Source organism: Euprymna scolopes, chromosome 4 (assembly GCF_053919585.1).
Source record: "Euprymna scolopes isolate OS-2025 chromosome 4, ASM5391958v1, whole genome shotgun sequence".
Classification (NCBI taxonomy): domain Eukaryota; kingdom Metazoa; phylum Mollusca; class Cephalopoda; order Sepiida; family Sepiolidae; genus Euprymna; species Euprymna scolopes.
Window position 1 is genome coordinate 69,581,891 of NC_136485.1, and position 125,130 is coordinate 69,707,020.

At 34.2% G+C, this 125,130-nt stretch overlaps 2 protein-coding genes and 1 pseudogene across 3 annotated transcripts; 1 reads left to right on the forward strand and 2 right to left on the reverse strand.

Annotated features, from left to right (window-relative positions):
• Positions 1-27,021: 27,021 nt before the first annotated feature.
• Positions 27,022-73,624, forward strand: LOC145268277 (coiled-coil domain-containing protein 124-like). 2 transcript variants are annotated; one of them, XM_080123665.1, is made up of 5 exons: positions 27,022-27,175; positions 41,785-41,965; positions 55,461-55,617; positions 64,731-64,845; positions 70,427-73,624. In XM_080123665.1, exons 2-5 carry the CDS (start codon positions 41,807-41,809, stop codon positions 70,623-70,625), a joined length of 630 nt encoding a protein of 209 aa, XP_079979791.1. In that variant the 5' UTR covers positions 27,022-27,175; positions 41,785-41,806; the 3' UTR covers positions 70,626-73,624. The 2 variants fall into 2 exon arrangements, with proteins under 2 accessions (XP_079979791.1, XP_079979801.1); XM_080123675.1 differs by lacking the exon at positions 27,022-27,175 and adding an exon at positions 37,306-37,377.
• On the reverse strand, positions 57,560-120,184 carry LOC145268274 (uncharacterized). The gene is made up of 5 exons (XM_080123649.1): positions 120,045-120,184; positions 101,605-101,864; positions 95,858-95,945; positions 89,776-93,051; positions 57,560-58,333 (listed from the first exon to the last, which is right to left on the reverse strand). The coding sequence occupies exons 1-4, from the start codon at positions 120,109-120,111 to the stop codon at positions 92,366-92,368; spliced, it is 1,101 nt and encodes a 366-aa protein (XP_079979775.1). The 5' UTR covers positions 120,112-120,184; the 3' UTR covers positions 57,560-58,333; positions 89,776-92,365.
• On the reverse strand, positions 119,747-119,862 carry LOC145274827 (U2 spliceosomal RNA; annotated as a pseudogene).
• Positions 120,185-125,130: the final 4,946 nt, after the last annotated feature.

Genomic DNA, 125,130 nt, shown 5'->3' on the forward strand with positions numbered 1-125,130 from the left:
TGCTATACTAATTAAGAAATGCGCAGCTGAGCTAGCCCCAGTATTTTTCAAACTCTACAACAAATACCTTGCTGAATCCTGCTTCTCTAATAGCTGGAAGATGGTCTCTGTGGTACCAGTGTACAAGAATTCTGGTGAAAGGACCGATCCTCTCAATTATTACCCTATCAGTCTCCTCCCCCTCTTTGCTAAAATCTTTGAACTGAGCTGTAGCCCTAGATATATCCAAAGCCTTTGACAAAGTCAGGCATGAAGGTCTGCTAATGAAAATCAAATCATATGGTAAAACTGGATGAATACTAAATATAATTAGATCCTTCTTAGACAATAGGATCATCCAGGTTATCATTAATGGATGTTCATCCAAGCAGCATAACATTAATGCAGGAGTGCCTCAGGGGTCGATCCTTGGATCATTATTATTCCTGATATTCATCAATGATCTCCCCAATAATATTAAGTCCGAGATGGATATATTTGCTGATGATACATGCATAAGGGAAGAACGGATGTACACAGATCGAAGATGATGGCTGAATCCTTAAAAAATGATCTCCAGACCATAGTGGAATGGGGATGTAAATGGAAGGTAACATTTAATGCTAGTGAGGCTAAGTTACTCTCCTTTAACAATTACAAGAAGCATCTCCAACCACCGATATCCATGACAAATTACTCCCTATCTGAGAATTCTTCCTTCAAACTCCTCTGCTTAACACCAGAAATATGAACTTGAACAAATACATAGAGGACATTACGAAGGCTGCTGAAAACTGCTCACATCTGAGAGTATCCTGTACCTCTACAAGGCCACCATTCACTCATGCATGGAGTATTGTTGCTACATCTGGGCTGGTGCATCTACCATTAGCCTCTCCCTCTTGGATAGGGTCCAGAAAAGGGTCTGCAATCTAATAGGTCCCACTTTGTCAACTAGGCTCCAACCCCTGTCCCATTGTTACAATGTTGTATCCCTGTGCCTGTTTTACAAGTTATTTTAATGGAATATGCTCTGGTGAACTCATTGCACTTGAAGTGATGTGACGTATGAACAAAAATGAATAAGCGAAAGAAAGTGTTTCATATTTTGTATATTCATTTACTTTCTAAAAACAATCACAAATACAAATCAGTAAATATGAGACTTACTGTTTGAGATAATCAGGATGGTAAAAGTCTCTAATATTTCTAGAATATCATCTCTTTTTCAAAAAGAAAGGGAACAAAGAATGTTGTTAAAAAGGAAAAAAAAAAAAAAAAAAAAGAAGAAGGAAATCTATACACCAAAATCAATGCAAATTCATCCAGTATTTTTGTTTTTATAAAATCAGATCAAATTTGATTGGTAAACGATTTCTAGCCAGTATTATTATGATGACTGTGTAGTGAATATAACACTGAAGATGAGAATAGTAGTCCAAATAATCAAAATAATACTGGTTGGCATTACGAAAATAAAGTAGGTAGGAACCAACAGATTAGTTATATATATTTGTGTGGACATCATAAATAACAGACTTCTGAAGGTTCCAATTTAGAAGTCACCAGTGTTGGAGAGTTTCTTTTAGGCAAAGTATTTTGGGGATGAGAGTTTCTTTTGGGCAAGGTATTTTTGGGATGAGCCGATTTTAGAAGAAACATTTTCAGTGAAAATGGTTTTTAGGTTTATAATTAAATGTAAGAAAGCAAGAGAAATGTTACATGATGAACACAAGCAAAATGATGAGTTCAAACGCATAAGTTTATATATTTTATGTATGTTAAAAATGGAAGTTTATGTAGATATGTAAACGTAAAAAGTTTCTTAATATTTTATAGTCTTTGCAAGGTAAAGTTCATATGCCGAGATATTGAAGAAGTCTGATGAGACAATTTAACAGCTGTGAAATATCAGGGTTGTAAAAAATGTCAAATAAAACTTTTTTAATCACATGCAAAAAAATTGAATTGTAGTGAAGATTTCCTTTAAAGTTATTAATAAAAGTAATGTTCATTTGATGTGCAAGTTTTTTTTTTTTTTTTGTAGAAATAATCAGTGGAAATGTTACAAGCGTTAAAATGCATAAGTTTATACATTTGTTTACAATCAGCGTAAATCAGCAGACGACAATGAAGGAATTCAAACAGTCATGTGTACGTTTTGTAAGCGGGCATACACATATGACAGTATATCATTAAATGAAGTGAGAATTGTAGAAATTAAATGAAAACGTACAAGGTGTCTTCAATAAGTTTCCAGACGCTTTTCGTTTGGGCACTTTTATTGATAGTACACACATAAAACTCTAGTCCCCTTTGAAGTAATCTCCTCCAGTTGCAATACACTTGTTAGACCATTCCAACAACCTCTGGAAGACCCCATGGAAGTCCTCTTGTGTGAGCGTGTCAATAATCCTCGTCATCTCCTTAACTGCTTCATAACCACAGCCTCTAACGTTTTCATTGAGCTTAGGGAATAACCAAAAGTTATAGAGAGTAAGGTCTGGACTAGGTGTATCAGAATTTTTGTAGGAATTTTTTACACCCCTAACACAAAACTGCGAATAAAATATTTAAAAAAAAACTCGTAATTTCTCTTTTAAAAGTGGGTTGTTTATTTTCTTTATAGATTATACTTCCAAAATAAACTATTAAAGTTGTATAAAAAGTAATAGAAATATTTTTTATTTAAAAAAAAACAGTAATGAAATTAATTGAATTTTATGAGTTCAGTATATTTCAATTTTTAAACTTTAAAAATCTATCAAAATTTTTCTATTGATTCTATTTTTACGATATTTTCAGGATCAATGTGAAATTTTATGCTCTTTCCAATAAACTGAATATAATATTTTAGACAAATGTTTTTTTAATTCACCCCCCCCCCATTTTCAAGTCTCTATTAAAAAGTAAATAATTAATTTACTCACCAAAGTTTTATATATTGTTGCGGGGCCAGTCGTCCAGGGACAATCGACCCAACAACTAACAAGGTAGACACAGGCAGACGGTAAACAGCAAAAAGGCAAAGAAGAATGACAGACACGGGTTGTTTGGTTAAAGGCGAGGATTCACCTTTTATTTTTTTAAAGGAAGCAAAAAAAATAATCGTTGGATCGGGTTGCTGGTCGCCTGGAAGGCCGCACGTCACTGGAGGCTAAGGTTGGGAACAGGTACTCTAGACGTAGCATGGTTCAGGGTTGTTTGCTGGGTCTGGAGTGATCAGCTGGACGTCAAAGCGGTCTGGAACGGATGGTGGACACTGAGACGGAAAGGTCAGTGTTAAGGAATGTGCAACACTGAGAATGGAGGGATCAGTGTTTAGGAACGGACAACACTGATCTCTCTGTTCTCAGTGTTAAGGAACGGACGACCCTGAGAACAGACAACACTGAGAACGTAGGGATCAGTGTTTAGGAACGGACAACACTGATCCCTCCTGTTTCATGTGTGAGGATGCCCACGGATAAAATATAACATAAAACCAGTCGTTGTGTTTACTCGGCAACCATCTTTATTTAATACTCTTCTTACACCGGTCACCTCCAAGGGGCGTTACTCCAAACGGTGTAACACCTGTTGCTGTTCATGCAACATCTTCCCTTTTCTCAAAGAAAGGAGAAAACAAACAACAAAAAACACGTCTGAACGGAATTAAAATAAAATATATATAAAAAAGTGACCTAGGCATTCATTGGGCAGACTACCCTCCTGCCTAACAGGGATTATTCTGCCCTTCCCTACTTTATTTTGCGTAGTCCCTGAATCTCACAGGATCTCTCACTACTCTTCCCGACCGTGTTGTCCGTAGGCTTCCTTTTGTTTGTTCGGGGCTTGATATCATTGGGGGTGGTGTCGGGTTAACTCCCTCTCCCAATTCACCTTCATACCCAGGTTGGCCTGTGTCATCTCTCTCTTCTATGCCGTTATCTTCATTCCTGACTATTTCGCTCTGCACTCCGCATGGCTGGTGAATCAACGATGTAAGTGGGGGTGCTTCTGCAGTTTTTTTCAAGTCGACCCTATTCCGTCGATATAGCTCCCCATTCACTTTTACATTGTATGACCGCTCATCCAGTCTCTCCCATACAATTGCCTTCTTCCACTCTCTCTGACCCTTTATGTGGGGTTTCATCCGTACTACATCTCCAGGGTGTAACGGTTGAAGTGGTTTCACTTTGTGGTTAAAAAACTGTTCTTGTCTTCTGCTGTCTCGTTTGACACACTTTTTTGAGGTTTTTGGCCAATTCTGGTCTGAGTAACTCCTCTCTAGTTGGGAGAAGCGTTTTTGTTCTCCTTGACATCAGCTTCTGAGTTGGTGATAAGAGACCCTTAGATGGTGTATTCCTATGATCCAACATTGCTAGGTATGGATCAGCCTTATCCTCCATCGTTTTCCGGAAAAGGTTCTTTGCCATTTTTACTGCAGATTTCACTTTCCCATTCGCCTTGCTATTGTATGGACTGACAGGAGTATGTATAAAACACCACTTTTTAGCAAAGGTGGAAAATTCCTGGCTGCTAAACTGAGACCCATTATCAGTTACCACCTGATCTGGTATTCCATGTCGAGCAAAATGATGTTTCAGTTTGGTTACTACTGTCTTAGCTTCTGTATTTTGAAGATGATCAATTTCCCAGAAGTTGCTCATGTAATCCACAGTACAAAGATAGTCTCTATCTGTAAACTTAAACAGGTCCACTCCCACTTTCGCCCAGGGTCTGTCAGGAACTTCATGAGCTATTAATGGTTCGGCTGGATTGGCTAGTTTGTATTTTCTGCATGTGGGGCATTTTGAAACATAGTCTCTGATCAGACTGTTCATGTTTGGCCAATACAAACATTCTCTTGCCCTTCTGCAACATTCTTCTATTCCTAGGTGTGTAGAATGCAGCTTCTCCTTCAGTATGGCCCGCTGGGTAATTGGAACCACTACACGATTACCCCTGACAATTAACCCATCTTGTACAGTCATTTCATTTCGTATACCAAAAAACGGTCTCACCTCTGGGTCAAGATGTATTTTTTCGTCTGGCTATTCCTCCACAATTACTTGCTGCAACTGCTGCATGCTTCGGTCTTCTTTTATGGCTGAGCGCAGTTCAAGCAGCCTCCTCTCTGTTACAGGAATGTATTCAGCTTCCTTGACATCATCTTCATTGTCCATATCTTCGCTGTTCACTCCGTGGATATATGCTCTTGATAGCGTGTCTGCAAGGAACATCTTCCTACCTGGATGGTACAGAATGGTAGCATCGTAAGCCTGTAATCGCATCAGCATGTTTTGCAGTCGTTTGGGGCATTTTCCCAACTCTTTTTTCATGATAGCTTCTAATGGCCTATTATCAGTCAGTACCGTTATCTGTCGACCAAACATATATTGATGAAACCGTTCAGTAGCATAGACTACTGCTAGCAGTTCTTTTTCAATTTGCGCATATCGGATTTCTGTGTCAGTCAGCGCACAGCTGATATAGGCTAGAGGTTGACGTTCCTACAGTAGTGCAGCCCCCATACCCTTCTCACTTGCATCACATTGAATGACCAAAGGTTTGTTGGGTTCATAGTATCTCAATACTGGTGCCTCACTCACTAACCTTTTAATTTTTTCCAAAGCTCTTTCATGAATTTGGGACCTCGTCCATGGCACATCTGCCACCACTAAATTCCGAATTGGGGCCATCACGTCGGAAATATGTGGCAGAAACTTTGCCAAGTAGTTCACAAATCCAGCCAATCTTTGCACGCCTTTAACATCTGTTGGGCATGGCATCTCTTTTATAGCTTTTACCTTCCCAGGGTCAGGAAGTAACCCATCACTGGTTATTGTGTGACCTAGGAAAGATATAGATGTTTGTCATAGGTTCAATTTTCCAGCATCCAATCGAATCCCACGATCACGGCATCTCTGCAACAGTTTTCTCAGTTTTTTGTCATGATCAGCTGTTGCTTCCTCCATTGTTTTACCTTTCCCAATCACCAGAAGATCATCTGCTTTGTTGATCACACCCTCTAAATCCCATACATTGTTAAAGAGGGCCTTTTGAAATATCTCTGGAGCTAGAGTAATCCCAAATGGTAAAACCTTCCACAGAAACCGACCAAATGACGTGGTAAATGTAGTCAAACGACTGCTGACTTCATCCAATTTCAAATGCCAAAATCCATCTCGTAAATCCAGGGTGGAAAATACTTTGCTGTCAGCCAGTTCTGGCAGCAAATCATCCAATGTAGGTAGTTGGAAATGTTCCCTTTTTAAAGCCTTATTTAGTGGTCTTGGGTCTATGCAAATCCTTAGATTTCCATTTTTCTTCATCACCAATGCCAATGCACTTACTCATGGAGTTGGCTCACTTACTGGTTCAATAACTTTCTTTTTAACCAGTTTCTCCAATTCAACTTTTAATTTGTCTTTCAGTGCGACTGGCACTCTTCGTGCTGCAGCTACATTTAGTGTTACTGCTGTATCCACCTCCAAATGTACCACTCCAGGTAACTGACCCAATTCCTCCTTAAATACATCTCTGAACTCGTTTATAATGCTGTCAGAGTTCTGGCTGATGGATTCATCCACTTGGGAATAATTATGCCATTTCAGCTTAAATAGCTTCCAATTCTCTGTCAAATTCTGCTCCATACAAAGGGGTGGTGGTGGTCTTATGCCAGCTACCGGTCTGTTTATTGCACTCATGTCTCCTTCCGACATTTTTTTTTTTTCCTCACCACCTCGTGGTGTCATAATTTTCACACCGAAAAATTAAACGTTACTTATCTGTTTTTTTTTCTTTTTCTGCTACCTTTCCACTGTTTTGTTTTTTCTTCTCTTTATTGTACATCTCACCGCCATCACCATGTTTCATGTGTGAGGATGCCCACGGATAAAATATAACATAAAACCAGACGTTGTGTTTACTCAGCAACCATCTTTATTTAATACTCTTCTTACACCGGTCACCTCCAAGGGGCGTTACTCCAAACAGTGAAACACTTGTTGCTGTTCATGCAACACCTTCGTTCTCAATGTTAAGGAACGGACGACCCTGAGAACAGAGGGATCAATGTTTAGGAACGGACAACACTGAGAACGGAGGGATCAGTGTTAAGGAACGGACGACCCTGAGAACGGACAACACTGATCCCTCCGTTCTCAGTGTTAAGGAACGGGCGACACTGAGAATGGAGGGATCGGTGTTAAGGAGTGGACGACACTGAGGACGGAGGGATCAGTGTTTAGGAATGGACACCACTGAGAACGGAGGGATCAGTATTTAGGAACAGACGACCCTGAGAACGGACAACACTGAGAACGTAGGGATCAGTGTTTAGGAACGGACGACCCCGAGAACGGACAACACTGAGAACGGAGGGATCAGTGTTTAGGAACGTACGACTGGAAGGGAGCCAAGTGCGAGCCAGGTGACAGGCGAGGCTGCAGGAGACACCAAGGGCTGGCAAGCTGCAGGAGTGAGCTGGAGGCGCTGGAGCACTGGAGACTGGAAGTGAAGTTCGCTGCCGATGGGTCTCAAGAAGCAAGCAGTGGTGAATCGCATTTGTGAAAAACTTATTAGCCCTGATAAGGACTGTTTGAACTGCTACTCAGAATGGCTGCTCCTGCTGCTGGTGGGTTCAGACAACATGACTGGTAGCGTCAGTCGTTGCTCCCTGGAGGAGTGCCCCGACTTGGCCAGAATGAGCTGTATTCATTTTGCCGACGTAATATTAGTGAGGTTGGTCCCCACGAAAACAAACAAACGACTCTATTTAATTCTTGAACGAAATTTATGCACTCAAGAGTAGATTGGGAGTTTGTTGATTGCATCTAAATTAATTTCGTCTAAAGGGTAAAAATTAAATCGCCTGTTTTGTTGGTGTTTTGTTGATATATGTTCGTGCGTTTCACTCGTGCTTAGCCGCATGTTTCACTCGTGTTTTTGTTGAACGTTTCACGCATGTTCACTCGTGTTTGGAGAATGTTTCACTCGTGTTTGGCAAACGTTTCACTCATGTTTGGTGAATGCACTTATGTTTGGCAAATGTTTCATTTGTGTTTGGCGAACGTTTCACTCGTGTTTGGCGATCGTTTCACTTGTGTTTAACCGGTAAGAGAAGGAGCGGGGGTGAAGAAAGAAAGAAGGAGAAAAAAATGGAGGCGGTGATTTGAAACCGCGACAATATCACAAATTGAAGATAAAAGATCAATAAATAATATATTCGAATTTAAAACAAAAAAAAGAACAGGTTTTTGGAAATTTACCTGTAAAGTCCGAAGTTTAAAACCTTTATTTTAAAAACCACATTGTTTGTATTTTTTGTTTTTTTTTTAAATAAAACCTTGGTCCTTGCTCCTTTAATTGAAAAAAAAAATTAGGGTTTGAATTACATTTTTCGAGTAGTTGTAAGCTTGGAAAGACAGGGGGTCGAATTATTCAATATTTTTCACAAAGTTTCTGACACACCTAGGTCTGGACTATAAGTAAGTTGAGAAACTGTCTTAATGCCATCTTGGTCAAATAGCTTGATCTTCTCTGAGCACATTTGGGACAAACTTTGTGCAAATCTTCCGCATCTTCAGTTCCTTGTGAATAATTGTGTTTACTGTTCCCATCAAACTGTGCACTTATTGTCTCTATAGACACACAACAGTTCTTATCTATGAAATTCTTTATTTGGCCAATCTCTGGTGTTCTGACTTCCTTATTCCTCCCACATCTCTCATCATCCCTCACAAACTCCCTGCCTTCCTTGAATCAAAAACTGATGCTCGATTCATGCAAGATGGTCCAAAAGCAGTCTAAAGAATTCCATACGTTTCTGTGACATTTTTTCCAAGTTTAAAACAGAATTTTATTGTATATTGTTCTTCTAAAGTGTACTCGTGTCCATATTGCATTTTTGAAATTCACATGCTGTGACAATCAGGCTTTAGTAGGGTGCATTCCAATTCCTGCTGTAAGTGTTCATTTGAACCTGAAATTATAAACATTGGACAGTCATCTCATAATAGCATATTATCAATAACAATAACAACATATTGAATTTTCAAGAGTCTACAACAATTTTAAATGCTTGTGCGAAAAAGGTCTGGAAACTTATTAAAGGCTCCTTGTATAATATTAATGTTAGCACTGTCTAATTTTTTTTGTCTCAACTGCTATTTTATAGGAAAAATCTGACTTTTATGCAGTTGAGGTGGCTCCAGAAAGAATATTTTCAAATAAATTAAGAAAATTCTTTGATTGGTCCAAAACAGAATTATTTGTTTTTACTACTCCAGATGGATGCCTGCACGAATCTGGCTGCACAGAAATGAGTTTAACAATTTTCATTTTGAACATGGAAGGGTAAACTTTGGTGCTACACATTTTAAATTAAAAAAGAAACATTATTAGTTATGTAGAATAACTTCTCGAGAATGAGGTCATAAGGTAGATGTAGTTTCTTCATGTATTCATCACCCCTAAAGATAATGAAAGCAGGCGTCATAAAGAAATAATATGTATAGCATAGTCCCTGGATTTGGTAGAAGCCATTTTGGATGACGATAGCAACTTTGGGTATTGCCAAGAACCACGCGGACAATTTATATAAAAGTTAGGTTTTAGGGAGGGAAGAAAACGAAAGATATATATGGAACACACATACATATAAAAATGAAAATAAATGAAGTATTGCGAAAATAGAAATTTTATAACAAAACATTTTTATGCAAGAGATCAGAATATAAAAGTTACTTTCAATCATGAAAATGCTCATTTATGCAAATTAGTGTTTGGTAAAGTTAGTAGTCATAAGTCAATATGTTCATAGCGTGAATTATATGCATACATAAAATATATGTACGTGAGTCTTAGGTAATGTGGCATTGTGTATGTGTGTTGGTTTACCTTGTTTTTTGTTGCATGTATAGTTGTGAGTAACAATTGGATTCTGTTCGTCAGATTCTTGTTAGTGTGTAAGAATATGTGTGTGAAATGAAAAAAGCATGTATATGGGTCATCAAGGTCTTTTCAAAGGCACAAGGCAGAGATGGTTGTTAAGTGTATTTTCTTGGGATCTTGTTTGAGGTGTAGTAGGCTTGAGAATTCTCTCTCTAGCTTTTGGCTGTTTGTTTAACAGTAGTTTCTAAATTTGCAGCGACTATTACTGTCACATAGACTTGCTACCTTTGGGGTATGAAACGATTTTTATTGGTGGAAAATACTTTGAGTCAACACGTTCCTGTGAAAACTAATTTGTTTTAGGAAGTGAAAAAGAGAGGGAATCCAAAGAAAGCAGAAATCCGGCAATATTTTTTTATATTTGGCTCCCAAAATCAACAGAGATTAGAGCTAATCGTCTGAAGCGCCTTTACTGGGGAATGCCGACGGGGCTACCCAGGTACTTTTTGTAAGTCAGAACGCCCCTCCTCTGGGGATGCTGATTTTTCAATTCTATTTTCCGACCCTGTTGTCACAGTTCTTGCAGTGGGAAAGAACTAAATACCCCCGAATGAGGCAGAAAAAGAAAGAGGGTGAGCAATTAGAGCCATTTGCTTTTTAGTGTATGTCGGAATCACTTTGCAATTCAGTTGCCACAAATAGAAATAAAACACAGATTGCATATTCATTCATATATACACATACATGGATATATTACAACAGATTACAATGATTGTCCCCAACATATATCAGTGGACATATTGATATCTATCCATCTCCCTTTTTCAATGGAGTTATTTTTTAAGTGGAGAAAAAGAAAGAAGTTGGTTCTGTTAGTATTAATTTTATATTGCTACCTAACTAATTACAATATTGAATATATGAATTATTGAGGAGACAAATGTAAATGTGTGAATCCAAGGAATGTAATATATTCCTTGGTTTTGGGATTGAGTTATGTTTGAAAAAATCCCCCCCCCCAAAAAAAAAATCTGACAGTACTCCTGTTCACTAATGCTGTAATTCACACCGACAAAACGCTGTAATCCTAAAAGGAAAACTGACAAAACTTCTCTGCACTTAAACCATAAATCACAACAACAAATCTCAGCTTTGATGTTTTCTGTCAGCTCTCAAACACTCAACTGTGTCTGTCCTCCCCAATTCATCCTTCTTAAAGCAGATATTCCCCTCATATGCAAATTAAAACCACATATAAAAAGAATCCATCTACAAACAAACTTTTTTAACTTTTTTTTCTTTCCTTGATTTCAGCACCTGACAGGCCAAACAGATGTACTGCCACTTGTGTGAGTAGTTTTATCCATTTTAATTATTCTAAGGAGCGTAAAAGAATTCTTTTATAAAGAATTTGTAGCTTTTCACTATGTTTTATAATGGGAAACACCTTGATTGATCAGAAGATGTATCTTTTTAAATGCAGATATGTTTGTAGTTCCTACTTTACTTTGTTGTAGCTTTGCCTTTGAGATCAGTTTAAAAAAAAAATTCTACTTATATAGGTTTTCGGGGGCGCTGAAAATGGAAATAACGTTTTAAATGACAGCAAACGAGTAGTTTCCAAGATATAAAGAAATGTTAGAGCCAAAAAGTGGGGGCTCACTTTTCTATAATAATTTAACGTAAAATGGGCACCCATTTTATGGCCACATGGGGGGGATAACGTACAATGAACACAATTTAACGTAAAATACTACTAATGTTTAACATTCCAGGAAACAAGTAGCTTCCATGAAGCATGGGCAGGGGCTGCTGGTTTATATTTTTCGAGAAGGATATTCAATTATAGAACTTGTATAGTTTTTTAACAGGTGCTTCTGCAGTTTAATTAACCGTTTTAATCGTCTGAAGCGCCTTTACTTTTAATTAACCGTTTTAACGGTAATTAAACGTTTTAGCAGCCGCCACAATACGCCCTGCATCTCCACCGCTGCCCACCAAATGTAAACAGTTAATGTCAGTGCGTTACTTCCGTTAAAACGGTTAATTAAACTGTAGAAGCACCTGTTAAAAAAATATACAAGTTCTATAATTGAATATCCTTCTTGAAAAACATAAACCGGCAGCCCACCCACAAAAAAAAAAGAAAAGGTTGCCATAAAGTGGGTGCATTTCTTCATGGAAGCTACTTGTTTCCTGGAATGTTAACTGTTAGTAGTATTTTATGTTAAATTGTGTTCATTGTACATTGCCTTCCCCCCTCAATGTGGCCATGAAGTAGGTGCCCATTTTAGGTTAAATTATTATAGAAAAGTGACCCTCCCCCTCCACTTTTTGACCACTAACATTTCTTCATATCTTGGAAACTATTTATTTGCTGTAATTTTAAACATTATTTCCGTTTTCAGCGCCCCCAAAAACCTACAAAAGTGAAAATTTTAAAGGAATTCTCGAGGGTAGAGTAATTCTTCATATTTACCGGGTTAATGAATATATGGTAGTCAATGGGACAATATTGTAGGAATCGTTAGGAGTTGAAATTTGGTAAATTGGATTACTTAAGGGGATGGCTCATCAAGAACTTGTTCACATTGGAGTTGAAGACGACTATATCGTAGTCAGTTTAAAAGCAGAAAAAATGGAACAGAGTTCCACAGGCATGCAGTTCTAAAAAGGAAACTTTGTTCATGGAATCTATGTTTAGGTTTAGGCACAGATAAAGAGTGGGGGGAAATTATTGATAGTAGTTTCAGCTAGACAAGTGTTTTTCATGAAAGTCAGGCAAGAGGGTCCATAGATTGAATCTCAGGCAAGCACTTGCCATGAAAATAATGATAAAGCAGAGAACGGCTAAACTGCTTGCTATTGCCTTTGAGCGATTATAACTTAATTTAAAGAAGACTATACTTTGCAGAATTCTGGAGCTCCTTAATAGCTTGCCAAAGGTTCTTTCAAGAGAATAGTCAGAGAGTACTATGTTAATTGTCTTCGAAAACTGTTTTCATTAATAATTAATTTTCTACCTCATCATTTTTTCATAATCTTTGGATAATTTCATTACTGCAACATGCCAATTAAGTAGATACCATTGGTTTCTTGAAATTTACTGGGTGAGCAAAAAAAGCATGTAATACAAGACAAAGATGAATGTTCAGAAACGAGGAAGATTGTTAGGTTTGCGAAAATGTGCTTCATGAAAACGTGCTCAAGTAACAGGTTGCACATGTACGTCCCATAATTCTGGCTCTTTTCGTGTGAACCTAAATTTATTCTGCTTCTTGGCCTTAGTAAGCAATGTAAGTGGAAATTAGAGGATGAATAATGACTCTCATCTTGCTGCCATCAGAGGCTGTGCTGAGAAGTAGTCACTGTTCAACGTGTTAACAGTGAAGAAGAAGGGTTTTATGACTGCTGTCAAGAGTCTTTTTATTTTTTACTTAAAGCTTCTTGATTCCTTGGGGAACATAGAGCCACAACGATGCTCCTCTAACGGATCTGGTTCTGGCTGGTCCTCCTCAGTTTAGCCAATGTCATTCCAGCAGCTCTGAATTATTTCTAGAGAGACACCAGATACTTACTAGAGGGACCACATGAAGGTTGCCAACATCCGAAGTGAAATTGTATTTTTGTGGAATGAACTGGATTCGAACTTGGGATACACAGGTTGTAAGTCTGTGTTGTTAAACATCATCACTTACCAACAAGGTAATAATAACATCTCGCCAATGTAGCGCTCAATATCTGGCTGCTTGTAAAAGGTGCGAAATGACCTTCATAGCAAATGTAAAAAAAAAAAAAATGCACACATGCACAAAGGGTTCTAATCACCCGACGTCTACGAGTGATAGCATGACTGTGTTATCTTACCGAACTACGTATGAATCACTCTGGTGATTCTCCTAATAGCGTTGATAATGTTCTTTTTTAGTTAGTCTAGAGTGTGAGGATTATTTGCATAAACTTTTTGTTTTAAAGTTCCCCAAAAATAAAAATCACATGATGAAAAGTCCGGAAACGTGGTGGGCATAATCCTTTGCTTATTGGTCTGTCTTCCATAAACATATCATGAACTCTGTGAAACATCTGGCATGTAGCACCATCTTGTTGGAAAAAGAATTGCATTTTGTCTTGTGGTGTCAGTTGGTCGTTAAGAGAAAGATTAGAGAGATCGGGCTACTTTTAAGTGGGCTAGCCTATATATATATATATATATATATATCATCTATAATATAAAGCTGAATGTCTGTATGTGTGTGTGTGTGTCTGGTCATGAATAGGCTCCTATATGGTTGACTATTTTAAAAATCTGATTACATATAATAATAGAAGATGTATTGAAACACAGGAATGGATATGTTTGATCTGCCAGAACAGTGGTTCATTAAAATTGTGGGGTCTGCGTTCGCGCCTGGTCCACAAAGTATGGAAATAAAAAATTTAAAAAGTAAAAAGAAAAAAACGTTTACAATTGTTTTTGATATAGATGTACATAAGAATACTTTGATAAGTATGTTTTAACTTAAATAGGGATGGTATAATAAAATTGTGGGGTTTGCGTTCGCACCTGGCATCCATAGAATGGAAATAGGCACAAACTTTAATAAAGACTTTTCATATCTATCTGCATAAGTATACTTTGATAATTATGTTTCAGTTTGAATAAATATGGTATAATAAAATTATGGGGTGTTCATTCGCGCATGACCTCCATAGAATGGAAATGTGTCAGAAAGTTTAACAAGGTTTTTTAATATAGATCCACAGAATATTGTGATAAGTATTTCAGTGTGAACAGGTATGGTATAATAAATTATGGGGTTTATCTATTTTATTTTTACTTTCATCATATTTTGCTTTGGTTTTGATACCCCCAAATTCGAAGCTATCTCTTTACAACCCTTCCTTTTCATAGCTTATCATACTTTCATAAATCAGAATCCATTTTCTGTAGGCTGTTTTTTTTTTAACCCAGTCAACGACGGGTACTTTTGCTAGTATATATATATATATATATATATATATATATATATATATATATATATATACATATATATATATATATAAGGACAAAGAATTAATAAAACATGTTAAAAACACTTTAAGAAGAGTTCAAAAATATTTAATTTTCAAAAATGAAACACAAATGAAATGGATTATCCTTAATCCGCGGAGTTTCAAAAGAAATACTTTCCTTCTCATCAGAGGGTAGGAATTAGCAAAGTATTTAATGAAACAAGTAAATCATAGAGCTTACTTGGTAAAAGTTTAAAAAATAGTGAAGCAGAGGGAAAAAAAGAAAAAACGATTTCACCTGAATGGATGGTCGGGTGAAGAGTAGAATATCTAATAACGGTAAAATCCAAGAAAAGTTAAAGTTCGGCATCCAGAAGTAAAAATTCAAAAGAATCACGTTATGGGAAGATATTTTGATGTCATCCAAAAGGCAGAATTCCGTGAAATAATTCACATATGGGTACAAGGAAAAAAGAGTGAGTTCAATATATATATATATATATATATATATATATATATATATACATATATATATACATTATATATATATATATATATATATATATACATATATATATACATTATATATATATATATATATATATATATATATATATGTTGTGGTGGCAACCACTTATTTGCATATGCGAATAACATAACACTATAAATGGCAAGCCTAGGTTGGCCTTGGTGTGTCTTACTCAAATGCCACCGGAAGTGACGCCGAAGAGCGTACATGTCCTCCCACCAAGACTCTCTGACTCGACACCGTCATTTGTACATATTGTAAATATACCTTTTCTTTAATACACTTATTATTGCGTTATCTTGTTGTTTGCGTCTTCATTGTATTTCCTTACTAATTATTGTTCAACCTTGCAACCACAACAGTTGGCGACGAAATATGAAGCGTCAAATATAACAGTTTGACGAAGAACTATTTAAAAAAAAAAAAAGTACAACGCAAAGGTTGACCATTTTTTTTTTAAGGAATGAAAAAAAAACATGTGGTTATCGAAAAAAGAAGGATTTACATTTTGGACTTTACCGGTAAATTTACAGATAAGTGATATTTTTTTGTTGTTTTAAATGTGAGTATTTTATTTATTCATGTTTTATCTTCAATTTGTGATATATAAAACGTGTCGACCAAAATTAATTATTAAAATTCTCATAGACATTTCAAATTGGGGGGGTGAATTTATAAAACAACGTTTGTCTAAAATATTATATTCAGTTTATCGGAAAGATCATAAAATTTTACATTCACCCTGAAAAAAACGTAACAATTGAACGAATAGGAAAATTTTGATAGATTTTTAAAGTTTAAAAATTGAAAAATATTCATCTCATAAAAATCAATTGATTTCACTACGTAACAGAATCGCTCCCAGAGCGCACGCACGCACTTTGTAAACAATGTTTTTTAAACAATGAAAAATAATATTTCTATTATTTTTTAAACAACTTAAGTGTTGACGAGCAAACGGATTTTACGCTAAAGAGAAGTTTCAACTCAAGTGAAAAAAAAAAAAAAACTCTAACGTGGCAAAAGCGACAATGTACGCCGTTTTCTGGGAATCCGACTTGCAAACGAATGTAAAAGTGAATTTTTGTTTTGTCGCTACACGACAAATCTTACTAAAGGACCAACTTGCAAACGAAAAGCGAACTTTGTTCTGTCGCAAAAACGACAGGTCAGACCCGTATTACGAAAAGCAAGGAAGTAACCTACGGAAAAAGTTCACCAGTGGATTCTAATCACTGTTCTCCGTAAACAAAACAACAACTAAAGGACTTTTTAATTAATGTTTTGCTTGACGTCGGTACTAAAAGGAAATACCACAGCTAAAACTAAAATTCAAGGAAAGGATTTTTTTTCTTGAAGTTGTCACTGAATAACGGATAATACAGTAAAACGTCATGGAAAAAAGAGGTAATCTCAATTTAAGAGGTATTTTAATTACTAAAATACTAGACAAAAAAAAAAAACTCAAAGGACTAAATGTACTGCATACATTTATTCAATTGTGACTCGATTAAAAAAACCCAAAAAAACCCAAACTTTTATTTTGTGGAAAGAGTTACTTATTAGTAAGTGCCTAAAAACGGAAAGTCAATTTCATTTTGTGATTCCAGATAAACCTGTTTTATTTTTTTTTTGCAGCGTGACTCGCAAAAAGAATATATTATTGCAAGCAGCGATATTATTATTGAAAAGAGGAGCTTACAGCAATTGCTTTTTTTGTTGTAACCCAAACCGGTGTATATTGTACATGGTACAATATTTTTTTTTAACTACACACTAAAAAAAAACAAAAAAAAACATGGAAGACTTATCAAAAATGTTCATGCAATTTTTACAAGCACAGGCTGAGTGGGATGAACGCAGACAAGCTACACAAAACGAGCTTTGGCAAACACAAATACAGGCACAGGCTGACCGCGAGGAAAAGAGAGAGGACAGATTATTGAAATGGCAGCAGGAACAAGAAGAAAAGCAGAAAATGGCACAATTAAAGCAGAAAAAACTGCAATTGGAACAGGAAGAAAGGCTTAAGAAACTACAATTGGAATATGAAGAAAGACAAGATGAACGTTTTACTAAAACACTGGAACTACTAAAGAGTAATCGAGAAAATGTCGATAGTGTTAATTTCTCCCATACAACTATTTTTAATAGCATGGACACATTTCATTATGTGCCTGAGGAAGAGAAGAATTTTGAAGCATACTACACAAGATACGAGGATGTTTTTCAACTGGACTGTAAAAATTGGCCAAATAGTCAGAAAGTGAGCCTCTTACTCAGAAAATTGGGTACATCAGAACACAGCACATTCGTAGATTACATATTACCTAAAAAAACTGCGGAATTAGAGTTCATGGAAGCTGTAAAATTACTAAAAGAATTATTTAATCCAAATATATCTCTTTTTCATAAAAGATGGCTGTGCATGAATCTAAGAAAGATGGACAACCAAGATTATTTGACATATGCATCAGTTGTCAATAAAAACTGCGATAATTTTAAGCTTGCAGAACTAACGGTAGAAGATTTTAAATGTCTAATCTTCGCTCAAGGGTTAGTTTCCACGAAAAATGCAGAAATACGCAGACGAGTGTTGTCTAAGCTGGAATCTGAGCAAGATTTAACCCTCCAGAAACTAGCAGAGGACTGTGAAAGGGCCATTACACTAAAAAAGGATTAAAAAAATATAGAAGAATCCGGAGTGGCATATGTAAGAAAAGTTAGAAAACCATACGCACCAACCAAGAACTTTACAAAGAAAAGCAATGGAACGGGATATTCCGAAGATAATAACCATAAATATAGTACAGAATATAACAAGCCTCTTCCTAGATATAACTGTAAGAGATGTGCAGAAAAGCATTGGGAATCAGATTGTCCTTATAAGAAGAAAAAATGCTACATTTGTAAGAAGGTGGGACACAAAAGCGATTGCTGCAGATATAAAGATTACACCAGAAAGAGAGTACAACAAACAAAATCAAATACAAAATTAGACAAAGATCGGCGAAAATACGTAAAAGTGGAAATATTTAAAACATCAATAAAGTTACAACTCGACTCTGGCTCCGATGTTTCTATAATAAACCTGAATACGTGGAAAAAGTTGGGAAAACCGGCCATGATGAAAACTAGTAAAGCAGCCCAGATGGTAACTGGTGGTGGTATAAAATTTGAAGGAGAAGTTGTCCTCCCGATAAAATTGAAAGGGATTTCGAAGAAATTAAAAATATTCGTACTAAAAAATAGTGAAAATCTGTTTGGAATAGATTTAATTGAGAAATTCGGACTATGGGATAAGCCAATCAATACATTCTGTAAAAAATTAGAATGTTCTTCTCCAACAACAGTAAATATAAAAGACGATTTAAAAGAATTATTTCCTGAGGCATTCACGACTAACTTAGGTCGCTGCAATAAATTCAAGGCCTCGTTTGAACTTAAAGAAAATGCCAGCCCAATTTTTAGAAAAAAGCGAAATGTTCTGTTCGCTGGGTTGGAAAAGATTGATAAAGAATTAAATAGATTGGAACAGACGGGAATTCTATCAAAAATAGAACACAGCGAGTGGGCAGCCCCCACCGTATATGTAAAGAAAAAGAATGACGAAGTTAGAGTGTGCGCAGACTTTTCGACCGGGGTCAACTCCCTATTAAAAGATCACCATTACCCCCTACCAAGCCCAGAGGAAATATTCATGAAGTTGAATGGGGGTAATATCTTCTCCAAGATAGACTTGAGCGACGCGTATTTGCAAATACTGGTCGAGGAGAATTGCTCAAAAATATTATGCATCAATACGCATAAGGGATTATACAAATACAACCGATTGCCTTTTGGCATCAAAGTAGCGCTTGCCATCTTTCAGCAAGCGATGGACACCATGCTAAGTGGTATTGAGTGCGCATGTGCATACCTGGACGACATTGTTGTCAGGAGCAAATCCCTAGAAGAACATAAGGAACATTTGAAACAAGTATTTACTCGAATACAAGAATTCGGCTTTAAGAAAGTAAATGTGACTTTTCTATGAGCGAGATTAAGTATCTTGGACACATAATAAACAAACATGGACGACGTCCAGACCCAGACAGATCTGGGGCAATAAAAAATATGCCAGCACCCGATAATGTAACAACCTTGCAGAGTTTCTTAGGACTCGCAAATTATTACCAATCTTTTATTAAAGGAATGCATAACTTGCGAGCCCCCTTAAATAATCTGCTTAAAAAGGATACACCGTGGAACTGGACGCAAGAATGTCAAACCGCTTTTGACAAAATAAAGAGCGCACTAACATCCGAATTATTCTTAACGCACTTTGACACAAACTTAAAAATAGTCGTCGCTAGTGATGCTAGCTCCTACGGCTTAGGAGCATGCATTCAACATATTATGCCGGATGGGTCTAGAAAACGAATAGCGCACGCTTCGAGAACGCTGATACCAGCCGAAAGGGCATATTCACAAATCGAAAAAGAAGCGTTGAGCATAATCTTTGCCGTGACTAAATTTCACCGATATTTATATGGTAGACAATTCATACTTGAAACCGGCCATAAACCGTTAGTCACGATCTATGTATCAAAAAAAGGATTGCCGGTATACACCACAAATAGATTGCTGCGCTGGGGTACAATACTACTTAATAAAGATTTCCAGCTACAACATCTAGCATCAAAAAAGATTTGCCATGCGGATGGACTGTCAAGACTGATACCACAGAAACACGATCTGGAAGAATCAGTCATTGCAGCAATTCGGACAAATGTTGAAGTAAAAAATATGGTAGCAAACATCATTAAGGAACTACCCGTAACTTTGTCGGACATTAAAAGGGAAGCCGAGAAAGACGAATATATAAAGGAGATAAAAGAGAAAATTATAACGGACACAAAGGTGCAGGAAGTTTTCTCCATATGTGACGATGTGTTACTGTTCAGTGAGAGAGTGGTAATACCCAAAACATTGCAGAATAGGATGTTAAGAGATTTCCACACAGGACATCCGGGGATAAATCGAATGAAGTCGTTAATGAGAAGCTACGTGTACTGGCGTAACATGGACACTGACATAGCGACAACAATTGATAAATGTAAAGGATGCCAGTTAGCGGCAAAATCTCCACCTATAGTACACAAACCTTGGCCGAAAACCGACCAACCATGGTCGAGAATCCACATGGACTTCGCTGGTCCAGTAGGTGAAAACTATTATTTAATTGTAGTGGATAGTTTCACAAAATGGCCGGAGGTAATGCGTTGCAGGAATCCAACAACGAACAACTCAATAGGGTTCTTACACGAGTTGTTTGCAAGATTCGGTGTACCAGACACACTGGTCACTGACAACGGAACGCAGTTCTCATCCGCAGAGTTTAAGGAATTTTGCGACACATTCCGAGTGAAGCACATCACGACTCCGCCATATCATTCAAGGTCGAACGGCCTCGCGGAAAGCTCCGTGGACATGCTAAAACGAGCGTTAAAGAAATCCATTGGAACACCAACAGAAAAAGCTTTGCAACAATTCTTGCAAGTATATAGGATTACACCACATCCTAGTACACCATCAAACATATCACCAGCTGATCTAATGTTTGCCAGAAAGGTAAAATCAGCGTTTGACAAACTATTGCCAAGGCAGGCAATTATCCGAAACACTACACACATGAGAAGAAAGAAATATAACTCGGGAGATCGAGTATATTTTAAGTGCTACAGAAATAACACATCTTACTGGGAATGTGGAGTAGTGGATAAACGCATGGGTGATTGTACATACATGATTAAAGGTCCACAGAATATACATAAAAGGCACCTAAATCAGATAAAAAAAACGTCATATCCAAGATGATGATGATATGACAACAGTCGAAGAGGAGGACACCATAGATATCATATACGAATCTTTTAATTTGGAACCGCCTCAAAATGCACCTGAACCCCGAAGATCAGGTAGGAAAAGAAAAGTGAATGAACCATTAATGGTAAACCCAAAAAGAAAAAGATATTGAAATCTGTGTGACTTCAAATCTTGGGAGGGGGGTGTTGTGGTGGCAACCACTTATTTGCATATGCGAATAACACAACACTATAAATGGCAAACCTAGGTTGGCCTTGGTGTGTCTTACTCAAATGCCACCGGAAGTGACGCCGAAGAGCGTACATGTCCTCCCACCAAGACTCTCTGACTCGACACCGTCATTTGTACATATTGTAAATATACCTTTTCTTTAATACACTTATTATTGCGTTATCTTGTTGTTTGCGTCTTCATTGTATTTCCTTACTAATTATTGTTCAACCTTGCAACCACAACAATATATATATATATATATATATATATATATATATATATATATATATATATATAATTTAAAGGAGATTAGAATAATAGTCTAAAGAGCTAAGTGTATTTTAATGTAATAGTGAAATTACTAGTTTAATTAAAATACAGGAAATGCTCATTGTAATTTAGATATATAATAAGCTCGATAGTTAAATGTCCTAGAGCTAATTCAATATTAAGTAATGTGATTTATAATTTAAAAGTTTTAAAATTTTTAAAATTTAAAAATCAAAATTTAATTAAATTAAAAATCAGTTTCATAAGAAGGAACAACAACAAAGTCAATTATCTGTACGATCGTTTCGGAAATCCGTGCTTTTTATTTGTGGCATACATGAAGTCACGTAGAATAATTATACATAGTTTTTTTGGTAAGCACGGTCTCCTCATCAGCAAATTTAGGAGGATTTCTATTGAATTGAAAAGACACCAAAAATAAACCTAGCATTAAAAGTAAGGCAGATGAATCTTTTGGTTTTTCTTTTTTTGAAATCAGGAACTGTATTTAAAGTAGTCATTTAGATGTTTGCTATAGCTTTTTATTTTATTGCTGTTGTGTTGCCCAGGTGTTTGGAGATGTGTGTTGAGCACAAAAAAAAAAAAATAGTGGTAATAGGCAGGCAGGCTCAAACACGTACCGTGAAGGAGGAAAAGAATGTGAAAATAAACCTGACATCTTTGCTGTTGCGGCCATTGCCAAACTGGAAAAAGTGAACTACACAGAGACAATTATGCGGGACATTCTCACATGAGGTGTTGTAGACCCTGACATTCTTGCTTGGTGATAAGAATCAAAACATGTCCCTAGAGGAAGTATTCCAGTTTGTCGAAGCTAAGGAAGCAGGAAAACGATCAGCATCAAGGCTACTTGATTCACATTCGGTTGAGGTGGCTAGTTCATATAGAAAATCAAAGCAAACGCCAAGCACAGACAATCAGGTAATGTGCTCTTACTGTGGTAAACATGGCCATGGCGAGAGAAGTGTTGCACAAATCTGTAAGACTCAGTGTCCTGCTTATGGTCATCAGTGTGAACTTTGCCATCGAGAACATCACCTTGAAAGTTTATTTAATTAGGGTCTATAGGTTGCACATTTTTATTAATTATATTTCTTAATACTTTTTCGTCTATTCTATAATTATAGTGCATTTGATTTTTATAATAAAGTTTTATATATGTAGTAAGTGTAGATGTGGATCCTCTATTATCAAGATTAATATTTTTAAATTTCCCAATTTGTTCATCAATAACATGGTTGGGATATCCATTATTTACTAACGTTTGTTTAATATTGTTGAATTCCTGTTCTAAAATAGTTAGGGAAGAGGATATTAAGTTAGCTCAGGTTAGTAAATTATTAATTAAATCAGTTTTCTACCAATAGGAGCATTCATTTAAATAGGTAGAGGGATTTTATTATCCATTTTTTTATTGGTCGAATTCGTTGTTGTTGCAATCTATTAACACATCTAGATAAGAGATTATATTGTCTTTGTGTAACTCATGAGTAAAATTAAGCACAGAGTTATTTCAGAAAGCTGACTGTAGGGTGCTAATATCGTTTTTATCTTTAGTAAGTATTAAAATATCGTTCACATAGAGTAAGTAGATTAATGTTTTTTTATGAGACTAAAGATTTCGTTTTCTAAATTAACCATATAGAAGTTACTGAATGTTGGACCTAAAACAGAGCCCATGGCAACACCATCTTTTTGTACAAAGATGTTGCCATGATGATCATGGGACTTCTATTGTAAAGGCCAACATTAGTTTGCGTAAGATGTTAGAGTTAATTTTAAGTAGGGATTGATTAGGATTATTATATATATTTTTGATAATGATACCTATTGTTTCTTTTACTGGAACATTAGTGAACAGATTTTCGACATCTAAGGAAACAATGGTACCATTCTCAGGTTTCTTGTTCCTAAGAGGCTGAATAAGTTCTTCTGTAGATTTTATACTATATTTGTTTGGAATATAGGGAGATATCATTTAATTTATAATTTTAGAGAGTTGATAAGTAGGGGTTGCTAATTGTGAAATGATATTTGAAGAGTTATTTATTTTAATAGGTTTGCAAACATTTCAGGATGGTATTAATTTTAACCAATAGAAAAAAAGGATAAAATAATTAATCATAAAGAGGAAAAAAAACCCAACAACTTTATAAATCGTTCAAAACCAGTTAGATTAAGTTATCCCTGACGATGAATCCTGAAGGATTGGAAAGTACTCGGACTTATGATAAATATGGTGATTACATCAGCCAGTTCCCGCCAGAAGTGAAAACTGTTATTCGAAAGTTGGAAAGGATCGAAAATAGAATTAATAGATAAAAAACGTCTATTTTATTTAATGAAATATGCCATATAGAAAAAAAAATGCTGGCTATATATATATGTATATATATATATATATATATATATATATATATATATATATATATATATATATAGTCATTCACATACAGCGCTGTTTCGCTGTTTCACAGCTCATCAGTGCGGCTAGAAAGCAACTGCCTCAAGCCAGGATACACATACATATATATATATATACATATACATATATATATATATATATATATATATATATATATATATACATACACACACACATATATATATATATACACACACATATATATAGATATATATATATACATATGTATATAGATATAGATATATACATATATATAGACATATATATATAGACATATATATATATATATATATATATATATATATATATATATGAGCAAACAGTTAATAAAATATGTTAAAAAACACTTTGAAATGAGTTAAAAACATATTTAATCTGAAAAGGAAGCACTAGATAAATGGATAGTCCTTAATCCGTGGAGTTTCGAAGAAATACTCTCCTTCTCATCAGAGGGTAGGAATTAGCAAAATGCGGGATCGGATATATACACACATATATATATATATATATATATATATATATATATATATATATATATATATATATATATATATACATATACGTATACATATATATACATACTATCATGGGTGCCTGTCGTTGCCCGGGTGTTTGGAGGTGTGTGTTGAGCAAAAAAAAAAAAAAAAAGAAAAAATGGTAGTAGGAAGGCAGGCTCGAACCCGTACCGCGAAGGAGGAAAAGAATGGGGAAAAAACATGACATCTTTGCTGTGACGATCACCACCAAACCGGAAGTGACTTAGGTTTAAATTAATGCTAGACAATCGAAAAGAGGGGATGACTTTCGAAAATATCGGTGAAAAAAGCGACCCCTCCCTGTAGAAAAGTGCCCAGCTAAGGGTGAAGAAATTAATGTTTTTAGCCAATTTTTCAGTATTTGTCGTCTGAAGGGTCGAACTTCAAAACGATACTGATCTTGTGAAAATCCGTCGCCTCTGTCAAAGGTTTTAGGCAGACATGCAAACATACATACATACATTTATATATTGGTAGCTAAAATTTTCGACCCAAACCAGTTAAAAAGCTTACCCTATCTCTGAATACCCTTTATGTAAAATTTCAAATGTTTAGACCAGAAATTTTCTGAGTAATTTGGTAGAGACCGCAGAGATCAAATGTTTTCAAACTTTGACCCCTACTATGACCCCTGTAGAGGACCAGGATATAATACACTAGCTCGCTACAAGAAAATAATGAAATGAATGGAATTGAAGGAAACAAAGACTCAATTGATGGATAAGATAAACGTTGTTTATTTACTGTTCAAAGAATGATTTAGATATAACATGTGTTCATGTCCGCGCGTGTGTAACCAATGTTCGTTGCGGGACTGGTGTTGTAGAAAGAAAAAGGAAATGTGTTTTCATCTCAAGTTCGGGTCACTATCGTTTGTTCGCACGTGGGAATTGAAGTGAGTAATGTAATAGAACGAGAAATGGCAGTCCATCATGTAGACAAAGAAGAGGATTGAGGGTTGACGTCAGTTAGCAGTCAGCTACGCGAAGGTGTTCTCAGGGACCAGTAGTAGATAGAGAGAGAAAGAGTGAGAATGTGTACATACGGTTTGTTGGTACACGTGTGCGCGCGCCTGCCGAAACAGCGGCGGCTAGCGCGCCGACCAACCACCTAGGAGGCTAATCTCGAAAAGGAAGAAGCCGGTTGTTGCTCTTTGTTTTATACTTGTTTCCGGTCGTCTTTGCGCACGTGTGGATTTCCCTTGAAAGCGGAAGTGACGTCGTCCTTGTGTGCGTTCGTGTGCGCATGTGTGAGTACATGTGTGTACGTTAGCGTGTGCGCGTGTGTGAGTACATGTGTGTACGTTAGCGTGTGTGTATATACACGTGAATGTGAGTGTATGTACGCGAACGTGAATATATGTACGTGTGTGGACGTGGGCGCGTATGTTTGTGTGTGCGTATGTATGTGACAAGTAATATAGCTTGAAATGTGAACGCGTGTTTTTGTGTGAGACTAGAAAAGGCTCGCGCACCCCTTAACATTTATTGTTATTGGGGCTCAAATCAGGTTAGCAAGTTAGATCCATGTCCAAGGAACCTTTATCTAAAATTTCAATTGTTCATCCCCAAAATTGGTGGAGCAGTTTGATAGAGTTCTCAAAGGTCAAATCGTTGAACTTTGACCCCTTAACAGCCAAATTTCTGGGTGAAAACGGATTACAAAGATATTCCCAAATCTTCATACCCTGTATATCAAATTTCGAGTCTACACTGAAAATTGACAGAGTTATTGTGTAGGGAAATGTACACTGACACACACACACACACAAAGATACTTTCACTTTTATAGATATATAGATACATATACATATATATACATATATAGAGACACATATATATACACACGTATATATATATATATATATATATATATATATATATATATATATATATATATATATATATATTTGTTTACTGTTTTTTGGGGAAAGAATTCCAACAAAGTGCTCGATTACAAAGAAAAACTTTTTCGATATAAGAGCTTAATATTTATTTATTTAATTGTACAGAAGTTCAGAAAAACATTGGTACCGTCGGTTTCAAGCCCAACATAAAGGGGACCAGTTAATGGTAAAACGTAAATAATGTTAGGCTAAGGCTCTCGTTATGGCTGACGAGAGCCTAACATTATTTACGTTTTATGTTGGGGTTGAAACCGACGGTACCAATGTTTTTCTGAACTTCTGTACAATTAAATCTATATATATATATATATATATAGAGAGAGAGAGAGAGAGAGAGAGAGAGAGAGAGAGAGAGGGTGCGTGGGTACCGTCATACACTTGGAAACTTTATTTTTTTAATTCAGAATATCAGGCTGTTCGGTGAAGGCCCTTTAGTTTTAAGTGGTCTTGAATCGAATCGCTGTTGACGACAAGTAGTTTTTTCAGTTAAGGTTGGCGATTCTTCTTTTCTCAGTCTGAAAAGATATGGACATCCGGTAAGAAATTTCGCACTTACTTTTTCACTTCTTTTAAATTTAATTTATTAAAAAAAAAAAAAAATAATTTTGTTTTTCTATCAGTTTTTATTCTTAATTTGATTTTATTTAAATATTAGTAACTTTTTTCCTAAAAAGCATGCAAAAAAACGATAAGCTGAAGAAAATTATGAGTCAAAATATTTATACCTACCTGACGTTGTCCGGGAGTCTTTTTACACTAATTATTTGTTTCTTTAAATCGCATAAACACTTTTGAGTTTGTATTTTTTTTTTTTTTTTTTTTAATATTTTCGTATAAAATTATACATTCAAAATAATTAAAGATTTAGAAAGTTAAATTTTGCCATTACATTTATTATTACTTGAACCAAATTGTTAACTCCTTTTAAAATGTTTTAATTTGATTTATGACATAATTGGAGGTTGTTTTATAATAGACAGAGGTACGAAAAAGAATAATATATTTTTTATATAATTTTTTTTTTAATGTACGAGCATTTATGAACGTTAAAGCCTTACTCTATTTAACATTTTAAATGCTCTCAAATTTCGGAGGTTCAGGAAGTAATTCATTTAAAAAAAAAAATCATTTAAAAAGATTAAAATGGATGAGTTGTTTACAACGAAACCGAAATAAATTCTGATGGCAATACAATGTATCGGCGATACATTGTATTGCCATCAGAATTTATTTCGCCGATACATTTGTTACCGTGCTGAAATATTATTTAGAAAGCCATTCTTAACATGGGGAGGGTGTTTTGTAATTATTCTGTACTTTTACCTAAAAATTTAATAATAATAATGAAAGATATCGTAAAACTTAAATTTAATTTGAAAATACCATTTAAAAAATAGCATGGTAATCTAAGTGCATAAGCACCCTGATGGCTTTTATTTCGTAATATATATATATATATATATATATATATATATCAGAATTTTTTTTTTTTTTTTTAAATCGGTATTTCTGTAGTTTACGAACCCCTTTCCCATGTTAATATGTTCATTATGTTCCAAATATTATTTCAGCACGCCCGTAAAATGCAAAAGTACCATTAAAAAAAAAAAAAAATTATTCAAAACTCATAAGGAGCAAACATAAAAATGAAAGTATGTGCAAATATTGAGGTAAATTTTTATTTGTTTTCCATTTTCCTTTAAAATGACCACCTTGTTAGGTTTTCAGATATGCTGAAAACGAATATCGCATTCAAATTTTCCGCGAATAAGTAGTTTTCCCATTATTAAGCAATGTAATTCCCTATTTTAAAAGTGGCGTTGACGCACAAGTGTCAGAAATGTGCATGCGTTTGCACGTACAACAATGGCCAGCCCAGCCAGCAGTCTAGGTCTAGGTGTGTCAGAAATTTCGTGAAAAATAGTGAATAATTCCACCCCATCTTTCCAAGCTTATAACTCCTCGAAAAATGTAATTCAAGCCCTAATTTTTTTTTTCAATTAAAGGACCAAGGTTTCATTAAAAAAACAACAAAAAAAAACAAACAACGTGTTTTTTTTTTTTTTTTTTTTTTAAAAGGTTTTAAACTTCGGACTTTATAGGTACATTTCTCAAAAATACTACTTTTTTTTTGTTTTAAATTTGAATATATTATTTATTGACCTTTTCTCTTCAATTTGTGATATATAATACTTTGGTGAGTAAATTATTTACTTTTTAATAGACATTTCAAAATGGGAGGCGTGAATTATTCGACCCCCTGTCTTTCCAAGCTTATAACTACTCGAAAAATGTAATTCAAGCCCTAATTTTTTTTTTTCAATTAAAGGAGCAAGGAACAAGGTTTCATTAAAAAAAAAAAAAAACAAAAAAACAAACAACGTGGTTTAAAAAAAAAAGGTTTTAAACTTCGAACTTTACGGGTAAATTTCTAAAAAAACACTACTTTTTTTTTTTTAAATTTGAATATATTATTTATTGACCTTTTTTCTTCAATTTGTGATATATAACACTTTGGTGAGTAAATTATTTACTTTTTAATAGACACTTGAAAATGGAGGGGGCGTGAATTTAAAAAAAAACGTTTATCTAAAATATTATATTCGGTTTATTGGAAAGAGCATAAAATTTCACATTGACCCTGAAAATATCGTAAAAATAGAATCAATAGAAAAATTTTGATAGATTTTTAAAGTTTAAAAATTGAAAAATATTGAGTTCGTAAAATTCATTACTGTTTTTTAAAAAGTAAAAAAAAATATTTCTATTACTTTTAAAACAACTTTAATAGTTTATTTTGGAAGTATAATCCATAAAGAAAATAAACAACCCACTTTTAAAAGAGAAATTACGAGTTTTTTATATTTTATTCGCAGTTTCGTGTTAGAGGTGTCAAAAATTCCTACAAAAATTCTGTCTGATACACCTAGGCCAGCACATTTTCATAAAGAATTACATTGCTTAATATCCAGAAAGCTACTCATTTGCGGAAATTTTAAATGCGATATTCGTTTTCAGCATACCCAAAAGAAAAATGTTAAGGTGGAAACCAAGTAAAATTTCCCAATATTTATTTCAGGAGATTAAAAATGTTGTTTTATGTATTGTCAGTTTAGCTGATGAAATGGGTGGAGGGGACAGCTCAGGCAATTCGAAGCACCAAAGCCTGAACTCTACGTAAAAGAAATCGCCACTTTGTGTGGTAACTCCTTCACGATTTTTGGGTAACTTATGAGAGTTGCAATGAATTACCTCGTTACTTACAATGACAACTCATCCTTTTAATTGTAACAAAAAAATAGAACCGTCAGTGAACAAACAAACGAACTAAGACTAGCAACGGATCGACTAAAGGGGTGTTTTATAATCTCTTAGTCTATCCTATGCAAATGTTTCATCCAATCCATATGGGTGGACAACAAACTATAAAGTTAGTCAATCAAGCAGTTACCGATTTCTTGCTTGAACGACCACCACACTCCATCTACATTGATTTCTGATAAGTAAAAAATTACTATACATTCCCGTAGGAAAAAAAAGAAAGTCTTTTATAGGATGTGAGGTAAGGGAAAAGAGAATGGAATTCATCATTTCTAGTCACAGTTTGAGACCTCCACCAGAATTTTCTGGTTCTTTTTATACCCCTAACAAATTGGCTCTATCCAAGCAATTTGGCCTGCAAATTGAGCAGTAATATTCTTTCTCCTCAGGGGATGTATCTACTAAACCCACCCAATCAAAGTGGAACCAATCGTTACATTGATCACAGGCCACCATTGGTCTTAAGTCTTCAGACATATTACATGCAGGACAAATCCAGATTTTGATGCTCTTATTGGGTTGGGAAGATCGAATTTGGTGTGGCACGTCTTCTGGTTCATTAGGAATTTCTTCATCCACATCTTCTGAATGTGAATTCATCTTTAGAGAAAATAAATGGTTGATGGAATGGATCAATATAGATCCATTTTTTTTTTCTTCTTACCTTCGCTGAATGCACCAATTGATCTTTTTCTTTAATTAATTCAAAGACTTTGCCTAGAAGACCAAAATGGTCTAGTTTTGAGGGTGTCCTTAATACTTTTGATGATGTCATAAAATGAAAGGTTTGATAACTCGAGTTCTTTCTCTTGTGTTTAGCAGGTAGTCTTTGTGCCACATCTTTCTAAATTTTTCTAAATTGCCGAGTGGCTTTGTTAGTCCCAGATCTTCATCTTCCAATCATTATTGTACCTTAGCTCACATTTGGATTCAATAGAGAATTGGGAATTAGACAATCCATATCATTCTAGCTTTTCTAAGTCAAGGGGCAACTATTAATGGCATACTGAATATCAGATAATATGGTTAGTAGACTAAAATATCCCACCTTTCCCCTTTTTGTAGTCTTACATAGACAGGTTTTAATTGTCTTAATTGTCCTTTTTTTTAAGTACCTCCGTACCAAGCTGAATAAAGGGAAATGGTACAATGTTCCAGATAAGGACCAAACTTCTGGTACTCATTAGTGATCACCCCCTTATCAATTATTTAAGCTGCAGAAATGAAGATCTTTGCGTTGTCAGAGGGGATTCAATTCACATTTGTGAAGCGAATAAAGGCCTGTATAAACAAAGTTACGCTCATATCAGAGGCTAGTTCTACGTGAACAGCTCTCTAATAGTCATGCAGGTGAAGATGAGAATATACATGTTATAGTCATTCACCTCCCCCTTAACACTGATGTGACTGATGTAATCCATGCCAGTATGGAGATACAGCCTTGCCAAATTCATCCGAGGGCCAGGAAGGTCTGTTGCATTCAGTGTTGAAAAGGCAGTGGCATTATATTTTTTACACCTCGTACAAGTGCTCACTATTTTTTAAAACAGCCTGCCTGGCCTGTGGTATCCAATAACCCTGTAACCTTATTTCATTTAAGGTTGTTACAAAGCCTAAATGTTTTTTTTTTTTTTTTTTTTTTTTTTTTGTTGTGGTAGTCCCTTAAGTTTGTTATATGGTGTTTTTTTTTTTTTTTCCTAAAAGAATAGGATAAACCTCATAAGGATGATATTCCGATCCAACTATTCTTCCCCTCGAACGAATGATATTGGAGGGATCTAAGAAGAGGTTTAGATTTTTCACCAGTTTTGGTTGACTCTTGCCTTCAGGATGCAACAAAAAATCTAATTCTAATGCAAAAGATTCCCGTTGTATTATTTTTTATCAAATAATTTTTTTGCCAACATCTTGTTGAAAAACTTAAAAATTAAAGTACTAACATTAACCTACTAAAGCTGGAGAATCGTTCTATAGGGACAACAGGAAGATATCTATCTTCATTCCTCATAAACAAATTTACTGAGGGACGAACGCATTCTTTCTGTTCTGAGAGGCAACCTAATTCAACCTTGTTCAACTGAATCTTCTCTTGCTTTATCTATGCAGGGCCTTCGTACCAATGAGGAAGGTTTTCTTGTAATTTTTTTAAGGTTAGTCCTCTTCTGATATAGTCGCTGGGTTCTCCTTAGTTGGTGCATATTGGAAACTCAATCCCAACTTCAACTCTGACCTGATCATTGCAGATATTTTACCTATTTCTCGCAGCTTATTGTGTGCAAAGATGTTTTTTGTTGTTATTGATTTGACCAATATCCATCCAAGCCAGTACAACATGAGCATCTGTAACTACATATACATATTTTTCTATCAGAGATTTCCTTTAAAGAGGGAAAACATTTTAATGCCAGGAATACAGATAAAAGCCCCAAACTGGGCAGAGAAGGGTGTTACTTTGGCTTCAGCAAACACCAGCACAAACTGCCCATCCTGCACGGCAAATGCTAAAAAGCTGTATGCAATTTTGGAGGTATCGCAAAATAAGAATTTTATCGACTTATTTTCATTTAGGACTCTCCTTGGAAATGATACAGTCCAACTCAGTTAAATCCAACGCTTTCCAACTTTCTTTCGCTTCCTCTAGAACTTCATCATCCCAATCCAACTTCTGCCTCCAAAGTTCTATCAGCATTCTGCTTCTCACTGTTACTGGAAGATAAAGGGATGAGGGAGCAAACATTCTGGAAGCCTCTGATATATATATATATATATATATATATATATATATTTTTTTTTTTATGCAGTTACATCACATTTGTGTGGACAGATCTTTATAGTATCGTGTTGGGGGTTGTACAGTTATCGCTGCTGACACTTATTGGGTGAATTTCTATTTGTACTTTATTTTTCGAGTTTTGAGCTATTAATGACATTCCAAAGATGGTTTTTTCCTATTTACTTGCTTCCCCACCAGAGCAGAGTTAGACACAAGGTCGGTTTTTAATGTGGGTGGAAAATCCAGCTCCCCAAAAAGGGGCAATCTGAATAGGAACGAAAATTAAAATTGTCTCAGTCAGTAAGGATTTCTCATCTACAAACCGAGGACAGAAAAGATAAAGTGCATGGTTGTTGTCGGTTTAACTTACCAACTTGGCACTACTTGTTTTTCGAACCGAATAAAAGCCTTAAAATATGTTAAAACATGCACAACTTAATCTGGGAGTAAGAAGAGTAACATATCTTGCCTTTGGTAACATTTATTTGCTATATAGTTGAACTTTTTACCCTTTTTTTTCATTTGTTGGCTTCTCTGCTAAAAACTCGAGAATACATTGGATAATAAAGGTATTAATATAAAAACTACTTTTTGGCAACAATTTTAAATGTGATATTCATTCAAGAGCAGACTTGAATATCCCTAAAAACCAGTTTTTGAAACGTGAGTTGGTATGCATCGACACTGACCAAAATTTGTTTGCTTTGATTCTAGAAACACACTTTTTTTTTTTTTCATTTCAATAAACATTCGCTAAAAAAAATAAGTTATGTAAACACCTGCACAGTCACTAGAGAAGTGGTCACATCAAGATTAAGCTATTTGATAATTTATTTAGATGTGAAAATTTTATTTAATGCTTAGTAAATGTTAAAACTTTTTTAAATAGGTAAAAAAAAATCACCTAAAATAATAATACTCTCGATTTTGGCATAACATTTTTAGGAATGTTTACTTGTAAAAACAAAAAGGGTACTTACGCACTTAGATTTATGGTGCTATTTTTAATTTATTTAATGTAAAGTGTGTTACAAAGGTTTACTTTTTTTTTTTTAAACTTTTTTTTGCCTGAGAATTTTATTTATTTAAATAAATTAATTTTGATGCAAATTTTCAGATTAAATTTGTTTTAAACAGACTTATGGTGATTCTTATTGAGAATTCATAGAATGAAGATATATTCAAAAATGAGGTAAATTGATCAAATTTTATGAGTAAGCAAAAAGGGAGTGGTCTTGCAGCATCATCTTGAAAAAGAACAAGCAAATAAGTCCACAATAATTCAAACTTGTCAGATCAGCCTTGTAATGCTACCCATTTTACATTAATTGTTTAAAAACGTTTAAAAATGATTTTTTTTTATTATAAAAATAAAACTATAATACTTGATCAATTTATATGATTTTTGGAATATGACATTTCTGTTCTGTAATGGTCATAAGGATTTTTCTGTAATGTTTTTAATTTTGCTCCTATTCACTTTCACTTCAACTACATGAATTCCACCTCAAGATGATTCACAGTCAAATCAAAAGCACTCATGATAACTATGAAACTTATATTAGAACGCAGCACCCTACTATTAATAACATCGTGTTCGAGCAGAGCAACAATGTATTAAAATGTCTGGCATAGCACGTTTCTAATATTGGTCCATGGACTTGTTGATTTTAAAACTCAGATTTTTTAACTGACTTAGTTTTTCACCAATTTTTAATTGATTTTTATATACTTTTCACGTCCCATCACTCGATACGATGTATTGTGTATTTTAATTTTCACTTTCAATTCTAAATAAGAACCTGAGCTTTAATTTACTTTTATATACTTTTCACCTTCCATCACTCGATACTATTATGTATTGTGTATTTTAATTTTCAATTTCCTACTTTCCATTTTCGCTCCTATTCAGTTCCATCTGAAGATGATTAGCAATTGAATCAAAAGCGCTCGTGATAACTATGGAAATTTTATTAATATTTTTGATTTTGATATAAAAAAGATTATACAGAAAATCGAAAAAATAAAAAAAGAATCATAAAGCAAAGTATCTTCATTGTATGTATAATAATGTCTGCTTGAATGAAAAAATGCTGCCTAAATATACCAATATATATATGTGTGTGTGTGTGTGTGTGTGTAATTTTAAGATATTTAAAATAAAACAACTAAAACTTAATGCTAAATATCAAAGGTAGTTTGCTATGTAAGTTTATACTAAATAAGGATATTTGTAAATGCTATTTTTGTCTGTTGAGCTGTGAAACATTTGTATATTCGTTTGTTTGTTGATGTGTCGGGCATTTTTATTTATTTGTCTGTCGAGCATTCGTATTTCATGTCTATTACTTTTAAAATTTAGATATTGTTTTAGAGATTTGTATAAATCATGAATATCCTGGTTTTTGCCTTGAATCAATTTTACTATTTTTACTGAATATTCTCACGTCAATTATACCATATCATTTGGCTACAAAACACTGTTTTGGCAGTGAGTAGACTATTTGTCAGTTTACTTCCACATCAGATATTTGAATGAGGTCAAGATATATTTTTTTTTTTATAGTTACTGATTAAAAAAGAACAAAAACTTTAAAGAAGTTAACAAAGAATAATCCTAAAAAAAAATCCTGACTATTGTTCCAGAAATTGTGATATTTTCTTTCATCAGAAATGTTCATTTAATTAGCTTTGATTTTTTTTATTTATTTTTTTTTAACGTTTCTTACTGCAGAAATGTCAGCTTTACTGTTAATGAGATCGTTCAACAAATAACTGTTATTAGTGTTTGGTGAAAAGTAAATAACGTTATCTTAGCTTTTCAAAATTGTTAACACTATTCTTTCTCTCATTTCTTTGTTGTTCAAGGCCATGAAAAACCTTTTATTTTTTAACCATGCTTTTTATTTCTGGTGTTATTGGTTCCTGGATAGGAACCAGTGTTGCAGAGTCATGAACTCTTGGGTTGGACTGACTCTGAACATTCCAAAAATATCCAACTCTGACTCCTTATTTTAAAGTCTTCCAATATTCAGGGTTTTTTTTTTTCTTATTTAACAACAGATTAATAACTTTGATTTTGATTTCATTCTTATGAATCTTACCCCTTGCGAAACCTCAAACTCTGAAGCCCTTTTAGTTTGCTATTTTCATCAAATCTTACCAAATAATATTAAGAGTTTTAATAATTGAAAAGAAAATAGTTCATAAACTAAAATAATTTATAATTTTTAATAATTTTGAAAAATAAAGTACAAAAAAAAAAACCCATGTGAGCTTCCAGGTTTCCAATTTATAATATAGAATGTGTATTTATTTGTGTGTGTAATCTATAATATAAATCTCACCTTTTTGTTTAAATGTATGTATGTATGTCTGCCTAAAATTTTCGACAGAGGCGACAGAATTTCACGAGATCAATATCGTTTTGAAGCCCTTCGGATGACAAATATAGAAAAATTGGCTAAAAACATTAATTCCTTCACCCTTTTCTGGGCATTTTTTTCGACGATATTTTCGAAAGTCATCCACTCTTTTCAATTGACTAGCCTTAATTTAAACCTTCGCCACTTCCAGTTTGGCGTTGGACGCAACGGCAATGACGTCACTTTTCTTTTTCTTTTTTTCTTTTTTTTTTCTTTTTTTTCGGTTTGAGCCTGCCTGCCTACTCCCACTTCCTTTTGTTTTTGCTCAACACACACCTTCAAACACCTGGGCAACGCCGGGCACCCAGGCTAGTAATTCTATAAATTACCTTTATACACACACACACACACACACACACATATATTTATTAGTGTGTGTGTGTGTATGTATAAACACTTTATAGAATGCAACACTATGTAAAAGTATAATGGGCTGAATGGTGTAATGAGTTTTTCAGTTTTCACCTTTTTTCACTTTATTAATACAATATATGTATTTTACTTGTATCGGTATGGTTTTATGGAAGTTCTGTATAGTATATTTTCTGATGCAAATTTCTATTCTTCAGATGTATGTTCAATCTTAGTTCAAATGTGCATATACCTCTTACATATTTGTCCCATCACAGAAAAGTTAGTGAGTAAAAAAAACAAAAAAAAACTGCTGGACAAATCCATTTCAAGTATTTAGATTCCAATATTTTTTTCTGATTCCAATACAATTACTGTTTTTGATTCTTTAAGATCTCCAAATATTTAACTATGGAGTCTTTTTTTTTTTTTTTTCTCTGACTATTGTAGAAACCCATGTCTTGCATGCATATATTTTTGCAAACATAAAAATATACTTGTGGGAAGATAATTTATAGATGTTAATATTACTGGTATTTTAAAATCGATTAATATTTTATAATTAGTACCAGAAAACTAAGTTTTAAGCAATAATAAACAAAAAATAATAATTTAAAAATTGTTTTTGGAGTTGAACAATAGGCACAAATTTTTTTGGATATCGATTCTGATCTTCCAAAAAGTTTTGATTCTAATTAATCGTCCCAACAATAGTTATTTTATATGAATATTAGTGTGAACACTGACAAAGCATAATGTTTTTTCTGTTATTTTTGATGCAGGGTGTATAATTGTAAAGAAATAAACCAAAGAAAGATTTAACAAGTATCTTTTTAAAAAGTTTGCTATTTGAGTGCTGCCAGTAACAGTTAAGTATTATCTTTTTCTTTAGGTTTGTGTGCCCAGGAATTGAAACTGGCTTTGAAATTTGAGTTTTTCTTTCTGTGTTTAATTTATGAAATGTCATGATGTAATGGTTACACATGTGGACTTGTCATTCTAGGTCTGACTGCTGTCTGGCTACTTCATCACTTTCATTAATACCTTTGGGAAAGATATGGATCCATATTTTCTCCTTTCCAGCTATGGATTTAATAGTAGAGTAGACTAGACTCTCAAGCCATGGTTGTGCAACTAGTCTGGGAAATGGGAAACTCTAAAATAACACTAGTCTTTCTCTATTTATCTCAGTATTATTTCCAGTCATCCTGAACTTTTTCTTTCCACTGAATTTGTGCAATACGAGTTTGAGAGAGGTGTGGATGGTGATTGTGCAACTCTGCTTCACTTTAGATACCCTATACAACCATCCCTAGAGAGGATATTCATTGTCTCTTGAGGCTGAAAGGAAGCCTTAGATCTTTAAACAGATGTAATTATAATAGATGTTTATTTTTATTTGTTCTTGGGTTAGTAGATGTAGAACAGTTGAGGTAGCAGGTCCAGTTGGCAAGGGAATGCCAAAGAAAAATATGAGGTGATAAGAATTGACTTAACATAAAAAGGGATAAAAACATGGTCAGAGAACAGTTCATTTGCAAACCAATTTCTAAAAGCCGTCAAACACATGCCAGTATTTAAAAAGGATGTTAAACTGAATGTAATGATGATAAAGATGTCATTTTAAGTGTTTATTAATTTCACCATTGAGCCTTTGCAGTTTATATACTATCGTTTTAATTGCAGTTTAATGAATAAACAAACACAGCTCTAAATAGCAAGGGAGTTCATTCATATGAGAAGAAACCTGTCAACGTTTTTTTTGCTAAAAATAAAGTCATTATATGCGTAAGGTTGTGGTGTGACCGTTTGCGTGAATTCAGCAGTCTATTTACATATGTTTCATTTTACTTCAGTTGAATTTCTCAGAAATCAAGGGGACCCCCTTCCCGGGACTAACACTTGATTTCTATGAGATACATAGGTATTTGAATGTTCCATTAAAGTTCTCCTTACCTTTCAAACACCGAGTTAGTAAAAAAGTTGAGAATATCATTGTCCTCTCCCCAACTGATCATTTAAATATGTTGTAGTATACCTTTCTTGTGGTCTCTTAGTCTTACTGGATTCCAGGACAAGAATTCATCTTGTTTGGTGGAGTATTCAGCTTCATGCTATTACTTGAGGTAAGATCACTTAGAGAAGGTGTACCATTCTTCGTAAAAACCAATGTTAGTTATACATGCCAAGGAGATCTTATTTGGACTTCGAATATCATGTGATTTTGAATATTTGGTTAGGGTTTACTTGTAGGGAAAGGTATCTTCATGCCAAGTGGTCCTGAGAAATTCCTGTACAGAAAGACCTTAGACACTTGAGGGTCTTGTTTGTAAGCATTTAAGTTTCTATTTCTGTGTGAATCGGTAAGCATGCTAGTAAACTGAATGATATATTTTAACTGACTTGCTCTGGACTTTGTAAGTTTTTCAATAGTTTTTTTTTTCTTATATTAGACTAGAGGGGGGTACCTGGCATTGCCCAGGTGTTTGGAGGTGTGTGTGGTTTTGGGTAAATCAAAATGAAAGAATAATAAAAAATCGTTGCCCGGGTGTTTGTTTAAAAAAAAAAAAAAGTTTTGGTAGGTAAGTAGGAAGAATCGAAATCGAAACCTTGAGGCGCAGTTGGAAAATAATAAAGTGTGAAAAAAAAAATGTGCAACGTTAACTGTTCGCCGACCAAGAAATAGTAACGGAAAGATGTTTGAATTGACAGGTGCCCGCAATAAAGTTAACTCCGTTACTTCTATTTGACCTCATTAATGGGGTCAAATAGAAGTACCGGAGTTAACATTTACTGCAGGGTTTTTTTTTTTTTTTTTTTTTTTTTTGTCTACTCAACTTTAGCTGATTTTGTTTCCTAACATGTTGGGGAGAAACCAGCTCCCCATAAAGAGGATTGTCCAAATTGAATAGCAATCGTCTGATATAAGGAATTTTCCTCGCATTAAAGCTGATTGCTTCTGGACGTTCCCGGCGCGATTGTCGATAACAGTGTCTTAGCTTTGAATTAGTTTTGCTTTTTATACGAAAAAGCTGAATCAACATGTGAGAAGCCAAAATAGCAATAATTTTGTAAAAGTCGCTGTAAATAAATCTAGACGCGACGCGCGTTCCCAAATCCTAGATATTATTATCTAAGGGGTATATAAACACTTCTAAGCGATAGTAACGACCCCGGGATCGTCGACGAAAAAAGCCTTTTTTGGACGTATAAAAATGTGTGCGCCGCATTTGCCTTTTATATATATAGACTAGCGGGGGTACCCGGTGTTGCCCGGGTGAGAAACACAGGGGCGGGCGGGTTAAAAAAAAGTTTTGGTATGTAAGTAGGATTGAACCCAAAGCCCTGAGGTGAAGTTGGAAAATAAAATGTGAAAAAAACATGACACGTTAACCAATCGGTCAGCAAGAAAGAGTTACTGAAAGACGTTTGAATTTATTTAAGTAGGAAGAGAATTGACAGGTGCCAGCACCTAATGACTTAATGAGGTCAAGTGGAAATCGTGGAGTTAACGTTTTCTGCGAGCATTATGATGACGTAAACAATAGCTAGTCAGCAGTTAACATTTTCTGCAGGACAGTTTTTCATGAGGTCAGTAACTCGGTTTGTTTGTTTTTATCCAACTTTGGGGAAAACCAGCTCCCCCCTGTTTATTAGGGGAGTGTCCAGATGAAAGCAATTGTTTGATATGATGCTAAAAAAGCCGACCATGACCAAACGTTTACATCGCTTTCCGGAGACCACCGGGAACTGCCAATTCGAATCCAGTTTCGCTTTTTTTATACTGAAAAGCGAACGATACATGTGACAATCTAAAATTCTGGAAAAAATAGCGCGTGAAAGTCTGGCAAATTAAATACACATGCGACCCCCGTTAACTCTTAGATATTATCATTTAGATGTGATATAAAAAGTTTTAAGAAGGAATGAGCCGACTGAGAAGTCCAGCGAAAAAAGCCTTATATACAGACATACACAAAAAGTGAACATACATACATACGTACATACATACATACATACATACACACATTTTCGCTTTTATATTTATAGATGGAAGAAATCTCAACTTTCCGGTTGATTGAAAAATATTTTTATTCAAAACAATTTTTTATTTCCTGATGAGTCACTCTTTATCAAGGCTAAAAGTCACCTGAGGTTAAGAATTAATCAGAGATAAATTGCTAGTTAAATGATGATGAGTATTAGGAAAGGATTGAAAATAATGAATATAATGAATTAAATTTGATGAATTCTGGGAAAGGTTTATGATAAGTGTTTATTGACATTAAATTTGAAAATGACGATGTTGTAATCTTCGGAGAAGCAATCTTGTGGCAATGTGTTCTGCAGATGGGAAGTTCTTGAAAAAAATAAAGATTTTGTATAGATTTTATTTGTTAGATACAGAGTGGAAAAAAAAGCAATGTTCTTTGCAGTAGTGGTATAAAGACGAGTTCTTGTTAAATATTTAAATCTTAAGCCGATTTTTGGATAAAAAAAAATCCATCACTGAATTGCGTGGTTACACTGTGCTGTTCTGATTCTTAATAGAATTTTTTTTATAAATGGTGTGGTTGCTAGAAAAGCAGAAAATAGTCAATGCATTTCTACAAATGGTTACTGTTGTAAAGTTTTTCAAAGACAAATATAATACACTCACAGATGCTCGAAATATCATCCGTACAATCAAAGAACTGAATAAGCCAGATGCAATAAAATTTAAAATCTCAAATTTTACGCTATTTTGTATTGTATAGAATACAATATATACATATATGGCATAATTGCGTTGACACACCAGTTCTCATCAAATCACTGAAGTTAAGCAACATTGAGCCTGGTTAGTACCAGATGGGTGACCATTTAGGAATTCTAGGCGCTATATGTGCTCTCCACTTATCTCAGCATTTGTTTTCATTCGTCCTGTACAGACACTTCACTTACAACTGGTATTAAACTTTGTAGTTATCTATAGTCTGTCAAAGATTGAAGGAGCTCTATTTTTTTTTATAAAAACTTATAAAATAGTAAGAATGAACCACCAATAAACTTATTCTTTGAATGCAAGGCAAGGAAATTTATTGACTCTATAAATTGTTTCAGTTTTGAATAAGTATTCTGTTGCATCTGATGGTAGACAGCTTGAAATTGTTAATAAGAATGTAATTTACTTTTGTAGTGATTATTTATATCCTCTTAATTTTGAATCTTTGTTGTGTTTCAGTTTTGTTTCATTCAATAAATTGGCCCTGTTGTTGTAATATAATTCTTTTAGGTGGACAAGCTGACATTAAAACATGCCAAAGAAATTCCAAGGAGAAAACAGCAAAGCTGTTCAAGCTCGCGCACGCAAAGAAGTGAAGCGCCAGGAAGAGATTCAGCGCAAAACAAAGGCAGCCGAGGACAAACTTTGGGAGGATGATGACAAAAATGCAGCACGTAAACAACAGCGAAAAGTAAGAGTTTTATTCTTCTATTTTTTGTTCATTTTTATTTTTGGTCCCCCGACAAAGGAAGGAATGGACCTTGTAATTTACTCCCATTCATTCGTTTGTTTGTTTGTTCACACTTTTCTCAATAACCACGCCTTTGATTTAAAAAAAAAATTTGCACAAAATTAGTCATGGTGAAAGTAAATTTTTGCTAGAACAGATTTTCCGGGATAACTCTGGTTGCCCCCCCCCCCCATCCCCCCGAGGCCATTATAGGGGTAAAATTGCCCCCAAATCATTCGTCCATTCATTTGTTTGCACTTTTCTCAATAACCATTCCTTGAATTAAAGAAAAAAAATTTGCACAAACGTTAGTCATGGTGAAAGTAAATTTTTCACTCATGGTGGGAGATCTCGCATGCTTGGCTTGTTAATACAGGGTGGAGCATAAATACTGTTATATAACAAGGTGGATTTGATATTATAAAACAATTATCTTGTCTTGAGATGTGGGAAGATCTGTTATAAACGTATAAATTGTATGTATTGTTGTTTAGTCGGAGGATATGATATTGACGTATAAACTGAGTCATGTTGTATCAGACAGTTATCACACGGGTATATACTGGCATTCCCTCAAAACCTCATCTGTAAACAAATGTTGACTCTACCTGTGCAATGTCATCTGACAAAGGCCATCAAAAAAAATCTTTTCTACCTTTTGTTTGCGATAAAAATTTTATTACAGCGCTGGATGCAGATATAACCTTAATGACTTGGCCAATATAAAAGTTGGTGTCATAGTCGACAGCAACCCATTGTCCTTGATGCTCATAACTGAAGATATCCTGAGATGGTTCTTCATCACAACTGCAGGAGTTATCTGAATGTTCAGCAGATTCACTAAGGGACTTTTTTGTTGCTTTGGAGGTGGAAATGAATTAACTGGATTTCTTAAGTAGTCAGAGAAAGCAGCTTCCAGTTGAACTTTATTTCCACTGGTGTTGATTTTGACACCCAACACAACCTTGAGATATCTCAGTTCAAGTTTATCAAAAACACCTGATAGAACATATACGTCTCGTGGGTACTTCTACAGTTTATCACCGAAAATGCAGACACCATTTTTTTTTTTTGCGCACCTGTCATTAAAATGCGAGGGAGAAATCAGTATTCTAAACTATAACCAAAGCATGAAATAAATAGCAAAAAAACTAAACTAGATAATGATTTTTCGGTTTCATTTAAATTAATTTTTTGTTGATCCTTTAAAGTTGCTTTAATTCAAAAAACTGTTTCATTAAAATTATATTTTCTTACACAAACTTTTCAATAAATGTTTTTACAATTATATTTTGATAAATTTTTATACAGTAAATGTTTTGGTTTTCAAATGGCGATTGCCCAGTTTAGACAATTATGAATATGTCATTTTCATTTTCTGTTTTTAATAATAAAAATATGTATACGTTTCATGAAAAACATTCCCGTTTTCATTAATAAAATGAAAAACATTTTCAATTAAATAATTACGGATATATGTTCTCTTTCACTTTCTTTATTTACTTTTTTTATAGTTCTTTCCGGAAGTAATTAATATCTAGTTTAATTTTTTTGTTATTTATTTCTAACTTCGGTCATAGTTTAAAATGGCATCTCCATTTTCGGCGATAAACTGTAGAAGTACCGTCTCGGGAATTATTAAATAAACAAAAAAAAAAAATGATTTTTACAGTGAAATAATTTTTCATTTACATGCTACATGCACATAACTTGATATTTTCAGTTATTATTTTTTAAGTAATGTACAGTGTAATTAAAAAATAATTTAACAAAATCTTCAAATTTATCAAAAACGCCCGATAGAACATAAACAAAAAAAAAATGCACATTTTTACGTGAAATTAATTTTTTCATTAATACATGACTTGTTGCACATAACTTAAGCTTAGTTATATTTTGTTATTTTTTTTCTTTTAAAGTAATGTAACTGTACAGTCTAATAAAAAAAATAATAATTTAAGAAAATGTTTAATGTATCAAAAACGCCCGACAGAACATAAGAGAATTAAATAAGTAAAAAAAAAAAAATGAGGCACATTTTTTTTAAAATGAAAAAAAAATTTCTGTCAGTCACAAGCAACTAAAAATGGTTTTTGGTTTAAAATGTACCCAGTTTAATTTTTAAAAGATAATTTAACAATGCTGAGGTTTATTCAGCCGAAAGAAGATAAAGCAAAGAACATATGAAAGTTTGAAAGAAGATATAGAAAATAGACAACTGACATTATTTTTTAAATTGTAAATTTTCATTTCTTTTATAGAAACACTAAACATATTATTTTAAACAATAACTTTCTATAACTTTTAAATAAACAAAAACAAACTCATCTAAGAATTTTGATATATCCATAGTGAAACAAGTCGTTTATTTACGTTCTGACAGTTGATTGATAAGATGATACTTTTTACTTCCATCACTTGGGATTAAGTTGTAAATCTCTATGTGTAGGTACAGTCACTTTTATTAGTGGCGCTCCTTGATTTATGAGCATAGTAATATGACGCCAACATTATTAAAGAGGAGACATTTCTTTACAAAACAGTGCTATTTTTTCAACTGAATTTCTTTCATATTTCTTTCACTGAAGTTTTCAAGTTGAATTTTTTTTTGTTGTAAAAAACAACTTGAACCCCTTTTCTAAGCTCACCATATTGATAAGTGGCCTTTTTTCTTTAAAATGGTACTATTTTTTTTATACCTAGAGACTCACAATATTGCGCGCACCAAATTTGAAAAACACCATTTTTTTTGTGTAAAAAAAAAAAATAAAGAAATAAAGTAGAATTCACCAAAATTAGTGACATGACTTGAAATAGCCTGGAAAAAAAAAAAACTATTAAAGACGCAAGAAAAAGAATTATCTATATATATAAAAGCGAAAATGTATGTATGTACGCTTTTCCACAATGTCCACAAAAGGCTTCTTTCAGAGAAGCGCTCGCTCGGTTCACAACTTAAAACTTTTTATATCATCTATAAATTATAATATCTCACAGTTAATCACGGAGCTCGCCTGTCTATTTAATTTTATTGACTTTCAAACGTTAATTATTCACATTTTCCGCATCGGCACGCGTTACATTCGGTTTTCGGTATAAAAAAAAGCGAAACTCGACTCTAGAGACCACTGGCCGAAAGCCAGTGGTCTCTAGAGAGCTAAGTAACGTTTGGTCAATTTCGACTTCGTCATATCAGACGGTAGCTTTCATTTCGAGACGTGACGCTCTCCCTAATAAACAGGGAGCGGGTTTTTAAAAACAAACAAATCGATTTATTGACCTTATTAAAAACTGTCCCGCACAAAATGCTAACTGCTGAATAGCTATCGCCGTCACATCAATCAAAAACGCGCACCTGTTTTTTTTTTTTTCACACTTTTCTGTTTTCCAACTGCGCGTTGTCAAGGCTTCGTTTTTTTTTTTTTCACATTTCGGGTTTTTTTCACACACACCTACAAACACCCGGGCAACGCCAGATACCCCTCGCTAGTATATCTATAAAGCAAAAAGATTAAATTTTATTTAAATCAAAACTTTATCAAAATAACCCAAAAAGTAAACGAGATATCGCAAGTTGAAGTTAAGAGAAATTAACTTTATCTACCAGTTTTCGCATCCTAAACTAGGCTAGTTTGGGATACCTAGTTACAGTGTCACCATGCACACTGGATAATTTCATAAAGGACGAATCAGTGGAAGAAGGTGAAAGACAAATTAAGAGACGCGAGTAAAAAAAAATAAATTATATATCGATCAGTAATGTCTGTAGGTATTAAAGTAGTGAAAGTATGAAACAGTAGTGTCTGTAGGTATTAAAATAATTATTTATAATTATTTTACCTCTTCAAGAAGCAAGTTCTTAAGTTGAGCACTGGCTGGGAAGTAAATGCAGTCAGTTGACCTTGTGCGAGATCGCGATTTACAGTTGCTTGATCACTATAGACTGTCTTAATAATGTTGTCTGTATTTGGTATTATAAATGTTAATTGCTCTTAAATTCTCGTGACAGTTGATGGTTGCCTAAGGACAACATTCCTTGCTAGAGAAGTCAAAGGTAGCTTTGTGCAATCCCTCAACTAGTAGCAATCATCACTTCCTTGATGATTACGAAAGCATGAAATACTAATGTCTGTAGGTTTTCAAATAATTATTTATAGTTATATATGTATGTGTGTATGTGTATAAACTTACTCCCAACAACTAAAAAAACACAAATTACACAACACCCCCTACAAACTAACCACCCAAACTAATGGATTTTCCCCAGACACTGCTTAATTTACCTTATTTAGCACTAAATATACAAATTTAGAATTTCCCTTACAGTTTTATCTACCTCTACAACATATAAATAAAAAAAAATTAAAATATAAAATAACATAAATTAAGATCCTAAAATAAAACACTTTATAACCTCCAGAAATGACCATCAAATAGTAGAAATCACAATGAGCCCTCAACCGTACATTTAGTTCCCCCCCCCCCCCCCCCCGAGAAAACCGTTAATAATAATCTCAATATGAGACTATGATAAAAAATATCAATATACAATAATTCACATTGGTAAAAATTATAAGGAATAAAAAATTAAAAAATAATAATGTATACACAAATATAAAGGTAGATTAATGGTCTTGATAACACATGATATATGTAAATTCCTATGTATATATATATATATATATATATATATATATATATATATCACTATAGACACCTAAGCATACCGAAAGCTAATACTAACATCATTCAATAAGCTTTAATATTTTAACCTATTAAAGTACCAACCAGAATAAAATCAAAATACAAATTAATGATTGATTTAATTAAACTAGTAGATATATATGGCAGATCCATAACCCTAATAATAAGTGTCCTGAAGACGATATTTGGGTTTCTTCCATATACATTTATGTACATGTATATGTCCGTCTGCAAATTTATAAGTTTATAGTATCTATTATTCATTTTTGTGTATTCCTCCATGTATGTATGCCTGCAGGAGGAAACAAAATAGATAATATTACCATCATTCAATAAGCTTTAACATCAAGGCATAGATATATATAGATTAAACATCCAACTTGTTAATAGTAGAAAAAGTTCAGTTAAATTTCAAAACAATAAGAATAATAATAATAATAAAAAAAATTAAACTAAAAACCATCAAATCTTTATCAACTGACCAGTTGACCCAAATTTAGTAACATTTGGCCATAGCTGTAACACCTTTAAATAACCTGAAATTTGATTCTCACTATCGGTAGCCATAAGAACCTTGCTACCCTAGCCTTCATTCTCCTCCCTCCCCACAGCCCTCACACTCCACCTCTGTATTACTATATTACCCCCTCCTCACTAATTCCTTAACCTTAAACTATTCCTCCTCTTAATGAAAACTGAATCTTCTGAATTAACATATACTCATAAGAACTTAAACTTAGCCCATCGTCACACATGGTGATCTTTCTTTTTTCAAAATTTTTGTACAGTTTTTGTACTTTAATTTTACTTACCTGATGATATCTAATATGATTGAAACGGTCTGCACATCGTAGCAAATATGACTGTATTTACATAAAAATAAAAAAATATAACTTGCTCTTTTTTGATTGAGCACTATCAACGACCCTTGTTGAAATTCGATTATTTTCAATTTTTAGATACCTTCCCACCGAAAAACTATATATATATATATATATATATATATATATGATCTACAATTACATAAATGCAACTTCGTGTGAGTTTGTTCCTTATAGACTCCAAAATGGCTGAACAGATTTTCTTTAAAATTTACAGAATGTAAGTGTATAAGTCTGGGAATGATCTTAGTTAAGTTTTGTCTCAGAATACCCCCAATAATTACCGATAATTGAAACAATGGGATGTGAAAATTCTCCTGTTGGTAGTATGTTTTTGTTTTGTTTTTTTGCCTGATGTGGTCTGTAGGTTCAAACTCTGTACATAATTTCTTAATTTTTTTTCATTAACTGCAAAGAATTTTATAAGACTTGAAAATTTACATTTCCTTTTTTTTTTTTTTTTTTTTTTTTTTTTTTTGCATGACGCGGTCTGTAGGTTCTAACCCTGCTTTTTGTTAACTGGAAAGAAGTTTATATAAAATAAAAGAAACAGTAGGTTCTCTAGAGTGCAATGTAGAATAACATATTTTGGACTAAGTTACTGCATGGAGGCATGTGAAGCTTCCTCCTGAGCAATTTCACGGATTTCAATGACAATAAAAATATAGGAGTGTGAAATATTTGTTGATCATCATTCAGTCCCAGGCAACATCATGTCTCCTGCTAGTGTGTGTGTGTGTATATATATATATATATATATATATATATATATATATATGAGGGAGTGAGAAAGGCGGCTTGTAATTCGCTCACTAAATTTCCTCAAAATAAACACCTTCTCCAATTTTGAATTCAACGTCTTCCCACATTTCTTATGTAAAAAAACCCCAAAAAAACTGCCGACGCCATTCCATTTTTTTAGTATTCTTTTAAAATGGACATGCTAATAAATGCGCCGTCTTGTGTCGAACGTAAGCAAAAGGGATAGATTATTTTCATTCAAATCAAGTCCGGAACGACTCGAGGGAATTCTAGACAAGCTGTTCAAGAATTACAGATGGTAAATTTGTCAGCTTAATTCTTTCTATATTTGAGTTAGTGAGAGGAGAACCTATTACCATATTTTCCCATAAACAGGCCTATTGTACTATATTAAGTAGAATACTTAATATTAGCATCAGTTTCTTTCTTTCTTTTTTTAATGGAGAGTAGATAATGCATTATGGATGCGTTGTCGACAGCTCCCATAACTCTTGCTTCTCCTAATTTGTCTCTCCGTCCTCGTTTGGAATGAGTAATTTTTCTGACAAAGGGAGAAGAAAAAAAGCTGTATTCTAGGTCAGCAGAATTTTTTGTTAGCAGTAGCCTGAGATGTCGGAAATTTTTCTGTTTCTATTTCTATCCTTGTAGCCATGTCACTAGTAAGGGTGCTGGAGGTAAACGTTTTTTTGGGCTGATGTTATCAGCCTGATAGTCAGGGACCCGAACTTGGACTAACCACTAAGGAGGCCATCCTCTCAGCATGTGTAAAGTACTGGGCTGCTGTATTGTCATTTGGTGAGTGGATTCTGGACCATACAGTAACTTCTGGTTCTCAATGCCATATTAGTGGGTAATTATTACAGCTTTACCTTATCATGGTCTACAAACAAAAAATATTTATTCACTTCTTTTTCTTCCTTAGTTTCCCTCTTTGAGTTGCTCTATCCAAGTCTGTCGACCTATTCCACAAATCCTAAAACTCCATGAAAAGTCTCCAGAAAAAATACACGATTAAACCCAGAACTCCAACTTCCAATTTAGACCCCCACTACCATGTCTCCTTCTCTAACATCAGAGGTTTACATTCCAACCTTCCAAAGGAAGGTTGAAATCCAATTACGGGAGACCAAACCTAACCTATTCTTCCTAAGCGAAACTGGCATTGGACCGACTATTTCCCTAGATGAGTTTGTAATTAAAAGATATTCTAATTTAACATCCAAATCTGGACTCCAAGATTGACATAGGCATGGAATATGTGCCTACATTAGAGGTGGCTGTCCATGTGGTAGGGACATCTCCAGAGAAGACCCAAATGTCCCTATATGTGCTTTTGGATCACACTTGCTCACACCACTGCATTTATATTTGCCCTCTATCACCCCCATAACAGTGGAGTTACTATATTTAAGAGCATATCTGAGAAAATTGACCACAGCCTGTCTGCCCATCCTTCAGTTAACATTCACGTCTGTGGAGACTTCAATGTTCACAATGTGGAATAGTTATCCCATTCAAATAAGACAGATGATGAGTGGAGGTTCTGTCACGATTTCTCTATTGCTTATGACCTAATTCAGATTGTTCACGAACCCACCCGTGTGCCTAACACTGATGGTCAATATGCAAGTCTTACAACTTGCCCTGAGCTATGTTCGTCTTCCCTTCTGTCTCCACTGGGATCTTCAGACCACTCGGTTATCTCCGTTAAGATGAAAACACAATGTAATAAATCCTCCGACATACCTCTCCATCGTACAGTATATCGAAACTCTATGGCTGACTGGGATAGCTTTCATACATTTATCTACCTCTTCGATCCATGTTTAAAAAGAATGTGTCCTCCATAGTATCATATCTGACTGCATGGCTAATTGTAGGTCTAGACCGATTCATACCCTCCAAAAAATTCCAACAAAAACCTAACAGCCAGCCGTGGTTCTCTCCAGAATGTGCTGGTGCTATTGCGCACAGAAATCACTATTTCCATTGCTTTCAATGTATTAGATTACTGAGACTAAAGCTGCTTTCAGGACTACCAGCAACCACTGTATAGAGTAATGAAGACTGCAAGAGAGTTGTATGCTCAGTTCGTTAAGTCCAAAGTAGCTGAGCAGCGGCTTCGTTCCTACCAGTTTTGGCAAATAACAAACAGGGTCCTGAATAGAAATGTGTGCTCTATCCGAACCATCATCAATGGATGTTTTTTTTTTTTTTTGTTTTTTTTTTTATTACATTTTCACCCCAAACAAGGCAAATTGCCACTTTGGTGTAGGGGGCTACTATCAGGGGCAACAACTACTGGGGTACTATGTAGGGATTTGGGCAGCAAGGTGTCGATTCACGTTACACTTGAACTTCTGCACGTCAGTACTGTTGGGGAAGCAGGGACCTGGAATGGAATTCCAGAGTCTTGCGGTTCTGGGGAAGAAACTATTGGAGTAAAAAGATCTTTTACATCTAGGGACCTCTACAGTGTGGGGGTGGGATCTAGTAGCCTGTCGGGTTTGTCGAGGGTGCTCGCGTCGTGGGGGCACAAGTGATTGCAGTTCATCAGAGCATTCACCACTAAAATACTTGTAGAACAGGCAGAGGGATGCAACATTTCGTCGATGGGACAGAGGCTGAAGCTTAGATGCCAGTTCAGGGCCTATCAGATTTGCGACTCTCTTTTGAACCTTGTCAAGGAGCGAGAGACTAGTAGCAGATGCACCAGCCCAGATGTGGCAGCAATACTCCATACATGGGCGAATGGTGGCCTTATAGAGGTACAGAATACTTTCGGGTGTTAGTAGTTTTCTAGCACGGTAGAGAGAGCCTACCTTTCTTGCAGCGGCCCTGGCAATGCCTTCAATGTAATTGTTCCAACTCATGTTTCCTGTGAACGTTAGGCCAAGGAGTTTGAAAGAAGGACTCTCAGATAAAGAGTCGTTGGCCATTGCTATTGGTGGTAGAGAGGGTTTCTTGTAATTATTGAATGAAACTAGTTTAGTCTTGGCAGCATTGAACGCGACCAACCACTTTTGTCCCCATTCCACTACAGATTGGAGGTCTTCCTCTAGTGTTTCTGCCATTTCTTTAGAAATGTGTTCATTCGTCTTCCTGTCGTGTCTGCCATAGAGTGTAGTGTCATCAGCATATATACCCATCTCAGAGGCAATGTTGTCGGGGAGGTCATTTATGAATATCAGGAACAATAGAGGTCCAAGGATAGAACCCTGGGGCACTTCCGCATTTATCATATTGTTTAGATGTGCGACCGTCGAGGACTACCTGGATTTTTCTCTTATCTAAGAAGGATTTAATTATGTTAAGTATTCTACCAGTGATACCGTATGATCTGATTTTACTGAGGAGACCCTCATGCCATACCCTGTCAAAAGCCTTAGATATATCTAGAGCTACCGCTCTGCCTTCCCCCGCTTTGTCCAGTGATTGGTATATACGATGTGAAGTAATCTCGTCAGCATCAGACAAAGCCACTCTTTGCAGCTAATTCTACCCTATGCGATCAGGGCCGGCAATCTCCTGTATTTCCTCCTGTTTGAAAACACTCTATGCAACATACAAATATCTGTGCATGATGTTGCCAAGCTAATCAAAAACCTCGATTTCAGTAAAGTAACTGGCCCTAACGGTATTTCTATTATATTGCTCAAAAACCTTTAACCAGAACTAACTCCCATACTTACAAAGCTATTTAAGCGTTGTCTTAAGGAGAATTGCTTCCCAACACCCTGAAAAACCTCATCAGTATGTCCCGTATTTAAAAATTCAGGTGATCGCTCATCTCCCTCTCAATACAAACCAATAAGTCTCCTGTGCATCATGAGTAAGTTGCTAGAATCTGTATTAAATAGAGAAGTAGTCAACTACCTCAGTAAAAATAACCTCAATGACATGCAATATGGTTTCCGTTCTGCTAGATCTACAGCTGATATGTTAACAGTTATCTCATAGGATTAGTGAATCTCTTGATGGCAGCTTCCTTTCTAAGGCAATTGCTCTTGACGTATCAAAGGCTTCTGATAGGGTATGGTATAAAGGTCTATTCCACAAAATCTCCAGCTATGGTATAGCTGGAAACATCTTTTCAATTATTAAATCATTTCTCTCTGATGATAAGAGTAGTGGTTGATGGAAAAAATCTGAAGCTCACAGAATTAATGCTGGAGTCTCTCAGGGATCCATCCTGGGCCCAACTCACTTTCTGATCTACATCAATGATCTCCCAAATCATTTGTAGACATTTATGCTGATGACACTACCATCTATGGCAACACTTCAAAGGCCATAAACGATCAAGTTCTCTCTCTCTCCTCTGATCTTGAGTGCATTGTGCAAAGGGGAAAGAGGTGACTGGTTAATTTTAATACATCTAAGACTAAACCTATCTTTCAATTATCAACACTCTGATCCCCATCTGGCATCAATTGAAATGAATAGCTCATCTTGAGGAGGTTCCATGTTTGGACAAACTTCTGGGCTTGACCTTTTACTTCTGATCTGAGATGGAACACTTACATCAAATCCATTGCCAGGGCTGCTGGGAAAATGGTGGGATCGTTCTACTGTTCCAGTAGATATTTCACTGCTGATGCAATTCTCTACATGTATAAGAGCCAAGTGCATCCATGGATGGAATACTGTTACCACATCTGGGCAGGAGCTGCTAGAAGCAGCTTATCCTGCGTTCAAAATAGACTTCACAGCCTAGTGGAGGATGCCCTTTTCTCTTCCCTGGAACCTCTCTCCCACAGAAGAGATGTTGTGAACCTGTCTCTGCTTTATCATTATTTTCATGGCAAGTGCTCGTCTGAGCTCCAATGTATGGTCCCCCCTGGTCTGACTTTCATGAAAAACACTCGTCTAGTTGAAACCACTATCAATAATTTTCCCCACTCTTTATCTGTGCCTAAACCTAAGCATAGATTCCATGAACAAAGCTTCTTTTTTAGAACTGCACGCCTGTGAAACTGTTCCGTTTTCCTGCTTTTCAACTGACTACAATATGGTTGTCTTTAAGTCCAATGTGAACAAATTCTTGATGAGCCATCTCCTTAAGTAATCTAATTTACCAAATTTCCACTACTAAAGATGACTGACATGTTTGTTCCCCTTGATCACTGTACACTCATTAACACTTATCCTCGAGTGGTCTCCAGGCCTTTATAAGTGGTAACTCCTTTGTAAAATAATAAAAAAAATACTTTAAAATGTTGAAAGTCAAAAAATGCACTTTATTTTTTCAAGTGTTGAGAAAAGTGTCACTCCATCCTTTATGATGTCATGATACATGCGTTCACTCTTTTAGTATTATATAGATCAGCAGCTGTAACTTGGAAGTTTCAAATATTTATGAACAAATGTTGGGGATGTTTTATTATTATTTAAATTTATTATTATAAATACTGACCCAACGGATCACTGGCACTTTAGTTCTATTATAAAAAGCTTATCTCTTATCTGATTAGCCACAGCATTGGATTGATTGGCTATCATTTTGATTTCTTTTAATAGAATTTATTAATTGTTTATGCACATATTTTATTGGAATAATTGAGTTTATTTATCCATCTTTTTATAAGGGATCCAATGGATTTGAGGCATTCTAGCATCTGCAACGGCCAAAAAGACACATTTTGCCTCAACTCTTTTTTATTGTATGCAGTTTTTTTGGTGCTTCTACATTATTGGGACGAGATTTTGGAGCCGATAAATGGAGTTTTCAGATAAAGAAACAATGGTTTCAACTGATTTTTTTGTCAATTCTAATAAGTTACAATGGTAGCTTCCAAATTATGCAGTCGGAATCACCTGAATGTTACTGAATTATTAAAAAAACAACTTTAATCATGTTAGCAGGTGAAAAATTGCTGCCATTTCTGCTTAATTCAAACGGAAAATTACCTCCCTGTTGAACTCTCCTGGTCTATGATTGTTTTCATCAAATTCTATTTTTTATTTTCTTTAACAAAAAATTTTCTACATTATCAATTTTCGTAATTTTTTGGATATAATCATCTTAAAAATACGAGGAATACGTAGATACTATTGTTTTCATGTGAAATTCAGTTTTATGATTTCTGAAAATTTCGTCCCAATTCTGTAGAAGCTCCGTTTTCTTTCTTTTTTTTGTTTTTTTATATATATAAAGTGTTTCATTTAGAAAATGTCTTACTAATAGAAGCATATTTTTAAAAGCATATCATTAAAAACTAGAAGCATATATACAAACATATTATTAAAAAAAATACCTCCATACAATTTTGGAATTTTCTTTGTTTTAATTTGATTACTTGACATGCACTACAAGATTGAGTGATTTAATGTTTTATAAAACTATTTAAAAATTATAATTGGATTAAAAAAATGATTTTTAAATATTGCATTTTACGCTGTAAGAAGCTTTAATTTATTATCTATTATATAAAGGGCAGTTGTCTGTGTATGTTCAACTAATATTTGAAACTCTAAGACTACAAAACAAACAAACTTGGTATTTTCTTGATTGGCATTGCATTGCACCAGATGAATAATATCTAAAATTAAAAAAAATTATTCCTTAACTCTAAACTGGCACAGATTTCATTGGAGGAGGGTCTGTTTTCTAATCATTTAATGTATTAAGGGAAAGTAACTCTAATATTTTTTTAGTTATTTCCCTTATGCCGACTCATTCATTGCGTGGATGTCCAGAGTAAGGAAGGGTTGGTTGGAGAATAAGTAGGTGGTGAAAGGGAAACCAAAATTGAGAAAGATATGTTTTAGCAGAAATGTTAACACTTTTGCTCCAGGCAATGCTGGGTAGTCCTGCTAGTACACAATAAAACTGAATGTTAAAATTGGTGTTCAGACGAAATGTGTCCTTTTAATTGTTGTTCAATCTGGGGTGACTCAAGTCAATTTGATCCAGTAAAATATTTCAAGCAATTCTGCCATGCAGTATTCCAAATTCTCCATATCAAAGTAACTTGTTAGTATCCTTCTGATAAGGAATACGTTAATTATTTACATATATCGGCTCACTGCTGATTACACTCTTTTCTTTTTAATATTTGTTCTTCTCGGACATATTCTAATTTGGATTCACATTATTTTTGTTTAAGGATGAGAAAGATCGCAAACGCGTGGAGGCTTTGGAGCGGAAGCAGCAGTTAAAGCAATTACATGATGATGAGATGAACAGTTTGAAAGGCAAAACCACGACTGTTACTAAGATCACGCGCAGTCAGATTGAGAACAACCTTCAAGCTCAGAGCAATTGTGAGTATAGGATGACAAAATCTTTTAAGTTTCCTTTCATCTAAAATTACTTAAATTTGGATCTTTGTGTTATTCAATTGTTTATAATGTTGTGATACTATCCCTTCCCCCTCCTGGATTGTTACCAAGTGATTCATAAAAAAAGAATAAGTTGTCAGAAGTTAAAAAAAAAAAAAAAAAAAAAAAAGAAGGCCCATGAGAATGATTCACCAAGACGCACACGGCAGTTGGAAATGGGATAAGTGGTGTTACGACGTATCCCAGCCCTACTGGGGACGGTAGAGATGGGTGACGTAACGAAATATATAAAAAAAATAAAGTTTCCCAGGTTCCTTGATAATGTGTTGTTATGGGAATGGGATAACCGTCTCGAAGATAACAATAAAATGAAATGTACTGGACAACAAAATCACATAAGAAATAACGAGGACAAATATCGTCGAAAAATTAAACTTTATTTATATAAAAAAATAAATAAAATTCAAGAAAAGAAAGGAAAATTAAACATGTCTAACTAAATGAAATGATTTAATGATTCAAATTCTACCGAGAGAAAAATATATTATCAACAGTCAATGTTCACATTAAAGACAAGAAATCGTCTGCTCAATTAGATACAGGTTTTAGGGTAAGAGAGAGATGTTAGAGAAATTAAAGTTTTGGTTGAAAAACTCGCTGAATGTCCTTTGAAATGTGTCCTTTCTTGTCTCCTTTTTTTATATATATTTCTTTCCTGTAAATTCTTTATATTTGATTACGCGCGCGGAGGTTAGTTTTCATATTTCTGTCATTCGGATTGCTTACATTTCATTACGCGCGTGTGTTAATTGCTCCAAGTATTTGTTTCTGAAGCTCATCTAAGTCCTTGATTTATAGTAAATATTTCACTGCTCCTTTGAGCCTTCCTTCGCTGCCTTCATTTCTTTCTTCTTCAGTCGATATTCTAACTTTGACCGCTGATCAAAACAGATTTTGGCTGTCACCGCTGTTTTCGCTTATAGCGATGCCACACCACCAATGCTGTCTTCCACCTTCACTGCCTCCACCTTCGCTTCTTACGGCCTGTCGCTTCGAAGCGCAAAGCTCCACTGACTGTTGACAACTTTTTCCAGTTCCCTCTCTCTCTATACGGTCTACCTCTCTCTTTCTATATACTGTTTATCTCTCTATGGCCTAGCTCTCTCTCTATACAGTTTATTTCTCTATCTTTTCTCTCTCCTCTCTTTCTTGTCTATGAGCTTTTTTTCTCTTTCCTCTTCCACCCTTCGTTCACAGTATCTCTGTTTCTTCCTTCTCCTCTTGCCCGCAGGCCTCCTCCTCCCCATTTTTTCTGTTTTGTTTACAAAATGTGAACAAGCAGACGAAAATGGACTTTTTTGGCGCAAAAATAACACAGTAAATAAAATATAGTGAAAATATATCTCCTCTCGACTAAAAATCAATAAAATAATTTATTATACATTTTCATAAATGTATCACAGTGGTCAGCTGAAAATGGACAAGAGGGCGAGTCAATTTCCATTTAACGGTCACTCTTAGACAAACAACTGGACATAGGATTTTTGATTTTAAGGCAATAAGTTTAGGAGTCCGTTTAACAACAGTTTTCAGTCTGGGACAGTTGACGACAGTTTGTACCTCTGAACAAATAGAGCAAAGTTTTAGATGATGAGGTGGCTTCAACTTGACAGCCAGATTATCTCAACTGGGTCTTAATTCATACACTGGAACTCAACTAAGATGTGGATGTTAGCATTTGGAGAGTTGTTTTCCACAATGGTATCACATATGCACGCACTCACTCTGAATGCAAGATGATACAGACATAATGAAAAGATAACATGAAGCAGAAAACCACAGCAAACAATGTTAGGGTTAGAAATTGTATATAAATATAATTATTAGAAGTTAACTGTTGAAAGAAAATTAATTGAAATCATACTTTGTTTTTTTTTTGTCTTTTTTTTCAGTTTACCTGACACGGCTGGGTAGGTGTTTGTACCAGTTGGGGATACGTCCTTGACAATCAGTCCAACAGTGGCTTTGTTGCTGTCAGACTGGGATGTGATTCTTTTAAGTTCTAGGCAGTTCACCTTCTCAGGTTTTATCTTCTCCCTAAGAAGGAGTTGGTATTTTGTAAACCTGAATGCACTTTGCCTAGTGTGCTGGCTTTTCAAAACTTACCTAACCTTGTGTCTAAACTCCTGCTATAAATATAGCTTCTTTTTTTTTTTTTTCAATTGGTGTCTTGGTGTCCATGTGTGCTTTAGTAATCTTGTCTGATTGCGAACAAATATCGCAGTTATAATCAAACCATCCCAAACACATACTGATTACATCAATTAACTAATCACATTCTAATGAAGGTGTTGATCATCTAGTGCTGAATACAAAAAAAAGAGGAAACAGAGAGATGCTTATGCTATAAGAACATATCTTAATTATTATACATTTATTATCACTTGCAATCTCATGTCTGATGTACGAGGGTCATTCCAAAAGTAAAGCCTCCTATTTTTTTTAACTCGAAAAGTTGAAGAGCTACGAAAATGAGAATGGTACTATTTAAAATGAGTGACCTTTTGTGATGCAAAATTCATTTTTCTACAGTCACTGCCATTCTCAGTGTACTTTTGCTCGGAACTCAATGGCTCATCTCTGCTTCTGACATGTGTCCATGAAAGGGGCTGCTTTCTTAGTCTCATGTCGTTAATATCTGCAACAGAGAGATGAAACTTTCAGGTCATGAATTCATAAGTTGTCATCATAAAAATGCAATTTCAAAAAAAAAGAAATAGGAGGTATTACTTTTGAAGCGCCCCCTCCTATCCAACTAGGTCATCTGGTTTCCGATTCTTATAATACAGCTTATCTGAAATTTATCCACAATCAATAATATAAAATATTTTTCTTTTTGTTTTTTTTCTTTAGAACATGAATTATAAATTATCACTCTAAATTCAATTAAGCCTGACTTGATAGTTACTTTCTAATCTAAGTCTCTCTAGTACTTTTTTTTTATTGCCAGTAGAATAGGACTGAACTATCTCAAGTTGAAAGAAAAAAATGCAAGTTATTTCTTATGAACTAAAGAAGAAAAAATACAACTTTGTGCTTTTAAAAATTGTATTACAAAGATGTGTTGGGGGGGGGGGAAGGGTAGAAATTAAATAGAATTATGGTGAATTAATTTAAAAATGTCAATGGAAGTTAAAAAGGAAATTAAAAGTGAACAGCTATTGCTTAAATAAAGAAATAAGAAAGCAAATGCTCCAAAGCTAGAAAACTTAAGAAAAATAGAAAGCAAAAAAAAAAAAAAAAAGTTTTAATCTATCTGTATAGAAAAAAAAATATCTGATTATGGAAATATAGATTTTTATTTGTCGGAGACTTTTGTATAATCGGACGGGTGCACATCGCTCTTTATTATAAAGTGGATGATGCTGGCATTTTTTTTCTCCCTTTATTAAGCAACTAGTGGGGGCTACCAGGCGTTGTTGCCCGGGTGCTTGGAGGTGTGTGTGTTAAAAAAAATAACGTTGGCCGGGCGTTTGGAGGTGTAAAAAAAAAAAAAAAAAAAAAAAAGTTTTAGTAGGAAGGTAGGATTGAACCCCGAAGCATTGACGCGAAGGTGGAAACGAAAGGGGGAAAAAAGCCAGACACCTAACCATCTCGGCCACAAGGGGAGAGGAATTGATAAGTATGTTCAGTTAAGGTTTATAAACTGAAATATACAGGTGTGAGTAAGTGGCGTGATATTTGACCTAGTTTTACGCTGCAAGCCAGCCGCCCCATCATTCGCTTTTTGAAGACGCGGGGAGCTGGTAAAAGTTAAATACACACGCGACCCCCGTTAAGTCATAGATATTATCATTTAGACGTGATATAAAAAGTTTTAAGAATGAGCGAGCCGACCGAGAAGGCCACGGAAAAAAGCCTTTTGCAGACATACACAAAAAGCGAACATACATACATACACACACACACATTTTTGCTTTTATATATATAGATGGTCATAAAATTGTTACCAATAAACAGAGGCTACTAAGCTAATTAGGGAATGCGTAAAACTTAGGAACATCATGATAGTTAGCCGATACAGAACTCTGAAAATGTGATAAGCGATACATGTTCATTCACACAATTCGGAAGTAGCATTGGGCATATTTAAACAGTGTTTACTGTAATATTCATGGTTACCTGTTTTTATTTTATCCCCCCCCCCCAATGAGGCAGTTAGACACAAGGTCAGGTGTAGGTTTGATGAAAATGTTTCTGTGGAACGAACAAGATTCAGACATGGTTTTCAGTTCATGGTGTTAAGCACTGTTACCATAACTACTTGTCACTTCATATAATAGGAGACACCTCCTCCACTTTTTTTAAACCACCAATAAGTCACCACTTCTCCTTAAGTAACTCTTAGTCTTGAAGGATTAATGACTTATAAAGATGGTTTATGGCAAATATTTATTGGCATTAGATTTGCAAAGGACCATATTGTAGAACTCTAAGAAGTAATCGTGTGACATCATGTTAGAAAGAAATTCTGTTCCTGGAAATTCTGTTTTATGTTAAGCGCATCAAGGAAGAATGGAAAGTTCTCTACCGTGGTGGTAGGAAGATGGGTTTTTGCTGTGAAAAATTTATCTGATGGAAACAAAAGATTGAAACTCAGTTTAACACTTCAATGATAATAACGAAAGAGACTAAGAATGCCTCTTCTGTGAGAAAGTGACTGTAAGAAAAAAGATCATTCTATATTAGATTGCATGGTTTTTATTAACAAAACCTATTTTAGTGAATCATTCTGTTCAGTTCAAGTTCTGTTTTTCAAGCCTGAATATCCAACTGTCTTTTTTTTATCACTGCTCAATGGTGAACATGCCTGAAAATTTGTCACTAACTCTTGTCTTTTAGCACTGTCCTGATTTTAGTTGTGATTTCCTCAATTCAGGAATAGTTTGATGATTGTTTTGATCATTGAGATAACCGATGCAAAGATAAAAATAGACTGGGAGAACAGTTGAAGGCCTGGTGATTGTGAAAACCATTCAGAATCATACCTCCTACTTATTAGACTATCACTAAAGTGTCCCCCGTAGGTCATTGATCCTCATCATTATCATCATATTCAGTTTCATGTCCATTTTACCTTCTTGCATCTGTTAGATGGTTTTCAGAAATTGACTTCCAAACTAACCCATCTCTGATCAACCTTTTCATTTATCTCTTTATTTCAAGTACATCCTCATCACTTCCTCATGTTTTTCTCATTCTTCCCCTATCAACTAACTCTGCTTCCTCAACTGTTCTACACTCACTAACCTAAAAACTTGCATCTGTTCTTTCAATGTGATCTCACCATACAAATAAAGTCTCCTGTTCTGCATGCTTCCTTATACTGTCCAGACTTAATCCTCCTCTTAGGTCATTTTAGTTTAGAAGTAACATTACACATCCATCCTATCATTCTCATCTCGTTTCTTGGGTTTCACTTCTATACATCATAACTCTGTGCATATGTGCCTGATAGATTGTTCCCTTGATTAACAATAGTAATGCTCTGCTGGTTTATGATGACAGAAGTTCCTTGAACATAACTCCATCCACTCCTAACACTTGAAATCACACTAGCAAAAAATTAAATAAAAATTAATATTTACTAGTCCTCATGCATTCTCTAAATCTTTGATGCGTGACTTTAAGTACCATAACTTTGTAAACTGTCGTGACTGCCTTATAGAGTTTGTCTGTTTAATGGCAAAGAATAGACCCCCCCTCCTCCACTTACAACTGTGATTGGTGATAAAAAGTGCATAAAAATATTGCATCGTATAAAAGGCAGCAATCAGTCAATCAGTAATGAAATCTTGTTTCTCTCCAATCCTAACCCTAAAAAGTTTTCATTTCAATACATTATCACACTGTGTATACATACCTGGTAGACTCTTCAATATAGTTAAGTAATTATACAGTATGTGGCACAAGTGAAAATCGCAGTCCAAGTAAAAAGTCTTTGATATCTTGTGTATCATGCAAATATAAGTATCCTCACCAAATCTTATGAAAAAATTGAGTAGAAATTTGATTAAAGATAAGACAGTTTTCGTATTTTGCTGCTCAGTCGTGCATTATTACTTAAATAGCATACTGACTTATCTCCCCCTGGTTTATAGAATTTTTGGTCTTATTAATGGCAGATTGGCAAAACATGATAAAACTGATTTTTAATTTAAATTCTACTCTATACTTTTTTCTAATTTTTTGTTTAGATTCTTATTTTTGCTTGATATGTAAGGATATTAAAGAGTTTTCCTGTTAATTTGTTTGGAACTGTAATTTTTATCTGTGCCCCTTATTAGTAGAAGCATCTAAAATAGTTTTATTAATTTAATCCTGTAAAAATGTAATCAATAAACTTATTACTTCAAACATTATTTCAATTAATAATAGGAAATCTACTGTTTGAGAAGCACTTGATATTAAGAATTTAAAATTTAACGGTTGAAAAGACAAGACAAGTGCAAAAGTGATTTTAATAAATATATCTGTTTATTAAAATTAACTTGAAATTTTTTTTTCCAGATAGCAAAATATTCAGTACTTGGGCACAATTTGAACCAGACATAACTCAACGTCTGATTGGCTTTGCTTGGAACATGACGTCAACCGTCTGTGTTTGATTATGAAAGCGTAACAAACGCTACTCAAAAAATACTGAATGAAAAGGAAACATTTGAATATAATAAAATTAACAGAAAAAAATCATGAAAATAAAAAAGAAACGATGACCTACTGTAACAATTTGTTATATTTTTTGTAATACAGTAGAATCCGGGATACGGTGGCCGTAGGATATATTTTTTTCAGGTTACGATGTGGAATACAATGTTTTTCCGGCCCCTGTCTACAGTATTTGCCCCACCTTACGGTGTTATTTATAATATTATTTGATTATATACATGTGTATTATATACTGTACTGTATTTTGTTACTAATTTTTAATGCTGTATCCCGGGGTTCTACTGTAAATATTTATTTTGCTGGGTAAAATCAAAAACAAGTTTTTTTTTTTTTTTTTTTTTTTTTTTTAACAAAATTGAACAAATAAGCAATTTTGTTTTTGTAATTTTTTTTTCCAACAAAAGTTTTAAATTAAGCAATTTTTTTTGTTTTTGTAATATATATATATATATATATATATATATATATATATTTTTTTTTTTTTTTGCTCCAACAAAATTGCAAAAAAGTAAACAGAATAAACAGATAATTTTTTTTTTTTTTAAACTTAAAAATCGACCCCCCCCCCAAACAAGAAGGTTTATAAAGCATTTTATTTATGTAATTTTTAATATATATATATATATATATATTTTTTTTTTTTTTTTCAGTAAGGTGGGGCTGGACAACCATTTTTTTTTTTTTTTTTTTTTTGTTGGGATATTCCCTTAGGCTTGGATAGACTTTTGTACGGTCACATCAGACGATGTCAAAGTGGGGTGAGAAAAGAGAGCAGATGTGAAACTTCACCAACATGACAAAAGGGTCATGACCAAATTTCTGTCTCCACATAAACTCAGAAAGATAAATGTCGAAAAGCTTCCAGCTGATCCCGCATTCTTTTTTATTCTGTTTGGCTTCCTTCTATATCTATTCCACATGATTAGTGGTAGCCTTGGTATCAGGGTCGACGAAGTGAAGACTGTGGTTCACTATTAAATGGTGAAATCCTTCTCCTCCCACTCTGCTATATGCTTTCCAGCAGTTTGACATGACCGTAGTTCCTGGCAGATTATACTGTTTTAGATTAGGAAAGAGGGTTTCAGCATTCTTATTTGGGACCACGACAAGGAAACTCCCCTTCACCACGGGGTCATAACCACCAAACACTCAAAATGGCTTGAGTAGACGGCTGATATTGTTTCCGAGGGTTAAATACGGTACGGACTTGTCTATTTCTATGGTATGCCCCAGGCCACCAGTCTGCTGAGGATGTCTGAAGAAATAATTCTGGCATATGTTGCATATAAAATTCTCCCAGTCTGCTATGGTATGCGCAGAGCCTACCCCACATTCTCGCATAGGATTTTTTTGAGGTGTCATATTGTAGGCCTACAGGTAAATGAACCTTATTACGGTGGCAATTTGAAGCTTTGCTTGCTGAAAAACATGTCTGCCCTTATGAGGTCCACTGCCGACATTATGTGCGTGTGCATTTCCACCCACATCCATACTTGACCGATCTTCTTTTGGTGATGATGCACTTTTAGCCACAGGAATCGCATTTTTTTGTTGCAGCAATTCTTCTCTTGACATTAGGTTACGACCTGTTTTGGCGTCATCAACAATTTTTCTGTCTTACGTCAGATTACGATCACCCCCGAGCACATGACATGTTCCGAGCAAAGCCGATTGGATGTTGAGTTACGTCTGGTTCAAATTATGTACAAGTACCGAATATTCTTCTTCAGGAAATAGTTTGTTTTTTTTTTCTTCTTTTGTGTCATTGTGGAGGAGATAACTCCTAGCACGTCCTCGGAGGTTGAAAATTGAGGCTGAATGAAGTTTAAATGTCTCCTAACAGTGTGAACATTGGTCGTACACATGGATCAAATAATAATAGGAAATCCACTTTTTGAAAAGCACAATGGCACGAAAGAAGAAACAAAAAAAAAAACTATTTCCTGAAAAAATTTTACTATTTTGAACATTTGAAAAAAAAACATAATTTCAATTTAATCTTAATGTATAGATATGTTTATTAAAATCGATTTTGCACTTATCTGATCTTTTCAACTGTTAATTTTTAAATTATTGTAATTATTTTAAAAAAGATTTATATTATTCTCATATCATTTCCCTTCATGCAACATCTGTCCTCCGTCCTTACTGGTTAGGTTTCGCTTCCATACATCATCATATTACGCACACACAAAGATACACAGAAACCAATCCCGTCTTTGAATTTTTTGTACTTGTTACTGAGTTTTTAATTGACCAACATTTTTCCTTTTTCACAAAGTTTTATCAAATTTTCTTTTTTACTTTTGATTCTATCAAAATATTTTGTTGCTTTGTTATCTTGAAAACAAAATTTTCTTTTCCAGTGCCCAAAAAGAAAGAGGTGCCACCTGACGTGATTCCTTTGGAGGAGAATATGAATAGACTTATTCCAGATGGCCTGGAAGCTAGAACTGTTGATGAAGCGCTCTCTCTGCTCAGGTAGACTTTTTATTTTCTGTGCTTTGCTAGTATCCATTGAATTGAATCTTTTACTAGTTATTGAAATTCAAAACACACATAGATTTTTAATAATTTAAATAAACAGTGGAAAACAGTAAAGATTTGCGCACTTGTACACGTTTTTTTTTTTTTTTTTTTTTTTTTAATGTTAATATATATAAAATGGACACTTGATTTTTATTAAATAATATTTCCAAATAAATTAAAAGTCAGTTTGGGATGTTTTTTAATTTTGAAATAAAATATAATATAGTCAATTCAGAAAATTAACTTTTTATTGTGGGGAGGGGGGGGGGGAGGAATGGGTACACCTTTTATTTTCTAAGCTTTGATAACATCCTTCGAATTGAAACTTTAGCTAATTATTGAAATTGGTGACACTTGGATTAAAAAAAAAAAAATTCAAACTAATTGTGACAAATAAATTTGGATTGTAGTGATAATTTTGAACTTCTTGTTTATTGGCCAACTTGTTTAACTCTATTGGTAGAGCAAAACTGCTTAAATAAGTTTTGATTGATGTATAAAATAAGATTTTATTAAATTCAAATTTATTTTATTATGTTTCTGAATTTTTGAGATATGGATTGATAATTTGGATTATTCAGACTACTGTTTTCATGTTGAGTGTTATTCACACAATGTTTCAGCTGATGTTACCTCTGATCTTTTTAAGGTGTACCTTGTTGAATTCGGGGGGAATCTTTCTATCAAATTCTGGAACCTGCACAGGATTTCAAACAGCCTTTTATTTAATCCATAGAGTAGCATGCTCTCATTCTGTCAGTTATGACTGGATAGAAGTTTTAAGTAATTAGTAATTATATTCTATATTGCAGTGTATGATTTTATATATATATATATATATATATATATATATATACTAGCATTTCAGCCCGGCATTGCCCGGGTGTTTGTATGTGTATATTGAGCAAAAAAAAAAAAGTAGTAATAGGAAAACAGGCTCGAACCCGTACCAGGAAGGAGGAAAAGAACGGGAAAAAAACCTAACGTCTTTGCTGTTAGGACCACCGCCAAACCGGAAGTGATGTAGGTTTAAATTAAGGGTAGACAATCGAAAGGAGAGGATGACTTTCAAAAATATCGACGAAAAAAGCGACCCACCCCCCTGTTGAAAAGTGCCCAGTTGAAGGTGAAGATATTAATGTTTTAGCCAATTTTTCGATATTTGTCGTCTGAAAGGTTGAACTTCAAAACAATACTGAACTTGGTAAAATCCGTCGCCTCTATTGAAAGTTTTAGGCATACATGCAAACATACATACATACATTTATATATTGGTAACTCAAAATTTTCGACCCAAACCGATTAAAAAGCTTGCCCTATCTCTTAATACTCTTTATGTAAAATTTCAAATGTTTAAACCAGATATTGTCTAAGTAATTTGGTAGAGACCGCAGAGGTCAAATTTTTTTTAACTTTGACCCCTATTATGACCCCTTAACATTTACTGTTTGGGCTCAAATCAAGTTATTAAGTTAGATCCATGCCCAAGGAACCTATATCTAAAATTTCAAGTGTTTAGACCCAAAATTGGCGGAGGAGTTTGGTAGAGTTTTCAAAGGTCAAATCGTTGAACTTAACAACCAAATTTCTGGTTGAAAACCGATCACAAAGATTTTCCCAAATCTCAGTATCCTGTATATCAAATTTTTAGTCTGTAAACTTAAAATTGAGAGTTATTGCGTAGGGAAATGTACACACACAGACACACACACACACACACACACACATATATATATATATATATATATATATATATATATATATATAAAATCATATGCTGCGATATAGAATATAATTACTTGGGCTATGACAACAGCATATTCTTTTCCTTGTTTTGATTCTCAGGTATATATTCATTGATATCTTATGTTTTTATGTAGAGTGATGTGCTTCTCGGTTGATTGTCTGTGTTGGATATATACTCGAGAGTCAAAACAATGAAAAGAATATGCTGTTGTCATAGCCCTAATAATTACTAATATATATATATAGTAATGATTAATAGTTATAAAGAATAAGATTGTACATCTGAAAAACAAAAAGAGATGTATGGTTCCCAAAATTCCTACTTAGAAAATAGAAGGTGCTGGCTAAGGGTAAATCATCAAATGAAATGTAGAATTCAAAACCCAGACATGGTTGCAAACTAATTGATTCACTTAAACTTTTGGTAGGGAACAAAACTAATGACAGATGCTCAGGGTTTCCTATTGGATCGAGTATATTGCTTGTGTAGCACTGACTTGTCGAGGCGATTGGGTTTACCCCTTGATAGGTTCCAATATCAGGCTCCGAAATGGGTGGAGAGTACAAACAGTGAAAAAGCAAAATAAACTCTATGATAAAACAAAATAAAAAATCCTGAACAAACCCTTATCAATTTGGAAAATGAGGAAAACCTAGAATTTCCCAGATTCAGCATAATAGAATCACTGAAGGAAACCCATACGTCGAAACAATCCCCCTTTCATTATCAAACAAATGCTATCCATTAAAAAACTAAAAATGGAAATTTATTACTAGAAATTGAAACAAAGATTCAAAGTGAGAGAATAGAAAAAAAAAAATTTTTTTTCCACCATCTCAATATCAAAACTAGTCCGCATAAGAAACTAAATCAATAGGAGTCATCAGAAGTAGAGAATTAGCACTTGCTACTCTTGAAGAAATTCAGAATGAATTAAATGATCAAGGAGTTCTCTATCATGAAAGAAATTTTATAGAAAAAATGAAAAGATACCCACAAACACATACGTACTCACATTCAACACACCGCAAATCCCACAAATATTCAAAATTGGATATAATATAGAACCTGTAGAAATATACATCTCAGATCGCCTGAGATGTTTTAAATGTTAAAAATTTGGCCATCACAGAGACATATGCAAAGGTCACTTCACATGCGCCAAATATGAATAAAAAAAAAAATCAAATCACAATGGAAAAGAATGCAATGAGATCAAACGCATAAATTGCAAGGGGATCACCCTGCCTACTCTAAAATATGTAAATGCTGAAAAAAAAAAAAACATCTTAGGAGCAAAGTTCAAAAGAAATATACCCTAACCAGAGACCAAAGCAATAGTCGAAGGATACATGAAAAATAGTACCTATGCAAAAATAGTAAAAACCCACCACCACCAGATAGATAAATATAATGAACTTATAGAAAAACTTATATCTGAATCAAACGAATGGCCAAACTTCAAAAAAATAATTTATAAACACTACACCTCCAAAACCAAACAAATTAGTAAAATTTTCACCCCCCCCCCCCAAAAAAAAACTGAAACAAAAAAATAGGGAATACCCAGTAATAATCAAATTGAATTAGCCAATGAAATCGGACAAAATTTAAATCAACAAACAAATGCATCCAGAGAAAAGAAAAAAACAAACCAAAACGAAACAGATAAACGAGCTCAATTTAACTCCAGAACCAAAATCTCAAACAACAAAACTAAAACAAAATATCAAACAGAAGACAAGCCAAAAGTAGAAGAGAAAAACCTAAATTCAACCAAAACATGCAACCAAATTCTAGACTAAGAACCAAACCTTAAAACAGTTTTGAGGAAATGAACACAGAAGAACAGAGATCAAATATTTGAAATCTGGCACTAACTCAAGGGTCAAATTGAAACAAAAAACAAAATACAATACAATGGAATTGCAGATGCATAAAACCCATCCACAAAAAAAAAATAAAATGCATAATGACAAACTGCAACCTAAAAATATGCTTACAAGAAACTTTACTCGAAGAAACATAACATTATTTTCAAAAGATGCAACAGTTACAACTAAACAAACAAATCAACAAAAGACAACCAACCTATTGACAGCAACTCCATAATAATCAAAAATCAAATACCACAATCCATGTTAGAATCTCCCAAATACTACATACTGTACTACCACTACAAACAAACTTCCAGGTAATAGCAATACAAGCTTCACTTCACAGAACAATAAACATCTGTTCAATTTACATTCTTCCAAAACACAAAATAAATAAAAACAAAATTGAAAACCTGATGGATCAACTCCTCACCTTTATCATACTAATGGGAGACTTTAACGGTCACAGCAAAATGTGGGGATGAAACGACTTCAAAACAACTGGGAAAATTCTTGAATCCATGCAAGAATCACCCGAACTATGTATTCTCAGTGATAAAACCCACACTTGCCTTCATCCAAGCAATGGAACCACATCAGCCATTGACCTTACTTTAATCTTTATGGATTTTCACTATGATTCATGCAGCAGTGACCACTCACCAATATTCCTTAAATCAAAAAACCCTTCATCAGGGAAAACAAACTCAAAATGGATAACCAACAAAGCAGATTGAACCAAATTCAACAAACTCTGTTCAACTCTAATGGAAGAAATATTCAATAAACCAAACCCAATGTTAACCTTCACCTAATCAAAAAAGCAAAACAAACCATCCCCAAATCCTCCACCAAGCCTCACACAAAAGCAAATCTCTAGTTCACAGAAGAATGCCGAGAAGCAATAAACACTAGGAAAAAAAAAATGCTTAAAATATTTTAAACACATTACGATCCTTTTTCAAATTTACAATGACATATGGTGATCAGTTTCCTTAAACACTGGCTTCAGGCTATTGTCTCAATCCCTCAAACAAGGAAAAGATATTCTAACCCAACAAACTACCACCCCATTGCCCAACAAGCTACATCTGTTAGATGATGAAAAGAATGGTCAACACACAATTGATCTGGCATTTGGAAAAACATAACATTTTATCTAGATACCAAAGTGGATTCCAAAAAAAAATCCAAGTACCAATGATCAAATCATAAGACTCCAAACATACATCCGTAATGATTTAATTAAAAAACCATCAAGGTTCAATTTTTTTTTACCTCGAAAAGGCATATAAGTTGGCTTGAAAGTCAATACCAAAGTGTACCTGGATGTGCTGAAGAGTGTTTTGATCCCCTCAGGTGGCTGCTGGCAGATTCTAGGTGTGGCAGCCGAACCTGGCGCCGACCACAAGTCCAAAGAGACTCAGGCTTTGCTTCAGGAGTGCTACGACTTTGTATCCTTCTCTCACTGGAGATCTGAACCTGCTGAACTACTTTGGTTAGTCATACATCAAGAGCAACACCAACGTGATCTCCTACAACACTAAATCCAGCGTGATCGCTGCCATCTGCCGAGTATTCAATGAGCTCTCACCGGTGCTTGTGGAAAAGGCATGCTCCCAGTTCTGAACCTGTATCAAAGCGGTGATTGAGGCTGAAGGCGGCTACATTGAATAGATGTCAGCTCTACTACATAATCAAGTTACCTGAATTGATTTTTTCAATAAAAGTTTAAAATAAAGCTGTAGTGTTATTTTACTTTAGGGTGACAAATTTATTGTTCCACCTTGTAATACAGTTATTAAAAATGAGCATAGTAATCGAAATAATAGAGATGTTAAACTGTTTATACTTACGTTTTATTTAATTTTTAATCATTTTGTTAATACATTTTATTTTTCTATTCTAGTGTCAAAGAACCTGAGGTTGATAAACATCCCGAGAAGAGGATAAAAGCCGCTTACAATAAATATGAAGGAGAACGCCTGCCACAACTGAAACAAGAAAATCCCAACATGCGCCTGTCGCAGATCAAACACATGTTGAAGAAGGAATGGATGAAGTCTTCTGAAAATCCAATGAATCAACGCCTCGGCTTTACCAAATAATTGCCTCTCCCCTCCTGTGAACAAGGTTGTCGGCCAACCAATAATACTGTTATGAATCGATTCCAAATTATTTAAATAAACGATATTTCTTTTATTTTAGAACTTTATCCTGTATTATTCAATATCTGGCAATAGCTCATCTTGACAATAACCCCAGATATAAATAAATAAATATATCTATTTGTATTGTTTAAAAAATTCCAGAGTATCGACTCTTTTTAATCTTCAAGAATTGCACGCGTTTTTGAGAGTACAGATTAGTTCTTCATATTTGGATTATTTGGACTACTGTTTCCATCTTCTTGACTATTATTTTCACAATGTTTCAGCTGATGTAACCACCAACCATCTTTAGGTGCATCTTGTGGAATTCTGGAATCTGCTATTTCGAATGGAATCAATTGTTTAATCTATGGGGGTAGCATGCTCTTGTTCCGCGCACATTCTTCTGCTCAACAGAAAGATCCCGGAGTTCAACTAGATAAACCTGAAGAAGGTTGGAGGTTGCATTGATGAAAATGTTGTGAAAATAGCACTCAAGATGAGAGCAGTAGTCAAAGAAATACAAATTATTAATCTGCATTTCAAAAATTCAGAAAACGGTTCAGTTACTATTGAACTAACTATATAAAAAAAAAAAATGCAATGCAATGTCACAATCTAATTTTTCTCATATTTTTCAGACCAAAGCGAGTCTCATCATCTGATTCAGGTGAAAGTAAGAGGTTTGCCATCTTTCATTCATCAATCAGTCGTGTGAAGTATATCATTTGAAAGTTTTGTTCTTGTTCAGAATTCCCTCTATATTGAAAAAAAAAACACAAAAAAAAACCGAATATATGTAAAAATCTGTGATGAAACAAAATATATTCTAAAAATCACGTAAATTGATTGAGTTTTATCTTTTAAATAAGAAAATCAAATTTTTATGAGTAAACGAGGAGTGACTATTTAGAAAGCAATCTCAAAAAAGGGGAGATAACTCAACAATAATTAAGATTCCCAAAATTGTTTTGTTATAATTCATACGAATTTTTATTTATCACTTAAAAATTATTTGTTTTTTATATAAAAATGACTTGATGAATCATGATTTTTTTTTTTAATATAATGTTTTTTTTTTTTTTTTTTTTAATAAAATGTTTTTGTTTTGTCACAGGTATGTACGTCATACTGATTTTTCTTTTTTTGTATATAGAGAGAATTCTGGATAATAGCTGAAAGTTCATAGGTTTCTAGGAAAGAGGAGATGCAGAAATCCTCTTAGAAAGCATTTTATCCATTTCAAATCCATAGACTTTTAAAAATGACGTTTCATTGTTTTTTTTATTATTATTAATCTTGAATCTGTAAGCCAGAAACGCGTGTAAATCTTGAAAATTAAACTTATTTAATATTCTGCAAATTTTTGTGCTGCAAATGAATTTTTAAAACAATATAAATAAATATTTAAGCTCCTATAATTTAAGAAAATGGAGTGGTTTACTTTAAAATTGATACTCTAATTCTTATGAATAGTTCTGTGATCTTGATAGGATTAAGAATTGAATTATCAGTCCTAATTTAATTATATAAATATTATAAATTCAATAAAGGACTATTATTTATTTTTATTCACACTGCTAAAATGGCGAAGATGATAATAAAGAAAACATTTTAGAAAATTGTTAATGTTCAGATGAAATTATAAACATTAAATTGTCCTTCTTTTTAAGCATTAATTTGCTAACACCTAAAAAAAAAAATATTGCACAAAATTTTATAAACTCTTTTTTACTTTTTTATTTTTTGTCAAAGTAAGGGAGATAATTATCTCAACCTGTTTTTATATTTTTTATAACAATTGATTAAAAAAATTTTATTTCAGTGTTAAGACACTGAAATAAAATTTATGAAATCTGGAAACAACAAAAGAATATTTGCAGAAACTCTTCTTCCTTTTCTTGCCAGCGCCACATAAATTCAGTCAAATGTAATCAAAATAAGTTGGGTCTCTAAGAATTTCTATATCTTTTTTTCTGTATCCCAACAAACCTTTATGTAAAACTGAAAAGGTTTTCATTCAATAAATTTTTTTAGTGCAAATTCTTTGCTTAAAATTATTTTTTAAAACAAAATCTATCAAAATTAATTGCTGAAAAATAAATTGAGATAAGTTATCTCCCTTACTTTGCCACCCTTAAGTAAAAAGGGCTATTTTATATTATAAACAGTTGTTTAGTGTAATATTTTCTTTTTCATAGACATAAGCGGTTATACCACTCTTCTAAAGAATAATTGGTGCTTATACAGATACAGATGCAGACGAAAATCGCATTCCAAATAAAAATTCTCATATACTTACGTATCTGGCAATGCCTACATAATAGTTTCTCGTAATTTGTGGAGAGGTTACTTACTTTTTTTCCTCATACGTTAGTATATCAAAAAGTTTTTATTTGGAATGCGATTTCCATCTGTCTATCTGTATAAGTACCAAATAATTTGGCATGATGCTAATAATAATCTGGTATAATGCTTGAATTTTCACCTTTTATATTAATTATTACTGGACCATATATTTGTTTTCTGTTGTACTGTTCACTACTGTTGTACAGTGTGTTGCAGTTGGTTGCATTTTTTACGAAAAGAACCAAATACTTAATGTCTCATATTGAGATCGGCAATTAAGTTTTTTTTGTTTTTTTTATAATGTTACTCTATATAAATCTATGTATCCTTTGCTAAAAAAAGTGTTACTTGTTCCTTCCTTTTGTTACGAAAATCAAAAAGTACCCTTTGAAAGTCACTTTTTGTAAGTTTACGTTGAATTCAGTATATGACCAATGGCCAAATAGACCTAATAATTATGTAACATTTCACTAAACAATCGTTAAACGAATGTTAAACAATAGGAGCATATGGGAACAGTCTTTTCACAAACACATGTGTTTGTGCATTATTGCTGGTGAGCGATCAAGCAGCAATTCAATTAAATAAAAGTCTTCAGTATATACGTGTGGTATAGTCTTTGTTCTTTCTATCATCGTTTTGTGTGTGGCTATTTGTTTGGATCATCCAGTAGCTTTGAGTTTGTTTGTTTTTTTTTTTGTTAACTCAAAAAAAATTAAAATTCATGCACGGAAACACAATGAAATTTGTTGGCGATTTTAAAAGGTTTATTAGGGAGAAAAGATTTGTTTATGAGGAGAGACCAAAAATTAATCATTTATAAAAGATAGTCTAAAATTAATTTTAGTGCTTGTTAAGTGACAGATCGATTTTTTCTTTTTTTTGATATGTGGTTTTATGTAAAAACAACAGTACTTATTTAATTATCATGTTGAAAATAGTAATATATCCAAAAATTATGAAAATTCATTGAGTAGAACAACTGCTATTGTTTTTTTTTTAGTAAAAAAAAAAAAAGAAAGAAAAAGTCTATCGCTAAAACAAAATGTCGGCCATTAAAGTTGTGAAAAGGAACATAAGTATGTCCCCTTTATTCACAATCTACAAGGTGTTCACATATAACAAAAATGCCATTTCTTCCAATTTTCCATAAATAATACTTTTAACTATAAATAAATAATTTTCTACTCAATGAATTTTTGTAATGTTTGGCTATATTACTATTTTTGACATGACAGTTAAGTACTGTTTTTGTTTATTAAATCCACATATTTAAAAAAAAAAAAAAAAAAAAAAAAAAAAAAAAAATCGATGTTGATCCTATCTTAACAAGCGCCTTCATTTCTTTCTACTTATTTTCCTTAATTAACTTATAATTGATTGACGAATGGATAAGTCTTGAATAAATTTTTATTTGGTTTCTACATTGTTGACATGTGTTGTCTCTTAGGTTCCCTGAAGCAAAACTGCTCAAACTGTGCCAACATGTGACGCAATTTCACTCTAACAAACCAAAATCTGCTTTCTAGCATATTTTGTTGAGAGACTAACCCTATCCTCTCACTTGCTAGGTGCACTAGGTCTGTTTCTGCCGCTACAAAGTTTTCCTGACATGTGTCATTAATGAAACATTTTCAAAATTCATACTAGCTGACATAATCTCTAATTACTGGCCTAGGGCCCCAATATATAACAATTAGACTTATCTATATATGAATATGATAGCGCATGTGTTATTTTCTGTCACGCTTACATCCGGGTCGTTTATTTGTTATGTACTTCCATTTCTTGTCAAACTACTAAGAATTCTTCATAAGTTTTGGTTTCAGTTTCGATTATAGCTGATGGCACTAAAGTCATCTATCTATCTATCTATATATATATATATATATATATATATATATATATATATATATATATATATATATATATTTTTTTTTTTTAATAATTTTATCAAGAATTCTTCACAAGTTTTGGTTTTGGTTTCGATTATGGCTGAAGGAATTCAGTTATATATATATTTAATTTTTTCATAAGTTATTTCAGTTTCGATTTAAGCTAATGCACCCAAGTCATATGGACATATTTTTTTATTTTTGAAATTGCAACTTTATAATGTATAAAAATCAATAAAACATTAACTTTATAATAATATATACGAAATCTGCAAGAATTAAAATATATTTAAGCATACTTTATGACTAGGCTTTGCCGGGCATTCGTGCTAACTTAGATAAATACTTTTGTAGTTTTAACAAAAGAGCTACAATAGTATCAGAGTGTCTCCATTACACTGAACATCTACAGAATGCCAACATCAATATATTACATATGAATGAGTCCCCTGTGGAATTTCCATAGGTCCCGCTAGTTCATATTTGGATTCTTTGGACTACTGTTCTCATGTCATTTTCATAATGTTGCGGTCAATGTAACCTTTGACCTTTTACAGGTGAATCTTGTCAAACTTGGGAATCTTTCTGCTGAACTCAGAATCTGCACTGAATTTCGAACGGAACCCTTCATTTACTTTATGAGGGTAGCATATTCTCGTTCCATCAGTCGTGACTGCATAGAGGTCCTAAGTCATTTGCAATCATGTTTTCGGTCACCTGCACTGAGGATTGAACCTTCAACCTTCAGGAGAATATTACTTTTACAACTGAAATGTTTTCCAAGTACTCTAACCACTGCACCACGGGACCTTGTATTCGGCAAGATGTACCTGAAGAAGGTCGGAGATTACATTGACCCAAAACACTGAAAATAACACTCAAGATGAAAACAATAGTCCGAAGAATCCAAATAATACGAATAACCAATTCTCATCTCAAAAATTCAGAAACTTATCAGATTTTCCAGAATTACGATAAACTATGGGGAACTCTGTTGACTATAAGATATAAGCACAGAGGCATCATCTGTATTTTTCTTTATGTGTCTGAAAATTGTAAAACAAAAAATGGTGTCACAATGAAATTACACAATTTTACAAAAAAAGCAAGTAATGAATCCAAAAATTATGTCAACTAAGTTAAAATTATGATGTAATTTATAACCAAGATATAACTTTTCATATCTTTTAAAAGATTAAAAAGATGATTTGATAAACAAAACTGTTTATCAATTAATAAACTCTACAAAAGCTAACGTCTTTTTTGAAATTTCTTGAAATTTTGGTTAATTTGGATTTTTGTATAACCTATTATACTACAATGTTACATGTTTTTTTTTTTTTTTTTTTTTTTTCTTAAAAAGTCTGACCAGATTTTTGTTTTGTACATTTGTAGATTAATACCAAATTGCTTAACCCTCCCACTAAATAATATTCTATTTTAGGTAATTACTTTATTTAATATTTTAGGTGGTAGATCAGCCTCATATATAAATTTAACATAAAATGAATCCTCGTTTCCGATCTATTCTAGTGTTTCAGGGCAATTAAATTTTTTTTTTTTTTTACTGCTAAGCCTAGTTATGATTAAGTTAGGCTTACATCTAACAAAGTATTTATATAAACAAATAAAATTTGAAAAATTTGTAAAATTGATAATTAAATCTATAAGAAATGAATCTAAGATACAAAAGTTAAAATCAATTCTAAGTAATGAAACAAAAATGATGTCAACTAAGTTCAGATAAAACAACAATAAAATTTATAACCCAGATATGACATTTTATTACTTTTAAAGATCACAAAGATAATTTCATAACATTATTATTTGTCGATTATTAAATTCTACGAAAGCTAATATAGAGAAATCTGTAAACAACATATAATAGAAAAAAATAATATAAAACTAATCGGACCGTAGATATTCAATTGATATAAATTAGTGTTAATAATATTTGTTTTTATATCATAAGTGTCTGTCAGAGTCGACACTTTTTTTTTCATAAAATTTTCATTATCAGCTTAATATTATAAAAATAAATAAAACGAATATGCTTATTCTATATTTATATATTTATTCCAAATTTTAGCGATGTCATTCTTTTTAAAACAAATATTTTTTTATTAACATAATTGCCAGTTAAATATTCTTCAAAATTTTTTTTTTTTTTTAAATGTACTTATTTAAAATTATATGAGGGCAGTATAATTTGACTTTTTCATTTTCTTTCTTTGAAGATGTTAATGCTGAGTATAAAGCAGCCAAACCAGCTGTCAACATTCCCTTGCGTTTTATTGAAACCAACCGAGAGCTCTTTTTAGTATCCTCATTGTTCTCTTAAGTGCAATTGTCTGGATTTCTCTTGCACTTGGCTCACCAGGTATATTAGTTAGGTAGGACTTCAAGTTCTTCTTCATAAGTCTCGGAGCACCTATAATAACTGGTATGATTGATATCTCCCTAACATTACAGTTTCTTTTCATATACATGAGACCTTGATATTTGGTCTGTTTCTCTCTTTCAGCTCTGTTCCATCATTAGGGACACTTACTTCAACCAAAGGTGCTACTTTTTCTGACTTATTGATTTTAGAATAATTAATTTCAAAATAGGTGAAGTCAATTTTATTTTTACCTTAATAGCATCAGATTAATCACCAATCACTTGCTTCGCTGATCATTCATTTTATAAAAATGTGCATAAAAGGTGATAATATACGTGTGAACATGAAAATTCCTTAGCGTATTATTATATAGATTATTTTACTTCAGTTACACAAGATATATTTAATTACTTTAGAAACTATATCTATATATATATATATATATATATATTATATAAAAGTCACTTTGTGTGTGTGTGTGAGTTCCTTTCTCATAAGTTCCGAAACAGCTGAGCCTATCTTTTGAAAATTTTGCACAAAGGTAATTTATATGTCTGGCAGTGTTCTTAGACATGTTTTGTACAGAAATTCTTATCATAAGTATCGAAAAAATCCAATCTTAAAAATAGTCTTTCTTATAGATAAAAAATAATTTTTACAGAGAAATATTTCCCTGTAAAAATTATTCATTTTTATCTATAAGCGAAGGAAGACTATTTTTAAGATCGTCCAGCATAACAAACTATATGGTGATTCCATATCCAATTGTTAGGTTTATGTAATCTTGTTTTAAATTTTATTCCATAAACAAAATTTGTATAATTTTTTTTCTTTCTTTTGTTTGGAACAGATGTTGATTAATCATGAGCAAGCCAGATAAAACTGTTCTTGAAGGAGGAGGGCAAAATTTTATCTTATCTAAATAAAACAGTAGATGTATGTATGTGTTTGTGTGAAAATATTTAACTCTTAAACTAGTGGTCATATAACACTGAAATTCACGGTAAATAGTAATCATTTTTTTATAATTCATTTATTTTTTATTATTACATTTTCACTCCAAACAAGGCACATTGCCATTTTGGTGTAGGGGTCTACTATCAGGGACATAAGCTACTGGGGTACTATGTAGGGAGTTGGGCAGTAAGATGTCGGTTCATGTTACACTTGAACTTCTGCATGTCAATACAGTTGGGGAAGCAGGGAACCGGAATGGAATTCCAAAGTCTAGCGGTTCTGGGGAAGAAACTACTGGAGTAGAAAGCTCTCCTATATCTAGGGATCTCCACTGTGTAGAGGTGGGATTTAGCTGTTTGTCGAGGATATTTATGTCGTGGGGGCACAAGTGCTTGCAGTTCATCAGAGCATTCACCGTTAAAATACTTGTAGAACTGGCAGAGGGATGCAACATTTCGTCAGGTGGACAGTAGTTGCAGCTTAGATGACAGTTCAGGGCCTATCAGGTTGGAGACTCTCATACAACAAGGGTGTATATACATAATGAGTAAAATCTTAGTTTTTGGATGAATAGCACGTATAGAAATGTCAGCAAGTTGAAATTTGTTTTATGCATGCATAAATTCAATCGTAACAAAAATTAGTTTGATTTTAAATCTTTCTTATCTGTCAGGTTAGTTCCAACAGTAGAGGAACGCGGCTGGAATGTTAAATGTTTTTTTTGATTCTAGATGAAACTTTTAGAATCCGTGCTACATATTAGGTATAGTATAATATTCAATAAGGAATTGGCTTTGTAATAATAAATGCAACATCTGCACGAATTAAAATATATTTAAGCGTATTTTACATCCAGGTAAGCCCTCCTCATTAGTTTCTGAGTAAAATATCCAGGTAAAAGTAGCAATTTTGTTTTCGTCTGAAAGTTATTTTAACAGGAAATCATATTCAGTATTATACAGAGGATAGTTAACCTTCAGTTAAAAAGTGACACTTCAGTAAAGTAAATAAGATCTTTTTTATTTTGTAAATTTCAATTTTACTAAAAGTTTAAAAGGATGGGTAGCTTACTGTTTAGCATTTTTTTTTTTTTAAATTTTTTTTTTTAATGAAAATTCCTCCAGGCAGTACATGAAGCCACTTGATGTAAGGAGCTAAAAAGAATTATGATGCCTATTGATCTTAAGCCTTAAAAAGATCAAGGTAGGAGGAAAACAATCAGTAGAAAGAGAGTTCAACAAGTCTGCAGTTCTTGGTTTGCTTGTTTTGTTTTACGGCGTATCAACCCCTTTCAGGTCATTTAATGCCGAATCCAGTTATTTTGGAAATAGTATTCATGTTGCATTCAGTTATTTTGTAAAATAGTTTTATTCTTCAAGCTCTTTGTATCTTCAATCGCTAGTTTGTAGTGTTTAGTTTCATTGTTTTATAGTGGATTTTATCATTTTTGTTCCCTGCCCTGCAGAACATGGATGAGTTATGCAATGGGAGAGGGAAAAGGATTACAGTATTAATGTTTGGTACATTTTAAGTTAGGTAACCAGTCAGGAAGTGAGGGGAGGTAGAAAGAGTAGGAAGGAATGGGAAGAAGGAAAAGGGGAAAAAGGTGGGTTGATGTTGGTTTTGGTTTTGCAGAACATAATTAAGTTTTGCAAAAGGAAGTAAAAAGACACAAAACATCAATGTTAGGTGCATTTCGTCTTAGGAAGCCAATATCTTCAGACAGCCTGATCTGGTAGCACCAGGCAATTCTTGGAAAGAGGTTGAACAAAGGAAGCAGTGAATATGTCAAACAATTCTGAAAAACACATGCCATAATAGTATTTATAGAAAAGACTAAGACTAACAAACATCACATCTGTATGAGAGAAGGTGTGGCTGACATAATTACATTTCTGAACCTTATAAAAAAACCTTCAAATGGGACGGAGATTTACCAGCCCAATTAAGACAACAGTATTCCACACAAAGACTAATAGTAGATTTGTAGAGATAGAGAATAGTCTCAGATAGAGAGAATGAGATGCAGAAATAGCGGTGTACCTAATATATGAACTCCAAGAAAGATTTGATGGGAAAGAGTTTCAGAATGAAGCCATCCATGAGAATCTCAGAAAGAAAGGTAACACGCCTATGATTGAAAGACCCTTAACAGAATGAAATCATTTTTTACCCCAATTTACAAGTCATGATCAGTGAACAACAACACGAAAATAAAAAGTGTCATTATCAGCATTGATGTTAATCTTCTACAAAATATTATTTATCCTCTTGCCAGGAGGTCAAACACAAAGTTTGATGTGGTTTTAAGAAGGTCAAGTTCAGTTGTGATCTTTAAGGAGCTAGAGCACTAAGATAAGTATACTATGGCCTCAGCAGCCCTGCCGGCATCCACCGGTAAGTGCACTTGAGGCAATTAGCATTAAATTAATCCTTTTCCTTTGTTAATCATCTATATATATAAAAGCGAAAATGTGTGTGTGTTTGTGTGTGCATTTTTTCTGTATGTCCGTCCACCAAAGGCTTTTTTTCGGGGGGCGGGGGTCTCAGTGGGGTCACTCCTTCTTAAAACTTTTTATATACTATCTAAATCATAATATATAGAGTTATGAACGGAGGTCGCGTCTATCTTTAATTTTCCCAACTTTTACACGCTATTTTTGAGATATTTTTCAATCACTGTGTCTTTGTTTCGCTTTTCAGTATAAAAAAGCGAAACTGAATCCATATCAGCAGTTCCCCCAGCACTCGTGGCAGGGACGTCCAGAAAAGCAATAAAGTTTGATCAATGTGGGGGAAATCTCTTATATCAGACAATTGCTATTCATTGGGACACTCCTCTTTTTATAGGGAGCTGGTTTCCCCCTCCCCAACATCTTGGGAAAACAAGCAGCCACAGTTGGGGAAAGAAAACAAAAAAAACAGCCTTGCAGTGAAAACTAAGATATGTTTGACCTCATTATCATTAAAATCGTGCATTTAAGTTTTAATTGTTAAATTAAATCACTTTTCTGTTACTCTGCCGTGGTGGGCGAGTGGGTTTACATGTCAGGAATTTTTTCCACCTTCACCTCATGGTTTCAGGTTCGATCCTACCTACCTACCAAAACTTTTTTTTTCTTTTATCACACGGGCGACGCCGAACAGTTTTTTTTTTGTTTTTCCGATTTTTTAAAGAATTTTAACTTTTTTTTTTGTGACCCCCCCCCCCAATGTACACACCTCCAAACACCTGGGTAACGCCCGGCACCTCTGCTAGTCTATATACATGAAAGGCAAAATGTGTGTTAGTGTGTTTGTGTGTGCATTTTTTGTGTATGTCCGGCAAAGGCTTTTTTCGGGGTGGTTCTCGGGTTGGTCGCTCATTCTTATAATTTTTTTATATGCTACCGAGATAGTATCTAAGATTTACGAAACGACTCGGCGTGTATTTTTAATTTGGGCAACTTTTATGCATGATTTTCGCCATATTTATTGACCCACGCGTGTGTCTTTGGCTTTTCAGTATAAAAAGGCGAATCTGAAACAAACCTCGGCACTCATGCGGCACGTTCAGAAAAGCAATGAGTGCTTTGATCAATGTCGGTGAAAACCGTCATATCAGACAACTGCTATTCATTTGGCCCCCCCCCTAACAAGTTGGGGAGAGAAAAAATAAAACCAAAAAAACTGTCTCACAGAAATAGTTCATTCTCCCATGGTGTGATGTTTGACCTCAATAAAATCAAGAACCCTGTTTGAACACATTCACTTTTTAATCACTAAATTTAATGTCTTACATTACTTCCGCCACTGCAGCGCAGTTGTATGTTGTCAGCCTATTGGCTTTTTTTCTTTTTTTTTTTCATTTTTAAAGTTTTAATATTGAAATCGCTGGTTTTTGTTTTATTTTTTTAAGAAGTTCAACATCGTTTTTTTTTAAATATTTAAACAGGATTAAGTTTCCATTTTGTTCTGCTTTACCCCCCCCCCCCAACAAACATACCTCCAAACACCCAGACAACGCCGGGCACTCCGGCTAGTCTATAATATAAATGTCACCTGTCTGTTTAAATGTATGTATGCATGTATGTATGTATGTCTGCCTAAAACTTTTGACAGAGGCGATGGATGTTCACGAGATTGGTATCGTTTTGAAGCTCAACTCTTTGGACGAGAAATATAGAAAAATTGGCTAAAAACATTAATTCCTTCACCCTCAACTGGGCACTTTTCTACAGGGAGGGGTCGCTTTTTTCGCCAATAAACAAGTCAGACATAGTATAATACTATGATCAACCTACGGCTGTTAAAGAAGGAAGTAGGAAAACAATAGAGGAAATAGATTTTTCAATAGACAATGGACAGAAATTTGTTCGTAACATAGACAAAGTGAGGTAAGAGTAGATTTATACTTTGATTGCTGTTGGAAACAGATCGTAGCTGGGACCAGGTCGGAAAAGCTTTTGGAGATCAAGATGAACAAAGTGTAATAGACGAACCCAGCCTCTACAGAATGTAAATAACCTTAGCATGTAAATACATACCCCCAACCCCCACCTCGAGTCCAATTGACATATATGTGAAGCATCAGCGCCTGTGTTTTTTTTGTGTTTTGTTTTATTTTTCTACTTACGGCTTCATGTGTCCCTATCGACGACATGGCCAGAACAAGAACAATTAAAGATGGACAAGAAATCCATGGCATACGATGTGTAAGATCGTCGGCTAGTGGGGCCATGTAGTGTCATTCTATATCAGAATTTACTTTTACCAAATATGGTTGGATTACAGAAAGGATTGTAATATTTGTTAACAATTCCATATGTGACATTTCAGGGTAGGGTTGTGTGGGGGTGAAGTGGGTTGGGGGATCAATCTATGATTGCCTTACAGTGATTACAATTATGGAAATTGCCTTTTACCCATGAAGCCCTTTTAGGATCATATCTTCTTCTGAAGAGATGATTACCAAAGTGTCCGTGCATAGCACTGAATGACAACAAAGATTGTTGGGCATTCATGACTGAAACTTGGGTGACAGGTCAAAGATAGACTAAAATTAATTTGTATCAAATATGTTTCGATTACAATAAAAGATTATGAATTTTCATAACTTCTCTTTCTTACCTCAAAGATATTTTGAACAGAATTGTGTCCTTTACATTTATTTAGCCGACATTTTGGGGTAACAACATTCAATGGACGATTACAATTCATTATGTCCTCAGTACAAAGTAATTCTTTTTCAGTTGTAATTATATAATAATCATAATTCTTGATCTATACAGAAGCATTTTCATCCATTTTATTCTTCATATTCATGTCTTGACACTCATAAAGACCATATTTAACTTTATATATGCATTTTACCCACCCTCTACCTTTTCAAATGTGACCTTTTGACCCCTTAAAATATCTCATGGTCCTTATTGAGAATCCTTGAATTACAGTACCCAACTCGGAGCATGTATAATCGATTTGATCAATTATGATTGCAAAAGAAAAAAAAATGTATAACACAGTTGTCACTTTTAGGTTGATTTTAATTGAAAATGTGTTTGCATTTAAAGATTAGGAAAATGTTGTTAGAATATACGTTATTTTAACTCACAGCTCATATACTAAACGTATATTCCAAACAGATTCATCATTAGAACAAAAAACAAAGACAAACAAGTATGATTATCAAATTTAATTTACATTTATGAAAGACATGTTACTTACATTATACAAAGCAATAAAAGATATTTGAAAATAATTCTGATTCGGAAAAAGTATTTTCCTGAAAGATATTAAATCGTATTACTTTTTATTTGTCTTAACAATATACTTCAACAGCCCACAAGAAAAAACTGATGAAGCACAATAAAATATTGATTTTGTAGGAAGAATATTATCACCAACAAAGAATTAATGGAGAGACTGATTTTACTTTATATATTAGATTAATATTATTTTCCTGGTTTCATTTTTATTAGTATTTAGTTTTTAGTCTGCAGAAATTCCGCATGTGCGTTCTTCATTTATCTGTATAATTTATTATTAATTTAAAAAAAAAAAAAATATTGACGTTTCACCCAAAACAAAGCACAGGGCCACTTAATTGTGAGGGGCTAGTATTTGGGGCTAGATTTGTAGGGATAAAGAAAGAAGTCAGAAAACAATAGAGGAAATAGATTTATCAATAGACAATGGACAGAAATTTGTTCGTAACATAGACAAAGTGAGGTAGATTTAAATTCGAGCGTGACAAATGATGATAGAAAAAGGACTGAATGATAGATAGAGATATTTAGTTTTATGACGCTATGGAGTGCTAATAAGTTTTAACAATGATGTTCTTAACATGATTTAAGAAGGACAAATGTCATCTTATGATCTACCGACGACAGTATGTCAAATTTTTTTGTAACAATGAGAGTTGAAAATTGAGTTGGATGCTTGAGCAGTTATACTTTGATTGCTGTTGGAAACAGATCGTAGCTGGGACCAGGTCGGAAAAGCTTTGGGAGATCAAGATGAACCAGTGCAATAGACGAACCCAGCCTCTACAGGATGTAAATAACCTTAGCATGTAGAAACATACCCCCTACCCCCACCCTGAGTCCAACTGACATATATGGGAAGCATCAGTGTCTGTGTTTTTCTTGTGTTTTGTTTTATATTTCTCTTTGTGGATCCATGTGTCCCGATCGACGATCACAAGTGTAAAAAAGATGATGACGACATGGCCAGAATAAGGATTGTTAAAGATGGACAAGAAATCCACGGCATACGACAAATTGCTTATGATTGACTATCAACAGTATGTGCCAGATTTTTTGTAACAATGAGAGTTGAAAATGGAGTTGGGCAGCAAGATGTCTGTTCACATTACACATGAATTTTTGCATATTAGAACAGTCAGGAAAGCAGGGGCCCAGGAGGGAATTCCAAAGTGCAGCAGTCCGAGGGAACAAAGCTATCCGAGTAGAAAGCTTTATTAATATTTCTCTTTAAATTTCAAATGCAAGTATGGTTTAATAATATTAAGGAAATATTGTCTTTTTCTTCTTTCCTCAAAATGGTATCTGGTGTAACGTAGTCCTTATGCACACGTTCACACAGGTCGAGTCCGTCACACGAAACAACAGACAGGGAATAACTCGACTCACTTTTTTTTCTGTTGAAACAAGAGACATTTATATCCATCTCTTTAACATGATCATCATGATCGGTCTGTGCATACGTTCTTCTTTTTATAATCTTTTTCTATTTTCTCACCGTGACGTTACTTTGCACACGGCTCGGTCATTTGCATACAGCTACCATACACACGTCCATGCTCTGTCACGCTGGTAAATATTATTTTAATAAATGATTAAAAAGAATGTCTCATTATTTATTTGCACCAGCTAAATTGAAGCGTGCTAAAAACTTGTTGCAAATAGCCATATCGTATGCGTTTGATTGCAAATTTAATAAACAAGCTTTCCCTACCTGATGTTGCCTGGTAATATATCTACACACAATTTGTTTTATGTTATTTATATTGATTGGACCATTGTTCTCATCTTGAGTGTTATTTGTGCAACGTTTCAGTCGGATTGGCCTTCGATCGTCCTCAGACATTTTAGTTGTTGTTTGGAAAAGAAAAGAGAAAAGTTACTGGCTCCGTAGATATTTTCGTATTCTTTGAGTTAGTCTATATTTTATGGTTATTGTTTCGTATTTGTGAAAAATTGGTTGACAAAGGGCAGGCAACTCTAATAAAGATTGGCATGGGATTATCTCCCTTCTACTGTCAAAAACTTTTAGGATGTACAATGTTTGTTTTTTGTACAGTTAGAGGCTCCCAAATGCTACTAATCTCTAGGCTTAGTCTGCTTAGAAATTTTTCTTGTATTTTTTTAGCATATGTGCTACCTCTTTGAGTAGCATAACTCTCCACCTTGCATACTTGTCAACCAACACCTGAGGACGGTCAAAGGCTAATTCAACTGAAACATTGCACAAATAACACTTGATATGAGAACAATAGTCTGATAAAGTAATATAAACAATCAGCCCTCATCTAAAAAAATTCAGAAGTACAATTTGTTTTGTTTTTCTTTAAAAAAAAAATGTAGTTTTTCTCTTTCTAAAATATTATTTTTTGTTTGCATAAACGAATATAAAGTTAAATTTCAATTTTAAGATATCAGCCATTTGAAAATAATTTCGATTCGGACAAAGTATTTTCCTAAGAAAATTAAATTGAATTACTTTTTATTTGCCTTAACAACATGCTTCAACGGCCCACAAGAAAAAACTGATGAAGCAGAATAAAATATTGATTTTGTAGGAAGAATGCTATCGGCATCAAGAATTAACGAAGAAGGTGACTTTACTTTATATATTAGACTAATGTTATTTCCTTGATAGGTTTAATTTTTATTAGTATCTATTATCAACTAGCAATGTTATGTTATGCTGGGGCAACATCGACTGGCCTTGCTGATAGTTAATTTAGGAAATCGACGATTATTATTAAAAACGTAAAATGTTAGATAATGAACATTATTATTGTTTTGTAACTGTTATGTAGAAAAAAGGTATGCAGAGAAAATGTTATTGAAACAAAGGAATGTTTAGTAAATTATTTTGGTTAAATTAGAAACAATAACAAGGAAAGAATATGGTGGACATAAACAGAGTGGGTTTTCAAACATATGTATAAAAACAATAAATTTGACCAGAAAACGTGACTTTTTCTATTTCCTCACTGTGACATATTGTGAGAAATTCCATATACAGTCGCTATCTTTCTTTTTGTTTAGCTGCCCACGCATTGTAGTGGTCGGCTGTCATTGGTTTAAATTTGAATGTGTCAGGTGATTCACTTGGCGCGCTTTTGTATCATGCTTTCTTTTCAGTCTACACAGAACTCGGCATTGGGATAGACTCAAACCCCAGCAGCTCCCACTGGAGAGAGCTAAGACAATTCCTTCATGAACACCAAACAGTTGATGAACGAGGAACCGCGTCTCTACAAGCAGAGACTACTTTATACTGCTGAAACCATCAAGATAAAGGATGACTTTCAAGAACTGTTCTTCATGTATATTTACCAAATATTGGATCTTATCTCAATTCATCTTGAGTCCAAAGTGGCTCACATTATGCCTAATTATAGGCGCCAACATTCCTGCCGAGTGTACTATGAACATTCATGGATCCTTCTGAGGAACAACGAACTAACATTCCAACAATAGGAATTCATACTAATGGCTCCAGGCGTATGGAAGCAGAACAGGCCACCGTTTTGCAAAAGGACAATACCAGAACCAATAAACTTTCATTGCTGTTACTTGTGAATAAATTTTGAGTTTGAAAGATATGGCTTTTGTATTTGTGGATTCTTTTGCTTCTGCCGAGAGGAAATTGGGATGTGAGAAATAATTTCTTACAATATATTTGTGTTGGGTCTTTGTGTGGTTGAGTGACGTAAGCACAAAGGAATAGTTACATATATACAAAGAGAGTTAGGAATTAAAATAGACCGAGCTAGAGAGAGAGAGAGAGAGAGAGAGAGAGAGAGAGCTAGACGGACGAAGAAAGTTTGGAGTGTTGAAGACAGGGCCTGTAATGGCCTTGTACAGGGGTGGAGCAGAGTCTAAGACAAGCGCGCAATCTTCCAAAAAGGAAACATAGTGAAATAAAATTTGTCTAAAATATAACCGAAGACTCCTGGTCGTTTCTTTGGAAAAATGTTCATTTCAGCTTTTGGCAGATTCATCAACCAAGATTCGGATGAACAAAGGTATAATTTCTTTAATGGTAAGATGCATAACCACCCAAACTGTGTTCCATCCCCTTTCTGTTATCCGTATTGTAAATGTCCTGTAACCCATGCCATACACACATTCACAAGGATTTATGAACATTAGACGACCCGAAGAAATTTCACTATATACATAGCTCATCATATACCCAATGTACTTTATATACAGCGCCTTACATATATATAGACCTCATACCCTCCATAACGTATCAGAAGCATTAGGTGTGTCAGAATTTTGGGTGAATTTTTGACACCCCTAACACAAAACTGCGATTAAACTAGAAAAAAAAAAAACTCGTAATTTCTCTTTTTAAAGTGGGTTGTTTTATTTTCTTTATGGAATATACTTCCAAAATAAACTATTAAAGTTCTTTAAAAATAATGGAAATATTATTTTTTATTTAAAAGAAAACAGCGTTTACAAAGTGCCTGCGCGCGTTCATGCAGCCATTGTTTTACGTAATGAAATGAATTGAATTTTACGAGTTAAATTTTTTTCAATTTTTTCACTTTAAAAATCTATCAAAATTTTTCTATTGGTTCAATTTTTACGATATTTTCAGGTTCAATGTGAAATTTTATGCTCTTTCCAATAAACCGAATATAATATTCTAGACAAGCGCTTTTTTTAATTCACTTTTAATTCAATTTTTAATTGAAACCTTATAATCTTGGTATATTGTCCGGAAAATTTTGTACAATTACGACAATTTTTTCTATTTCATTCAATGTTTCTTTTTTTTTTTTAGATATTTAAAAAAAAATCACTCTATAAAGACGAAATAAAATATATCAAATCAAAAACTCGTGTATTTCTTTGAGAGAAGAAAAAAAATCGAAAATCGTTGAGTGTTTTTTTTTAAGGCAAAAACTGATAAGTAAAATGTGATCATCTTTTTTTAACTACGGTAACCCATATTTTTTCACGCACAAGGCTTGCCGGCTCACGTGTATGTGTTGTTTTTACGTTTTATAGCTCTTTTATCCATCCGTATTTCGAAACAGGAAGAAACACCGGCTTGCTAACACCAGTTAATGCTTATGTAATGGCGGTATTTTCAAATGATTGCTTAAAAAAATTCTTTTATTTAAAAAATATATGGAATATAAAATATAAATATGGATAAATTCTCATAAATGAAGAATGGAAGTATCCATTGATTAGTATTTTATATAGGTAAGTGATTTTTTTGGAATTTATATTTATTATATTTAGATTAAATTAAAATTCGTGGAATTTCGTAAAGTCTTTTTTAAAGAAAACCGATTTTAATAAAATATTGTATATTTTTCGATAAAACCTTTAATTATTTTAAAGTTTGGTCCTTGCTCCTTTTATCGAAAAAAAATTAAGGTTTAAATTACATTATTCATATTGTTATAAGCTTCGAAAGATAGCGAGTCTAATTAATCATTCCTTTTTTAATGGCAACTTCTGACACGCCTACAGCAGCATTTTGTGAAAAATCCATGTTTGTATGCCCATGTTTGCATTCTGTGGAAAATCCACGTATGTATGCCCATATTTTAGTGTTAATGATATTTCGTTTGAAATAATACATTCATGTAAGGTTGAATTTAGCAAATATTGCCCTGTTACTCTCCTGAAAAATAATTGCGATTGTTAGAGAAATATTCTTTAAAGAAATAAAGCGAATATATTTCTACTTCATTTTATTTATTAAAAGTTTTAACAATTTAAATCTTTTTAAAACAATAAACATTCTTTTTTTTTCTTACCGTAAAATAAGTGTCAGCTAAATTCATTTATTTTTTTGAATAAATGAAGCATACGTTTTAGTCTTTTTATTTACTGCAACAATTTAACCCTTTGTGACCTGAATTATGACGTAGATGATTAAAACTATATTTAGTGTTAATTTTAGTTGGTAGAGAGCAATGATACTATAGTTGTTTTTAAACTGGAAAAATAGAGTTAAACTATTACTGAGAATTTTTGCATTTCGTAAACTTATCTTTATCATTTATGGTGCTTGAAAAAAGTGTGTTTATGACAACAAACGAACCCCTCCACACTCTGAGACAGATGGCGGTATACTGAATGTAAGCAATGGACAGTTTCAATCTGGAGGTATCTGGCATCTACCCAGATACTGAAATAATACGTACAAGGCGTGTTTGAATCAATTCCGAATTTATTTATGCCGTTATATTCATTTATTTACGACTGAACGAATTAGTTTAACCAGGCCATAAAGGGTTAACTGAAGTATCTCTTTCTGATTACCGTGATAATAATTGTCAACTAAATATTTGTGACAAATGAATCATAAAGTGTTTCCTACGAATGTTAAAAATCAGAAGCGTTTTCATCCAAATTGTTTCTTCATATTCCTGTCTTGGCATTTATAAAGTTCACATTACTTCAACTTACATTTTGTGTGTTCCAAAGTGTTTTTGTGCCCCTTCAAATTTTTGTGCCTTTTCCAATTTGACCTTGTGACCTCTGAAAATATCTCATACAGTATTCAACTCTGAGCGCGCAAAATCGATTTAATCACTTGTTATAAAAAATAAATAAATAAATAATAAAAATTGGCAACTAAATTTATTTTCCTTTTTAAATGAAACGGACGTTTTAACCTTTTAATTTTTTTTTCTTTAAATAAGTGTCCCTTTCTTATTACCGCGAGAAAAATTGTCAACTAAATATTCTGTAAAAAAAAAAAAAAAACATTTGTGTTTTCAATTTATTTATTTAAAATTGTAACTATTAGATGTGTATTAAAATCATATTAAAATAAAACAAATGCAAAATGTAGGTTTTAAAACTAGTTTAGTCGATGGAACGACGGAATATTATTTTGGAACAATTCATTTTAAAATGTAAAGTGAGTTTTTTTTTTCCTTTTTAACTTAGTGGCGCCAGTTAAATTTCACCCTTGCTATTTTTTCCATCTTTCTGCATAATTTACTGTTAATGATATTTCGTTTGAAATAATAGCATCTGTTTTGAACAGAGAAAAATTTGTTCAACAAATTAAACTTTTGATTACAGTTAAAAATTATATACACACTAAGAAGTAAATAACAAACAAGGGAGAGAATTACCAGTCAAAATGGTTCGAGGATCAACGATATCATTGAGAGCACTGTGCCTTGGAAATTGGTATTTCGTTTTAAATATAAGGTTTATCGTAAGCAAAAATTGTCTCTTTCTTCTCCCATTAAAATAATTATCATTGTCGGTTAAATATTTTCTTTAGTCTTTAAATAAACCAAACACGTCTTTTCTTTTTTTTTCTTTTTTTTTAATTGAAAATTAGATGTTTATGCACACGCGCTATTTAAAAAAAATAGTATTTTCAAGCTAAATTCAAGTTTTGCGGGTATACTTTTTCATTAAATTGTTAGGTGAAAATACAGAATAGTTACAAAACACTCTCCTCTCCCCGTGTTAAGAATGGGTTTCTAAATAATAACGTTATTACTTCAGCATGGTCCAATAAGTGCATAAGCGCCGAAAATTGTAAAAATGTATATCTTTTTACAGCAATAAATTCTCGATAGTATATTCTTAGAGTTTAGCTAATTTCACCCAGGGTCCGACAGGAATTATTTTAAAGGTAATACAATTGGAAAATTAAAAAAAAATATATATTTTGAGTTACCTACTCATTTTGAACTTATTTGTATAAAAACATCTTGATAGTTAAAACCAGATTTCAATCACTGATCGCCATGACAAATAACACCCTACCTACAACGTATCCTTCAAACAGTTCGGCTTAATATTCAGAGGCAACTTGAATTGGAACAAATACATCAAGAACATTGCCAAGGCTGCTGTAAAGAAAGTGGGCTCCCTCTACTATGCTAGAAAATTCTCACACCAGAGAGTATCTTATATCTTTACAAGGCCACAATTCACCCATGCATGGAATATTGTTACCACCTCTTGACTGGTGCATCTACCACTAGCTTCTCACTCTAAGACAGGGCACACAAAAAGTGTCGAATCTAATAGGTCCCACACTATAGGCCAAACTCAAAAATCGCTGCATCCTGTGAATATCAAGTGAATATGACGTCACATGGCTCTGAGAGAGAGGGTGTTAGCAACAAAGGTAATCTGGAGAAGCATGCAGCATATTTGGTCATTAAATGAAATGGGTTGACAACATATGATTAAAAAGTGATGACCACTGATCAGTGATTTGGGACGAAGATCAAGTGGAATAAATATCCTTTGTCTTCCATCAGCTTTGCCTCAAGTTATTAATTTTTAAAGCATAAATAAGTAGCTTTGATTTTAGGATGGTAAGCCCTCAGTCTGAAAGGATCAGATGCATACAGATAATATTGCAGATTAAACTTTCGATGCGTTATACTTTGCCTTCAAGTAAACAGCAAGATCCATTAGGTCACACGCTAATATGGCAGCAAAAGGGCAGATAAGCAAGATGATACCGACGTAACCCGTTGCTTTGGCTGAGATTCGGTTGTCCGGAACGCTTATCTTCTTTCGGATATAACGTGACGTCTTTTTCTTTTCAATCGTCAACTCTTTTTTAATCTCTTTTAATTGTTCAATTTGTTCCTCTTTGGTTAGTTTCTTGGCACACGGACATACGCACATAGGGACTGGAGTACTGGAATTTATTGTCGCATTTGTAGCATTAGATATTGCAACGGTAGTTCTACTAGTAGTGGTTGTTATGGTCACATTAATTGGTGTATTGGTTGTAACAATTTCCATTGTATCATCTGTCCAAGTATTACTTGTTGCTTCAGTTGTGACACTTTTAATTAGATCATCAGTTGTGACAGTATTAACTGTATCATCTGTCGAAATACCATTATCCAAAGTGGAAGCACTTTCTTCAGAAGCAAAAGCGGTTGGTGGAACAGTCACTTCCACAGTAGAAGTATCAAGAAGAGTTATGATTTCCGTTTCTGTTGAAGAACTCTGTGAGGAAGAATAAGATGGCATCAAAGTTTCTTGGGAGAATGTTGGTTCTGGGCTTTGAGTAGTTGTTTTTGATATGGTTATGACTAAGAAAAAAAAAGAAAGAGAGAGAAAAAAAGGAGAAATTAAGATATATCTCAGAAAACAATGTGAAAACACAAAAATCAAACAAAAAAATTATATTCAAACAATGTGAAAACACACAAGTAAAACAAAAATTATATTGAAACAATGTGAAAACACACAAATAAAACAAAAATTATATTCAAACAATGTGAAAACACACAAATAAAACAAAAATTATATTAATACAATGTGAAAACACACAAATAAGACAAAAATTATATTCAATGTGAAAACACTCAAATAAAACCAAAAATTATATTCAAACAATGTGAAAACACACAAATAAAACAAATAATCATATAAAACAAACATTATATTCAATGTGAAAACACTCAAATAAAACAAAAAAATTATACTCAAACAATGTGAAAACACACAAATAAAACAAAAATTATATTAAAAAATGTGAAAACACTCAAATAAAAAAATCATATTCAATGTGAAAACACACAAAAAAACAAAAAATTATATTCAATGTGAAAACACACAAATAAACAAAAATTATATTAACAATGTGAAAATACACAAATAAACAAAAATTATATTCAATGTGAAAACACACAAATAAAACAAAAATTATATTCAATGTGAAAATACACAAATAAAACAAAAAATTATATTCAATGTGAAAACACACAAATAAAACAAAAAATTATATTCAATGTGAAAATACACAAATAAAACAAAAAATTATATTCAATGTGAAAACACACAAATAAAACAAAAAATTATATTCAAGCAATGTGAAAACACACAAATAAAACAAAAAAATTATATTCAATGTGAAAACACACAAATAAACAAAAATTATATTCAATGTGAAAACACACAAATAAACAAAAATTATATTCAATGTGAAAACACACAAATAAACAAAAATTATATTCAATGTGAAAACACACAAATAAAACAAAAAATCATATAAAACAAACATTATATTCAATTTGAAAACACACAAATAAACAAAAAATTATACTCAAACAATGTGAAAACACACAAATAAAACAAAAATTATATTAAAAAATGTGAAAACACTCAAATAACACAAAAAATCATATTCAATGTGAAAACACACAAATAAAACAAAAAATTATATTCAATGTGAAAGCACATAAATAAACAAAAATTATATTCAATGTTAAAATACACGAATAAAACAAAGAATTATATTCAATGTGAAAACACACAAATAAACAAAAATTATATTAAAAAAATGTGAAAACACTCAAATAAAACAAAAAATTATATTCAATGTAAAAACATACCAATAAACAAAAAATTATATTCAATGTGAAAACACACAAATAAAACAAAAAATTATATTAAAACAATGTGAAAACACACAAATAAAACAAAATTATATTAAAACAATGTGAAAACACACAAATAAAGCAAAAAATCATATAAAACATACATTATATTCAATGTGAAAACACACAAATAAAACAAAAAATTATATTCAAACAATGTGGAAACACACAAATAAAACAAGAATTATATTAAAAAAATGTGAAAACACTCAAATAAAACAAAAAATCATATTCAATGTGAAAACACACAGATAAAAAAATTATATTCAATGTGAAAACACACAAGTAAAACAAAAAATTATATTCAATGCGAAAACACACAAATAAAACAAAAAATTATATTCAATGTGAAAACAAACAAGTAAAACAAAAAATTATATTCAATGTGAAAACACACAAATAAAAAAAAAAATTATATTCATATATATTGTAAGGATGAAAAAAATGGCCTCGATTTAAATTGTAGAATAGAAATAGATTTAGCACATGCACAAGCCGATTTCTACAGAGTCTTCAATTATGAAAGAGAATTTAACTATATAAGGATGAAAAGACAAAACTATAACTAAAATTTTGTAAATTAGAAAACGGGGATCCTCAGCTGCTTACCATTTAGCTGTTTCGGAGATTTAAAAACAGGACAAGCTTTTGGGCTTGACCTTTACTCCTGATCTGAAATGGAACACATACATTAAATCCATTGCCAAGGCCGCTGGAAAGATGGTGGGATACTTCTATCGATCCAGTAAATATCTCACTGCTGATGGAATTTTTTATTTATATAAGAGCCAGGTATGTCCAAGGATGGAGTACTGTTGCCATATCTGGGTAAGAGCTGTGAGAAAGGACTTATCCTGCCTTGATAGAGTTCAAAATGGACTTCATAGCCTCATAGGGGATGTCCTTTTCTCTTCCCTGCAACTCTTTCTTACAGAAGAGATGTTGCATGTCTCTGATGTATCGTTATTTTCATGGTAAGTGCTCGACTGAGCTCCAATCTATGGTCCCCCCTCGCCAAACTTTCACAAAAAACACCCATCTAGCAGAAAACACTATCAATAATTCCCCCCCACTCTTTATCTGTACCTAAACCTAAACGTAGATTCCATGAACAAAGCTTCTTTTTTAGAACTGCACACCTACGGAATTGTCTTCCGTTTTCCTGCTTTCCAGCTGACTACAATATGGTTGTCTTCAAGTCTAACATAATATTTGATGAGCCGTTTCATATAAGTTAACAAATTTACCAAATTTCCATTACTAACGAGTACTATATTGTCCAATTGTCTACTGTACACTCGTTAACCCTTATCCTTGAGTGGCCGCTTGGCCTTGATAAGTGGTGATGCCTATGTAAAAAAAAAAGAAAAAAAAAGGACAGCTGTTATATATATATTACAAATTAGATTTGTTAATGAAAGATTTCAGAAAGAATTTCAAAGTTTTATATACATACCTAAATAGTCAATTTTGTTTCTTCCAACATAAATTTTTTTCTCTGTGGTCTGATATAGAGATCCATCATCCAAGTTCTCAATGGTAATCTATGTTAACACAAAACAGGGAATCATGAATTTGAGTTGCTAATCATAAAATAAGTAAATGACACACAAGACAATTTACAGGATTGTTGGAAGGACATGTTGCTTAAATCACTCCTCCTGCTTTTGTTTTTTACTATTTAATAAACCAAAAATAGGCACTCTCATTATTAAAAGGCAGCAGTACTTGAAAATAAAAGGCACAAAACCCTATAGGACATAGATATACAAACGAATATGCCCATCCAAGCAAGAAGACTGGATGTCATAATAGTTAACAAGAAGGAAAAGTTCTGCCTGATTTTCCATTCCTGCAGACGGCAGAGTGAAGATCAAAGAGACAGAGAAGCAGAGCAAATACACGGAACTGGCCAGAGTGCTGAAAGAGAAATGGAAGATGAAGAAAGTTAACATAACACCAATAATAGTAGGAGTACTAGGAGCAATACCAAAAAAACTTTTAAAAAAAAATAGAATGGGAGAGATTGGAATCAGAGAATTGACTGAGAAGATACAATGGATAACAATAATGAAAACGGCTGAAATATTAAGGAAAACTCTTGAATGCGGAGACTAATACATATGATTCATAGGCATTAGCTAGGCATATAAAAACTGCTACAGAGGTAAAACACAAAGAAAGACCATATGGAATCATGAAAATTTCCCAAAGTGATAAAACTTTAACGATTTGAAATAATCTTTTTTCCTCAACTGCTTGCATACACGATCTTTCTACAGACTTGAATTGCACACATTTGGGATTTTTAATTTGGATCTGTTTGTCAACATTATTAATCTGACTTCTTATGAGAACATTGACTCTTATGATCATTTCGTCTTGGAAATACATAACCACTCCATGTCCTTTCATTTGGAATTTTAATTTTTAATTTTTAATTCACATTTTTTATTTTTTATTTCTTTTCGCCCATTTCATGAACTCTTTGCATTAAAACTTTTTTTGCATTTATGACTAGTTTTCAGATAATGCAGTTTCAATTTATGCAAGTATCAGCAAATTCATACCTATATATATATATATATATATATATATATATATATATATATATATATATATATATATATATATATTTTCCCTAAATCTCTTGCCTTGATGGAGGGGAGACTAAAACTTGCTGCTATGATTTCAAATGATCTGAAATAACAGCAAAGGGAGACTTGATTCCAAATATTTCTGATATGTTATATCTACTTTCTTGTGAAAATAGAGTACGATTATGAATATCTCCAGTATCAAATAATCTTTATACATTGTGATATTTACTTTAGGTATGAAAATCAAAAAGTGGAGATATAACATATGTGAAATATTTGGAATCAAGTCTCGCCTTGCCATTTTTTCAGATCATTTGAAACCATAGTAGCAAGTTTTAGTCTCCCCTCCATCAAGGCCAGAGGTTTTGGGGAAATATCAGATATTTTGTAATTCATATGCAAAACTAGGAAAACAAATGACTATGACTGAAGTATTGGTAACAGTGCAGTATCTTTCTACCGACAAAAAATCTTTTAAAATTACCACTATTACAGTTTTCTGAGGGTGCTGAAAACGAAAACAACAATTAAAATTCCAGGAAACGAGTAATTTCAATGATATGATTAAATTATAGTTTTAAAAAGTGGAGGATCACTTTTCTATATTAATTTAAAGTAAAATAAACACCGATTTTATAGCCAAAGTTTCCATTAAGTGGGTACTCATTTTACATAAAATTAATATAGAAAAGTGATCCCCCACTTCTTAAAACAATAATGTGCAACCTTAAGTATACTGTACACACAATAACCCTTATCCCCGAGTGGCTTTCAGGCCTTGATAAGAGGTGACTATCATGTAAAAAAAAAAAAAAAAAAAATATAAGACATCCAGATATAAACTAGGTCACTTTCCCACACAAAGAAAAGCTCTATTCTTTCCAAAAAACGAACAGAGAAAGGGGTGAATTACAGGTTGAGTATAACTTTGCCCGATAAAGGTGCAAATATTGGCTGCATGAATAACAAAGAATCTGCTTGGATAACTAGCAAACTCAGAACCACGTGAATACATAAAAGCATATGGTGACATAAATTCCATGCAATAGCCTGACGAATCTTCACAAGAATGAAATGCGGAACATTCTGTATAGCTTAATTGCCATATATATTTTCAAAACTTACTTTATATATAATACACGAGGTTGACTACAGGGTGTCCATAAAGTCTCCTTTTGTTTTAATCAGTTTTTATTGACGATATGGTTAAGGATAAAATTTTGTATTTCAGATATTTTCTCAAACGCTTTTTAAAAAATTGCTAAACATTAATTGAAACAAAACAAATGTAGTAGTCAATATAACTATTTTATTAATAATAAACCTTTTTTAATTGTAAAAAAACTTTACAGATATCATGTATATATATATATATATATATATATATATATATATATATATATATATATGTATGTGAGCGATGGGACGATTCCAATATTTTTCCCAATTCCGATGCAATTACCAATTCTGTACTAAATTTCCCGATTCCGATACAATTATCAATTCCAATTCCAATTCCGATTCTTTATAAATCTCTAAATATTTAACTATAAAGTTGTTATTTTGTCAGGATTACAGTAAAAACACATGTAAAATGTGCATATATTTTCTCAAAATATAAAAAACACACTTGTGGGGTGATTTATAGCTTTTAGCTTTACTGGTAGGTTAAAATTAATAAATATTTATTATTTCATTATTACTACCAGCAGTGAAAGATTTTGCTTCAAGCAAAATCAAATAAAATAAACGATAAATAAAGGAATCGCTGTTGGCATTGGAAAATTGGTACACATTTTTCCAATTCTGATACCACTAAAAGTTCTGATTTTTCTGATTCCCGATGCCATTTTCGATTAATCGTCCCATATATATACCTATTTACTATGCCTCCCCACGGGACAGAATTAGACACCAGGGTCGTTTTTTAACGTGGAGAAAAGGTACAAAAATAAAAATTGTCTCAGTCGTGAAGGATTTCTCCTCCACCGAAAGAGAACAAGAAATAGAAGTGCAGCATCTGAAGAACAGATACTACACTTTGATCTTGTCCCGAAGGCCAATTGTGACAAAAAAAAAAAAACAGGACATTCAATTGTTTTTCTGAGACCCTAGTGTTTTGATGTGATGTTTTGAATATAATAAACTAGTTATGACCAAAGTTTCATTTCATTTGGACAAAACACTAAAAAACGGGGCCTAATTAGAGTTGGGGCCCGTTTTTTTGGGTCATTCTGTTTAAAGCTGATCATCTACGTGTGTGTCTGGTCACGAATAGGCTCCTATATGGTTGACTATTATAGAAAGCTGCTCACATATAATGATAGAAGATATATCGAGACACAGGAATGGGTATGTTTGATCTGGCATAATTATTCATTAAAATTGTGGGGTCTGCGTAAAAATTAAAAAAAAACGTTTACAAGTGTTTTTGATATAGATGTACATAATAATACTTTGATAAGTATGTTTTAACTTAAATAGGGATGGTATAATAAAATTGTGGGGTCTGCGTTCGTGCCTGGCATCCATAGAATGGAAATAGGCACAAACTTTAATAAAGACTTTTCATATCTATCTGCATAAGTATACTTTGATAATTATGTTTCAGTTTGAAGAAATATGATATAATAAAATTATGGGGTGTTTGTTCGTGCCTGACCTCCATAGAATGGAAATATGTCATAAAATTTAACAAGGTTTTTTAATATAGATCCACAGAATATTGTGATAAGTGTTTCAGTATGAGCAGGTATGGTATAATAAATTATGGGGTTTATCTATTTTATTTTTACTTTCATCATATTTTGCTTTGGTTTTGATACCCCCAAATTCAAAGCTATTTCTTTACAACCCTTCCTTTTCATTACCTATCATACTTTCATAAATCAGAGTCCATTTTCTGTAGGCTGTTTTTGAACCCAGTCAACGACGAGTACTTCTGCTAGTATATATATATATATATATATATATATATATATATATATATAAGGTGACTCAAAAAAAACAAAAGCTAAATGGAGGTCATCTAGAACATATGCTGCAGAATGGAGAAAAAAAAAGGCCAAAGACCATAGTGTTTTGATGTGATGTTTTGAATATAATAAAGTAGTTATGGCCAAAGTTTCATTTCATTTGGACAAAACACAAAAAACCTAATTAGAGTTGGGGCCCGTTTTTTGGGGGTCACCCAAATCTAATCAGGCCCCGTTTCTTAGTGTTTTGTCCGAATGAAATGAAACTTTGGTCATAACTAGTTTATTATATTCAAAACATCACATCAAAATACTAGGGTCTTTGGCCTTTTTTTCTCCGTTCCACAGCATATGTTCTAGATTGCCTCCATTTAGCTCTGTGCATTTCTTGAGGCGCAGCACGAAGTTGTCCATGACGTTCTTACAGACCGAATTGGTAATGGCTCTCATTTCTTCCCTGATGGCTTCTTTTAGTTCTATGATGGTTCTGAGTTTCCCTGCGTAAACTCTGTCCTTAAGATAGCCCCAAAGAAAAAAATCGGGTGGTGGGGGAGCTTAGGTCCGGGCTATGGGGGTGCCCACCTAAAATTTTGTCTTGAGACAGATCACTCGGCCTCCGAAGTTCTTTTTCAGCCAATCTCGAGACAGATTTGAGGTGTGAGAACTTGCTCCTTGCTGCTAGAACCAGAAATTGCTCATGAGTGAAGGGTAGATGGTCTGGAGCTCACTCTTGAAGGTTTTGAGGACCTCCACATCCCGCTCCTTGGTGACTGTCACTGCTGCGCCAGATTCTTCGATGAAGATTGGTCCGATGATGCCTCTGGCCGAAATTGCAGCCCACACCATGCACTTAGGAGAGTGCAGGTGCTTGGTAGTCTGGAGAACCCCCAGAAGACATTTGTCTTGGAGTTCGCCTTTCCATCGAGATGGAAGTGGGCTTCATCTGAGGTCCAAAAGAGGTTAGGAAACTTGGTGTCTCCTCGATCTTCTCGAGCATCTTGACTGCCATAGCCCTCCTCTGTTTCTTGTCTGAGGCTGTAAGAGTCTGCAGCGTCTGTATTCTGTATGGGTAAGCCCTGATACCGTTCACCAGCACTCTCCTGCAAGTCTCACGGGACATACCGAGGGACTGACTTCGCTTACGCACAGAGCGTTTTGGACTGTGCTGGAGAGACTCTCTCACTCTTTTGACCAGCTCGGCTGTTCGCTTCTTGGGACGTCCCGAGTGGCTTGGATGGTTCTCTCTGGCATCGTTGAGGTTCTCCACGGTCTCATACTTCTCGAAGTGGTCCACCCAGTTCTGAATTCTGCTTTTGGATGGAGCCTTTTCACATTCGAACTGATGCATGAAACTGTCCTGGGTTTTCTTAAATGAGCCTGTTTGTAGTAAATTTTAACACAGTGTATTCTTTGTCCCAGTTCCCACTTGTTAATTCTACCATGTCCTGTAAAATAAGGGCAATCAGTGAATAAATAATGGAGATATCACATAAAGTGTACACGGGGCCCGTTTTTTTGGTCACCCTCTGTGTGTGTGCGTGTGTATATATATATATATATATATACATGCACATTTCATAATGGAGAAAATGATGACGAAATACGCGGATTAAAGAAATGTGGCTTACGTTAGTCGCAACCCATATTGGTCCAGGTCTTTTGTCATTGTTCCACATGGTTATTTTCTTCAGATGACCAACATCTTTAGTTAAAGCAAAAAAAATGTCGGTGACATTAAACTTAAAGCGACCCTTTGTCCAGTCAAGATTGATCGTATTTGAGTTTCCTTTCACACCATTAAGTATCATTCGTTGGTCGGCGATGGACTCAGCAATTCGCACGTGGCTCGTCACGCAAATTATTTTCCAGGAAATTGTATCTGAAGTATCTGAAAAAAGATTAGAAAAAAAAAAAGAATTAGAAAAATACCAGAACTACCGAAATTTAAAGTCTCTTATACCTCTCTGGCCATGTGTTTTGTTTGGGGTAAATAAATGTATTAAAAAAATGTTGCTTCTAACTTTTCCAGTACTAATCTAATATTTCTGGTTGTTTGTGCTGTTTGTCTTGCATTCAGAAACTGAGTCTGGCTATAGGGATGTTTTTCTTCTTCTTTTTTTTTTTACACCGGCATCACCACATTATCAAGGCCAAGACGCCACTCGAGGATAAGGGTAAAAGAGTGTACAGTAGAAATTGGACAATATAGTAACCAATTCGGTAAATTTTTTAACTTATATGAAACGGCTCATCAAGAACTTGTTTACGTTAGACTTGAAGACAACCATATTGTAGTCAGCCGGAAAGCAGGAAAACGGAAGACAATTCCACAGGCGTGCAGTTCTAGGAAAGAAGCTTTGTTCATGGAATCTACGTTTAGGTTTAAGCACAGATAAAGAGTGGGGGGAAATTATTGATATTGTTTTCAGCTAAATGAGTGTTTCTATTGAAAGTTTGGCGAGGGGGGACCATAGACTAAAGCTCAGTTGAACACTTTGGATGAAAATAACGATAAAGCAGAGATAAACTCGCAACATCGCTTCTGTGAGATAGAGCTTGCAGGGAAGAGAAAAGGACATCTCCTACAAGGCTACAAAGTCTATTTTGAACTCTATCAAGGCAAGATAAGTCCTTTCTAGCAGCTCCTGCCCAGATGTGGCAACAGTATTCCATCCTTGGACGTACCTGGCTCTTATATAGATAGAGAAATGCATCAGCAGTGAGATATCTACTGGATCGATAGAAAGATCCCACCTTTTTTCCAGCGGCCTTGGCAACAGATTTGATGTACGTGTTCCACTTAAGGTCAGGAGTAACGATTAAGCCCAGAAGCTTACAAAACTTGAGGCCTCCTGAAGACGAGAGCCATTCATTTCAATTGATGCCAGATGGGGATCAGTGTTGATGATGTAAAGAGAGAAGATTGGTTTTAAATGCATTAAAAGTAACCAACCACTCCTTTCTCCATTGTACCACGTGCTCAAGATCAGAGGAGAGAAAATTGGAGAGAACTTGGTCATTTACGGTCTTAGATGTGCTACCATAAATGGTAGTCATCAGCATAAATGCCTACAAATAATGTAAGGATGTGATTTGGAAGATCATTAATGCAGATCAGGAAAAAAATTGGGCCCAGGATGAACCCCTGAGGGACTCCAGCATTAATACTGTGAGCTTCTGATTTTGCCCCTCAACTACTACTCTTATGAACCTATCAGAGAGAAATGATTTAATAATTAAGATATTTCCAGCTTTACCATAGCTAGAGATCTTGTGAGGCCCCACCAGAAGCTACTACATGGTCCAGAATCCATTCACTAAATGGCAATATAGCAACCACAGTACTTTGCACCTGCTTATAGGACAGCCTCTTTAGTGATTAATCCAAGGTTCGGGTCCCTGACTATCAGGCGGACAACGTAAGCCAGATAAAACGTTTGCCTCCAGCACCCTTGCTTGCAGCTTTAGCTTTAAAAGAAAACTGGAAAGAGATAACCTTGGTATGTTTGGGGTTTTATATTATGTGCGAAATCGTAACATGTGAGGTTAATATTCCATCGTTTTCTGTCTGTAAATATTCTAACTTTTGGGCATTGCTAGTAAGAAATAATGTCTTTTTTCTTGTGTAATATATGGTGATACGGAGTTATTCCCCTTCACCAATAACTTTAATCGTGTTGACTTAGCGTGTATTATCTTCCCCTTGTCTATACGCTCTTCAGTAGAGAACTATATTCTAAAGAAAACAGTCCTGTATATATTTTATCGTGTATTAAAGCCTTCCGTTTTTAAGGTTATTTTTGTCTTTTTCTCTACTCACTTCAATTTAATACATGATAAAATATTAAATATATATAACTACGAAAGCATGAAGATGGACAAATTCTTAAAACCTGACAAACTGGATACACTTCCTAACAGCGCTTCCTCTACGAAAATATTCAACCACTGGTATCAGACTTTTTCGGCTTTGATGAGGAGAACTGAAATACGGGATGATATCGATAAACTAGACCTGCTGGTTACGTACATTTCCTCGGATGTCTATGAATATGTAGCGGAGCAACAAACCTACGAGGCAGCAATAAATCAACTCAGGGAATTATACGTTAAACCCATCAACGAAATTTTCGCCAGACACATGCTGTCAACTCGCACACAAAAAGAGGGAGAAACCATTGACGAGTACGTACAAGAATTACGACTTCTGTCAAAAGAATATAATTTTAAAGCAGTTGATGCGACACAAAACCGGGATGATAGTGTAAGAGACACTTTTATTACCGGTCTACGATCGAACACCATCAGACAACGGTTATTGAAAAACAGGACTCTTGACCTAGATACTGCCATTGACCAAGCTAGGGCACTCGACACAGCTCAGAAAAACTGTGAATCTTATTCGCGCTATTTTCCACCAGTCAGTGCTTCTACAACCGAGAATGGGAACATTTCAACGATGGAAAATTGTGCCGCGCTCCCCAACACAAAATCACGGTGTTATTTCTGCAACGGACCACATCACGATCGCCAATTCTGCCCAGCTAAGGAAAGCATGTGTCGCCGATGTAACAAAATCGGCCATTACGCGAAAGTCTGTTGGTCCAGGCTTCAATACATTCGTCAACTGAAACACACAGACTTGCTACTATTACAAACAACAATAAGTCTGCACCCGTAACAGTAGCTTCAGATTCAACGGCAGCTTTTTCTCTTTGTTCCTCTTCATCGATACTAAGGCAAGCATAATACATAATGATTGGAAAAAATGAAGCTGCGGCATTAATGGACACCGGGAGCTCTGGATCTTTCATTTCGCTCAACTACGCGAAAAGAAATAAATTAAAAATAAAACCCGCTTCAGGATCCGTCTCCATGGCCTCTTCACCACTGAACTACCAAATCTTTACTACTTTACTACTATCTTTGCAGTGATGTCATTCTTGGTCAGGATTTCATGAGACAACATTCTGGAGTCTTGTTCGCTTTCGGTGGTCCTAGGAAAGATCTTGTCGTGCCTAACCCTACTGCATGCAGCGTACTATCAGCTTAAGTAGACAGTCCCCCACTTCTTTCAAACCTTGCACCTAACTGCAAACCCATTGCTACTAGATCTAGGAGATTCGGAGGCAATGAAAGAAACTTTATCGAATCCGAAATAAATACGATGCTTCAGGAGGGAGTAATTGAAGAGAGTACATCTCTGTGGAGAGCTCAAGTTCTTATTGTCTCAAATGAACGACAAAGAAAAAGACTGGTGGTTGATTACAGCCAAACAATCAATAGATTTACAAAACTAGATGCTTACCCCTTACCTAGAATGGATGACTTGGCGTGGGAAATCTCCCGATATAAACTATACACATCACTAGACTTAAAAAGCGCCTATCATCAGATACCTATTCAGGAGGAAGAAAAACCGTATACGGCTTTTGAAGCTAACGGGAAATTATACCAATTTTGTAGAGTACCATTTGGAGTCACGAATGGAGTGGCCTGCTTCCAAAGAACCATAGATAATCTAGTAAAACAAAACGGCCTCCTTGGTACCTATGTGTATGTAGACAACATAGTAGTGGTAGGAATGACCCAGCAGGAACATGATAAGAACCTCACGAAATTCAGGGAGGTAGCTCGGCTACACAACCTGACCTTCAATGAAAATAAATCTGTTATATCAACAGAATCTATTGATTTTCTGGGCTACACAATATCTCAGGGTAAAATAAAACCTGACGCAGAAAGACTACAGCCACTGAAGGAACTGCCAACGCCAAGAGATAAAGCGGCACTACGGCGAGTTGTCGGGTTGTTTTCATACTACTCTCAGTGGATTCCCAAATTTTCAGACAAGATCAGACCCTTGATTATAGCTGACTCCTTCCCCTTGAAGCAAAATGTTGTGAAGGCATTCAAGGACCTCAAAGAAGAGATCAAGGGTGCCTTACTACACTTCATCGATGAGAATATCCCACTGGTAGTGGAAACAGACGCCTCTGATACAGCCGTTGCGGCTACATTGAACCAAGCCGGTCGTCCTATGGCTTTCTTCTCACGTACACTAACACCCACTGAGCGTAAACATGCCTCAGTCGAGAAAGAGGCTTGCGCCATAGTCGAAGCTGTCAAAAAATGGTCCCACTATTTATCTACTCGACATTTTACAATTGTCACCGATCAACAAGCAGTGCATTACATGTTCCACTCAGAGAGACTAGGTAAAATTAAAAACAATAAGATCCAAAGATGGAGGATGGAGCTGGGGTGTTATGACTACGACATAATGTACCGCCCAGGCAAGAATAACATCCCTGCTGACAGACTATCAAGAGCACATTGTGGAGTTGTCGTTAGCAGAGAAAAACTATTCGACCTCCATACTCGACTCTGTCATCCAGGCATCACCAGACTAACTCACTTCATAAAAATTAGAAACCTGCCATACTCGATAGAAGAGGTTAAAAAGGTATGTGCTGAGTGTCCTGTATGTGCCCGTTGGAAACCTCGTTTCCACACACCAGACGCAGCAAAACTAATTAAGGCCACACAACCAATGGAACGACTCAGCATGGACTTCAAAGGACCCTTACCTTCCAACAATCGATATATGTTGGTAGTGATTGACGAATATTCGCGCTTCCCATTCGCCTTTGCAGAGACGAGCATGACGAATGGTGAGAGCATCCGCCCGTCAGCAGAGGATGAGGATCCTGCATTAACCCAGGAACCTGAATAGTTGAGACGGTCTACACGAGAGCGTCGCAAACCAGTACGATATGATGAAATCTAAATCTTTTAAGGATGGGAGAATGTAATGGCGATACGGAGTTATTCCCCCTTCACCAATAACTTTAATCGTGTTGACTTAGCGTGTATTATCTCCCCCTTGTCTATACGCTCTTCAGTAGAGAACTATATTCTAAAGAAAACAGTCCTGTATATATTTTATCGTGTATTAAAGCCTTCCGTTTTTAAGGTTATTTCTGTCTTTTTCTCTACTCACTTCACCTCGCTGAGAATAAAATTAATCAATACTTGTATTATTTTTACAATCATTTTTATATTTCGCAGATTTTTGTTTGCCTTTTCTCCATGTGTGAGCCTTCATCCTTGTCACTGTGTCTTACATATGCATATCACTTTCCTAACTAGAATCTTCAATGGCCATACATAATACTACATTCACTCTAGGGGTTGTCCTACTTAAGATTCATAAATCGATTTAAAAAAAAAATAAATATAAACATAAATAAATAAATCATTTTAATTAAAATAATTTCATTAGGGTGGGGTGGGGAAAAACAAAAAATACAAATGGATGTTAGTAAGATCCCTCCAACCCTTTCTAAATGGTAGACCACTCACTGTTTTCCGGCTTGATGGGATCCAAAAACAAGAAGGTCGATTTCTAAGTCCTGAAATCTAGATGGGAAAAGAATAAAAGGAGTTGGGGAGTATGTGATGTTCTTCCAAGATGAATGTGGCGTAGGTCAGGGGCGAAAAGAAAAAATGGGGAGCAGGCGTTTTGGAGGTTTTCTGTCGGTTGGGGTGGGGGACATTCACTCGCCTAGCTAAGAAACTAAAAAGGCTTACCTTAAAGAGTCTGGGGTTTGACAGGAATGTTTAAAGGAGCTTAGTTGATTGTTTGAGGTTTTGCACACGTTTCTACAAAACATATAATTATACGGGGAGGGGGGACAGTACACTAAAGCGCTGATGCTTAAAATTTCAAGATATTTTAGGGAACAACAATAATCATCTGATTTACACGTAAATTAAATGAGGATAAGTTTTTTCTACAGTTAGTGGGATTATGCGCACACTATCTAGTTGATTATCCTTTTTTAATTTCGTGCTGCTGAAGATACAATATGACGGCCGACCGCATTATATTCTTTAATGGATTCAGAAACGGTTTCTTGCCAGCTATAGTCATGGTGACCAATGAAGTTTCAAATAAATTCTTTTTTAGAAGTGATTGTCTGATGATTATTGTCAGGATTAATTTTAAGTTTGGACGATGGCTACATCAGTGGCAACGTTCTAGAATATTCTAGGCTCTGTCATTTTTAAAACGTAACATGTGGCCGCAGCTGAGATTGAACTCACTACACGAGTTTGTAATGTAATTCAAGTCTTGTCCATAGCTGAATACTTGATGCTTCACCAGGGCTATTAAGGATATTTTTTATCGTGACACCATCACTAGATGGGTTGCCTAACGCGGCTTAAGAGAGACCCATCTACCCTCGAGAGAAAGATAGACTGTGCCAGTTTCCCAACCTGGTATTTTTACCTCATAGTAAAGTGATCATTCACTGTGTTTGTTTTTGACCTGACTATTAGGGCATTATTTTTTTAAATGGTATTTTTTTAGATCTAACAAAAGATATTTCATGGACTGAAGATATATCAGATATAATCTTTGAAACACTTGATTTAACAGAGGGGACAAAAGGTGATAGTAAGCCTCACCCACAATTTTTGACCTAGCAAATACCATTTTTTTTGTACTGCAAGATTCTTGCATGTAAAAATGATGTTTTATTCCCGCCACACTTCTTGATGTCTCATTCTTAGATTGTTTCTCAAGTATTATATCCATAGATTTGAAATAGTGTACTTGTTGAGATGAGTCAAATGACTCCTGGGATCAGATAAGTCAGGGTTGTTTAAATTTAAATGCCATGAATTAAAGGACAATGATGCTCAATGAAAGACGTTGCCTTTTCGTCATCTTTGGTCTGTTAGAACACACAGCCACCTGATTGATCTTTCATTCTGTAAAAGTATGTCATCGCACTCTTTAACTGAGAAGTTGTTCGGGCATGGTCCAAAATGAGTAGAGCATCCTCCATAGAATATCTATGTCCGCACTGCCTTGTTCTATTGGTCAATAAGATAAAAATTAACAAGGCATATTTTGGAATATGCCACTGCCAATCTGTATGCATCCGTGAAACCACTTCAGTTGCTAATGGGAAGTTATCTTTCCTACTTTTTCGTTCTCATATTCCATGAGTGATGTTTCTGACAAAGGGAGAAGAATTGCTGCTTTCTGGACCAGAATGTATTCTAACTAACGCTTATCATTGGCAAGTTTTTGACTTTAAAATAGTGGTTTATTTTATTTTTAGCTTCTTACATCTGCTGACTTCATGCCTTGTCTGGAGCAATTTCCACAACAAACGTAGATTTGTTTAAAAAAAAAAAATACTTACTAAACATCATGAGAATAATCTTCCAAAAAGTGAACATAGACTTGAACTGCAACGACCGGCATATTCGGAAATACCTGTTAATACTGATTGCCATCAAAGATATGATGCTGGCAACAAAACTGACCATGTTGATATAAACTAGTACAATGCACAAAGTTGTGCTGAATTGCCATTCCCGATAAAAGATGACATATATGGTCATCAGCATATTGACGATAACATTTTCACCTTGAAGTCCTATTTTTTTTTCCTTACATCAAGTGGCTTCATGATTTGTATGGAGCAATTTTCATAAAATAAATGTAGATCTTACGTCCACGGTACGAAGTAGTTGCCCTGGATGGACGGCAGTGTTGGGCTCTTTACTATTGTACTCATCGCATTTGATATTTGCTCCGCATAATTTTGACGTGTGTGTCGTAGATTTTAAGGAGATGTCATTTATATTTCACAAATGTCTCGTGCCTTTTCAAGAGGTTCTCTCAAAAGACACAACATTTGAGCAGCGAAGGGACAATTTTGTGTAGAGTTAGTGTCATCCTTGTTTTACCGACACATAAAGTTGGAGACCGTGGGAGACACTTCAGTATTATTCACCGACATTACACTTTTCTTGTCGTTTTGTGAGGGGAACCTGCTCACTAGACGGTGGAGGGGGAGGGGGAGGGTCAAAGCGTCCGTTATTATTTTTAGCTTAGTTTTCTGTAAGACATAAGTTCATAAATATTTTAAAGGGAAAGAACATAACGAGATGTTGCTCTTTATATTCCGAACAGAAAAACAGCCATCTATCTCGAAATGGGGGATGAAGATTGTAACTTGGCTATTAAAGAGTGAAGTCCTCTCCCAGTGTCCAGGAAAGCAAGGTCGGGAAAAGCCTCCATTTTCCTTAGCCGACAGGAGTTCTGTAACTAAGTCACCAAATTTCCTTAGCTTTGGGAAATCGTTTGATAGTGTGGAGGCAGTTGTCGTCTCGTTTAAAGCATGTATCCTCTATTCTGGAGGCAGCATAATACTCCTCGAGTCTATCCTATATTTTCGGAAGACCTTCCTTTGGATGATTTAGGTGAACTGACCTTAGTCTTTTAACCCATTCTCTAAATTCTTTACCAAGCTGATGCCTGTTTTACAAGTATTTTAATGGAATGTGCTTTGATGAACTGATCGCACTTGTACCCTCTCGACGTACATAACCCGACAAACTGGTTTAGCAACAAAATCCTACCTTTTCACTGTCGAGGTCTCGAGATACTAGAAATCCTTCTATTCTAATAACTTCTTCCCTTGGACTGCTAAACTTTGGAATTCACTCCCTGTTACCCACTTCACTGACTGTACTGGCATGCAAAAGTTTAAATGTAATGTCAACTAACACCTCGTTCATATCCTTGCATGGTTCCCCTTAAACATAATCCCACATAGTGGCCCCTTATGTTCAAGTGGCAATATGACTTGTTTGAGGTGTAAATGAGTTTAAAAAAAAAGAAGAAGCCATTTTACAAGGAGTTCCATCTTTTCACTGTATGTGGAACCAATATAGCTGATGATACTCTGGAAAGACTGCTTTCACACTCTGTAGTCATCTTGTCTGTCGTTGAAAAATGACAGTCCAATCGAAATAAGTACACACCGGGTGTAGTACCTCACAAGATTTAACATATATTGGGAGTGAAAAGCATCTCTGTTGCCAATATGAAATCAAAAGTAGTTTTATCTTTATTTACATATTTTATTTTTGCTGAAAGCCACCATCTTGATTTTAACACATACATTAATGATTGTGATTGGTTCATTATAAGCAAATAAATGAAAAATGTATTCTGATTGGCTACTTTTTGTGCATACACAAGTTAATTTGAAGATTAAAATTCAAACTATTAATTAATCTTGAATGTGAAAAAGTTTCCAATGATTCTTATGATTTTGTACACATTATATCCAAAAATAATCTCGACCACTTTTATATCTCATTAAAAGTGATAACTTTTGTATTGGGTTTGACCGTCTAATGTTTTTCGTAACTTTTTCTTTTGTTGGTTAAGTAAAGATGAGAAATAAAGCTGATAAAACGTTAGAATCTGACTTTTTCATCAATTCGGCTTTGATAAAATGTTTGCATTTTATTCCTTTGCTAATAGATAACTTTTATATCCAAATTCATATTAAATATCAGCATGGTTCTTGGCAATACATAAAGACGCTCCAAGATGGCCTCTACCAAAGCTAGCGACCACGTCACAAATAAAGTTGATAAAATGTTAAAATCAAACTTCATCATTAATTTACCTTTTGATAAAATGTTTATAATCTACAGTCTTAAGACTCTGAACTTTCGTATTCTATGAACTCTTTATCTTTTGTTGTCCTAACCAGTTGCTAATAAAAATTGCAGCAGACATGATTGAAGGAGTGAATTCTTAAGATTTTTGATATACTTCCTTTATGGCTTGTCCAATCAGAAGCCAGCTCTCAGTCACGTGATCGACTTTATAAAATGTAAAATAACGGCAAAACTCTTTCTCTCATTTCCTGGATCTTGGATCTGCCCCCAACTTCTCTCTTGGGATTTAACATAACTCGCCTGGCCTCTGGGCTTGGGGTTCGACTAAGATGAAATACAAATAATTCAGCATGGTAACTGGACTTCATTATAGTTGTGACATGTCCTTGTTGAAAAATCCCAAAAGGGAATTTATCCCCGAAACGTATCGTAGAATAATAAAAAAAAAAGGATGTACGTGCCGGCCATAAAATTATCACAACCAAGTAGCACTTACCCAGGTTCAGTAATTTCGTTGTGGAATTTTCTTATGAGATTCACGGTTGACGAAATACCAGGCAATAAATAATGGAACGACACGGTTGTATATATATTATACGCATGTCATTTATTGTGCGTTAAAAATTCAATAATCAAGACAAAATGTTAAAAGGAAATAATAATAATAATAATAATAATAATAATAATAATAATAATAATAAGATAAGAAGAAGAAGAAGAAGAAGAAGAAGAAGAAGAAGAAGAAGAAGAAGAAGAAAACACGCAGACAGTGTCCAACGGGTCAAAAGGAGTGGAGGGGGCAACAATAAAGAAAACTGTTCCAATAAATATAGCCTCTTTTCTTTCCTTCCCTTTTCTTTTTATCTTTTCTTTTTTTTTCACGTGGAAAATGGTGGAGTCATATAAGACAGTAGAAATTATTCAAAATAATAAAAAAAACAGTTCAGTCCAGCAAGCCAACATTTGTGAGATAGGTGGGGGGTATTGAACAGTACTTAGCTGTGAGGATGTGCATTCAACCGATGGTTAGGTATCCGATAAAATCCAATGTTCCGATGTTATAATGTGAGGCAGTCCCATTTTGCCGACGCGCAAGTCGATATCCTTCGAGGTTCTGTAGGGGACTAGGATATATAAATACCCCAATCCCGTTACAAAATAATAATGAAACGAATGGGAATTGAAGGAAACAAAGACACAATTAATGGATAAGATAAATGTCGTTTATTTGCTGTTGAAAGAAATGAACATTTTAGTTATAACATGTCCGCGCGTGGGAAGAGAAATAAATGTTGTAGGAAAATTGAGAATGGTAGTCTAGCGTGTAGACAAAGGAGAGGATATCAGAGTTGTCATCAGTTAGTAGTCAGCGACGCGAAGGTGTTCTTAGTGGCCAGTAGTAGGTGGAAAGAGAAAGGGTGAGAATGTATACATACAGCCTTTAGCTCGTGCCCCATACATAGTAGGAAGTGTGCGTGAGGTGCGCGTGCGCGCGCCGAAACGGCGCGCGGCTTGTTCGCCCAACCTCTCTAGTTGAGAGTTGGTTCCAAAGAGAGTTAGAAACAGCTTATCGCCTTGTTTTATACTCGTTTCCAGAGTGTATTTTGCGCATGTGTATTTCCTTAGAAAGCGGAAGTGACGTCGTCCATGTGTGTGTTCGTATTCGCGTGTGTGAGTACATGTGTATACGTAAGCGTGTGTGTATATATACGTGAATGTGAGTGTATGTACGCGAACGTTAATAAGTGTACATGTGTGGACGTGGGCGCGTATGTTTGTGTGCGCGTATGTATATGATAGCTTGAAATATGAATGTGTGTTTTGTGTGAGACTTGAAAAAGGCTCGTACAGTTCGCTTGTCCACTTGTCTTCCCTCGTTTATCTTTCTTGCTTGTTTTCTTAACCACCGACGTTCGGATATCTCGTTCCCATATATCAAGCCAAGGTAATTTCGTAATTTTGATGAGTTCCCTTTTTGACTCCAGGAATAAGATTCAGTTGAGAGAGTCGCCATTTCACGGCATAAATCGCGTTGCTGCTGTTCATCGCGCCCTCTCCACTCGGGGATGTGTCCCATTCCGATATCTCTAAGCCAAAGTGTTTTCATAGTTTTTCTGTGTTTCCTTTTCAACTCCAGGAATGAGGATTAAGTCGAGTGCACTTCCAATTTATGAAGCGAATCATATTGGCTGGTATCTGTCGCATTTTTATTATCGACATTCGTTCGACGATGTGATCAGCTCCATTTTTCTTTAAACTGCCACTCTGCTTCTTCTTCCTCGCACGCCACTCCCGCCAAAAAAGGGTTTTCTTCCTCCTTTTTTTTTCGCACGCTGCTTCGTTTGGGGTGGAGGTGGGGTTTCTGGATGATTTCTTGTCATGACCTCGGCATGTGTTTTTGACGAATGACTTGGTGAGAAGATAGGGGTGGGGTATCTAACTCGTTTTCTTCTATGGTTAATGCATAGGTATTTCTTTGCTGAATGTCTCGATCGCAATGGGGTGGGGTGTCTGGCCGATAGATATTCAAAATAAAATTTAAAAAGAGAGGGGGCAAATGGTCACTTCTGCATTATGCCCTGTTTTCCTGTGACACATATAAACTTCCTAAAAACTAAATTATTTTGTATGCATAAACTTTGTCACTCTTTATTTTTATATTGCCTACTCCAACGAATATTGCATGACATTAACACCATCCGATTATGGGGAGAAAAAACTCATTTCTCCGAGGGTCGTTCTATTTTTTTAATTAAAAACACCGAAGAGCGACAAAGACGAGAGTGGTGCCATTAAAACAAGCGACCTTTTTTTTTTTGCGCCAGAATTTATTTTTCCTACATTGTCACCACTATTCTTTAGCCAGGAATTCAATGAGGAGGCTACGTTTAATCGAGCGTCAAGACCAGGCCTCCAAATATGCAATCGACATGACAGTATTCAATAAAATCGACGACCTTTGTTAAAATTAATGAATCATGTAAACACTCGTATAAAATAAATATTATTACATTCTACTAAATAATATCTCATTCTCAACAAACAAATGTATGCAATCAGCAGTTGCTGCGTGTTTAGTAATTAGAAAAATAGAAACAGACATACAAACGGCCTATCTGTGAAGCACCCACGTGTCTGCCTGCCATGCGCGCTGGACAGGAAAAAGAGAAACCAAGATGGTGTCTGCGATATTTAACAGTAACGATCTCATGTGATCTCGTGAGATTCACAAGGGTGAATGTAATATAAAGCAGGTCGCTTGGAGGAGTGGGGATTTTTTTTGGTAGAGAGACGATGAACCGGTGACGTTACAAGACAGACAGTTACTCAGTGCATTGGGACGAGTGAACGAGGTTCCATTTCAACAGTTTCTGGTTGTTTGTGCTGCTCTGCTTGCCTTCGATTCAAAGGCTGAGGCTGGATATAGGGATGTGCTCGCGGCTTTAGCTTTAAAAGAAAACTGGAAAGAGATAACCTTGGTGTGTCTGAGTTTTTATGCTACGGCCGAAATTGTAAAATACGGAGATTAATATTCCGTCGTTTCTGATTAACCGAAAAAAAAAAAAGCTGCTGATTGAGATTTTTAAAAATATTCGCCGGCTCTTTCAGTTTCTAAACGACTAGAAGTAAGTTGTACACGGACCGTTTTGGAAGTCGAGTCTAAAAGAGCAAATATCGTTTTTCATTTTCTACCGTGTGGGTAGAACGCACTTACAAACTCTCGCACTAGTACGAACGATCCTATCACGTTAAAACAACATATATATATATATATATATATATATATATATATATATATATATATATATATATATATATATATATATCCAAGGGAGATAAATCTGACCCTAAAGTTAGACCTTATCTCCCTTAGGATCAATGATGGCATTCCAGTCTCCCATTAAAACTATATGTTTAATCTGAAGAACCCCTCTAACCACTGAAAAAAATGGAAACCCTCTCCCCTAGCAGAATTGGGTGCACAAACTGCAATCATCCGAAATTCACTATTGTAAACAGTAACATCGACTACGTCCAGCCGTTCTTCCATGTCCGTATAAACAATGCCCATGGATTCATCTGGCTAGCAAGACGATATCATGACTGCATTTCGCTAAATGGCGTGAAGACATCAAAGTCATTAGTCAGCACTTGACAATCGTTATACAAACCAAAGTGGGTTTCTTGAATCGCAAAAATATCTGCCTTAAGGGCCACAAGTTATCCCAACAAACAAGCAGCTTTGTCTCGGGATCTTCTGTCACTCATATTCCAGCTATCCAAGTTAAGAATCACGATCACGCTCATAATTGCAAAATGCTTTTGACTGTTATAGCCTTGGGTGGTGCGCATTATGAGTTAGAGTTTTATGTGTTAGAGTGTGCTCGAACATAGTCAAACAAGATTGCGAAGCATGCATTTTGTGAGGGCGTGCAGATTTGAACAATATATAAGCTCTGCAAAGGTGAAGGATGTCTGTTCATGGCAAAAGGGTCTGAATGAGGTTGTGTCTTAGGCACTGCGTATATTGGACATATGTGAAATATTTCATAGAATCCATATAACTCTGATTTTTTCATTCAAATTTGGAGGAATAAATCTTTTGTTGTGTTTTGGGTACTATTCATGTGATACTATCGGTGTTAGTGAATTTGGAGACAGTTTAAGAGAGTCAAGGAGAGTTTACGGACAATCTTGGGTTTGCAACAGTTGAGGAGTTTGCAGTTTAGGGAGTTGAACACAGGTTGTCATCTGATGAACATGGCCTTGACAGAAGACGTAGATATAAACTAACACTTAAAAGGCTGTTTCCCGCGATGGTGTCATGCACGAATCCAGAGCCCAACATAATGTGTTGGAGTCTTTTGTTTCTTCTGAGTTTGTGTTTTCAGTTGTTTCATTTTTTGTGAACCTGTACACGCTCTCTTGGCTGTCTTGACTCTCTTGGCTGTGAGAGACGATGACACGGTCAGAAGAGAAGATGAAAGAGAAAAAATCATGGTACAGAACGTCAGGGGTCGGTGGTTGTTGTCAAGCAGGGAAACACATGGTCCCACATTTATATTATAACTAGTGGAGATACCTAGCATTGCCCGGATGTGTGTAGGTGGTGTAGTAGGGAACCCCGTGGGGGGATAAAAAGTGGTAGTAGCTGGGTGGGAAAAATCAAAACAGCATTAGGCAGTTGTAGTAGGCAGGCAGGCTCAAACTCGTAACGCAAATGAGAAAAAGAAGGTTAAAAAAAATGTAATGTCTTAACCGATGCCTCCATGTTGCAAGCAGAAGTAGCAAACATTGAAATGAGGCGTAGTCAATCCAATGGAGACGATGACTTGAGAAAATGTTGATGCAAAAACCGATCCCTCGTTGCGCACCTACTGCCACAAAAGTTTCATGCGCAAGCAACCATTTGTGGGTATCCATTGTCTGTCTAAGACAGAAGGAGCCTACTGCTTTTTGATATATATATATATATATATATATATATATATATATATATATATATATATATATATATATATATAATTCTTGGATATGGTACTAATTTTGACAATAATTTTCATCATTTAAACTCACCATATCGCACATCTTACTAAAATAATAACTTTGATATATTGTCTAAGCTGATTCTTTCATTACAAACACACACATCAATCAACTCACATTTCATCATATTTCGTAATTCTTGGATATGTTACTAATTTCGACAATATTTTTTTATAACTTAAATCAACGTTGTCGCCCAACCTTACTAAAATAATAACTTTGATACATTTACTGGGCTGATTATTTCATTACAAATATACTAATCAATTTACCTCCATTTCATCATTTTTCATAATTCTTGGGTATGTTACTAATTTCGACAATCATTTTTCATAATTTATACCCATATTATCGCCCCCTCCTAAATAAAATAATAACTTTGAAATATTGTATTGGCTTATTATTTTATTACAAACACACTAATGCATGAAATCACATTTAATCATTTTTCATAATTCTTGGATATGTTACTTATTCCGACAATCATTTTTCATCATTTTAACCCACATTCTCGCCCTTCCCTTCGTACTAAATAATAACTTTGATATATTGTCTAGGCTGATTATTTCCTTACAAACACACCAATTAATTAAATCACATTTCGTCATTTTTCGTAATTCTTGGATATGTTACTAATTTCGACAATAATTTTTTATAATTTAAATCATCCTCGTCGCCCTCTCTTACTAAAAATTACTTTGATATATTTTCTGGGCTGATTATTTCATAAAAAACATAACTATCAATTTACTCACACTTCATCATTTTTCTTAATTCTTGGATATATTACTCATTTCGACAATTATTTTTAATATTTTTAACCCACATTATCAACCCCCCACTACTAAAATAATAACTTTGATATATTATCTGGGATGATTTTTTCATTTCAAACACACCAATCAATTAACTCACATTTGTCATTTTTCATAATTCTTGGACATGTTACTAATGTCGACAATCATTTTTCCTCATTTTAACCCACATCATCGCCCCACTTACTAAAATAATAACTTTGATATATTGTCTGGTCTGAGTATTTCATTGCAAACACACTAATGCATTAAATAACATATTACATTTTTCATAATTCTTGGATATGTTACTAATTTCGACAATAATTTTTATAATTAAAAAACCACATTATGCTTGTCCCTCCTACTTATATAATATATTTGATATATTGTCTGGGCTTATTATATCATTGCAAACACACCAATCAAGTAACTCACATTTCATCATTTTTCATAATTCTTGGATATGTTATTAATTTCGACAATAATTTTCATAACTTTAACCCACTATGTCGCTCCCCCTTACTTAAATAATAACTTTGATATATTTCATTACAAACAAATCAATTAATTCTGGATATTCTCAATCCCGGGTGACGCCGCATATTCTGCTAATATATATCGTTCACCTATCTCATTCGATCCCGGACTATGCTGGGTATTTTGCTACTATATACTTTCCACCTATCTCATTCAATACTGGGCGACGCTTTCTGATAGTGTATATTTGCATATCTCATTCAATCCCGGGATTGACTTCATATCCGCCACCCCACTGTTGAAAATATACATTAAATAAAGTAATGTTTTAATCGTAAACTGTTTCAGCCATTTCCGGGACTGACTTTAAATCCCCAACCTCTGGCTAAAAATATACATGAAATAATGTAATGTCTAAATAGTAAACTGTTTCAGCCATTTCCGGGACCGATTTATATCCAAAACCTACTGCTAAAAATATACATAAAATAATGTAATGTCTAAATAGTAAACTGTTTCAGCCATTTTTAGAACTGACTTATAATCCCCAACCCACTGTTTAAAATATACATGAAATAAAGTAATGTATAAATCGTAAACTTTTTCAGCCATTTCCGGGACCGACTTCTAATCTCCCATCCTACTGTTAAAAATATACATTAAATAAAGTAATGTCGAAAACATAAATGGTTGCAGCCATTTCCGGAACCGACTTCATATTTCCAACCCCAATGCTAAAAATATACATTAAATAAAGTAATGTGTAATGCGTAAACGGTTTCACCCATTTTCAGGACTGATTTAATATTCCCCACCCCACAGTTAAAAATATACATGAAGTAAAGTAATGTTTAAATCGTAAACGGTTTGAGTAATTTCCGGGACTGACTTCATATCCCGTAACCCACTGCTTAAAATATACTTGAAATAAAGTAATGTTTAAATCATAAACTGTTTCAGCAGCTTTTTGAAAGTAATACATAAAAAATATTAACACAGTTAGAGATTAGGCAACCATTGCTTCAACATGAATTTCTGAGTGTAGTATCAGTTTCAGCATTCCAGTGACTTAAATCCCCTCTTTTTTGGTTTTGGTTAATGGAGGAGAAATCCTTCATTACTGATACAATTCTTTTTTTTTGTTATTGACCAGAGTGCCCCTTTTGGAGAGCTGGTTTCCCCCTAAATTTTTAACCGACCTCATGTCCAATTTCGCCCTTGTGGGGAGGTAATTAAACAAAAAAAAATAATCAGAACGGACATTTTCCAGGGCATTTTATAATTAATCAGAAGTGACATTTCCAGGGCATTTTGTAATTAAATCAGAAATAACTTTTTCCAGTTACTTTTTTAATATTAAAACTTTGTTATATTAGACATATTATCTATTCACAATGCCTCCCCACGGGACAGATTTAGACGCCAGGGTCGTTATTCAACGTGGAGAAAAAATTGTCTTAGTTGTAAAGGATTTCTCTTCCACTGAGAGAGAAGAAATTGAAATATAGCACCTGAAGAATAGATACTACACTTTGATCTTAGCCAAAAGGCCAAGAAAGACAAATCATTTTTATTAGCTTTGCCTCAACAGCGACACCAATTTTTTTTTTTTTTTTGTAAATTTTAAATATGACAAGGTTTATTTGAAATATTCCACTTTTTGGAGTATTCCACTTTCCTTTCTTAGGGATGCACAGCATGATAACGGACGGAGCGATAAATAAAAAAACGAAAGGCAAACTTACGTGTTTGAATCGGAAACATGAAAAGTACGCCACAAAAGAACCAAACATTTCGGTGCCAAAATCGCATTCTGGCATTTGGGGAATCTGCAAAAGAGGAAACAAAATTCTTTAGTTTTTTTTTTTAAGTTTTTTTTTTTAAGTTTTTTTTTTTTTTTTTACTATTTATTCACCCCAAACTAGGCACTGTGCCACTAAGTCGTAAGGGAACACTATTTGGGACCAGATTTACAGAGATACTATGTAGGGAGTTGGGCAGTGAGATGTCTGTTTACATTACACTTAAACTTCTGCATGTCAGTACGGCCAGGGATACAGGGGCCCAACAGTGAATCCCAAAGTCTAGCAATTTGAGGGACGAAGCTATTTGAGTAGAAGACTTTATGGTCTAGGGATCTTTACAGTGTAAGGGTGGGATTTTGCTGCTTGTTGGGTTTGACGGGGTACTCGTTATAAATTGACACTATGTAACAACACTCTTTGGTATATTTAGGAACAATTAAAAAAAATAAAAAATGGCGATTAAAAATAGGTAACAAAAAAAACTATTAGGTCGGTGCAAAAAGTTTTTGCCAATTCAAAATTTCATCTTGGAAATTAAAAATAATATGTTTTTGAAAATAACTGGAAGAGTGTAGAAACTTGGACCATGAGGAGGCCTATTGCCACCCAAATCTCAAAGAAGATTAATGATTATGATCATCGAGAAACAAATGATATTTACTTGTTGCAATAACGCAAAGCAATTTGCAATCGTTTTCAAAAGATTGGGAGAGAGCACTGAACATCTGAGGAGGATTGTTGCCACTCATACTCGGTGAGCAATCAAGGACGATGACTTGTGTGAGATCTCCTCATGAGTACAACAACAACAACAACAACAACAATAATAATAATAATAATGATAATAATAATTGCTGGTTGGAATATGTTTTTGGTTTGGACCAGAAGAAGTTCTATAAAAAACATAAAAGATCAAATTGTTTAAATGAAATGCCAAATTCAGAAGAATGCACAAAGTTTTAAGATGATATTTAGAGTATTCAAAAGGAACATAACGGAAGTGCTTTGTTGCTGAAAGATTTGAAGAATGAAACAGAAAGTCAGTTGAAGCAAAATCAAGATGTGATAAAAGTGGGCAAGGAGAAAGTTCAAAAACAATGTAGGAAAATTCCCGGATCGGATGATGTTCAGGGATATTGGATAAAGAAACCTTACCAACTTGCATGAAAGGATTACATCTCAAATTGACGGAATTGATTTAATTACTGAATGGCGCACACATGTACGAACAGTACTCTACCAGAAGGATACATCAAAAGGTACTTCGGTCGATAACTATCGGCCCATCATCTGCCTTTCATTGATGTGGAAACTTCTTATAGGCATTTTGGCAGATAAGATTTACCAATATCTGGAACAGCAAGAGATCTTACCCGGTGAACAAAAGGGATGTAGCCAAGGTAGTAGGGGGAGAAAGATCATTTGATACGACTTTGATAATACTTTGAGATTGAAAGAGAAGATCCACAAATCTATGCCTGCCATGGATAGATTACCGGAAAGGATATGATCTGGTTCCACTGGATTAAGGAATGTATGGAAATATTTGGAATAGCAGCGAATGTGCAAGATTACTATGAAACAATGGAAAGTGTCATTGACATCAAACATAGAAGATCTTAAGGAAGTTCATGTTAAAATTGTTGTTTGTTTTGAGCATGGCACCCTTGTCGTTCATATTACTAAAGGTAAATGCGTGTAGTGAGTGGAGAAAGGAGTACAGGATAAATTATTTATTATTCATGGACGACTTGTATGCAAAGAATGAAGACTAGCTAAGTATGTTTGTGAGAGCTATTCAAATGTTCAGTAATGACATAGGTATGAAATTTGGCATGAAGTGCGGTGCCCTGAAATTGAAAAGGAGAAAGAAAAATTGTTGAAAGCAAATCAATATAGCTTTTGAATAGGGAAATGATAAAAGAGATTGGAGAAGACGGATACACTTATTTAGAAATTGTGAAATTAGATAAAATAAAAAAGCTGAAATAAAAGAAATAATAGAAAAAGAATACAAAAGAAGACTACGGTTGGTTCTTAAGTCAAGATTGAATGGGAAAACAAAATTTCTGCAGTAAACATACGGGCTATATGGGACAGGTATTATCTATATACAGTAGCGTTCAAAACTAAGGGACAAAATTTTAAAATCTAATATTTGTTAGAAATAACAACTGTGAAAAGCTGAATTTTTGACAACTGGTAATCGTTATCATCCATAATAACATACTAAAATTTGAATCATTTTACTTTTGGACGTTCCTATTTTGAAAATAAATAAATAATTATAATAATTCTTTTTCTATCCTTTGCAAATGATTCAAAATTTAGTATGTTATTATGGATGATAACGATTACCAGTTGTCAAACTTTCAGCTTTTCACAATTGTTATTTCTAACAAATATTAGATTTTAAAATTTTGTCCCTTAGTTTTGGATGCTACTTTATATCAAGGTCAAAATGTGTGCGTGTGTGTGTGTGTGTGTGTGTGTGTGTGTGTGTGTGTCTATGTCTCACGAAAACTTCGGACAACAAATATCGAAAAATTGTCCCAAAACATTCATTCCTTCACCCTCAACTGGTCAGTTTTGTACAAGGAGGGGGGGGGGCGCTTTTTTCGCCGAAATTTTAGTAAGTCATCGTCACCATTGGATTGACTACGCTTAATGTGAAGAGGACTGAGACTTTGGGGAGGCTTAGTGCCATCCAAATTCGAGTGAAAGCCAATGGTCGTTGCTAGTAAGAAATTAATATTGAATTGCTGTTGAGATAATGAAATTAATTTGCAAATGTTATCGAAAGAGGTGGAGAGTACTGGAAATCTGGGGAGACTTGTTGTCACTCAGACTCCAGGGAATACCACAGATTGTTTTTAAAGAGAATTCTTTGGTGATGGTCTGTGTGAAAACTCCCAGTGAATAATAATAATAATGACTAATAAAAATAATCCATCTATTTATATACATATAAAGTTTAGTTTTTTTCTCGCTCTGACATTGATATTAAAAAGCCTACTTTTTCTATTTACAAATTATTAAAACGAACTTTTTAATATACTCAGTCATGAATATGCAAGCGATCAAATGAAGATTAACTAATTTGCATATTCCTTTGAAAAAAAAAACGAACGTTAATTAATTACTTATTCATTTTTTATGGTTTCTGATCAGATGATTCGTTTCATTTCACTGTTACGCTGAATTCTATTTATGCATAGTTTCTACATTCTGCATAATTGTGTAGAATTAAAAATGAATATATTCTAATACGGAAATATTTATCTCTTTCTCCCCCCCCTCTCTCTCTCTCTCTCTCTCTCTCTCTCTCTCTCTAAGTGACCTTGTTGGTGTTTGTTGTGTGTGTGTGTGTGTGTGTGTGTGTGTGTGTGTGCGTGCGTGCGAGAAGTCACTTCCAAACTCTTCTCTGAATATTTGGTCTACAGAGTTGAAATCTGATACAAAGAGTATTTGAACGTGTAACACACTTTCGATTTGGTTTTTAGCCGGTAAAAATAGCTGCTAAAATGTCAAAATTGAAAAAGAACATTGACCTTGGCGTGATGTAAGTCGACTATACCCGTTTTTTCTGTAAATGCGCTAATTAAAAGTTATAATTAAACAACTTTATTTTTTGCAGTTTTTGTATGCGTATGGATTTAGATTATACTACTACTACTACTACTACTACTACTACTACTACTACTACTACTAATAATAATAATTCTTTTATGCGTGTGTGATAGTGTACATTGTGTCTTATGGATGCAATCGATAAACATTATCCCTCTGAGATGAGATTGGCTTAAAGGGCGTTAAAATTAACAAGACACCCCACTCCTCAACTGCACAACGTATTCCTATTTACAATGCCTTTCCACGGGAAAGAGTTAGACACCAGGGTCGGTTTTTAATGTGGAGAAAAGGAACAAAAATAAAAATGGTCTCAGTCGTGAAGGATTTCTCTTCCACTGAGAGAGAACAAGAAATTGAAGTTCAGCATCTGAAGAACTGATATTACACTTGATCTTGGGTCTACGTATTATTATTCAAAAACAGAAGAATCAACAAGATTTTGATCACCCTCGAAGAGTTGCCATCATAAATATGCGTGTCGTCTCCATAAATGTCGATAAATGGTCTCAGAATATGATATAAAAAATAAAAAGGGTTGGTTGTGTCCAGAATATATCCCTGAATCATGTTGGTATTGATCCCACGTGCTTCAGATACCTGATTATCCGAGACGCTGGCCAATGCCAACGTCAGATGAACCAAGCATTATGTGTGTTGTCAACACATAATGCGTTGTACATTTCGAGAAGTTCTAGTGGTCGATCTTCACGGACCGACAATGACAATGTTATACGTTCACTTCGAAGCCAGTTCATACTTGACAACACACGATCTAGTCTGAGAAGTTTGGCGATAGCCATACGGCCATTTTGAATTACTTGAAACAATGGGAAAAGTCAGTAAATAAATAATGAAGGTTTTCCAACCTAATAGTTGTGCTTGGTGAACGCCGTTGTTTGCCAGCATACGTAATGACTCAATGCTAAAATATTCATCTAAATTGAATACAGCTATTTAGTAATTCCAAAAGAAATTTTCTCACTATTTGTTATCGACTTCAGATTTTATGAATCTAGTTCAATCATTAACAGCAGAAAACGAATGTTTTATTTTTTTTCTGAATTTTTTCAGATGAGGATTGATAATTTTTATTATTTGAAATATTCGGACTATTATTCTCCTCTTGAGTGTTACTCTTACAACGTTTTGGTCGATGCAACCTCCGACCTTCTTCGTGTGTATCTTGTCGAACTCTGACATCTTTCTATCAAACCTGGTGGTCTGCAGGGAATTTCGAATGAAACCTTTTATTTAATGCACAGGGATAGCATGTTCTCGCTCCGCCAGCCATGATCAGGTAGAAGTAACGTGGGGTAACGGCTAAAGTACTTAGTAAAATTAAGTTCTAAATAACACTTTTCTGGTGGTTGAAGGTTCGATTCTTAATGTGGAC

What these genes read in the sequence shown, in the direction of transcription:
- LOC145268277 (XM_080123665.1), top strand. Translation starts at nt 41,807, where the DNA reads ATGCCAAAGAAATTCCAAGGAGAAAACAGCAAAGCTGTTCAAGCTCGC. An exon ending in CACGTAAACAACAGCGAAAA is followed by an intron (nt 41,966 to 55,460) that starts GTAAGAGTTTTA and finishes TTTTTGTTTAAG; the next exon opens with GATGAGAAAGATCGCAAACG. An exon ending in CCTTCAAGCTCAGAGCAATT is followed by an intron (nt 55,618 to 64,730) that starts GTGAGTATAGGA and finishes TTTCTTTTCCAG; the next exon opens with TGCCCAAAAAGAAAGAGGTG.
- LOC145268274 (XM_080123649.1), bottom strand. Translation starts at nt 120,111, where the DNA reads ATGCGATTTTGGCACCGAAATGTTTGGTTCTTTTGTGGCGTACTTTTC. An exon ending in CATGTTTCCGATTCAAACAC is followed by an intron (nt 101,865 to 120,044) that starts GTAAGTTTGCCT and finishes ATCTTTTTTCAG; the next exon opens with ATACTTCAGATACAATTTCC. An exon ending in AAACAAAATTGACTATTTAG is followed by an intron (nt 93,052 to 95,857) that starts GTATGTATATAA and finishes TTTTTTTCTTAG; the next exon opens with TCATAACCATATCAAAAACA.